At 30.7% G+C, this 117424-nt stretch overlaps 13 protein-coding genes and 1 long non-coding RNA gene across 19 annotated transcripts; 4 read left to right on the forward strand and 10 right to left on the reverse strand.

The window, feature by feature from the left end:
* Window positions 1-1236: 1236 nt before the first annotated feature.
* LOC114181480 (protein IQ-DOMAIN 14-like) lies at window positions 1237-3362 on the reverse strand. 2 transcript variants are annotated; one of them, XM_028067950.1, is made up of 4 exons: window positions 3198-3362; window positions 2686-3099; window positions 2326-2535; window positions 1237-2217 (listed from the first exon to the last, which is right to left on the reverse strand). In XM_028067950.1, exons 2-4 carry the CDS (start codon window positions 3067-3069, stop codon window positions 1492-1494), a joined length of 1320 nt encoding a protein of 439 aa, XP_027923751.1. In that variant the 5' UTR covers window positions 3070-3099; window positions 3198-3362; the 3' UTR covers window positions 1237-1491. The 2 variants fall into 2 exon arrangements, with proteins under 2 accessions (XP_027923751.1, XP_027923750.1); XM_028067949.1 differs by having other exon boundaries at window positions 3204-3361.
* A 12660-nt stretch (window positions 3363-16022) lies between these two features.
* Window positions 16023-17877, reverse strand: LOC114181155 (protein DETOXIFICATION 51-like). The gene has a single exon (XM_028067515.1). It carries the CDS (start codon window positions 17688-17690, stop codon window positions 16215-16217), a length of 1476 nt encoding a protein of 491 aa, XP_027923316.1. The 5' UTR covers window positions 17691-17877; the 3' UTR covers window positions 16023-16214.
* A 16618-nt stretch (window positions 17878-34495) lies between these two features.
* Window positions 34496-38601, forward strand: LOC114182319 (hexokinase-1-like). The gene is made up of 9 exons (XM_028069172.1): window positions 34496-34767; window positions 35295-35445; window positions 35527-35709; window positions 36052-36126; window positions 36304-36459; window positions 36581-36679; window positions 36754-36884; window positions 37602-37683; window positions 37898-38601. Exons 1-9 carry the CDS (start codon window positions 34496-34498, stop codon window positions 38243-38245), a joined length of 1497 nt encoding a protein of 498 aa, XP_027924973.1. The 3' UTR covers window positions 38246-38601.
* Window positions 38602-40162: 1561 nt separating this feature from the next.
* On the reverse strand, window positions 40163-40652 carry LOC114181216 (cytochrome c oxidase copper chaperone 1-like). The gene has a single exon (XM_028067608.1). It carries the CDS (start codon window positions 40638-40640, stop codon window positions 40404-40406), a length of 237 nt encoding a protein of 78 aa, XP_027923409.1. The 5' UTR covers window positions 40641-40652; the 3' UTR covers window positions 40163-40403.
* Window positions 40653-43244: 2592 nt separating this feature from the next.
* Window positions 43245-45698, reverse strand: LOC114182696. Of its 3 annotated transcripts, XR_003604168.1 has the most exons (5): window positions 45466-45698; window positions 44142-44334; window positions 43941-44065; window positions 43766-43836; window positions 43245-43445 (listed from the first exon to the last, which is right to left on the reverse strand). It is a non-coding gene; the product is annotated as an uncharacterized LOC114182696 (long non-coding RNA). The 3 variants fall into 3 exon arrangements; XR_003604169.1 differs by lacking the exon at window positions 43941-44065; XR_003604167.1 differs by having other exon boundaries at window positions 43766-44065.
* A 3225-nt stretch (window positions 45699-48923) lies between these two features.
* LOC114182695 (proteasome subunit alpha type-2-A) lies at window positions 48924-54981 on the reverse strand. 2 transcript variants are annotated; one of them, XM_028069612.1, is made up of 12 exons: window positions 54777-54981; window positions 54504-54562; window positions 54327-54403; window positions 53791-53855; window positions 53026-53072; window positions 51988-52063; window positions 51767-51834; window positions 51001-51070; window positions 50536-50621; window positions 50193-50255; window positions 49407-49472; window positions 48924-49196 (listed from the first exon to the last, which is right to left on the reverse strand). In XM_028069612.1, exons 2-12 carry the CDS (start codon window positions 54542-54544, stop codon window positions 49148-49150), a joined length of 708 nt encoding a protein of 235 aa, XP_027925413.1. In that variant the 5' UTR covers window positions 54545-54562; window positions 54777-54981; the 3' UTR covers window positions 48924-49147. The 2 variants fall into 2 exon arrangements, with proteins under 2 accessions (XP_027925413.1, XP_027925414.1); XM_028069613.1 differs by having other exon boundaries at window positions 54504-54582.
* Window positions 54982-56149: 1168 nt separating this feature from the next.
* On the reverse strand, window positions 56150-59784 carry LOC114181851 (receptor-like protein kinase 5). The gene is made up of 2 exons (XM_028068458.1): window positions 57027-59784; window positions 56150-56878 (listed from the first exon to the last, which is right to left on the reverse strand). Exons 1-2 carry the CDS (start codon window positions 59647-59649, stop codon window positions 56466-56468), a joined length of 3036 nt encoding a protein of 1011 aa, XP_027924259.1. The 5' UTR covers window positions 59650-59784; the 3' UTR covers window positions 56150-56465.
* A 1513-nt stretch (window positions 59785-61297) lies between these two features.
* LOC114180414 (receptor-like protein kinase HSL1) lies at window positions 61298-65530 on the reverse strand. Its single transcript, XM_028066733.1, has 2 exons — window positions 62524-65530; window positions 61298-62144 (listed from the first exon to the last, which is right to left on the reverse strand). Exons 1-2 carry the CDS (start codon window positions 65168-65170, stop codon window positions 61732-61734), a joined length of 3060 nt encoding a protein of 1019 aa, XP_027922534.1. The 5' UTR covers window positions 65171-65530; the 3' UTR covers window positions 61298-61731.
* Window positions 65531-72856: 7326 nt separating this feature from the next.
* Window positions 72857-76432, reverse strand: LOC114182205 (receptor-like protein kinase HSL1). The gene is made up of 2 exons (XM_028069018.1): window positions 73641-76432; window positions 72857-73440 (listed from the first exon to the last, which is right to left on the reverse strand). The coding sequence occupies exons 1-2, from the start codon at window positions 76339-76341 to the stop codon at window positions 73022-73024; spliced, it is 3120 nt and encodes a 1039-aa protein (XP_027924819.1). The 5' UTR covers window positions 76342-76432; the 3' UTR covers window positions 72857-73021.
* Window positions 76433-79194: 2762 nt separating this feature from the next.
* On the reverse strand, window positions 79195-80197 carry LOC114181170 (mitochondrial import inner membrane translocase subunit TIM17-2-like). Its single transcript, XM_028067530.1, has one exon. The coding sequence runs from the start codon at window positions 80051-80053 to the stop codon at window positions 79439-79441; it is 615 nt and encodes a 204-aa protein (XP_027923331.1). The 5' UTR covers window positions 80054-80197; the 3' UTR covers window positions 79195-79438.
* A 7152-nt stretch (window positions 80198-87349) lies between these two features.
* Window positions 87350-93012, forward strand: LOC114181065 (DNA (cytosine-5)-methyltransferase CMT3). Its single transcript, XM_028067395.1, has 21 exons — window positions 87350-87776; window positions 88014-88048; window positions 88183-88288; window positions 88390-88497; window positions 88594-88713; window positions 88821-88917; window positions 89023-89237; window positions 89330-89395; window positions 89523-89783; window positions 89878-89936; window positions 90121-90187; window positions 90284-90613; window positions 90692-90760; window positions 90845-90931; window positions 91023-91110; window positions 91698-91813; window positions 91908-92012; window positions 92157-92200; window positions 92353-92422; window positions 92500-92603; window positions 92677-93012. The coding sequence occupies exons 1-21, from the start codon at window positions 87432-87434 to the stop codon at window positions 92852-92854; spliced, it is 2670 nt and encodes an 889-aa protein (XP_027923196.1). The 5' UTR covers window positions 87350-87431; the 3' UTR covers window positions 92855-93012.
* Window positions 93013-93881: 869 nt separating this feature from the next.
* LOC114182552 lies at window positions 93882-98083 on the forward strand. Its single transcript, XM_028069442.1, has 14 exons — window positions 93882-94044; window positions 94222-94277; window positions 94362-94536; window positions 94668-94769; window positions 94860-94931; window positions 95230-95346; window positions 95468-95545; window positions 95762-95824; window positions 95901-95997; window positions 96079-96157; window positions 96230-96441; window positions 96729-96874; window positions 97140-97262; window positions 97614-98083. Exons 1-14 carry the CDS (start codon window positions 93958-93960, stop codon window positions 97770-97772), a joined length of 1566 nt encoding a protein of 521 aa, XP_027925243.1. The 5' UTR covers window positions 93882-93957; the 3' UTR covers window positions 97773-98083.
* A 336-nt stretch (window positions 98084-98419) lies between these two features.
* On the reverse strand, window positions 98420-101313 carry LOC114181603 (cytochrome B5-like protein). Of its 2 annotated transcripts, none has more exons than XM_028068105.1 (6): window positions 101247-101313; window positions 100921-101037; window positions 100773-100813; window positions 99732-99809; window positions 99370-99461; window positions 98420-98731 (listed from the first exon to the last, which is right to left on the reverse strand). In XM_028068105.1, exons 2-6 carry the CDS (start codon window positions 101000-101002, stop codon window positions 98665-98667), a joined length of 360 nt encoding a protein of 119 aa, XP_027923906.1. In that variant the 5' UTR covers window positions 101003-101037; window positions 101247-101313; the 3' UTR covers window positions 98420-98664. The 2 variants fall into 2 exon arrangements, with proteins under 2 accessions (XP_027923906.1, XP_027923905.1); XM_028068104.1 differs by having other exon boundaries at window positions 101174-101253.
* A 2829-nt stretch (window positions 101314-104142) lies between these two features.
* Window positions 104143-107397, forward strand: LOC114180357 (senescence/dehydration-associated protein At4g35985, chloroplastic-like). The gene is made up of 5 exons (XM_028066660.1): window positions 104143-104914; window positions 105792-105910; window positions 106058-106224; window positions 106417-106501; window positions 107088-107397. The coding sequence occupies exons 1-5, from the start codon at window positions 104342-104344 to the stop codon at window positions 107242-107244; spliced, it is 1101 nt and encodes a 366-aa protein (XP_027922461.1). The 5' UTR covers window positions 104143-104341; the 3' UTR covers window positions 107245-107397.
* Window positions 107398-117424: the final 10027 nt, after the last annotated feature.

A 117424-nucleotide genomic window follows, 5' to 3' on the forward strand; every position in this document is an offset into this window, starting at 1 on the left:
TTCCTATTTTGTTGAAGTGTTTTTTGATTTATAAAACTAATAATCATTTGACTTTTCTTCTTTCTATGTTTAATTTTGTTTTAATATTGCTCAATATTGTGTTTTGAATTTTATTTTACTATTATTGCAGTTGTAATTTATCCTCTCTACTGTGTTGTTAATTTTGAGAAAAAAATAATGCAAGTTATATATTTCTTTAAAATTTTAATTCTTCAATCACAGTCTATTTAATACCTAGTAATGTTAAATTTGAAATCATTTATTTTTAAATTTCACAATACATTTTTAATGTTTTCTTGAAACAAATATATCTAAATTTGACAGTCTGTAAACTCACAGTTCATGAACCAATGAGACATGCACTGTCCTACATGTTCTTAATGAATACACCAATTTTTTTTGCTACAACCTACTTAACATTGCATCATAATCAAGCTTAATTAGACCCTTAGCTAGAACCTACTTTTTACTGTTAATGAACAGAACACATTGCAGAGTAATTAAATTTGCTTAGACCCTTAGACCAAGTATAGAGAAATTAAGTTACCAGTGAAGAGGTTAAAAGAGATAAAATCAACATACAAACAGTAACACAAGCTTTGAAATCACCAAAGGCCAAAGGGTCAGAAAAAACATCAACCAGTTCATGATACACAGCTACTCCTTCTTCTACCATTCCCATTCAAAATTCAAAACAGATTAAAAACTGTTCATATCAGTAAAAGTTGCTGATCACAAAACATGCATGAGTCAGAAGTCAACAGTGTCCTTTGACATTAAATAATCCTTCAATGAAATCCCCAATCAATATTATTTTGGGGGTTAATGGAAATCTCCAATCATTAGTTGATAATTTTGGATGACTCCAATGGTTAGAACACAATCAACGTAGCTTGGCTTTAAGTCATTCATGCTATCAATGATTTGACAGAAAATATTTCTTGATACCCCAAAAAGTCTCACATAGCATGATGTTGCTTCACTTTTAGAGGTATGTTAGTACACTTCTTTGTTTACACATTTCAAACACTTTTTTTTTACACATTTCACACAAGAATAATTGTATTTGAACCATGTTATGACCTCCTTTTCATCTCGTCTTCTTTTTCTTGCAGGAAAAGTAAATCTTTAGAAATGGTTTATCAACAGTTTGAATGGTTGTTGAAGTTTCATTATCACCCACAAACCAAACTCTAAGAGAAGAAAAAAAGCATGCAAGGAGTTTACACTGTAGGCAAGTTAAAATCCTTGCATTTGAATAGACTACAGAGAGATGATATATCAAAATTCCAAAGCCAAACTTTTCACAAAACAATGAGAGGCATCTCTCTCTCTCTCTATCTTTGCCTTCTATTTTGTCTTCACATTCCCACACTCACCACCTATATGTATCTGCAAATTACCAAACTGGGGGAGAAATATATTTTATTAACACTTTAACAGTTTAAAGAACAAAGATAGCTAGATATCTGTCCTAACAAGTTCAGCATGTCACCACCCTCTCTGATGGAAATAGTTTCTGTCTGTTTCCCTAACAGATTCTGTGGATTTCTGAAGCTTTCCCATCACAGCATTCTTGAAACTAATGACTTCTTGAGCCTTTGAGCAAGACCTCTGCATTCTAACACCACTCAAGCTGCTCCTAGACTCCATCATTTCATTGAGGGAGAGCCTTTTCCTTGGACTAGGTTCAGGTCGTTGCTTTGGAGCACTATGAGACCTCAACTTGGCCTTAAAAGACTGAGTACTAGCCATGTAGTTTGGAAATTTCCCATATTGCCTTAGAAACAAGTTATCATCAGGACACCCACTTTGTGGTGTCATAGGTGCAACTGAGTCACAACTACAAGGATTTGTGAAGCGTGGAGTGCTTTGTGCTGTAGAGAACCGACATTCTTCCCCTGTTAACCCCCATTCAGAGTCCTGAAAATTCCTTTGATCTGGTATGGACCAACGTGTAGGGGTAGGGGTAGGGGTAGGGGTACCTCTATATGAAATTGCAAAGAAGGGAGATGAAAGTGCCTGAAGTGATGGCTCGTCACCAAAATCTGATATTGTCCTTCTTGATCTTGACTTAGGCCTGAAAGTGTCTACTTCCACTATTTTGGGGCTCCCATCAACACTGTTGTTGATGTTAAGTGTAGCATCAAAAGACGATGATGCTCGTCTACTGTGGATTGGAACTGCATACTCACTCCTAGTATCATCAAACCTCTCCTGAGAAAATTTCAATGCAGCAGCAAGCTTAATATAACAAATAACATAATCATTTACTGTGCATAATATAATTAGAAATGTATCAGAATATGAGATCTATTCCAATACCATGGATCTTCTTGCTCTATTTTGAGATCTAAATGCTTCATTCTTCGTACTCATGAGCCTGCGAGATTGGTGGGACCGTACTCTAGCTTGAGCTCTAATAAGAGCCTGCATACTATGCAGTGTTGCTGTTGCTTGCTTCCTCACTAAATACCCTCTGACAAGTGCCTGCAACTTCACCAATCCTTTTAATGCCCTCAGTGCCTTCCTTGCCTGTTCAAAACACATGTCAATTTCAAAATTCCACTCCACAGTGCACCAAAAACAAACAGGTAGAGTTCAACATTCTAACCCACACTATTGAAGCCAAAAAGCCTGCAACTTTTTGACATAAATAAGCAAAGCTAAAATGTACAAACTCACCAGGTATCCTCTGAACACTGCTTGAATCTTGATAGCAGCCCATATCTCAGGTCCAACGCCAAACATGGTGCCACCCCTTCCTTGGCTTGTGAGTCTAACAACTGCCACGGCGGCCTGTGCTGCCGCCACGGCAGCATCAGCCGCAGCTGCGGTGGCCGCAGCAACCGCAATGGCGTGCTTGTTTTTGTCCTTCTCTGTGTAGAATGACTGTAACCAAGCTGCCTCAGCTTGAGAAATGTTGGGAGGTATAGTTCCTGGGTTGTGACACAAAACTCTTGAATTATTAGTACTCTCAGAAAAACCAGATTCTATGATGTTTTGTTTCTTCTCTCTCTCTCTTGAAATCCCAAACAAACTCTTCATCCACCTTGTGGCTCTCCCCATTGCTGCCCTCACTGCAAGAAACAGTTCAACCTACAAATATGGTGAAATTTTGTGGTTAAAGTAAGCATTAGCCTCTAAAAAACAATGACAAAGAAAGAGATAAGAAGAACACATACACATACACATACACTTACTATGTTACTATGTGATGATTTTATCTGAAAGGAGACAAAACAAAAGAAAATACTCTGTCAAAAGCTCGTGAAAATCTGCTATATATGACAAAAACCTTGTCCATGGAACATGCAAGGAGGGAACAACGAAACTTCAAGAAATTTAATGAATAAATAAGAGTTAACTTAGTAGGTTTGGTTTCTTATGAAACATTATAAAGTAAGAAAAATGTAGGACTTTATAAAAGAAAGGAATAAAACTCCGTTTCAGTATTTTATCTTACTTTTTTAAAGCACTTAACATCTAAGAAAAAATTATGAACCAAACAAGGACTTAGAAATAGTGGTTTCCTGAAAAGAGAAAAAGAAGTGAAAAAGTTAAGAAGGGAAAAGCACTTCTAATAAAGTAAAAATTTTATACTTCTCAAAACTCAAGAAGAAAGAAAAAGAAAAAGTAACACAAATTAATAGTGTAACAGTGAAAAGTTCTAAGACCCTCTGTCCCGCACCCAGTTACCTTTGTGGAGAGGGACGTGTCCTACAAATTGAGGGTCCTAACCCTAACATACATGTCTGACATATTTTGAACCATTCCTATTTTATTCCAGCATCTCCATAACATATCAACTTCTATATTTCTTTATTTGTAACCCAGCCATTGTTACATGGCAAATTAATTTTTTTTTGGAAGCATTAAAATCTATATAAGAAATTAAGATCCTTTTTCAAATATATAAATGGTTGGTTAATTTTACTTTTAGATCATTAACTTTTATTTATCCTTAACTCCTTGTTCCCTTCGTAGCAAAATCATCACAGACATGCTTGAAAGAAGTTTATTCATAGACATTTTTGGAGAATAAATATATGATTTTTTTTTGTAAAACAAATTTAACTTAAATAAACTAACTTCAATTTATAGAATAATTGTTTTAGTTTTAGTTTTTTTTTGGTTGTTTACAAAACAGTTTGTTCAGGTCACACGGTTATAAAATTTTAAAATAAACTAATTTTCCTATTAAAAGTTACAAAAAAGTTTAACTATAATATTTACCCAAAGAACATATTATTTATAATATTTATTGAAATAAATAATATTGTTGTATGCTTAAAAACTTGAAATATAATATTTACCCAAAGAACATATTATTTATAATATTTATTGAAATAAATAATATTGTTGTATGCTTAAAAACTTGAACTATGACTTCTATTTTAATTCACATTGTTTCAAAACTATAGGTCAGATTTGGTTTTCTAAAGATCAAATTCTCACATAATATTTTAGTTTTTTTAAATTTTGAAAAATAAAATTAAAATGGTATCAAGTGCAGAAAATTTTTATCTGTATAAACTAAAGAAAATAGAAAAAAAATGAATATATATATATATATATATATATATATATATATATATATATATATATATATATATATATATATATCCACACGTAAGGTTTTTTTTTTATAATTTATAATCTTGTTCCTAGGTTATTTCTAGGATTCCAAACTTAGCATTAATTAATGTTTCCATATTTCAGCACTAAAGAATAGACAATGAAAAAGACCCTTTTGCTTGAACAAAGTTCTTTCTTTCCTTCGCTACTACTTAGCCATGTTACTTTTCTTCATTTTTTTTTTCAGTTATCTCTTTTGGAGTATCTGTAGCTTCCAGCATCTCTCAGATAATATTATTCACTTTTACCCTCTTTTGTACAACTTTAAAACCATGACATGACTTATAATAACAAAATACAGCACTAATGAGACCTGAGTCCAATCATATAAGTTATTGATATCATTTTCAACTCAAAATTTTAAGACAATGTGTTTATAGATTTTTATTTTTATATAATATTCAACTTTCTCATTTTTAGTCAATGTAAAACTTAAACTCACTAATATTTTTAACAAGAACATGCACAGAAACTATTTTATCATTGCTGATAAAAAAATAGAGAAACTTTTTTAAAGGTTTATAATAAGCTTATTTAAAGATGAAAGTCATTGAAATATTCATGCAAGTAATTCTAAAATTTGTGCCTGTAGAAACTGTGTTGCTATTGTACTTTGGTGAAAGAAGAAGATTAAAAACAAAAATTGCTTGAATTGAACAACATTGATGTGACACTGTAAGATCACACACAACACAGGTGCTTTTTTTGGAAAGAAAATTTTATGAGTTTCACTTGCAACTCTTTTCATTAATTTGTTATTTTTATTATTTATTATGGAATTAAAATTATTTTTTTTGTTGGATTACATTTAGATAATTTCATATATGTATTTTCTTTTCATACAAAAGATAGATCTTGCAAAACGAGTAACCTCTTTGATTTGTCATTCAATATATACGAAATTTTACTATTTTACCAAAAAGATGATTATTTTCGCAATAACACGTGCATTGAAAATTTTATCTTTGTAAAAAAATTTGACTTGGAAGTTGAGTTGTCTCTGTTTTGTACAACACAAACACTTTCTGAAAGAATTTAAATTTGGGCTGAATATGGACCAACGGAAAAAAGCGGGAATCAAATTGGGCCATTAAAAGGGGAATCCAAATCAAGTCATAAAATTGAAATATTTATAAAATGTCACATTCAACTACACACTAATATTCAAAATATATTTTTAACATGAGTTTATCATTAATTAAAATCAATGAAAAACTACGTAATAACAACATAATAACTCATGAATAAAATGTAAAAAGTATTAAAGTTTGTGTGAATTTTTAATAGAGTTTAGTAGTTATGTATGATTAGTGTACACACTCTATACTCTTAATCAATTAAGATTAAATTTTAAAATGATTTTTTTATATGATAGTTTGTGATTAGATAATACTGTAAACAAATTTTTATCACTAGCATTATTTTTTTTTTCTTTCTGATAAGTGTTCATAAAAGAAATCCTTTGCATTTATTTATACAGTGAAATATTCAACTTTTGGCTGGCTATAAGTTCTGAAAATCGATAAAATCAAATTAACTTTAGATTCAAAAAATAGTGTTTCACTTTTGTCGGTAATATAGGCCTCTTGAAAATTATGCCATGAAGCCCAGTAAGCAAAGAACATCAGGCTAGAAAGTGGGTCCTACTATATACACTACCTTTTTCTACTATATACACTCCCCAAACCAGCGTCACTATTTTCGGTACATTAAAGATTAATTAAATTAAATTTTAGTTCTCTTCAATTAAATTAAAATAGCTTCTCAAATATTAATTATTTTTAATTAACTATATTATCTGTATAATCAATAAAAATGTATTGTTTAAAAATTATTTACAAGATTATACTTATCTGTTTTAACATTTCGAAAAGAAATGTATCTCATATCTTTAAAAAAAAAAAAAACTTATTTCAAAAAGTTTATTAGGGAAAACTTATTCTGTAAATCTTGTTTTAGAAGGCTTATTCTAGAAAGCATCTTGCATATTTCGGAAAATCTGTTTCAAAATCTTGTTATAGAAATATTATATAAAAAATTTTGTTTTGAAAACTTGTTTCGAAATATTATTAAAATTTATATTTCAGAAATCATCATTATTAGAAGTTAATTATAGGAATTTGGCATAAAGAAGCTTTGGGCCGAACCTTTAGGATTATAGAGTAGAATGGAGATAGCCCAAAGTAAATTAAACACAAATTTGCTTAAAATTTCACATGATAATCTTATTTAAGAGTGCTAAACACGAATGATTAAATTAACTTAAACAAGGTAATTTTATTAATCTCACTTTTACTATTTGTACTTTGTACTACATAGATGTTCTCAATGTTAAGGATTCATGTCTCACCTTATGTTTCTTTTTGTTTTATCAGTAAAATTTAAAATTAAATTAAAAAGAGTATTTCAGAAGTGCTCTAACCCTCATAAAAAAAATAGAATCATGTCTCACCTGTGGTTTTGAAATTTGATTGACCAATTACACAACCTAAAATCAAGATAATTTGAATTTATGCGAATATTTTTTTTTACATTTAAGTCAAATTAAATTTAATTAATTTAATTATATTTTTTAACTTCAACCAGCTATATAATTTGTTCAAATTAAAATTTCAACCTTAATTTTAATTTTATATAATTTTAGCCATGGCACCAGCTTTCGTTTGGTGTATACCCTCTTGAAGAAAAAAAAGAAAAAAAAAAAGAGGAATAATTAGAAAAGCAGTGTGGTTCAGAATAGATGAGATTAATCTTTTACATTTGAATGTATCATAATTAAATCAAGTACACAGGGAATTGCAGGGGTAAAAACATGGGCAAAAAACATCACTCGATTTAATTGGATCTGGTCTCCTTCTTATGTTTTTTTAATTAATTTTAGGGTGTTTAGTGGACCTAAAGTGTCTTTTCAATTTTTCAATTTTCAAAAATCTCCAATTCAACGAGAATACATATATGCTATAACACTTCATACAACAACAAATTTATTTAATAAAAAAATTATTTAAAAACATATAATTTCATAGTTGCATGATTTAAAGACTACTATAGATATAGAATATACCTTTTTTTAATTACACTCTTTTTTTTTATCTATAATTCCTACAAGAAGAAAATCCTTACACTTAAACATTGTTTGTAATTAATATATAGAAATAAGTTTTGATGTTGTGGTGATAGAATAGTTTGAGTGTATTTTGAAAAATGCATGATTTTGTAAATAAAAGAAGTTGGAATTATGTGAAAGAAGAGAGAAAGAAAAGACATGGATAAGATATGTAGAGTTAAAGAAATGCATGTAGTGACTGAAATTGATGCACGTACGTACATGGATCAGATAGCCATTGCATGGCTGAATGGCATCACAAAACAAGGGTAAGTGGTCCCTCCAAGTGTCCTTAAAGAGGGCACAGAATGATGGGTAACCAACTCAAGAACCCTAACCAATAGAGGCAGTGGTGGCACAGTGAGTGAAAACGAGAACACTTATGCATGTTCTTTCTATGATCTGTGTTGCTCAAAAAAGACTCAGCAAATTCATTTTTCTCTTGGACAGATGTTAAAGTAAATCTTTAATGAACTTATTATATGCTTTTCTTCGTTTAACTCAAATAGATGAAGGAAAGATATCCTTTGTTTTTACACGACATTCTAAGAAAAAGAAAATGATCATTTTTCACTTTTCTTCATCTACTATTTTTCATCGCCTCCTTCTTTTAAATTGGCCACACCAAATTAAGTCTTGAGACATGTTAAACTGCTTGTCAAGTCTGGGTGTGAAAAAGAAAATATACAGTAGATTCATCTTCTTCTATATATCACTTTTATTTAAGACTAATAAGGTCACTTTTATTCATGTACATTTTACCTCAGTTGGAAGATGTTGGAACTTCACATTGATAAGTGATAAAGTCAGTTTAGAGTATATAAGTCGGTACAAATCTCACTTTATAAGTCGAGTTTGTAAATTTGACATAGCTGTAAAGTTCATTTTTTAATATAGTATCAGAGTGATGAGTGTCTATTATAACAAGATTTGTCATTTGTCTGGTTTATTGTGTTATTCGCTATCGAAAAAATTGTTGTTTGTTGAACATATTATTCCATCCGTTGTCGAACCATTGTTTACTCTTATGCATAATATATATATATATATATATATATATATATATATATATATATATATATATATATATATGAGAGAGTGTATTGAAGTATATAAGTGGATGTAAAACTCATCTTACAAACCGGTTTTGTAAAGTTAAGTTAGACTTTAATTCCACTTCCAAACAGTAGATCCTTCATGCTTTTTTTGTATGTCAGAGATAGACAAATTATAAATGAGAAAAGCTTGTCGAATATGAAAATTATAGCACTTTCTTTTTTAACACCATATAACCATCATTTAATATTTTTATAGAGGTGAAATAGTTTTAACAAAAGTTAAGTTTTATATTTCTAAAGAAAAAAATATATTGAAATGAACATAAAAAGAGTTACGGTGTTTGTTACATATATGTACTTAACCTAATTAGCTAGATACGAGATATGTTAAAAAGGCTTCTTTGACACCATTTTACAATTTCTTTTAAAAGCAAAATAGTTTTAATAAAAGTTTGTATTTTTAAAGAGAAAGAGAGATCGAAGAATAATAAAGAATAATATAAAATACTATGGTATCGTAATTGTCCAAGAGTTGCAAAGAGATAGGAGAATCTTCCACGTAGATACACGTTGTTTTGTGATTGTTGCTTGCAGAGTTAGCAGAGACGATGTTTATGATGGTGCGTGTGTCTCTCATGGCAGAGGCATAGGTTTTCTTTCAGACAAATAGAGCAGCCATGATCATGCAGTAGCTAGGGACTGCATGGTCATCATCATGTTCGTTATCGTTACTTGGTCATCATGGTGGATATATATATATATATATATATATATATATATATATATATATATATATATATATATATATATATATATTTAGAGGGAAAGTTTTGTGTCTCTTTTAACTTTGTTTATGAGAAAGAAAGACATTGGGTGTATACAGAAACATTGAAAAGATGAAGATAGAAAATGTGAATGAAAATGTTGAGATAAGGAGACAAAGAAAGTGGTTATAACTTAGATGGATATTGGGTTGGTTGTTGGTTACTGAAGTGACTAGCCATGTGAGAAACATGATGAAGCAAAATGATGTTGTCTCTATAAAAACCAGATATCACTCATTTTTCCTATAGTTTCAATTCCCCAGAATTATTTTTTTGCAGCATGAAAACAGATTTTAGTTACTACAAGCTATAGCTACACCATCACCCTATGCAAATAATTGACCTCATGTCCCTAGCTAGCTAGCTACAACCCTAGAAAAACAAAAGCTTCTTATGCAACCTATAATTACCTATAATTCTATAGTTTTTATACACATGTACTTGCACATTCAGTTTTGACATTGATTGACACACATCAAGGCAAAATTATCATCTTTATCCAACACTAACCATGCATCATGCATGGCTGCCAGGACCAGCTATTATATATATATATATATATATATATATATATATATATATATATATATATATATATATATAATATTTCTTGAAATCAAATATTTATGACAACCTTTGAACGGGGAGAGACTCTTCTTTTTGTAGAGAAAAAGTTGACAATATAATTTGTGAGGATAAAGCTGTTGTATTACTAAATTTAAAGATTTAACGTAATCTATAAGAATATCATGTACCTATAAGTGAAATAATGTGGGGGAAACATGTTCTCATTGGACATCAAAATGGATTAATAATATAAAATTTGTGATTAAATATGTTTAAGTGAAATTTAGAATTAATATCTCTTAAAAAGTTTTAACTAATTTAGTCCTTCATCTTTAAAAATGTGTGAATTTAATCCTTTTAACCAAATTTTGTTTAATTTACTTGACATTTTAAACGCATCTTATGATAGTATTTGAATTGTTTATAATGTTTGATACATTTTTGCTTCAATGTTAACTCAAATACTATCATAAACACGTTTGAAAAGTTAAACAAACTCCACAAAATTTGATTAAAATGACTAAATTCACGCATTTAAAAAATTTGAAGACTAAACTAAGTTAAAGTTTCAAAAATTGACTAATTCTAATTTTCATTGAAATTATTTAACCCTAGAATTTATAAGTGTTTATTTAAACCACCGTCACTATTTTTTTTCTCTCAAACATTAAAAAGAGGGAAGGAATGTATTCAGTTATGATTATAAAAAACATAAGGAAGAACATCGATTCTGTTGGGAATAGTCCAAGTGTGAGTTAAAGTCCCACATTGGATAGAAAAGACAAAGTTAAATACTATATAAGAATAAAAGCCCATAACAATATTGCCTTAAGGTTTTGGGGTTAAAATGGTGTCTAAGGTCTTATATGTGTAAGACTAATGTCATATAACCATATAGAACCACAATCTCTCATGACAATGCCTATAACCATGATCAAAGGTTTTACTCAAACACATGAAGGAAAATATATCATATGAGCCCTTGAGGGGAGATTCTGATATGCGTAACTTCGCTCTTTGTTAATTGTGTTTGACCAAATTAACTTGATATCTTATGAATTTTTCTGATATTTAATATGTTGGCAAGCTGAATTGGGTTCTGTTGGAAAATTTTTAGAAAAAAAAAATATCCTTTCATAATATTTATTGTTGATGAAAAACAGTAATTTTGTTCCCATATATTAATTAAGAGATAATATATTATGTGTATTATTTAAAATTTGAGGGTGGGTGGATGAATAGGTGATGTTTATCCATATTCATTCAATTGAATATAATATATACATTTGAAGATGCAAGTAGTCATATAGATGTTTGTCAATTTGCAATAAATTTGGAAATGTGATGGCATAATTAATGTAAATTAAACCTCCCATGTGTATACACATGCATTGCTGCCCACATTAATATCATTAAGACCCTTCAATTAGTGAGTTAGCTATACTATCACTCATGCATCTTCTTAATATCTATCTAATAAATTATTATATATTTTCATTAATAAAAAGGTCAACTATATTTCTCATGAACTCCCAATATGGAAAAAGCACAAGTCAACTATTTCAATAAATATGAAATCGTGGTTGCACATAATTAAAGTACTATTGAAAGATAAAATTACTTTAATTGTTATCTACTAACATAAATTCCTTGGTGAACCAGTTTTAAGATCACTAAGTTTACTTTATAATTACATTTTATATCATTTTCCATTCACCTTCATAAGAAATTTGAGGTATATGGCATGAAAATGTTTTCATTTTCTATATTATTCATGAAAAAAGTTTTTTTTTTTATAGTAAGAGATATCATGTTTGAAATCAGGTTTATTATGTTTGAACATAACCTATTTTTCTTATTTTGTATCCATTAATTCTCCTCAAACATCAATATTTTTTTAATTCATTGTTAAAATAAGGACTAAAAAGTATTTTCCAAAATTAATCATGAGTAAACTTTTGGAAATATTTTGTCGAAAAAAGTTATGTTCCAATTCCAACCCAAATTCGTCTGACAAATGTTTCCAAAAGGTATTGTTCACTTTGGAGTAGCGTGAAGTGTTGTCGCAGTTTTGTTCTTAAAAGGTATCTCAGATGTTGGAGGAAGATGGAAGTATTTAAATTACTATTGGCCTTGACTTCTAAGTGACGTGAAATTTATTGAGTGTATCAGAACAATTTGTAATAATTTAAGATTTTCACACTACACACATTAAAGATCGTGCGAAAGTAAAATTGTATGATTTACTAATTGTTTATCTGTTATCATCAAAGTCGAACTATATAATGTATTAATTAATTCTCTCTAGGAACTAACATGATTGACAACACGTTTTTTTTTTTCAATAAATTAAGACATTCTTCTGTATCAAAGTTTTGGTATAATGTTTGTCGTATTATAACATGACATGGATATGTCAACTAATGAAACATTAGCACAAGATGAAATGAGAAGAGTGACTAAAATGGAAAGCCAAATTGTTTTCGATATTTATAATGACGTGCCCACATACTTTATCTTTAAATTTTATAGGTTAAATATATATGGTTGAGACAATACATAAATACACAATATAATTTAGTATTGAATTAAAACCTCAATATCACCATCAATGGCATATTTGATTTGGTGGTAAACAAAAATTATTGTGTGGTATTCACAAACACATCTAATTCATTCAAAAACTATGTGTCTGCCGTCATAAGATTTAATGTTTTACTATTATTATTACAAAAAGAATTATTAAAATAAAATAAACATAATTGCATTAGTTTTATTTTTAATTTTTAATGTTATTTATTTTATGGCCTTTTGAAGTATTACAATTCATAAATCCTAAAGTATAAAATTGCAGAGTTTTATGCCACAGATTTTTAAATCCACCAAATAGTCCACTGTTGACTCATGTTTTTAAGATTGAGACACACCATATAAATATCATGTTCCACTCTAAGAAAATTGAAAGAAAGAGAGAGAAAAGAAATATATAAAAATATGAAACAGAAACTTCTGATTTGTTTGGTACGAGTGATTTACATTAATTTTGACGATTTATGGAGATTAATTTGAAATTATTCGGGAATAGTATATATTTGATTTAGATAATTTGTGGGAAAATTTTGAAAGAGAAAAGGTTTAAGATGAGGAGGAAGGGATATATTTGTTGGAATTATTTTTAGTAAATTACTAATTTATTCTTATATTTAATATTTGATTTTTTTAAATTAAATTTATTTATTGGAATTCTTTAATTTTTTTCATAAATATTATTAGAAATTAATAAATAATATTGTAAAAATATATTTTTATTTTCTCAACTAATCTCTCATAACAATTTAAACAACATGCCTAAAGACAATTTTAACATTATATTAAAAGTAACACCTTCATTCACGAATCAAATTAACCACAAATATCAGTAATTTTTCCATTTAAATTCATCATCTTCTCATTGAATCAAATTTAAATCAAATTGTTCTACTTTCTACAGAGTCTCTCTTCAAATCATGAGTAAAAATCAATCTTTTATTTTCCACACTCCAATTCAAATGGGAAGTCAAAATTTTCTCATCCTATATGAAGAGTATGTTTTATAACTAAGCATATAAAAACGGATTAAATATGTTTTTAGTCCCTAAACTTTCAGTAAATTTTGAAATTAGTCTATTTTGAAACTTGGACCAATTTAGCCATTTATCTTTCGAAATACGTAAATTTAATTTTTTTAATCAAATTTTGTTAGGTTTATTTGATGTTTTGTATGCATTTCACGATTGTATTTGAGTTGTTTATAATGTTTGACACATTTTTGCTTTAATATTAAGTCAAATACTATTATAAAACGCGCTTGAAATCTCAAATAAACTTAACAAAATTTAATTAAAAAGATTAAATCCACGTATTTTAAAGATAAAGGACTAAATTAGTCCAAAATTTCAAAATGAACTAATTTCAACATTCACCAAAAGTTAAAGGACCAAAAATATATTTAACCATATAAAAAAACTCCTATTTGCTAAAAACTCAATATACATGTACCTTAATCAAATCATACGACCAAACACAACCTTAAAATGATCAATTCATTATTACATTATTTGTTCATATACCTCTAGTTTCTTGGTGAAGTTGGTGTTGGAGGAAGTAAGATTTTGAAATGATCCCGCAATAAAAGAAGTGAAAAGGAGTTATGAATTTGGTACATAGAATGAAAGGCATACTACAGGTTGTACTGGTGAGATTTGATAGCAATGGAGTGAGTAATTAATCAGAAAAATGAAGAAAGGAAGCAGAGGGTAAGTACGGGTTAGTACTAAGTGGTCCACCTTGCTTTTCACATGTGGTGCACAAATTCAGGGGGATTTTAGCCTTAGAAAGTGATGCATCATCAATTCAACAAAACTGCAAACCCTTCCATCTACCTTCTTTTTTACTGCAACAAAACACACCAGACTAGTCAAAAATTTAATTTCTATATTTTAAATTACTTTAAAAATAAGTAGTTTTAACTTTTAATCAAATTTTGTTAAATTTATTTAACGTTTCAAGCGTATTTCATTTCATGATATATATTATTTGAATTGTTTACATTGTTTGACCTATTTTCTCTTAAATGCTAATTCAAATATTATCATAAAATATGTTTAAAACATTAAATAAACTTAACAAACTTTAATTCAAAGAACTAAATTCACACATTTTTAAAAATAAAGAACTAAATTAATCAAATTTTAATGAGACTAATTTCAAATTTTATTTAAATTTGAGAAAAAAATTCTATATTTTAAATTACATTAAAAATAAGTAATTTTAAGTATAGTTTTACAGAGAAAGCCACCAGAGAATTCAAAATGATAACTTGAGAAAGAAAAAAAAGTTGGTAGTGGTGAATAATGAGACAAAAGAGTATTTTGTTTGGCTTGCAGAGTGTGTTCTCTCTCTCTGAGATAGATATTGGTCTGTTGAGAGCAGTGGCAGCCTCTGTTCCCTTCCTGCCCTTCATTATCTTTATCATGGCCACGCAAATCAACCACTTCTTCCCTTTTCGGATTGGAACACAAATTCTATGGCCAAAATTCATTTCACTTCAATTTTTTCTTCCCAACCCTTCTGTGTGTCCAAATTTGTTCCTTCTTTCCCTTTTCACCACCCTCACTCCTTTTCCATATTCATCAAATACTTACGGTGATGCACGTGATAAGGATATTATCATGGGTTGGTTTTTCGATGAGATTAATGTGTGAATGAAACGATCTTCCGTAGAGTACTTGTTGAGTGGAGTTGATATACCGTGTTTTTTTCTCTGCCAAAAGATAAGAAGAAAAAGAAAGAGTGGTAATGCAGTGAGAGAATCCTGCAACTGTCACTGATTCTGCATCTGCAACTCTGCAACTGCAGACGCAACAGACTCTGTCACTAACAGCAGTACAGTACCATCACCGTCTCTTCCTTTTCTCTCTCTCTCTCAATCCATTCTATTCACCAATCCAATTTCGCATCCGCCACGTGTCATCCATCTATTTGCAGTCTCCTGGACCACGTCACCTACATCACATCTCTGTCCCTTCTTACCTTCAACTCACCAACTTCTACGTGTAAATTTTCTTTCTACACTGTAATTTATATCAGGCTATTAGTAGAAACAATAATGTTGTTTCTGCAGACATTGAATAGGTGTGTTTGTAGTAATTTTGAGTATACGTACAAAATACGTAAACATTGTATAAGAAAATGTATACAGTTCGTAGAAAATTAGAGACAGAAGGTAAAAGTTAGAGAATGTAGTGTTTATTTGCAGTTAGGGGATAAGAAACAAAAGAGGAGAAGATATTGATATTGAAAAAGACAGAATAATGATGATCATCTCATTTATCCTTAATTAAATAGTACCCAGTTCCCACTGGAATAAAAAAATCAGCGGTGTAAAAAATAACAATTCTATCTCACAAATCTCGTCTAATAATATGAAAATTAGAAAAAGAAAAAGAATATTACACCGTCAATCAACATTCATCATCATTATCAAGTGTCAACCACCACGCCAATCAACGGTTCTTTCTGCCCGTCCGATCCGTTCCCGGAGTCATCAATGGCAGTCAACAGCTGGGCCCGGCAGGCCTGGTACTCCCAATCGGTGGTCCCGATCGTATACAACATCAGGCCCGCACAACAAACCTGGGCCGACAACAGGCCCAGCCAGAGCCCACAGAACCCAACCTCCAGCCAGAACGCAAGCCCAACGGCCACGGGCATCCCCACCAGATAAAAGGCGCCGAGGTTCACGTTCGCCGCCACGTTCGGCCGCGCCGTCCCCCGCACCACCCCGCACCCCACCGTCTGCGGACAGTTTCCAAGCTCGCACAGTCCCAAAATCGGCAGCGCCGCCGCCGTCAGCTGCAGAATCCCCTCGTCCAAAGTGAACATCCTCCCCCACCTCCGCCTCATCGACGAGGCGAAGATCACCGCCGAGAAACCCATCACGGCGGCAAAAAACACCGCCACCACCGCCGACATCCTGGCGCGTGGAGCCCGGTTCTCGCCGAGCAAGTTACCCACGCGCGTTGACACGGCCAACCCCAGGGACGAAGGAAAGACGTAGATCAACGACGTCGTTTGGATTAAAATCCCCATAGCCGCCACGCTGGCAGTGGGCTCCACAAGGAGTCCGCATAACAAGATCATGATCTCATACCACCACCACTCCAAACAAACGGACACGCAGCTCGGTGCAGCCAGCCGAAGCAGCGGCTCCCAGCCGGTAAAACACTCTCGGCTCGGCGCACTCCACGTGTCTAGGTGGACCCCACTTATCCACACATAGAGGAGCAACAGTCCCAGAATCGAAAAGCTGGAGGCGGCGGAGGCGGCGGCGACTCCGGCCACCCCGCGTCTCACGAGAACGAAGTTGAAGCCGACGTGGAGGAGCGTGCCGGCGAGGGAAGCTAACGTGACCGGTTGGGTGACGTTCTGCGCTCGAAGGTAGACTCTGATTGGGTGGAGGAAGGAGTTGGTGACGAGGTCGGGGAGGAGGTAAAGGAGGTAGTTTTGCGCCATTTTTGTGATTTTCATGTCTTGGTGTAGTATAAGGAAGATTTTGGACATGTTGAGCCACAAGAGTGAAATGGGGATTGAGCAACATGTTAAGAAGAGAACGCAGCGTTGGAGCGTGAGAGAGAGAAGCTTGGGACGCTTTGCTCCGAAGGCTTGGGAGCACAGGGGTTCCATTCCCAGGGAGAGTCCCGAGAGAACCGAGTAACCGGTGATGTTGGCGAAGGCTATGGCCAACGAACCCGCCGCCAGTTCGGTGTCTCCTAGGTGTCCGAGGAACAGCATGGAGACCATGGAACGCGCGTAGAAAATGAGAGCAGTGAGCGCTGTCGGAAATGCGACCTCCCACAGAGATTTGGCTTCTCGAATGAAGTCCCACATTGTGGAACGTGTGCTGAACCCTTGTGTCTGCTTTTCCGTATCATTGTACTCTGTGTTGGGTTCCAACATGTTGGAAATGAGGTTGGGAAGATTGATCGATGATTGTGAATACGATGACGATGATGGAAGAGGTTGTTTGTGTTTGTGTATGGTGTTGTGTGCAGAGGGGACTCTGTTCTTGTGATGGAGGAAGGGATCGATAGAGAAAGAAAGTAATGAGTATATGGGAGTGTGGGGGTGTGAGAAGGATGGGGGAGTTTAAATAGAGATTTTCATTTCCTTTCAATTCCACCCTGCGTGCTTTTTCACTCCTCTTTTAACCATTTTTTTAAATAATATATATTAGAAATTTTAAATTAAAATTTATAAAAATAAATATTCTTATTTTAAATGGTTAGTTAATTCAGTGTATTTTATTTGGTTCCAAAATTCTTTATTTTGACTATTGCTACCTATCAAATCAAAGCTCACACATAAAACATTCTTCTTTTCTATCTTTTCCATGCCCTCCTCTTCTCTTACCAAGTTTTAACCTATTTCTAACAAGTCAATATTTTTTTTTATCATGATATTTTAATACCTAACACATGTTTATATTTATTATTATTATTATTATTATTATTATTTCATTCTTATTTTTTTTCCTTTTCTTTATAAATATAAGTTATGGTGGAGATTCGTTGTTATAAATTAAAGGAAAAAAAAATGTTGTAAGGTACTAGAAATGAAAATGTGAATAGCATAAAATAGTAAAAATGTGGGAGGATGTCAGTGTGGTACTGAAAGGAACAATTCCCAATAACAGAAATGTTCTGTGTCTGTGATTTTTGCACACTGTTATGAGTTTTGATTCCGAGATGAGAAAATGAGAAGAAAATATTGTCTCGCTTTTAATTAAAAAATCAAGAAAATTTCTTCTTGCATTCATTGTTTCCCTCTTGGTAACTGAGATTTAAAATTAACAAAAACCTCCAACGAACTACTTAAATTTTTTTGAATAAGGTGCAGTTTTACAGTTACTTCTATTAAAAAAAATCTAATTACATTGATACCATAATCAAGTAAGAGCAATTGACTTCAACGCAGTAATCATGTCATAATGAAGCCATAAAAGCAAAGAATGTTTTGATTCCACTAATTAGGTTCGTAATAAATTGATTATCCTAGAAACGCCTTACGTATTGCACAATGGTTATCGTTAATTAAACGCAAAATAAAGGAAAACCCATCACTAATCGCAATAAAATGTTACGGGTCAAACACTAACTAATGTTGGGTCTTGTGTTTTGTTTCAAAATGGCATGTGATCAAACACTTTTATTAATTTAGTCGAAGAAGCAAAACACATAAAAGACAACATTTTTTTTCGAGGGACAACATCACACATGAACACAAAACACGTAATCCTATAATCTTTGTCACTACATTTATGCTTTTATTGCTTTCTTCATCACATATCAAAATCAAATTAGGTTCACTGCCAAAAATTTAGAGTTCGTATAATCAAAGTAATGCAAGCAAGTTTGGAATTAATTCACGTGTTTAATTTGGTTTTCTTCTACCATTTACTTGTTTAAAATGTTAATTAAGGTTAAATATATATTTTTTTTCAAATATTAATTCATAATTAAAGAGGTGAACATGAATTAGGCACTAATTAGTGGGTTGATATTTTAGGCGATTTGATTTTGTAGAGAATCTTTCTACTTTGCACTAAAAACAATAAACAAATAACGAGAAAGACAGACACGTGAGGGTCACACGTGGGGGCGTGAGACAGTAGATTCTATTCCTCACTGCAACTGCAGTGAGTTGTTGGGTTTCGGCCCAGGCTTGTCTGCTGAATTGGGCTTTGATATCAGACAAGTAAAAGAGGTAATTTCTTTTGTTTTTTATTTGGGAAAAAAAAAAGACTGAGATAAATGCATGAATGTTAGAATTGCTCTAAAAGAATTTAGAACCAAAGATGATTCTTTGAATCTTTGTGATGAAAGATATTATATTTTTAACCTCCTTTTATATAACTTTTGTGCATTTACTCCTTTTTTTTATTATTTTTGCGACTTGTGTACGGTAATATTTTCTTTCAAATCAACAAAAAATAAGTAATTATTAGATTTCCATCTTTACCAAAAACAAATATTATTCATTTTTTCTAATTACTATATCCAAATTAATACAAATTGAATTACGTTAATAACAGTTTTTTCGCATGTATTAAAACCAGTTAATTATTCAAAATTATTAATAATTATTCGGAAAATGATTTTACGGAAATATTTTTTTATTAATTTATATAGTTATCGAAAAATATATTTATTATAAAATAAAATTAAATATAAGTTTTGATGTTTAATTGAAAATTGAAAATGTTAAACAATATCACAAATAAAGAAATACTAAATCGTATTATTTAGCATTTACAAACTCCATTTTTTTAATATATTTTTATTATCTTTATTAATTGTCATAATGTATTATTTACTATTATAAGATAACAGTATTTATTAAAAAGTGAATTTAAAAATAAGTTTTAAAATATTGGTAGCTAAAATTTGGATAGTAAATGTTAACTATCAATTCAAACTATTTAGAAATCAATTATAAGTTTTTTTATTCATAATAAAGACTAGATATCAATAATTATTATTTTGTAAATTAATATCTAGATTAATCCCTCTAAATTAGTCATTATAATAATGATTAATTATTATTTTTTTATCTAAAATTGGTTGTTATTTAATAATTTGTTTTTAGTAAAACAAAACTCCAATTATTTTTATATATATATATATATATATATATATAATATCTAAAAATAAATAAGTTATTTTTTATAGTATCTAATTATATTCTATTTTGATAATATTCAATTCAATGCATCTTTGAATATTTAGACCAATTATGCTTGTGTTTGCTTTGTTTATGTTCTCCTTTGCCTTCTTTTGTATCAAGCCTTAAATGATCGAACATTCTATCCAAGAGTGAAACTAACCTCGACAAAATGTTCTTTTTTTTCATAAAATTTTATTTTCATAAAAAAGTTTGTACTCGGGATATTTTTTTAATAAATTTCTTGTAAATTTTAAAATTCTGTGATAACTAACTATCGTAAATGATTTCAAGACTTTTATAAAACACATAAACCTTAGAAGGTAAATTATTTAAAAACATAAGTGTTAACATATTTGTGTGTTTGCATTTTTTGATCGAAATTAAATGTTTATATATATGGTACATTATCTTTAAATAGAATTAAATAAAATTTGAATACCTGGTACTTTTGTGAGTCATACATTATCTCAACGGAGGAAGAATAATATACATTGTTAAAAATACAAAAAATTATAATTTCATGAAATATAAACTGTTAATATGACTTGATCAAATATTTACATTTAACTTAATTGATTTTATATTTTAAATGTAACAAAAAATTATTTATTTTTAATTAAAATTCATTAAACATTTATATCCTTCAATTTTAGAGTGTACGATGATTCTTATGAAAATCCAATTGTATTACTATAATTCGCTTGGACCCACCTGCAAGACAAGAAAGTGAAAACGTCAGCAGAGGTTCCCCCAAACTAAATTTCAGGAACTTCCTTTTCTTTTTAATTTTTCAAACCTGCATTTAGGTTTCAACTGACTTCAAAATTATAATAAATTATCCATTTTTTAACTCCTATTAAATTTAATTCAGCCTAATTTTTTAACTGAATTCCAAACACTCATTAAACTCATCAACAATCAAAGTCTTCTCCCCATTTCCCATCTCATTTCACCCCTATCAACGAATCATTGTATAGTTATTCTTATCAGGTTAGGTCAGTAATATATATATATATATATATATATATATATATATATATAAGTAACTTAATTTACGAATGATATTAGTGATTGATTCTTTCGTCGATAAATAAATCATCAACATTTGTCAATTTATTTGACGAAAAATAAATTTTATCGACAGATTATGATTTGTCAAAATCGATCTGTCAGTAATCAGTAAATTTCTTATAGTGACATATTAAGTAAAAATAAGAAAGTTGAACATTATATATAAAAATGATTTTTTTAAAATTTTAAATTAAAAGTGATAACTATTTTTTTTTCACATATATCTCATTCTCCGCGAAAATTATGCTATTTTTCAACTATGGCATATATATAGTTATGTTGTTTGAAAATTAGATATTATTTAAAGAACGTAATAATTATTAAGTTAGTATATATACATATATACATGAATAAGTTGTTGTTTGGAATTTAGACGTGAGTTTAAATTTTACATGAAATCAAGGAAGTTGAACATCATATAATGATGATTGTCCTAAGATTTTGAATTAAAAGTGACGTGAATCTTTACGTATAAGTTAAATTCATGTTTTATCAGTATTATATTTTTCCGACGTTGAAAGTTGGAAATATGTTTGATTAGGTTAAAATGATGTGTATGTGAATGATGTTTTAGCATGTTGGTGTTTGAAAGTTGAAAGGGTGGTGTGGTGTGGAGTGTCCCAGTTGGCTCACAGTGCACATGGGTGCGTGCGCAATTAACGGACCGGACCCTGCACAGGACGCTCCCGTTTTCACAAACAGATGGTTGGAAGGAAACATGAAACATCCTCTCATCAATTGGCCGCATTAGTACTATTTAGTATTTTACTTCCCTTCTTTCTCTTTCTATCTGTCTTTGTCGTGTTGAGTTGGTGTGGTTCACTGTTATTGTCCCTTCCACGCCTCACCCACTCTCCCTCTTTCTCCTATGCTTTCCCTTTGCATTTATTTCTATCTGCATGACATGAGAAAAACAAAGAAAGAGGACACATGAAATCATCACTATAAGGGTAATGCATGGTTGGTACTCTTCTCACTACACACTCTCTCAACAAGATAGAAACTGCTATTATTATTACTTTTTCTATGTAGGGAAGGGACTGTGACACATCAACAATGATGTATATGGACACCCTTTAATTACGTACACCAATTCTTTCTTCTTTTTTCTCATATATATATATATATATATATATATATGATTAGTTATTTATTTGATATAAAAAAATACAGAGGAGTCCCCACCATACTTCATCTGACAGCAATAAGAGTCTCACACTTGGGAGGCACCACTTCTTCTTTTTGTTTTCTACCATAAGAGGAAGCTCAACCCTATGCACATAATGCAGTGTTGTTGTGTTGTGTTGTGCTGTGTTCTGCCTCATTTTCTTCATATCTTCTCCACATTTTGGACTCAACGCTCACAAAATGCCACGTAAACTATTTAATTTAACCTCTTGTGCCTCCCAAATTTTCCTGATTCAAACATTTCTGTTATCCTCTTACAAACCCTTCTTTCTTCTTTTCTTTGCTTTATTTTTTCTGCATGCCTAGCTAAGTTTGGTTTGACACACATGCCAGCAACTAAGTTGCCTATATTATAAGTGGAATTGATCTTCAAACAAAAGTTACCAATTCAGAACAGTAGTACCTATCTGTTTAGGCAAGGACGGTGCCAAATTCAAATGCCACAAGTGACTAAAGCTACTTTATGCTAAGATTCTGAACCAAACAGATTAAGTGTATATATATTTGACAGTATATATAGATATATATCAGTGGGTGAATAGGTTGAAGGTTGAGGGTTTGGGTTTGGGGAACAGGCTCATTCTCATTGGGTGGTGGGTGGGGTGGGACCCTCCTTCAGAAGTCATATAGTGTCAATCCATAGCCACTTGATCATGGAGAGGCACATGAATGAGAGATGCCTTGTTGGATAACAACAACTGCCTTTGAACTTCTGGCATTTGTTTATTTATTGCTCATGCATGCCTGCTGTTGGAAAGTTACATGTTGCCTATGTTCTGGTTCTTCAAGTGGTACTTTAAGATTAAATTCAACATTTGTGGTTGAATATTTCAGAACGATCAGAAATAAGATCAATTTATAATATATAAATAATGTAAATTTATTTTATAAAATAATTTTGTAACGTTGAATTAGACTTAAAATTCTCTTTGTAACGTGTATACACACTTTTGTATCCCCTAAAGATTCTAAGAGAAGTGAGAGGGAAACATACCTTATATGATTTAGGGTTACTGTTGAAGAAAAACACATGATTTCAATTCAAAACAAATATAACAGAATAAAACCAAAGTATTATACTGTATACATGTGAAATATTAAGTGTAAAAGCAACAAGAAATTGATGAAACAGGTGACTTTATCAACAGATATATCAAAATACAGAAAGAGATTTTTTTGTATTTAAGATCCCTATATATTATGGCAAGGTTATGAACTTGCAGAAACATATTTTAAACGTTTTGGTTAAATAAATGTTTTGTGTCGGAATAAGATGGGTAGAGACTTCAAGTTCTACTCCATCACTGATTTAAATGTGAGATCAAGTAGCTTTAAAAAGGTCATAAATGTTGCATTTTATAGTTTATCTTCTCGGCACACTTGCATTTGTTCTGCTCATGTAAGCGAATACGTTTTGTACTTATCTTTTCTCTCTCTCTCTCTCTCTATATATATATATATATATGTATGTATACGCATATACACATACTTATAATAAAGTAGCAGTAGCACTACCAAGTATTTTGTTTCTCAACGGCTGGTATGGGGTCCAAGATGCATTATTTGGAAGCAGATAACATTGATAATTCTTCACATACCTTTGAATTGACTTGCACCTTTTATTAGTTGGGTTGGCCATAAAGAGACTATAAATTTGACATGTTGTAACTTAACATGGCCTAAGAAACTTTTCTTTCCCATTTGCCATTTCTGGTGGGTCTGTGGAATTCAATGTGTTAGATCACATATTTTCAAACCAAACAGAATTTCAATACCTATGATGGTACACTTGGCATCACCCCCACACATAGTAAATAGCTAAAAGCACAACTTTTGATCACCACAATGTCCCCTTTTTCCTTTCATCACATTGCCAAAAAGCTCTGCACAAAGAAAAGGTTACTTAAAGGTATATATATCAACACACCACAGTGCTCACCAACAAACTATACTGCATAGAGAGAAATAAGGGCAAAAATTAAGCAGCATGAGAATAAAACAGCTGCACAAGGATATGTAGTTTGCAATCATGGGCATCAAAAGAGAAGGTGTTCCGGTACACCCAATAGTCTCACATTGTTTAAAAGTCGAGGCCAAGATAATTTAAATACATCTTCCTCCTACGTTCCTCTGAAACATTTTTTTAAGAACAAAATCGTAATGGAGTTTGAGACTCCAAAACGAACAATACATCAAATATAACGATTGATCCTATAGCTTCGCACCACTAACTTTTCAACCAAGAGTGATGATCAATTGTACGAATCAGCTGTTCCTCTCATACTAAGTTGAATTACTATTACGACACTGTAGTACAAGACTTATTGGCACATAGAAAGTATGGAAGAAGTGATTGAAAATCAAATATATCAAGAATCTAGTCTGTTTCTCAGCTTACAACAGGTCATCACACCAGATATGTTCCAAGTTCATATCATAAATCAAAAGCCACAAATTTCAAACGAAATTCAGAAAAAAGAAAAAAGGGCACGTGAGATATAAGAGGATGATGTCTGAGCAGGGTGATTACAAAGCCAGCTACTTGCCTAACAAACACAGCTCATTCCCAGACCCCAGTACATTAGAGGATCTCATAATTCTGAAGGACGTGTACATGTCAAAGATATATACCTCAAAAATAGGTACAGTACTAGTTTCTTAGCTCAGCTTGCAATTAATATAAATGCATTATGCATGTACTTTTAACTTAACATTATTAGGCTCTTCCTTTTCTTTCTCCAAAGCTGATTTTCCTTTTCTTTCCTCACCACAGTTCCCTTCCTTACTTGGAAGCTATATATGTTAGTATATGGATGTGCTGTATTGTATCTTGCCAAAACTATCAAAGAAAAAGAAGAAAACAAAAGCACTTCCCAGTTAGAGAGACCCACACGCATGTCATATCCCACGTGGGGCGCATTGCTGCACATGGCCGTGAGACATTCTTGTCTAAATCACAAGATTGATGAACTTTCTTTAGGTTTCTCTACCCAAGTCAGAAAAAAAAAAAAAAAAAAAAACTCACCCTCACTGAGCCGTTTCAACCAAGCTTCAAGCTTCTTGCTTGGCTTGTCACCCCATATATGTACACTGACGTGCTTTTCTGTGGTACCACAAACCAACTACACTTGTCATCCATCTCTCATCATCACCTTTTTCTCTTAAGCCAATAACCATCACTTTGACCACTCAATTTCCGGTTATATAGTCAACTATGACTCCATTAATATTGAGACTCTTTATAGCTTAACCAAGGGCATTCTCTGATCCGGAATCAAAACTAATTTACACCGCGTTATAAGTCTCACATCAACTAAAGATAAAACTAATTTATTGTGTGTATACATATGTATACAAATCTCACCTTATAATAAGATTGAATTAGACTTAAAATTCACTTCTTAATGACCTGTTTCAGAAATTGACCGCTTTGAACATATCATAGACATGAACATGAGAACCGAAAATCTTGTCACATACTCAAAAGTAAGGTTATGTGTGAATTGTTACACCATTTTGATAAGATAATAGTAGTTAGTTGAGCTTCTTAGACTTAAAATTCATTTTTTAATGAGCTATTTCCGAAATTGACGGCTTTGAACATATCATACACATGAACATGAGAACCAAACATCTTGTCACATACTCAAAAATAAGGTTATGTGTGAATTATGTTACACCATTTTGACAAGATAATAGTAGTTAGTTGAGCTTCTTATCCGACCGTATAGTATATATAATCTATCTGGAAATAAAATTTAATTTAACTCAATCTTACAAAACCGACAAAATCGACTTTTAAGATTATGTGTGAATTATGTTACACCATTATTTTGATAAGATAACAGTAGTTAGTTCATGTTCTTACCCGACCATATAGTGTATATACCCTACCCGAGAAGAAAAGACAGAAAATTTAGCAGTGCATTTGCTGTGGCAATTGGTGATTGCTAGCATGGTGGGGTAGATTTTGCTTAAATGGGATTTTAGTGTTGCGTTAGATCCAAATATCCTGCTTCTTTTGCAGAGGTAAACATAAAGCGCGGATTCCATAAACGTAGTAGATAGAGATTAAACGTAGTAGATAGAGATTGGTATCTACCCCACACACTAATTAGTGGTCCTGAAAACTGAAAATGAATGCTTTTCTAGGATAAAGTAAAGTAGTAGTCCATGGTATGAATGAAGCATGAAATAAATTGGTGACCCTTCAAAGCTCACAAGACCTTCTTTCTAGATTAAAGTTTTACAGGTCTTACACTCTTTGTATTGGTCCAATATTAAAGAGCAAGCATGAAGTCAGCATCAACCATTACAACAATGGAGCATTTACAAAACCAGATCTAATCGTGTTCGAATCAAGCAACATTTTCACTATAGGCAGGCAGAAATTCAACCAAAACACGACCTCGAATGATTATATTAGGATATGGTTGGATTTTGGGGGGTCATTTTTTTTTTCCTTTTTTTTCTCATTTGTTCTAGACACATGGCCTGCAATATGAAAAGGTGCATGATTAACTCATATGGAATAATGAATCATTACAAGATCATTCTGGTTGAATTCCATGAGACCATCAAAAAGGTCAGAATCAAATCCACCAAAATAAGGAACACACACATTAGTCAACAAGGCCTTCATTTTGTGAGTGATTCTCGCGTGCTTGTGATCTTGCTTCTGATTCAAAACCTCTTTTAGGGGCAAAGAAAAAAAACTTATCTTCTTCAACACAATTCCTTTGATGCCGGGGAACTGTTCCTGTGTTGTCTATTCTTCACATCCTATTCGATTGAAACTATTTATATATATATAAAAATATTTTCATGCATATCCTTGAATCTTGCTGCTACCAAAAGAGTTTTTTATGTTTAAAATGTGAGATTACAATGACAGAGAAAGTTGTGAAACTGGTAACATCAGAGCAAGCTGTCATAGAATAATTGAGGTCAAAGTTTGTTTTTGTTGCTTAAGAATCTACTTTCACAAACACTAGTTGGAGATATCTTTAATTATTAGAGTTGTAAGTAAGCATAGGGTTGAAAGATAAGTGTTAGTATTTATGTGTGCACAATAAATTTTTCTTGTACACACATAAAGACACAATGATTGATTGAAAAGTGTCTTTTTGTATGCACGAGAAGTTCTTTTTGTGCATACATAAAGACACAACGATTGATTGAAAAGTGTCCTTTTGGGTGCACAAAAAACTTTTTCTGTGCACACACAACAATTGATCAAAGAGTGTTTTTCTATGTGCACAAAGATTCTTTTGTGCACACAGAAAGACACGACAAGTGGTTGAAGATGGATAGTGTGTGGTTGATGGCTCATTTAGTTGTTGCTCTCACCAAGTTGTTTATCTTCAGTCCCCAACTATATCATTAAGGAGAAACTGTGGCCCGCATTCTGCAACCAACAATGCTACCATCTTGCTAATTTTCTTTCCATGGAATCTAAGTTACTTATTCATTAGTATTTGGTTTCTGTCTAATCAGTTTCAATGCAGCAAGAAAAAGGTTATATCAATGGTGGGGTGAGAGAGAATGATTGCCATATCTATCATCAAAAGGATATTTAAATAAAATATCTTCAACGCCTTATTATTGCTACTTTTTCATGTTAGCCTTAAATTTTAGGGGAAGAACATACCCCTTATTAATAGCTTTTATTAATACCACATTAAAATTTGTCTTTGTTACAAATTTTAATATATTTTCGTCTTCAAATAGAAATAATTATGTTAATTCAATTATGTTAATATTTTCTTCCGATATATCATAATATACGAGGTTTAAATTAGATTGCGGTTTGATAAATTTTAACTCAATTATTAATCTAAAATATCAATTATTTAAACTAATGTTATTATGTTAAAAGAATTATATTTATTTATTTATTAAAATTTAAAACAGGTGAGACAAATTCTAAACATATTTAATCTTTATTATCGATGTCATGAATTATAACACAACAAGCAAGCAATTAAGTTCATATTTCTACGCCATTACATTAATAAAGTTCAACAAAAGTGAAAGACAAATAATATCAATTATGAGAGTCATGGCATCACAAACCATAAAAGAATGTAAAAGTACTTGTGCTGAATCTTGATATCTAACTTTCACTAAAAAAGAGTGAATAAAAGAATGTAATTACTTTCCTTAGAAAAAGAATGTAAGTTAGTGTACGAGTAATTATTGATATCTAAGTGTTAATTAGTAGGTAATGCATCATTTTCTTTTTCTCTTTTTTATTTATTTTTCTAATTAAACTATTTAAAGGTGATTGTTGGGTGGAAATGGACCATAGTGATGCATTCATTTATTTTTTGTTTTTGTGACCCTATCTTTAAGACAGCATGGAGCCACATTGGAACAAAATTTTCTTTTTACCATATATATTTTCGTTACAATTGGATCATTTTTTTCTTTTGTTTTAACCTTTTACGTAATTGCATACTTGATTTGATATATATATATATATATTATAACAATTTAGAAAAATTGAACAGAAATAACTTCAAGCATAGTGGGCCAGAATAGATACCAATGCTAGGCAGTTTCTTCACATACCTTCATAAATTTCTTTCTGCACCCCATATAATAAAACTTCCATTTTACCTTTACTGGATTGCATAATGTAGAAATTACTTTTTATTTCAAAAAAACTTACAAATCGCTAGATATAAAAATAAAAATTACTTTTAGAATGTACAATTCATAATTCAAATAACTTTCAAATCGTGTAATTCAAAAAGTATTTTAAAAAAATACTTTTAAATTATACGATTTAGAAGTCTGTTTTCACTTTCAGATTGTAAAAATCTAAAAAATCTAAAAGTTATTTGCACAAGAAAACTTCTCAGATTGCACAATCAAAAAATAATTTTTTGTTCTCATATATCAAAAAGAGCAAAATGGAAAGTTTTTTATTTGGTGTGTCAAGAAGAAACTTATGGAGGTCTAAGAAGAAAGTTCCATTTTATAATATTCTATAATCTATGGATTCGTGTGGGCTTTGGGCTTTTTACTAACTGAACCCAATGCACCATACTATAGATAGAAATAAACTAAATATATTAACACTATTATAAATGTATAGCACATTTTTTATCATATATTCATTATCATATTTATTACTATATTCATTATACTGGAAAAATGTCTTGATAAACATTCCTTACTAATATATACAAAAATAGGAATAATAATGGTACTACACCTTAAAGATTAAAAATAAAATAAAATTATAATATACTGAAAGGAGATAGATATTCGTCCATATATTATCCTCCTTGTAAAAACATAACGTAATATTATATTTATGATATTATTTATTTTAAATATTTTTATTTTGAAGTCCACTCCATTTACTTTTGTACTTTTCTTATCTTACTATTTATAATCGTATATACTTGATATATATATATATATATATATATATAATCAAAGTTGTTATACACATATACGTTATGTTTTTACTCGTATATATAAAGATGTTATTATGAGTATTTTTTAAAAGATAAAAATAAAAGGACAAAATGTAAAAAAAAGTTAAATTAGAAAACCTACATAAAATGTTTTGATAAATTATTTTAATTCATACAATAACTTATCTTTTTCATTGATCTATGTTAGAAATGTTAGGAAGAAAATAATATAATTATGAAAAAAAAAGATACATAATTAAATCCCTATCAGTGAAGAATGATTCACTGGTTAGGTATCAATATGCATTCTTATAATATTGGTCAATTTAGGACAACAAGTGCAAATTTCAAATTTGAAGGCATAAAAAATGTTTTGTTTTGATACTTTAAACAAAGTTTGGATCTTCCTATTTTAGGCAATAAAATAATAACAAAAATCAAACCATTTTGGACAAAACTCCATGGTTGTTTTGGCAGACATTTTTGAGTATGATTTCTCATTTCAAAGAAATTAACTTTAATTTAATAAATAATTTGGTCGAGAAAAATAATTTAATAAATGAATAAAGAAGGATACAAAAATATTTAAAATTATTGCCAAATTAGAAAAAGGTTCTATACAGTATTTGGTGTCCACTTTACCACTCATGTCAATCTCAACTCTTTTGTCTTTTTAATTTTAATTTGCTCATCAAATCTATGGAATATTAAAGTTAATTAAATATTATAAATAAATTTTATATATTTTTTTTATTACATTTAATTCTCAACTAATTTGAATAACGAGAATGTTTTATTATACATATACACAGTCAAATAAAAAGATAAGGAGGAGTTATCACTTTCGATGCTTCTAAGACCACAATTAAATAAATTAGTCTTAGTTTGATTTTGCAGTTAATTAAAATATTATATGATTTATTAGAATCCCTTCACCAATGTACGAAACATCGTGCTCATTTAAAATGTAGTAGTTGAAATTAAATTAAATTAAATTACTCACAAAACGAGACCCACCTGTTTTAGTTTTTTTTTTTCTAATTTTATAATGCAAAACAAAAATGAGAACGTAAATTTTATACTGTGATTTAAAAACAAGTGAATCACAACACTTGTGTGAAATTAACTTAAATTATTACATTGAATATGCCAAACATCGATATTAATTTACCATTGATTATTTTTTATTAAAATTTAATTAGTAAATTTTATTTGTATTATTGTTTCTACCTTTTTTTTCATATAAAATTACAAAATTCATTATTTTGCATAAAATTTTTAATTCCAAAACTCTTTAGAATAGCATAAAATTTGGTATGTATTCAATGAACATACTTATGGTTTAGGGTTTAAGTACTTACTTTTTATGATTTATTAAAAAATTTATATATACATACATATATATATATATATATATATATATATATATATATATATATATATATATATATACGGTTCTCTATTCTAGCTAATAATGCAACTGCGAGATATTATTAATATACCTAAGGACATACCAAATACAGTGAGAAAAAAATATTGTATTTATCACTACAATAAATTTAGTTTAAAGTAAATTAAATATTTTTTTAATCTGTAAAAATTCTGTTTAGTAGAACTAAATCAATAAAAATCAATTTTAATGGTTGTAAAAGTTAAATCATTTTAAATTCAAAGAAACCATAGAAAAATAAGTAAATTTAAATTTAAATTAAGATAAAAGAGTTACATTACATTTACATGCTTATAAAATTTATTTATCAAAATTTATTTTTTATATATTCTTTTTATAAAAAAAATAAAGCATAATAATTTAAAGAGCAAATACTCGTAGATTTTGATATTTGTTTATGAAAGTTTGTTTGCAGACATTTTTATGATAAAATAATGATTTTATAAATAAAATTAGTTTGTATTTAAGTTAACAGTTATGTTTTAGAAAAATATTAATAAAAGTTCGTTTTTACGAATAAAATTAATCCAGAAAAGTTTTAATTTTTAAAAGCAAAGTGATTACAAAAGTGATTTTTTTAAGATCACGCTGAATATATATATATATATATATATATATATATATATATATATATATATATATATATATTTATTTATTTACAATCTAAAACCGTTAATAGTATAGGTTTTTTTTAAATGTTTCTTTGATATTTTCTTTTATCTTTTTTATATTTTCGTATTCTCATTTATCCTAATCAACTTTTTAGTTTTATAGATAAACTACTCAATATTCATGATAAAATGTTAAAAAATCTTTTATTGTATAATTATATAAATTAATAAAAACATATAACTTTTACAAATTTTTTATATGTTTTACTCTTTATATCTTTTAGTTATTTTTTATTGTGATAATATTAATATCAAAACTTTTAGTTATATATATTTTTATTATCATAAAAAATATAAATATATATGCATGAGAGAGAAATGAATAAAAGTAAAATATTATTACATATAAGATGTATATATTGAGTTATCAGATAGAATTTCAAATATATATATATATATATATATATATATATATATATATATATATATATATATATAATTAAAGTATGAGATAAATTATTCCCCCGAAAGATAAAGAGATTAGAATATAAGATAAATTAAGTTAGAGTGAATTAAGAGATTAGAATAAAAGATAAATCAAATATCACAAAATAAAGGTACTAGATATAAGATAAATTCTTTGAAAAAAAGATAGAGAGAAAAATAGGATATCTCTAACCAACTCATTAAGAAATTAGAATAAAAGATAAATTAAATATGACAACAAAATAAAGATATTAGATATAAGATAAATTATTTGAAAAAAGATAATGAGAAAAATATGATATCTCTAACCAACTAATAGGCTATAAAAGGAAGAAGAAGGCTTAACAAGAACGATACATAAGCACATTAAATCAGTGATTCACTGCACAAGAGAATAGGAAGAGAAGAAGAAGCCGATTAACACTACTAAGGTACGTGTAATATTTTTTTTTTTTCTCTTACTGGTATTATTTTTTAATAAATTTTTATGATGAGTTTAAATTTATGATCTTATTTAGAAATTCATAAATTTATGATCTTAAAAATTTTTATAATGAGACTGGTTGAGTTGAATCACCTGAAAAAAAAAATTATTAGCATTGGTTAAATGTTTTTTATTTTTTCATCTTATGTTATGATCACTGTAGACTTGTGTATGATATATATATATATATATATATATATTTATTTATTTATTTATGTTTTTTTCCTGGCAAATATATAAGATTAAGATGAATTAAATACCTTAATTATTACTTTGATAGGTGATAGTTTTTACGTCATTCACTTAGCAAACTTCAATCAAATTTAAGAATAATAACTCAAAAGCGTTGTGATAGAGATGGAGTATAGTATAGTTTATACAGTGACATCACAAATAATAAATACTTAGATTACAATTACTAATTAAAATATATAACTTATATTACAATTAAAATTATACAATATAAATACATTTAATTCTAAATTTTATATGTTAGTGTACAATAGAAAATTTAAATCGTAAACAATTATATTTTTAATCATTGATAATTTATTCTGAAGAAAACAACTAAAATCCAATTATTAAGATATTACTAGCGATAGATAACTAAAATATTAATATATATATATATATATATATATATATATATATTATAAATTAATAGAAAATAAAAAACGGTTAGTAGAACATTCAACGTGGATCCGTCCTGGGTCTATGTTTCTCTATTATTCTGGGTTTGGTAGATAAACGTTAATGGCTATAATTAGCATTTGATATTAATGGTAATAATACGAACACCGTACTTCCCCTTTTTCATGCGCTACTTTGATTTTTACTACACTTTAATAGTGATATTTTATATTTACTTTTTTAAGAAAATTATCTAACTTTTTTTTTACAACAAATCATAATTAACTATTGTGATTTTGAATTATTTACTAAAACTAACTTTGTTAATGATATTAATGACTATTCCTTATAAAAATCTGATTTTTTAACAAAGGCTCTAATGATTGAGTAATTTCATAGAATGGTATGCAACTTGGTCTCTAATTAATTATTTTTCATGTTGTTGTTGCTGTATGAATTATTAAATTGTGTGGGTAATTTTTATTTTTCTGGGACCATTGATATATTGATTGAAAAAGGAACAAGGAGAAGGAAATAATAAGGCGCATGTATGAATGTAGGAGTTTATTTCTGACATCGAACAAAGCGCACGAGTGAGAAAGAATCTGGGGAGTTTGCAAAAAGCAAAAAGAGGTTGTCTTGTCTCCGATTAGATTCGGCTCCGTCCACGTGACAACTGATTTCATATCATGGGCAAAGTGAAGGTGGGAGTGGCGGTCGTTTGCGCCGCGGCGGTGTGTGCGGCGGCGGCGTTGGTGGTGCGCCGCCGAATGAGGAGCTCCGGAAAGTGGGGTCTCGCGGTGGCCATGGTGAAGGAGTTTGAGAAGCAGTGTGGGACCCCAATTGCGAAGCTGAGACAGGTGGCTGATGCCATGGACGTTGAGATGCACGCGGGTCTTGCTTCTGAAGGTGGCAGCAAGCTCAAGATGTTGATTACCTTCGTCGATAATCTCCCTTCTGGGTTTGTTCTCTTCAATCCCACAACCCCTTTTCTCAGGATTTGACTTTTTCTGCTTTGATTATTACACTCTGCTTTCATGGCTGGTTTTTTTGTTGTTGTTCATGGTGGTGATGGCTTAGTGTGTTCTTGTTTGGTTTTTCATATTGTTTGGATAAACTTCTTCTGATTTAGCACTTGTATGTATGAGAAGAAAATAATGAGGTGACATAAATTAAGGTAAAATTATCTCTCAGACATGCTAAATTAGAGTGCTTTTGTTGCTCTGATAGGATGAAATTCTCCCTAAACATTATATAGGAGAAGAAAATAAGGTAATTTTGTGACATTATAGGAGAAATTGATTCCATTTTTCTTTTTGTGGTGTGTTCTTGGCATTCTAAAGGAAAGATGGTGAAAGAGGGGGTTTGAATGACTGAGCTTTTCTGTGTTTTTTGATGGATGAAAAAGAATTTTGTCATATGAATTTGTAAGTCTTGAAGGTTTCTTCCTTTTCTGATTCATTCTTTACTCTGTTGCATTGTTTACAGAGATGAGAAAGGACTCTTTTATGCGTTAGACCTTGGTGGCACAAACTTCAGAACACTTCGTGTGCAATTAGGTGGGAAAGAGAAAGGTGTTGTGAACCTAGAGTCTGAAGAAGTTTCCATTCCTCCTCATTTGATGACTGGTTCCTCACATGTAAGTCTGTTTGTTAGAAATTCTGTCAGAGTAATGAGCCTAACCACTCTCTCTAATATATTAATTATCATGGGATTGCAGGAACTGTTTGATTTTATCGCTGATAAACTTGCAAAGTTTGTTAGTTCTGAGCCTGAAGAGTTTCACCCTGCCCCTGGTAAACAAAGGGAACTGGGTTTTACCTTCTCTTTTCCAGTGAGACAAACATCAATTTCATCTGGGACTCTAATAAAGTGGACCAAGGGTTTCAATATTGAGGATGCGGTAATTCTCGTTACCTTGATTTTTGTTATATTCAATTCTATCTTCCTTTTATTGGTATTCTTTCTTATTGTATCTCATTTGTTCTGAGCATGACTGTCTGGTGCATAATCCAGATACATGCATGAGTATTCTTCTCTGTCAGCATATACACTACTGCTTTTGCATTATAGTGTTTTAACTTTGGAATTATTATGCTGACCTTTGATGGTTTCCAAATTTATCATACAAACTCTTTTGCAATGAAGAATCCCTTCGAGTTTTCTCTGCACCTCTCTGCTATTCTTTAATTGAGCAGGCTTCTGACAGTTGCTATTGTATTGATTCTGTTTGTGATGTTTGTAGGTTGGAGAAGATGTGGTGGGTGAATTAACCAAAGCCTTCCAAAAAATTGGTCTGGATATGCGTGTTGCAGCTTTAGTAAGTCTCACTTTGCTTTCTCTTTTTAACTCTGGCTTTGAAGAATAATTTTCATTTTCCATATGGCAGAAAATTTAGATTATGTTTTGAAGTTTCACACACACACACACACACTTTAAATTCTGTGTTTACTTGGTTTCTTAAACTGGAGACAAAACCTAACTTGGAAATGTGAAGGTTAATGACACAGTTGGAACAGTAGCTAGAGCAAGATTCAGCAATCCGAATGTCATTGCTGGAGTTATTCTTGGTACTGGGACAAATGCAGCTTATGTAGAGTCTGCACATGCAATTCCAAAATGGCAAGGTCTTCTACCAAAATCAGGAGAGATGGTAAATAGATCATATGACACTTACTTTCTTGTGTGCTACAAACTGTGTTTACTGTGATCTCATGAGGCAGGTAATGATTATCTGTGTATCAAAGCTTGCTGATTATTTATTGATTCTATAGGTTATAAACATGGAGTGGGGTAATTTCCGTTCCTCCCATCTTCCTCTAACACCATATGATGAAGAGCTAGATTCAGAGAGCTTAAACCCTGGAGAACAGGTAATGATTATCTATTTATTATTGGTTTAAATGAGCAATGTGCATTTATAATACTCTTCCAATCTTGTTTGCAGATTTTTGAAAAGATAATTTCTGGTATGTATTTGGGTGACATTGTAAGGAGAGTTTTGTTGAAGATGGCTGAAGAAGCTGAGTTCTTTGGAGATACTGTTCCTCCAAAATTGAAAATTCCTTTCATAATTAGGTATGATAATTTGTCCATTCAAAAGTTCACTAATTTTCTTGAATTAGACTTGCTAAGTTTACATTTGGTCTTAACTTATAAATTCTTGTATTTGTACCTTGCCAACAATGATTCAGAAACTCTGTCTTCATATTGATTGGTTAAATTATTAATTTGGGCAAGCTAAAAGGATGCTCTATTCAGATTTCTTCTCATTGCTAAGTTCACATATCATATATTTAATTTAAAAGCCTGATGAATCCACCTTTTCCTATTTCTATCTCATTTCTCATTATTGGCATTTGCTCATCATTGTTTTTTCCATTTTTAAACTTATAATCAACACACGAATGCTGCAATGTTGAATTGGGTTTCCATGGTGTGTTATGGGAAATGTTTGGTAGCTAGCTGGTAGGGAAAGTGGAAACTGGAGAAAAGGTGAAAATGCAGGGGAAAATTTGAGTAAAATGGCAGGATCAGTTTTTCACCTCTTTAATTTATCATAGTTGAAGTCTAAAGGAACACTATATATCTATCATATATTCTTTATTACTACAATCTTTGAAGAAATATGGGTGATCATAAGAAAACATTTTTATGTTTGAATTGATTATTTACTTGTGTTTCCCTAATTTGATTTGTACACATTCTCATTTGCATGGCACTATTTTCATTCTTACTCTTTTGACTTGTATCAGAGCTTTCTAATTATTTTTTTTGTCTTTTTTTATGTAACAGGACACCTGACATGTCTGCAATGCATCATGATGCATCTTCAGATCTGAATGTGGTCGGAACCAAATTGAAGGATATATTAAAGGTAAGGATGCTTCACAGACAATGTGGAATACAAAAATGCTTCTTTGTTCACACATTTATACCATGTTATGCTAAGGATGCTTGTGGTTTTTCATCATAAACAAATTGATCCACTTTATGTTAAGAATACTTAGCAACTACAAACAAGTTTGTTGGCATTGCTCCTTTCTGAAACAAAGTGATTAGGATTTCTCACTGTTTTCCCTTTCTGTCAGATCAATAACACATCCCTTCAAGTGAGGAAGCTTGTTGTTGAAGTCTGTGATATCGTTGCTACTCGGGGAGCGCGTCTTTCTGCTGCTGGCATCTTTGGCATCCTGAAGAAAATAGGAAGAGACACAGTAAAGGGTGGGGAGAAACAGAAATCAGTGATAGCACTGGATGGAGGATTGTTTGAACACTATGTTGAATTCAGAAGTTCCTTGGAGAGTACACTGAAGGAGTTGTTGGGAGATGAAGCAGCTGATACAGTTGGTGTTGAGCATTCTAATGATGGCTCTGGAATTGGAGCAGCACTCTTGGCAGCTTCTAATTCCCAGTATTTGGGAGTGCAAGACTTTTGAACATGTGGTTTAAGCCAAGGTTAACCACTGTAACACTAGTTTCATTTTTTGGTACGCCTAATAGATCAACGGATTGAAGCTAAAAGGCCTTAGTTACTAGTCCTAGGGAGGTTTCAGCAGAAGGGGGAAGGTATTTGTAGGGTTCTGTGTTCTTGCTGCTTCTTGGATAGTTACTGAGGCATTGTTTTGGTTAGTGTTTGTCTCTCCAACATCAAGGAATAATAGAGAGATATAAACTTTTGAGTTTTCATGTTTTTCCAATGTAACGTTTTCAAACAAAGTAAACCAGGATTAATTTATTGAATTCAAAGCTTTTCGGAGTTATCAATGAAGAGTTGAGTTGGCTCTGTTTATTATGTTTTGGCTGTCATATATGAACTCATCAATTATTTGGAGAGTGGTGATCTCACTGACCAAATTTATACTTAATTCATTCCTTGTGAAGTTTGTTTTTGCATGCGTTGTGTAGCTTATGTTTATGGTTAAGGATTTTGGTAAGTATATCAAGTCTATAAGTAATAAAAAAAAGGTTTTAAATTTAGATACCAAACACTGAAATAAAAGGGTCTACATCCACTTTTTTATCTTTTTCATTTCCAAGTTGGAACTTAGAATTCAGCAAAATCTTCTCTAAACAATTTGCTTTGGCTTTAAAGAAAATCTAACTTAACACTTCCATTAATTGATGGTCAAATATTTGCAAAATCCATGTTCACGCATCCATTTGAAGCCAAGTTTTTAAGAAGACATATATGGTACAACAAATCGTGTATCATCTTCACTCTTTTTTTCTATCTTATCCTTCCTCTGTTTTCTCCTTTTTCACCCTATCTTTGCACTAAAACACTTTTAATTGTTTTAAAAGTTAGGTAATTTTAAATTTGAAGAAACCATATAAAAAATTAAAATCAAATTTAAGATAAACGAATTACATTACAAGCTTATATAATATATTTATCGACTATGTATATTTTTATATATGTCTTTATTTGTATATAAAAAAAAGAAATCCCTGAACATGATTCTGTGTGAAAAATTTAAAGGAATAAACAGGCATGCTTCTCTGTAGCATTAATCTCAATTCACATCCTTTGAATTATGAAGCAAGATCTTGTGGATTTTGGCTTTGTTTGGAAAATTTTGTTTCTAAAGAATTTTAAGAAAAAATATAAAATTAATTTTTATTAGATAAAATTAGTTTATATAGAAATTAAAAAGATTAATGCAGAAACTAATTTTAATTTATAAATAAATTAACCTTTTAAAGCAATTATAAGTATTATGATGAAATACTAGATAAATATAAAGAAAAAATTATAGATGTACATGTATTGTTGACCAGTATAATTCTTCCGAAACAAATATGATTAAACAATAAATGTAGCCCCAATACTATCCAACACCTCCACTTTATTATTATTTTTAGTGACTAAAAAAGAATAAATAAACAAAAAACTAAAAATAAAATAAATAAAGGCAGTTTAGTAATTGTTGTTGGGATTGTTTTTTATAAAATGAGCGGTCTTTTTATCCCCACTCAACTCTTCCACATATACACGTGATGAGTAAAGAAAACCTCAAACTGCTATGAGGTTGTTGTTTGTTTATACCTTAATGCATTAACTAAGACCAATTGAACCAGTTGCCAAAACCACAGATTTATTATTATTCAACCTATATGACTAATCCAATAGACTTGTAATGAGCTATGTGCAAAGATATATGCATCGAAATGCTACACTGGTCCAGCAAAAACATTTGGTTCAAGGTTCAGAACAAAAACATTTAAACCTTGTTCTTATAACCACACTGGTACCAAATGATGGAGAGATCAACCAGAAACAATTACAATTCCTTCACCTTTAGATTTCTAAACTTGGTAGTTTCTAAACCAAACACAGCATGGAAGTGACAATATAACAAATTGTAATTTTATTTAAGTATTTCAGTCTCAAAAAAAACTAACATGGTAGAACCCGCAGATTCAAAAAGCTAGAAGGTAAAACTATGAATTGCATGTAGCAATCAGTTTCTCAGTTTTATTCAAAGTTTAAAATGTCAATCTGAAAATTGTAACCCAAAATCTGTGTCAATTTCATAAAATCAAATGAGGTCATCGTCTACTAGTATCTTTTTCTCCTATAACTCACTATCGACCTCAAACATTGAAGCCCTCAGCACGGAGGCACAGTCGATGAGCCTCAATCCATTTTGCACAAGCCGCTTCACCGTGCTCTACTATGCACTCATCTCGCAACCTTTTAGTGTCCGGGCAGGCACAGCAAATTTTCTTCTTTGGCTTGGTCTCTGCACCGGTTGCCGCAGTCACCGTACCATTTTTCTGTGACCCTGTGGCCAAGGCAGAGGAAGCACTTTGCAGTTGTACACCACTCATTGTCTTGTACACTCTAAAGAACAAAATAACGATAATGAAATAACGTGTAACTCAGATAAAGGTCGAGCAAGAGTGGAGAGGTTGAGAATACATTAAATAGCCGTGCAACTATAAACAATGCTGAAAACTTTGGACAAACAATGTTACCACCCTCACCGGCGAAACATACATTCAACAGGTTCAGTAATGATACAGAATAACTAAAAGTATATTGAATCAGCACTGAATATCCTTGTAAGTAAAATAATTTTGCAAACTTCAATCAAATTGTTTGTGACACTACACACTAAGCAACAGAGACACAACATGTATTTGAACAAAAATACCAAAGAAAGGGATTAAATCATTGGTCTTTTCAAGATAGACATTTATAAAAGATTCTTAGCAAACCATGAGTTTATATCCATGGCATTTGACTTCTTGCAAACTAATAAAAATGGTGAGTTATGACAACTTCTAAAAGCCCCATTATTATAGCATATGAATTTAGATTAAACAAACTAAGTTCTGATTAGTTTTTACTTCAATTCTCCTTATCATAAAACTCAGTGCCTAGTTGAGAACCTCTCCCAGCTTAAATCGCCGTAAATATAGACAGTGATCCAACTTATAACTTGGTCACAGCAATTTCGTTCTCCCAAATACAGCAATAACAGAATTTCCCTAAACCCTAAACCCAACAAATAACAACACCACCCACAGTGCGCATAAAAGCTCCGAATGCAAGAAATTGATTTAACCTTGATGACTTAAACTCCAAGCTAAATAAAATTAAGACAAAAAACAGTACCACCGAAACAAATGCTTTTTCATCACAGCCAAGGTTTTAAAAAATGTCCCCCAGTGCGGTTTCAGCCACAACATTAGGGTTTTTCAGGTACTTGCAACCACAATCGTAGCAGCATTAGTCCCATTTGTCTGCAAAATCCCGCAGTATCAAGGATATGAATTCGTTACTGCAATTCAAAACCCTGATCCCAACTACGTAACTAATACTGATATTTTGAATTTATTATGTTAAGAAATTTTTCTCCAATGCTGAGAGAGAAATCTAAAGGAAAGTGGAGTCGCTAGTACAATGTTTTGCCCACAACGGTTGAACAAAGTTTCCCCCTCTTTAAGAAGCATAAATAAGCATACGAACACTGTGAGCACCAAAATCCAAAAGAATAAATTAACAGAAAGCTGGAAAGAGAGAGTACCAGGGAACCTTGATTCGAGGCCTTTGAAGAAGAAGTTGAATAAAACAAAATTTAAAATTAAAATAAAATAAAAGTTGCATGTAAAAATTGAGCATAAAATATCAAATAATAACCAATTTCTGAATACAAATAGGCACATAAACCACAAATAATGCAACTTGTGATGAAGAAGCTGAGAAAGTATCAATTAATTTACAATTTCGCCCTAAAGATGAAAGCAACCATAAAAAAAACGAAAAAATCTATAAACCTGTACGCGACAATAGAACGGTAGGGATTCGTTGATAAAGGCTGCAACGTCTGTTGTTGTCTTCTTCGGGACGGCGGCGGCGGCGGCGTGGCGGAGGCTAGGCGCAGGACGGAGAAGAAAGAAAGGGGCGTTTTCTATTTTAAGTTCCGCTAACTTAAATAAAACACGCATACAGACCTGACGATACTTTTGAAAACATTTTATTAATATTATATTATTTTTTAAATGATTATTTTTTAATTTTAATAATTTTTTTAATTAAAAAATTGGTTACAAATAAATAAAAACTATTTAATAAAATTATAAAATTATTTATATTTAATTTTATAATTAATATTATTATTATGTTATTATTTTTATTATCATGAAAGAAAAGTAAACACATGCACATAATATATGCCATAATATGTATAATGAGATTGTTGTATACAATAAATTTCTCCATTTGGTGGCGATGATTCTTTTCCAAAATAATATTTAAATCTAATTATTTTCTCGGGGATACAAGATAAATAGTAGAATTATGACTACGCTTATTATTTTCAGTCTAACAATAATGTTTTGAATCGTTTTAAAATAATTAATAATTCTTTAAATTAATTATTAAACTTCACAACGAAAGGATAATGGAACACTTCAACTCTTATGAACTTTTATCTTCATCTTCTAAGAATACACATTATAGTCCAAAATATAAAGTTTCATAATTTGCAAACACAGAAAGAGATATTATTTTTAAACAAAGACACTAGAAAAATTCATTAAGAATAGACTTTACTTAATAGTATAAATAAATAGGAAACATAAATATATCTTCTAAGAGTTTATATATTTTAACTGGTCGTTATTTTTGTAAATATTATTAAATAATACCATACATTACTAACACTTTTGGAAAATTCAATAATAGAGAAATATATTTAAAAGCCATAAATACAATAAAATATATTATCATCATTTAGACAATTCAAAAATATGAAAATACTAGTGTGGACCTCCTTCAAACAACAAAGTCTCTCTCTATATACTGGTGTGACTATTTCTAAGAGAGAAAAGAGAAAAATGAAAAGTCATTCATATATTCTAATCACCTATCGAGATACAGAAAAGAGCTTCAATGTAAACACCGGAAACAGAAAAACAGAAGAGATATAGTCTCTATATATACTATCTTATGTACTATCTGTATCAACAAGTATCTTACAAATTCACTATTGTCATCAAAAAGTCGGTTTTGATCTACAAATTAAACTAAACTTTGAAGCAAACAACAACTTCAAGAACACTACATTTCTTCATTGCACACTATTCTACCTCAGCCAAATAGTCATCAATTTCAGCTGGTGCCAATACCTGCACCATATAAACACACTATTATTAAGTTAACCAGTCAAATAATACAAGTATACAAGGATGATTTTGAAGTCTGAGGTCCAGATAGGTTGAGATGCAGATAACTTGGATTGGAACCTCGTTTTTGTGATGCAATTTTTCATGTACTTTGAAGTACTCGTAGTTTATTAATTGAGACAGAACAAACCAAAATCCCAAAAATCAAGTCAATTATACTGATTACAGTAACACGAGGAAGCAAGGTTCACATCAAGCAACAAAGATACATATTCAATTAATTAGTAAACAAAATTCCAATTTAGAAGAAGAGAAACAATAACCTAATGCTCTTCTCCTTTTTGTTTTCCTTCTCTTGCTCCTCCTCTTTGTCGCTTCTATTCTTCTTCCTCATCTAAAAAGTATAAACATACAACTTAATATAAATTTTAAAAACTTGTACGTCAGTGGCATTAAACAAAAATTTGTACGTCAGTGGCATTAAACAAAAATTTGTACGTCAGTGGCATGAAATTCTCTCCTTGTACCCTTAACCCAAGAATTAACCCCATATCTTCAACAACAAATTTGATGGAATTATGGAATTGTTGTTAATGTTAAATGAGCGAGAGTCTTTATCCCACCTACAAAATATTAGAAAAAAAAGTTAGAAATTAACACCTTCAAATCAATTATAACTTATTGATATAATAAAATTACCTTTGCACCAACATCCCCAGTATAGTGCTGCTTGTCTGATAGGAGCTGCTGTTATCTAATTTTAACAACCACCCGAATGGGGTTGCTTTTATTCTCTCTACAACATCATTTGACAATTTATCATGTAATTCAACTAGATGCTTCAGACTTGTTGTAGATCTGTAACGTGGTTTGACAGTTTTTTGGGCCATGTCTGTGTCAATATTTATTATTCAGAGACAACTTTCAATAAGAAACCAATAAGACAACTTTCATGTGTAGGGGATGAGAAGCTCATAAATCAATTTTTTTGCTGTGCAGCCGATAAACAGGTATCTCAAAAACAGAACAAACAAATTATAAATACATGCATTGTAAATAAAAGGTTCATATACTATATAGAATATCTCAACTCGAAAACGATACATAATGCAAAATGCCAACCAAACAAAGTAAGGAAATTGTGTTGAGGAGATTAAAATTTCATTCCCCATTCAGAACAGGAAGCAGTTTTCTGTTCTGAAGATCAGTTTACACTTAGTCTCTTGTTTTCTGTTTTATTAGTTCACATCGAGTTTTATTCTAAATGAAATTTTATTGTCCTGTTCAAACGTGTCATTGATTAGATTCAGAAAATTTTACCATAAGTTACCCTGGTTTGCATATTGTAGGCTGCTAAAGTTGAAAATCATAATTCTAATTCTGTCCTGGTAGCGGTCAAGGGACCTAATGTTGCTTAAAAGAAAAATAAGTGCCTAATGGAAAAGACTATGGTGGCACTACTGCATATGAAGCTTCAGTAAAGTAAGATTAAGCAGCTTCATTTTGCATGCAATCTCTGTTCATTTTGTATTTATCATGTCTAATGCTAGGGTATGCATCATTTAATACCATTTCCATGGCTACACTCATTGATTTAAGAGATATTGCGGAACTTCAACCCAATCAAACTAAAACAATACATTAATTTTTCTTCTCATTATAAACTAAACTAAACAAATGACAGTGATTATAAATACTAATTCTAAATTGATTATATCCATAATTAGACAAACTTAATTTTTCTAACCATTAAGCCGTATACCTTTTATAGCAGGGACAATGTCAGTTGAGGGATTGAACCATAAATTTGAAATTATAATAAATTGATGATCGGCATATCAGTGAACTAAAACAGGAGTTAAATTAAAACCAGAAAAATAGAAAAAATGTACTTAGAGGGATAATTTGTAGGTCATTCCAAAGCCAAACAAACATTAACCAGTGTTTGTGCTTCAACATCCTGCTATTTGAATGTAATTTTTTGCAAAAAATAAACAAAGAAACGAGATCGTGAGAACCAAACCGATAATGAGACTGCGAGAGTGAGCAAGAACTGAGAGCGGCGATAGAACGTGAGAGCGAGAGCAACCTAAGAATGTAAGAACAGCAGAGTAGGAGTACAAGCAAGAGCGGAATAACGCAGCAGCGGGACAGCGACAGCACGAGAACAACGCCAATAAGAGCAGACATGGAAACGACAGCGCCAAAACAGAGTAAGTGTGGAAATGGAAACCACAGCGCCATAACAGCGCGAAAGCAGAAGAGCACAAGCATGGAATAAAGAATAATTTTGAAATTAACAGGAATGATAGGAAAGTTGGAAAAAATGACCAGCAAAATTTTAAATAATTATGTTAACTTTTATGAAAATATAAATTAATAAAAAAATTCAAAAAAAAAATATAAACCTGTTGTAAATTTAAATTTTGTAAGAAAAATGATAAAATAAATAAATTTCTAATAATTTTTGCATGAAGTTCCTAAAAACAAGAAATAAAAAGAAAAAATCAGCAAGAAATTTGAGCAAGTCAAGTAGTTTTCTGTCAACTTTTAAAAAGTATTTAATATTTTTTTACTAATTTAAATTGGTAAGAAAATTTACAAAAAATATAAAGGTTTTATGTGAAATTTTCTAGAAATTTAAATCAGCATGAAATTTCTGTGAAAGAAATCATATAATAAGTAAACTCATAATATTTTTTTGCATGAAATCTATGTGAATATTTCTCTTAAAAATTCTTGCAAGTAATTGATAAATTTGTAGTAATGTTGATAGTTTTAAGAAAAAAATAGTAAACACTTAAGCTTAGAACATTTTATATTATTATTTAATCATATACAATATTAACAATAGGTTTTAACTGATTAGTAGTTTAAAATTCTTTAAATTAATTGATAATGAAAAACTTCATCTCCAAGACGCCTTTAATTTTTACCTTCTAAGAATACAGTCAGAAATATAAAGTTGCATAATTTGCGTATCATTTCATTTGATAACGTTGACGACTTGAGAACAAGATTTATCTCAAGGCATAGACAACTTCAGTCCAATTGAAACAACCTAAAATTATTCAGGTTGTCTAAAAAAATAAAGATGAGACAACAAAGTTATTTCCAGATGGCTAAAAGACAAAAACTCCAAACGCCATTCTCAAATAAAGACACGACAATTGTTTTGTTTATGTTGTTACCAAGTTCTCTGTCCATGTCCTCTCTCATTAAAAACCACCTCTTCTCCTTGAACAGCCAAGGATTAACCCTATATCTTCACCAACAAATTTATAGAGTTGTTGATAAAGTTAAATGAGCGATAATCTTTATCCACCTAAAAACATAGAAAAAATATAAGGTTAAAAATTAACAACTCCAAGTCAATTATAAGTTATTGAAATAATAAATTATCTCTAAATTAACATTCATAGAATCTATTATATATATTTATATTATTTTAATTAACAAAATTAATTATTTTAGTTTTTAATATAAAAATAATGAAACCAATATATATTAATTATTATTTAATCATTAAGATTCTCTCAAGTTTAATTCTAATAATTTTTACCATGTATTAAATTTTGCTACCCAAAGAGATAGAGGAAGAATATGAGAATTAGGTATTTACTTTGCATTAAGTATTTGATTCATACAATTCTCTTATCGTGTAAACATATTCTTTATTAAGCACAACTAATATATTTACAGTTGTGTGTTTATCTTATAAAAATAATTGTTTTAATATTAAAAACTTTGTAATTAAATTAATTAAACTATTGCTATAATTGAATATCATTTTATATAAATTCAATATATATTTATAATATATAACACTCAAATCTAATTGCAAAAAAAAAATATTCCTTTAAATATACTAATAATAATATTATTTTTTTTATTCAAACTTTAAAAAAAAATGCGAGTCTAAGACTAGTAAAAAACAATTTTGAAATTTTTATAGAAGTAACAGGAATGATAGGAAAGTTGGAAAAAATTACCAGCAAAATTTTAAATAATTATGTTAACTTTCCTGAAAATATAAATTTATAAAGTTTCAAAAGAAATATAAATTTGCTGTTAATTTAAATTTTGTAAGAAAAAAATAAAAAAAATAAATTTGTAATAATTTTTGCATAAAGTTCCTAAAAAAAGAAATAAAAAGTCAAAATTAGCAGAAAATTCGAGTTACTCAAGTAGTTTTCTGTCAACTTTTAAAAAATATTTAATACTTTTTTAATAATTTAAATTTGTAAGAAAATTTACAAAAAGTATAAAGGTTTTATGTGAAATTTTCTAGAGATTTAAATCAACAAGAATAGAAATCATATAATAAGTAAATTCATAATAATTTTTGAATGAAATCTCTGAAAATTTCTCCTAAAAGTAATTGATAAATTTTTAGTAGTGTTAATAGTTATATTGAAAAAAAATACTAAACACTTATAACTTAGAACATTTTACATTATTATTTAATCATAGACCATAACTAACATTTTTCATCTTAAAACCAAATTAACAATATTTTCCATCTTTAAATTGATTATTAAACTTCACAAGGAAAGGATAATGGAAGACTTCATCTCCTCAGAAGCCGTTAACTTTATAAGGATTAAATATGTTGTTAGTCCCTTAATTTTCAGTGAATTTTGGAATTAGTCCATTTTGAAACTTTGAACCAATTTAGTCCTTCATTTTTTGAAATACGTGGATTTAGTCCTTTTAATCAAATTTTATTAAGTTTATTTGACATTTCAAGCGTGTTTCACAATAGTATTTGACTTAAAATTAAAGCAAAAATGTGTCAAACAGTATAAACAACTCAAATACAATCTTAAAATGCGTATGAAACATCAAATAAACCTAACAAAATTTAATTAAAATGACTAAATTCACGTATTCCGAAAGATGAAGGACTAAATTGGTCCAAAGTTTCAAAATGGACTAATTCCAAAATTCACTGAAAGTTAAGGGACCAAAAACATATTTAACCCACTTTATAAAGTTGCATAATTTGCATACACACAAAGCCAGATATTCTTTGTAAACAAATGATATCCCAGAAAAATTCAATGCCATTAAGCTTACTTAGTATAAACAAATATGAAACATTATATATTTTCTAGGAGTTTATATATTTTAACTGGTTGCTATTTTTGTATATATTATTAAATAATACCATATATTACCAACGCTTTTGAAAAATTAAATAATAGAGAAATATATTTAAAAACCATAAATATAATAAAATGTACTAAGAATTTATTGTCAATGCAATAACGATTTTAATATCATCACTTAGACGGTTCAAAATTTGAAAATACTGGTCTGGACCTCCTTCAAACAACAAAGTTATAATGATAAAATGTCTACTTCTGCAGTAGTAAATGAATAAGATCTCATTGGAAAGGAATTTGATGCCAGTGCAATTGTATTGCATTAACTTAACTGGCAATATGTATAAAATGATAGAGATGTGGATCAATAAGATTCTCAAAGGAAAAAAATAATAAATTAGGAAACTTCATTAAAACAAAACATTAGTTTGATAACGTTGATGACTTAGGAAAAGGTTTATCTCAAGGCTTCCTGGTCACAACTACAGTATCTCGCAAATTCACTATTGTCATCACAAATTCAGTTTTAAGCTACAAAAAAAAATCAGCTTTGAAGCAAACAACAAGTTCAAGAACACGGCATTTCTTCATTGCACACTATTCTACTTCAGCCAAGTAGTCATCAATTTCAGCTGGTGTCAATACCCTGCACCATAAACACACTATTATTAAGTTAACCAGTTAAATAATACAAGTATACAAAGATGATTTTGAAGTCTGAGGTCCAGATAGGTTGAGATGCAGATAACTTGGATTGGAACCCTCGTTTTTGTGATGCAATTGTACTGATTACAGTAACAAGAGGAAGCAAGGTTCATATAATATAATATGGAAGGTGAAAAGCAAACTAACACACCTGAACTTTTTATCAGCACCAATTATGCCAATTTCAATGTTTTTCCCTGAGATCTGTCCCTCAAACCTGGAAAACACCCACCAAAGAAAGTAGAAGAGAAAAATTGAAAATGTGTTAGGTTCTTCGTTAAGAAATAAAGAACACAAACCAAACAACTTCCACACACAAAGGTACTTCTTCCTTTCACACAGGCTCCATTTTCAAAAACTACCCTAACTCCTCCCTGAAGGTAACACTACAAGACTATCTCAGAAAGCTCTCTCCCCCAAAAAAACTAACTACACAACTACCTTTTAGCTTTTTAATCGCCTTCCATAATACACATTCCACTTCCTCTCATTATTCCCTGCCTATCGGAACGTTTGAAAAGACTAAACAAAGATCACATGTTTCAAATATAGAAGCATATGGCAATAAAAACAATAAAACGAAAACTATCAGTTTTTAATGCAATAAACTTGGTTGATAACTTGCAAGAATAAAAATAGACGATATTATGATGATTTGGAGGGATGTGCTGTAGGTAATTGTCAAGTCAAGTCAAGACCAATTAGCCAATCTTAGATGGATTTTCCTCCTCCAAACTATAATTATGAGACACACTGTTATGCACTGCTACTTGTTGTAGGAGAAAAGAATAACACTTGACCAAAAAGAGATGAAAATTATTCAAAAATGTAGAATACCTATTGCACCTCCTAATCAACAGTAATAGTCAAACATGTCATTTTCACTGTGGTTTTCTAACTATTTAGTGCATAAACTTGAAATAGTATGTTCTCCTACCCTTCCTTCAGAGTCAATATTGCTGTGTGGACTGCATCATCAAGCTCCATATCATCTGTGTACCTATAAGTGGACAATCAAGTCAGCCATAGAAATGATATATAAATAATTTCTCAAGAGAGCATTCCCAAAAAGACTTCAGCTACTATGTTTAGAAGTCCTTTTAAGATGTCAGTAGCTACCATCTGAGCCAATTAGGCATATTTAAAGGATTTCTAAGTTCTCATTATGTGACTTGAGTATCTCTACAGATATTAATCATTATGCAATCTACAAACAAATATAGATGCATTCCACACATTTTTTTGCTTTCAGTATTGCTATTGATGAAAAGCTTACCTACCTCTTCTCAAGAAACGTTTTTGCATTAGATACATTTTTCCCCATTGCAGAAGCTTTCCAAGAAAAATATGAACCTGACGGATCCACCTAGACAAAAAAATTACATCAAATCACAACCTTAAATTACTATTTCCTTAAAATTCACAGTAATTTTGAACGAGTCCAGATGTGTGTGTATCAATATAGACAACCAGTGCTCTGAAATATTTGAAATTGAGCACATCTAATCAGAGAGCAATTTTCAATTATTTGAAGAAAAACTATTTCGGGTGTAGTAAAGAATTTGTGCAATTGAATACAAAGTTTCCATAGACCAAATATCTTCAGAGAACCTAAGGAGCACTTGTTCATTTCACCAACGAGTGAGGTTCTGAAGTCTAGACTTGCTAAATGCAAGCGATGGTCATTTACGTGATATAAATGTAAATACGTAAAGAGTTACATCAGAAAAAGAATATCAACAGACCTGGTATAATTGTGGTCCATTATCATCAAACCCAGCAACTAGCAGCGACACTCCAAAAGGTCTAACACCACTATCAGAATCAAAACAGAAATGTCAGAATTAAAAGCATGATAAAGGGTAAAAATCTAAGTAAATGTAGTTGGGTGCATACAGAGAGACAATCAGAGGATCAAACTAAGTTTTGTGCATTTAGTCAGCTGCTTATCAACGATTCCTCCACTACAAAAATATGCCTAATTTTTACATAAAAATTTTAAATGGATCACAATGTACCAATTTATCTAACATATGCCTCCAGAGGAAAATAAAACAAAGCTCTGTAAGTATTGATCCATGCTGGTTGTTTTAGTAAAGATAAAGCTGTTTTAGGCATTTACACTTGGACTTATTCCAAGCTTCCAATTTGCAAAGAGTAAAGTTATAAATTATAATTATGCTCCTGGCTTCCAGAAGCTAATAACAATTGAGATTTGGCATATCAGTTCTTCCACAATTAATTACAACAATTAATGCCCCACAACACTGGAATTGAGAATTCTGAAAATTTGAGTTTACTGTAAAATTATCATCTTAAAGTTAATGAGAGAATCCATAGCTAATAAATGCTGCCGAGGGAGAAGGAAGAAAAAACAAAAAATCAGAGCTAAACTTATATTTAAGATATTGAATTGTAAATGATTTATGTATATGCATAAAATAAACTTATATACTGAGTTGACAAGGTAAATTTCAGTGGTAAGAGTACAGTTTACAAGGAAATAATTACCCAGACTGAGTAAACTCCTGCATTACGGCAGCAACTTCCCTGACAAGTTGAGTCACAGGAATTGGTTCCTGCAAAATTTGATGATATTATCAAATACAACACACAATTCACAGATGACCCAGCACCCTATAACTGAACTATATTTTAACTAAGTATATGCAGAACCAGAACTCGATACTAAGAAAGAAAAATGTGTCGGAATAGAATTTTGTATATCATACTTTATATAATCGGTGATACTGCTCAGCCTGTTTCCTGCTTTTTCGAACCAAAACTCGAAAATCAGGACCCATGCCACTGAACAAAGACAAAATATAGATCAAATAAATAAAATATTTGTAATAAAAGTCAAGAACAAATAATTATTTACTAAAGTTTAACAGAAATGGAAAAAGGTACAATAAGCATGCTTATGAAGCTTCAAACACAAATTAAACATCATAAAATTAATTATTTCAACAGTATTCTCTTAGAAGAGGCAAAAAGTGCACAGAAAGTCAATTTTTATGTTTTCTATATTTCATTTTAAAATGTCCCCAAATATATTTAAAAATTCAACATTCAATAAACACCTAGTGTCCTCCCTGAAAAAAAGGTTAATAGTCAAAAGTCTTGCAGATTAAATCCAGTAAAACTCTTTTAATTAGAGAATCTAATGAAAAGCTACAGTAGTCCACCATAATTTATTTACATATAAAACAATATGGATTAACAGTATGCTACATCCAACTATGTTTCACGTATACTTCTGACTGTTAAAACTAGTATTACAAGTAATAGTTAGCTGCTTACCACCAACAACTTTTTTCTTGATTTCACATCTAGTAAGTCCTTAATCAGTTTAAATGTGCCTTATTCAATTTCTATTTCATACATACTTCAGAAAAACATTTCACCAAAATAGTTATGTCATGTCCCTATTGCCTCCCACATTATGTGTAGGTAAACTAAGTAGCACCTCATGATTAACAAAACATTCAAAGCTAATGTGTTACATGATTATGTTTGTTAGATTAGAATAGCTATTAAATATAGGTAGATGTATCGGAAAACTGTCATGTTGTACAAATGAGATGTTTACTTATTAGCATTAATTACCTAGATATAGCCTTTTCTTGTACCTTTTGGTGTCTATTAAGCCCTTTTTGTCATATTTTTAGCATATTTAAACATGTAACCACCATTAATATACAATAAATTATTGATTTTACAAAATATATTTAACTTCAAACTGCTTAAATATGTGCAAAGAAACAAACCTATATACGACACCAATATTTGGTGTTAATAACTGAATTTTCTGGACCTGCAATTAAGTACAACAGATTGTAAATACACATAATACATCATGAATTAAGTAACTTCCCTTTTTTTAATTTATATTGACACATTGCTAGCAAAAACTACATAACAGATTCATTTATCAATAGCCAAACTTTGAAACGTCCTTGACTATGATATAGCAAGAACACCATTCCACTAAGCAAATATTTTTCAAAGAAAAGTAAAACAACCGTGCTATATATTATACTTAGAGTACCGAGAGGATAAGGAACTGACAGTGTTAAGAGAATATGGGTGCGTTAACACACTCAAAGCATAAAGAGAGGAAGCAACAATTCATCTCTTTTCTGTTGAACTACAGACGCTTGCAGGTTAGCAACTGCAGACCAAACACACTAAATTGCTCTGCATGAAGCAGTCATGTTATTGTTGAAAGCATATTATTAATCATCGTAAATATGAAAGAAATATTGCAAACAGAGAGCACAAACAAGTATTTAGAGATCTGTGGGGGGCGGGGGGAAGTGGAGGGCGTCAGTGTTTCAAGGGTGAACTATAAAGCAATGTAGCTATATTTGGATATGAATCACTGAAGGTGTTAAACCCATGTGTAAAAGTAAAACACACAACAGAGACACCCAGAAGGATTTTAAATCGTTGGATATTTACATAGGACAATTTTATAACAAATTTCCATGAATAATGAACAAAAATGGATCCAACAATGGAAATAAACTCACTGATGCTTCGTCAACCAAAATAGATGGCAATTTCTTCTCGGTAGCAATGACAACTCCATTTGCAGCTGCAACAATCAAATATCAGATTCCCATTTACACCTAGCAAAATATACCGCTTATATTACAGGATCCAAGCCATCTACAAGACAACAGAAGAAAGAACACACGGAATACGAGAGTAAATACCACAAACAATAGCAGACATAGATTTTAGCAACCAAAATGGACTCGCAAAATGTAAAATAAGTTTACTCCAAATTAAAAGAAATAAAAAAATGAAATATCGAACACTAGATTCCTCTAAAGCCTACCAGGCCCAAAAAATTAGACATTTCAGAGAGCAGTGTTCTCAAAAAACTGAAACTAAATTCCCCCATTATGTCAAAGCCCTTTTACACAAGTGTAAGCCTTTATTTGCTTCCCCACCCCTTATAACACAAGTGAAAGCTGCTCCAAAAAAATAATCAATTTCAAATTGAAAAGCTAAAGTGAGGGCCACAAACAGATCCACTACAGATACAGAGATAACAAATCACCTTTAATTCCCAAAGACGTTTGCCCAGATCCAACAGCCGTCAAAGCATGCTCAATCTGAACAAGTTTTCCAGAAGGGCTGTTTCACAACACAACAGAATCATTAGAAACACACATCATAAAATTCTCTTTATAACCAAAACATAATTTAAATTAGAAGATATCAACAATCGACATGCCTAAATGTGGTGAGTGAAAACGAATATTGACTATCCCCCATGATAAACCGCGCGAGAATCTGCACTAACAACCTCACTCCTAAGTTACAATCACAAAGCAAATAATTAATTATATTAACTTGTTACTGAAAATTGAAAATCACAAACAGTTGAATAGTGGCTTTTCATACCAGCCCTCGTAGAAAAGATAAAACAATAATGGTCACTGTGAAGAGCAAGGAAAGGAATAAATGTGAAAGTAACGATAAAAAAATAAAATCTATAAACCCGTACGCGACAATAGGACGGGAGGGCTTCGTTGATCAAGGCGGCAACGTCGCTGCGTCTTCTTCGCGACGGCGACGGCGGCGTGGCGGAGACTAAGCGGTGGATAGAGAAAAGAGAAAGGAAGGGAAATGAGCGAGAAAACAGTGGAAATTTTGTGTAAGGTGAACAAACAGAGAGAGTAAGAGAAACAGGTCTCAAAATTGTGAGACAGAAAGAGAGAGAAGGAGTAGGGAGCAAGTCTCAAAATTGGGCCTTCTAATTCAATCTTTATTTGGGCTTGTTTCTGTCTATCAGTTCTTACTACTAATTACTTCGAGCACCCATCAATTTCTGCTTACACCTTCTCACTTTTAGAATTCACAAACTTTACATAAAACTAATGATATATTACCGATAGTTTTGAAATTTGAGTTAAATTTAATTTTGATATTTGAGTTAATGTTAGATAAATTTGAGTTAAATTTAGATAAAAACTTTAAAATAATAGATCTTGAAAGTCTTGTTTTTTTATACATTTGTTTTTTCATTTTTACTTAATCTTAGCCTTAAACTCATACTCCTAACACTACTAAATTTATTTATATAAATGATCTAATATCATGTTTCTTGAAGAGTTTATATTTAACTTAATTTCACATTAAAATGAGATTTATATTTTATATTTTAATTATATACATTCCATAAAAAAAAAACTTTAGATTTGTGTTATATAACCCATGAAATTTTAAATGTTTTGCACAAAAAGAATAGATATTAGTTGTAGGCTTAATTAGTAATTTAATTATCATACATGTTATTTTGATTTATTTTTGTCGTCTTATTATTATTATTATTATATTCAATTTAGTTTTCCAATACTTTTTAAAATGTTCAATTTGATTTATTTTTTATTTTTTATTCAATTTAGTCTTATTTTTTTTTAAATAATTTAATTTTGATTCGAGAACAAATTAATAATTAAATTTAATTACAACTCATTTATATATATTAAAATAATATAAATTTAATTACTAAGTCTCAATTCAAAAAGGATAAAATTAGATATTCAAATAAAAAAGGAGTAAATTGAATAAAAAATTAAAAAATTAAAAAACTAAATTAAAAAAAAATAATAAAAAAATTAAAAGGAACTTGAACAACAAAGAATTAAAAGATTGAATCAATAATTAAGCCATAGGTTTAAGATTTACTAGACAACTACTAATTTTTGGGAAAAAATTTAAAACTAGTATATATATCGAAGCACTTTTAATATGAAACTTTATTATTTCATTTTAATATGAAACTTACACTCATATTTATATTATTTCAGATAGGACTTTGATTGTCTGTGTATGAAGAAAAAACCTTATAGAGGTTAAACTTCCTTTCATAATCTCTACGTCTTGAAAAATTAATCTCACGACTTTCATTGATGAGGATATTTTTCTTCAGAAAAAATGAAAAGTGAAGAACTTAGAAAGGCATTTCTCTTTCCATACAACTCAACTTAATTACCATTCCAACTTATCAAAGTACTTCAATTACATTAATCCACAAATCTGAGCCTATTTATGTTCTACTCTATCTAACTACTTTAGTCTTGCTACTACTTTGATTGTCTCCTTTTCTGACTTCAAAACTAGCCATTTGGTTAAAGTTTATCAGACAGATAAGATTCTTGAACAAGGATGCAATCCACCTATTTGTAAATATTCAATCATCATCAGTATAATATTCCACCTGATTTTCCCATTTTGAATTCTTAAGAAGTGGAGCAGAATCATAGAACCCAACATTCTTGTCTCCAATGCTGAGTGGACTGTTGCAGGTGAGCAAAATTTTCAGAACTTCCTTCATGGAAGGTCTACTAGCTGGCAGTGTTGCAGTGCACATGACCCCAAGTTTGAAGATGTTGCAGATTTCATCCATGTAACAAGCTTCCTTAATTTCTTTGTCCAAAATATCTTCTACATCTGTCCCTACCTGAATGTGGCGCCACGCCCACTCTGCCAGAGATGAGTACTCATCTCCATGATTAGCTTCTTTTCCGGTTGTCAGTTCCAATAGGACTACTCCAAAGCTATACACATCTATCTTCTCATTGACCCTTGTTGTTTGAGCATATTCTGCAATTCATGCATGAACAAAAATTTAGACCGAGTGGAACAATAGATTCAACAAACAATCAATTTTGCTAAGATAGACTCTAACACATGATTCTGATACCATGTTAAAAAATAGACTTTAAGTAATACATTTGTAACTTGTTTTTACCTGGAGCAATATAGCCAAATGTGCCGGCCACAGCTGACATGGTTGCAAGTTCTTCTGGCTTCATCAACATCATGGCTAGACCAAAATCAGCAACTTTGGCATTGAATTTAGAGTCCAATAGAATGTTACTTGTTTTCACATCGCGATGAACAACAGGTGGCAAGCAGTCATGATGCATATAGCACAAACCTTGTGCAGCTCCAATGGCTATATGTAATCTCTTTGGCCAATCAAGGACTGAACCTGGAGCTGTTTGCTTACTTTTGTTGTGCAGCCATCTATCAAGGCTAAGGTTTTCAAGGTACTCGTAGACAAGGAGAAGAGAATCCTCTTTGGAAACACAGCATAGCAACTTCACAATGTTGTTATGACGAATATTGCTCAGAATTTCAACTTCCGCAAGAAATGAACTCACAAGCTTCTCCTCTAACTTTCTGTTACTGCGGATCTTCTTCACTGCAACATAGTTTGAATCACCAACAGCGACACGATATACTGCACCATACCCACCACAGCCAATAATATTGTGTTCTGACATTGAGGACACAATGTTTCCTTTTGTGAAACTGAGCCTTTGAAAGGAAGTGAGCTTCCATGACCTTTTCAGTTCCTGCTTTCTTTTTCTGTAAACTCTGATCATCAAAAACAATGACAACAAAGCCAGAAAGGAAGCTGCTACCACCAGGCTTAAGATTATAACATGAGTTTCAGATCTTCTATCAATTCCAACCCTTTGAGGCCTGGAATTGCACAAGATAAGGTTTAGTACTGCAGTGTCAGCACAGAGACCAGGATTGTTCAAAAAGCTGCTGGCATACACAAGATTTTCAAATTCACTTGGAATCCTTCCTACCAAATTATTGGAGGACAAATTCATATTTGTGAGTCTTGTAAGAGCCAGTTGATGTGGAATTTGACCAGATATTCTGTTCTCTGATAAATCCAAAATATTAAGAGCAGGTAACTGAGCAATTGCAAGAGGGATTTCTCCAGAGAGTTGATTGTGGCTCAAATTTAGATTTATCAAGGACTTCCATGAGATTATATCTGAAGGAAGTGGTCCTGTGAACTGGTTATGATCAAGCAGAAGAGTTGTTAATTGAGGAAGAGATGTTAGCTCCGGTGGAATACTACCATTGAAGAGGTTGTTACTGGCATTGAATGACACAATATTCTTCCAGGAAGAAGACACTCCATGTGGAATTCTACCAGAAAACTGATTGTAACTTATGCCTATGTCTGAAAGATTCTCAGCCAATCTTTCCGGAAGCTGACCAGTGAACTTGTTTTCGTTTATTTTAATGGTTGATAAACTCAAAGATGTCCATAGACCACTAGGAATGTTGCCAGAAAGTTCATTGTTTTCAATCCTCAGATATCGCAGGCTATTGCAACTTCCTAGAGATTCTGGCAAAACCCCACTTAGGTTATTGTCGTAAGCAGTTAAACCATCTAACCTTCCATGGTAGCACAAGTTCTGTGGCAAACTTCCTGTGAAACTATTAGATGCAACCTGAAAAGTTTCAAGCTTTGAGATCCGACCGAAATCTGGTGGAAGAGTGCCTGATAAATTGTTGACAAAAACAAGAAATTCTATCAAAGCTGGTAGACGACCAATGCTTTCTGGTACCTTCCCTGATAATTGGTTCGTAGCCAAAGACAAGAATATTAACTTGCTGAGCTTTCCCAAATCATCTGGTATTTTCCCACTAAGATTATTGTCTGAAAGATCAATTTCTGTCAAGTTGAATGCTTCAACCACTCCAGGCATGTCCCCAGAGAGGCTGTTCTTGTAAATATATAGAACGCTAAGATTTTTCAGCATAAACAAACCTTTGGGAATTTCTCCACTCAAACCATTTTGTGACAAATCCAATACCTCCAACGCCACCATGTTTCCAATGGTTTCGGGGATTTCCCCTACCAAGTTGGATCCATGCATATCAAAGCTCTTCAATTTGTTCAACTGGGTCAAGCTTGATGGAAACTTTGAGGGAGGGAGCATGTGGTTTGAGAACAGATACAACAACTCAAGGTTGGACAAGTTCCCAATTTCAGCCGGGAAAGTACCATTGAAAAGACACTGATGAAGTTGAAGGTTTCTTAGCTCCTTCAAGTTCCCTATGCTGGCTGGGATATCACCAGAGAAGTTGTTGCCACCAAGGTTAAGAAAACGCAGGCCAGCCAAGTGATGAATGTCTTCAGGAATCTCACCAACAAAGAGGTTCTGTGAGAGGTCAAGGTACTCAAGCTTGGAGCAGTTGTAGAGAGATTTAGGGAACTCCCCAGGAAGGTAATTCAACTGAAAATCTACATGTGTGAGGTTTTTGAGGTCACATAGGAAAGGTGGCAGTTTTTGAGTGATGTTGGTGTTGTACATGGTCAGTGAAGTGACTGAGCCATTGATGCATGTGATCTCTGGCCAAGTGCAATGTGAGGAGTTTGATGGGATCCAGTGATGGAGGAATGGTGGATTTTGCAGGTATTGTTTTATCTTCAATAGGACAGCATGCTCTTCATCATACAGCAAAGAGTGAGACTCAGAGTTTGCAAAGATCAGAAAGAGGAAGGAGAGAAGAGGGAGGATTGGCATTTTGACACATGATGAGGTAAATTTGTTCATCTTGTTTTATGAATTGTTTCTAGATCTCTCATTCATGGTGCCATTCAATGATGAAGTGATAATGTATGAGAATCAATTACTTTTCTTATTGGTAACAACCACACCCACTCACACAGAGTATGACTGACAAGTTGAACAATGATTGACTTCGTAGCTTGCTTTCAAACTTGGCATGCCCATTTACCTATTCTGCATAATGCCAATTTTATGTGGGTCAGCTCAGAGACCACAGGTTGAACACTTTTTGTTAAGATATTACAGTAATAGCATCTCTATGTGCCACATAAATTAGTAAAGGTAACTTTTATTTTTAGTATTCTTCCAGAGTTATGAGGGTTCTTTTACCAGTATAGTCTGACATGATTATCAGATAACATTCTCTCCTAAATATGCAGTTAAATATTCCATATAAAAAATCTCTGTGAATCCCTACAATTTGATGGATCTATAAAGGAGAATTCACCAGAGAGACACAAAGCCAATAAAACTTGAACTCAAACACAAAGCCAATAAAACTTGAACTCAATCACATTAGAGATTGATATCACTTTCAGATCAAAATCTTAAGTGATTAGGTTTACGGGTCTTCTAGATATGGTGTTCAACTTTCTCATTTCTATCTAGTGTCGGACTTAAGTTTACACTTGAATTTTCAAAAATATATGATACAGAAGAGATTACTCCCTTTAATGAATTTCAGCACATTGAAGAGTTGGTATACAGAAGTATTTAAGATTCACCCAGAGAATAATAGAATAATGGGGCCACTAAAACATATTAAAGTAGTAGTTATTATGTGACCAATATTATATGTACTAGACTTCACGTTATGGTTTCCAACCTGGAGATGTTTTCTTTACTCTGAATCTACGTGTTTCAAGGCTTTTAGTAGGTTTGATCCTCTTTTTTACTATAACTAAGGGCCAACTAATTCAATTATTTAGAATAGTTTGCGTCAATCATCACAAAACTTTGACCTCGATTCACGTGTGAATGTGAACACAGACCAAGAGACAGCCACAGTTTTAAAATCCATGTACAAGCCCACGATGCATTGCCGCAATTTATGAAGTATTTTTGAACCTTATCACATCAACTTCGTATTCTTTTTTTCTTTCTTTCCCTTTTCATCAGCACCACAAATACTTTACACTTTTGAATAGTCAATGAAAAGATATGTGAACATAGAAGTATGCAAAAGCCTTCTAGAAAGCACACTGATATTGACTATTCCTGTGATGCTCCTTTCTTTAGCATATTATTTTCACAATTTTGTCCATTTGATATTATAGATTAAGTATTTTAGTTTTCTTATCTTGGTTTCCAAATAGAATATAATTAGAATGTCAGTATAAATATTTTTTATCACTAACATCAAATCATATACTGAGATATATAACAAATTTGTCAAATTTGTCTATCTTTTATAGTAGTTATTCCCAAAATCATATCTTAAATGCTTTTTAGTTAGCTATGAGCATAAAAATCTTCAATAGTTGAACTGGGCATAAAAATTTATTCTTGGTGATATCAATCAGGTCATAACCCTGTGACTTTCTGCTTTCATCAAATTAAAATGGGTATCTATGGAAAAACCAAATCCAAGCAATAACAGGTTCCTTTTTACAGAAGAAATTTGGGAGAATAATTTGAGTATCAAGTACTAATATTGAAATTATGTATTTTTTTACATAAACTACAGAAAAAAACTTGGAAAATGACACAAAATTTTCTTTGGGAGAAACTGTGATCCCAAAAAATATTAAGGACTAGAGATAAGTTACAAAGTACTTGAGAGATTCTCTTAATTGGAATCCTTGTACCAAGTCACCATTCCTGAGGATTTATCTCACATACCAAAAAGAAGTACTTTAAATTTTGTCACTTTTCATGCATTCTGCAGTATTGATGTTCTAATTCTTCAATTCTGTGGCTGTGTTTCACTGAAGTCAATTCTGAATTGGTAATAATCTCCATGGATTTTCAGTTGGTTATTTTCACTCAGATAAGGAATCTTCGAGTAATACGAATTTGAGGAGAAATTTCTAAGCTCCAACTTCAACATGACACCTATCTAGCTAGCTAGCTATCATTATCAATATCCAACTTGTGCTCTCTTCTTGAATTTTTAAGAAAGGGAACATCATCATCACAGTGGCTAATATTACTCTCTCCCTTAGAAAATGATTCCTCACAAGAAAGCAAAACTTGTAGAACCTCTTTCATGGATGGTCTAGTAGAAGGAAGTGTTGCAGTGCACATAACACCTAGTTTGAAAACCTTACACATTTCACCTAAGTAACTGGATTCCATGACTTCTTTGTCTAGCAGCTCTTCTATGTTGCTTCCTAATTGATGGTGCCGCCACGCCCACTCTGCAAGAGATGAGTGCTCATCACCATAATTAGCTTCTTTACCAGTTGTAAGTTCCAATAGGATTACCCCAAAGCTGAAGACATCAATCTTTTCACTGACTCTAGTTGTTTGTATATACTCTGCAATTCAAGTGTTTCAAAAACCATTCATGTTAACTCAACCAAGCAATATATTCATGGACAAAACATAGATATAGTATTCAAGATACAATTGTTGTTTTTGAGTATATAATCTTCATAACTAAAGTTAGCAATGATTTGATAAGAAATGGACTTAAGCCTAACTCAACCCCACAAAACCAACTTGTAAGGTAAGATTTACACCCACATATATACTATAAATTGATTTTATCTGTAATCGGTGTAAGACTTCCAACATGATTACTGATAAAATGTTAGTTTTGATTAGAGAATGGCATAAATAGTACTCATGTTAGTGTATCAAAGTGTTGTGCTATGTTTTACTTTGAAGGAAACTAAATTTTGGCATGTCATTCACCTGGAGCCATATAGCCAAATGATCCAATCACAGCTGACATGGTGGCAAGTTCCCCTGGTTTCATCAAGATCCTGGCCAGACCAAAATCAGCAACTTTTGCATTGAATTGATCATCCAAAAGAATGTTGCTTGTTTTCACATCTCGATGAACAATAGGTGGTGAACAATCATGATGCATGTAGCTCAAACCCTGTGCAGTTCCAGTCGCTATATGCAATCTCTTTGGCCAATCAAGAACAACATGATGAACTGAACCTGAAACAGCTGATGATGATTTATTCTTCCTGTGCAACCACCTGTCCAGGCTGCGGTTTTCCACATACTCATACACAAGGAGCATAGAATCCTCTTTGGAGACACAACACATCAACTTCACAATGTTTCTGTGACGAATGCTGCTCAATATTTTAACTTCAGTGTGGAATGAGTCCTCAAGCTTCTTGTCTATCTTTTTGTTGTCCCAAATCTTCTTCACAGCAACATAGCCTAAATCATCAACTGCAGCACGGTACACTGCACCATAGCCACCACTGCCAATAATGTTATTTTCTGTGAGTGATGACACAATGTTTGATTCAGTGAAACTCAGCCTTTGGAAAGAAATAAGCTTCCATGACCTATCCAATCCACTCTTTCTTTTTCTGTAATATCTGATGCTCAAGAATAATGCCAACAGAGCCAGAAAACAGGCCACTACCACCAGACTTATGATCAAAGCAACAGACCAAGATGAGTCCTTGCTTTCACTTTCAGAGCTATAATTACAGGATCTGAGATTCAGTGCTGGGGTATCAGAACAAAGGCCAGAATTGTTCAAAAAGCTGGTTTCAAAAGCAGAATTTTCAAATGCACTTGGAACCCTCCCAGTCAAATAATTGGAGGAAAGATTGAGATTGGTGAGTCTGGTAGGAATAGAAGGAATTTGACCTGAGAACTGATTTTCTGACAGATCAAGCTGGTTGAGATTAGGTAAATGACCAATTGAATCAGGAATATGTCCAGAGAGTTGGTTTTGACGCAAATTCAGATTCCCAAGGGACTTCCATGATATTATATCTGAGGGAAGTGACCCTGTGAGCTGGTTCTGATCAAGCAATAGTGTTGTTAGCTTGGGAAGTGCTGTTAACTCTCTTGGAATACTCTCATTAAGGTTGTTCTTGCTGGCTATAAACACAACCACATTAGTCCATGCAGACACCCCAGTTGGAATCCTACCATAAAACTGATTGTAATCTATCTCCAACCGCGAAATACTCGAGGACAATCTCTCAGGAAGCTCACCAGTGAACTTATTATGACTCACCATGAAAGTTGACAAATTTAAAGTCCAAAGACCACTGGGAATGCTACCAGAAAACTCATTACTATAAATTTTCAGATCTGTCAGGCTACTACAATTACCAAGTGATTGTGGCAACTCCCCACTAAGATAATTCTCATAGGTAGTTAAGTTTTCCAAGTGAACATTATAGCACAAGTTCTCGGGTAGCTTTCCACTAAAACCATTATTTGAAATCAAAAAGGATCTAAGCATTGAGTTGCGGCCAAAATCAGGAGGAAGAGTACCTGATAAATTGTTGGAAAACACTTTAAAATCTATCAGAGATGGAAGAAGGCCAATGCTATGTGGTATCTCCCCTTGCAAGTTATTTATAGACAAAGCCAAACCAGTTAAATGTTGAAGCTTTCCAAAACCTTCTGGTATTTTTCCTGAGAGAGAATTCTGCGATAGGTCAATGATGGTCAAATTAAGTGCTTCAACCACATCAGGTATCACCCCAGAAAGATTATTTCTAGACAGAAAAATTATGTTCAGATTCTTCAGCATGAACAAACCCCCGGGAATTTCACCACTCAAATCGTTTTGCGATAGATCAAGTCTCTCCAAAGCCACCATGTTTCCAATGGTTTCAGGGATCTCCCCGACCAAGTTGCAATCAAACATGAAAAAATACTTCAACTTGTTCAACCGCATCCAGTTATCATGCAACCTCGAAGGAGGAAACATGGGGTTAGATGACAACTCCAAGAACTCAAGATTGGACAAGTTGCCAATCTCAGAGGGGGTGGTTCCATTGAATAGGCAGTTCTGAAGTTGAAGATTCGTGAGCTCCTTTAGATTTCCAATGGTAGAAGGAATGTCACCAGAGAAATTGGTGTAACCAAGGTTAAGAAACTGCAGATTCGATAAGTTGCCAATGTCACGAGGGATGCTGCCAACAAAGTTGTTCATAGCCAGGTCTAGGTGCTCCAACTTGGAGCAATTGAGGAGATGTATTGGGAACTCCCCAGGAATTAAATTGTTGTAGAAATCAACATGTGTGAGGTTTTTGAGGTCACATATGAAAGAGGGTATGGTTTGAATGATGCTGTTGTTGGACAATGTTAAGCCAGTGACAGAATCATCGTTGTTGCACGTTATCTCTGGCCAAGAACAGTGAGAGAAGTTTGATGAGGTCCAGTGACTGAGATATGAAGGGTTTTCAAGGTACTGCTTTATCCTCAGTAAGATTGCATGTTCTTGATCATGCAGCTGAGATTGAGACTCGGAGTTTGCATGAGTAAAAACCAGAAGTAAGATCACAAGAGACTGAAACAACAGTTTCAGATACGATGATGATAATGATGATGGGATGAACAGTTCCATCTTGGTGATTGAGTTTTTCAAGTTTGAAAAGAAAAGAAGCTAACTTGTTACAGATTTCATGGTGTGATGTTTGGTTTTTACATGCTGAAAAGTTGAGAATTGTTGGGTTCCTTCGAAACATGCCATTCAATTTTGGCGGGTCAGAAAGTCAAAGCCACAATGTATGGATAGAAAATAACCAGAAGTGGAACTGCGAAAAGTACAACTACTACAGAGAAAACAAAACAAAAACATCTATGTTTGAAAACTTCGGTCATGTGACGCAACAATAGCAGTTGAAGACCACCTTGTAACCATCGAGCCAATTTCAATTTTTCTCATGATGTCTATTTTTTTACGTTGAAGTCAAGTGGTTGAAGCTTAATATTGAATTTATGCGCATTTAAAAATTAGATAGATATAAAGTTTCCACATAATATAATTATATAAAAATTCTATTATATATAGAATTCTGCATTATTGATCACACAAATGCTAGCTGTACTATGTTGCTTCTGCATCATAACTTCTCCTCGTAGGATTCTTCGGCGAAAGATTCTTAAAAAAAGAAAGAAAAAGTGAAAGATAACATCTTTGAAGAAAATCTATCTAGCAGTAAATTTTTGCATCGATTAGGTTCTGATTCTCAATTAGAAGATACAGAGTTAAAAAAATTATGATAACTAATTACAGAAATTGTATATGCTAAACAAATATTGTTATTTTTCTAAGATATTGATAATATCTGATTGCAGATTTAGTTATACTATGTGTCATTGACGTTGACTTGATAATATAATTTTGAAATCGATAATTGAGGTGTGAGACTTTAAAAGTAAAAAAAAATGTGCTTTATTTTTTGTCTGACATGTTTGTTTTCATACTTAATTTTAAGCTCTTATTATTTATTTTAGAAATTAAAAATAAAAAGAGTTTAGTTTTTTCCATGTTACAAAAGTAATAATATGGACATTCAGCACCCACTGTAAATTTCCACTGAATTTTAATTTCCACTGAATTTTAATTTTCTATGCAATGAATTAGAATAATGGATAATTAATGGGTTGGTGAAAACATAAAAGAATCACTGGTCAAACATAAAACTAAATAAACTAACCAGAACTTTGAACTTAGAATTTTCTCCCACTCGTGTACCAAAGACTTTATGGAGGTGGAAATAAAAACTAAGGATTATTCTAAACTCATTTTCATTCTAAAAAATTAGCCATTCTTATCCAAACAAAAGATTAACGTTACTTTCGATCCAAACTTTTATAAAAATTAATCTATGGCTTTTTTTCTTATACCATATTCAATTTTTTTTACTTTTATCCGATATGGAATTTAGAATCACACTTATGTTCCAAACCGTTAAAAATCTAAGTATGAGTCTAAGTCTTACATTGGTTAGAAATGAGAAAGTAGAGCATTATATAAGGATAAAAACCCATAAACTCGTTGTCTTAAGGTTTTAGGTTGAGAGTCGTGTCAATATCTTATCTGATTGGACTCAAATCTCATTGGTATTGTATCTCCCTAGTGAAACCGCCTCTGTAAACCTAACACGAAGAGACTTCAACCCGACAAACACTTAGATGAAATTGCATTGCCTTTATTTTCTACTTTGTATACTTTTCTTTTCCAACAAAACTTTTTGTTTTCTAGTTTTATCCTTTGATTTAGGACGAAATTTCAATCACAGTTCATAAGAAAATGGATGAATCAAGTCTCAATCTGGATGCTGGCACCAGCATTCAGAAAATGATTGTTGCCTTCTTGCTAAGGGAACTGTGGAAGGAGCGAAAATGCCAAAAATTGACTTCAACTTCGCTTCCATTTCTTCAAATAGTACACTGAATAACGAATGCATGTCCACCATATAATTTAACCATTCAAATTATCCTCACAAAAATGATCAAAGTTTTGATTAATTTAATTTCACAATTTTAGGTATTGAAAGTTCAAGTTCATGATATATTAAATAGACAAGTTGGATATACATTAGTATTAAAATTGATTAAATATGACTGACTATATGTATTTTTGGATAGAACGATCATCGACTACAATAATTTTCTGGTTTATTTGAGTTTCATGTTTTGTTCATCGGTTTTCGGTTTTCTTAATACAAATAATTAATATAACAATTAATGCGAGATAAAAATTCTAACAGTTATATTTTTAATTTAATTTATAGTCTTTTTCATAGTTCGTGATTAGAATTGACCTAATCATAAAACAATATTTCTTTATCATAGTTAGTAATGTATTTATATTAATTGAATGATTAGTTATCTTGTAAACCGGCCCAAACAATACAATAGGTAATATTTATTTTTTTTAAATTAATACGATAAATCACTATTTTACATTTGTTTCATCCTTATCGTGTTGAAAATTAACAAAACACCCTTAATTTGTTTGGTATTTTAATTCTTATAAATAATTACAAATCTACTGGAGCAATGATCAAAGTATTATACTGTGCATGTAAAAGAAAGAAAAAAAAATTCCTTAAAGCAATGGAAGAAAACTTGACAATTTATCCATACAAATCCACAAACACTTCGCGGAAATTACTCCTATAGTGTTTACATTTTTTTTTTTCTTTTTTCTAGTTCTTTGTATTTTTCCAGCCACTGAAATTGATAAGAATGTCTAAATTTATTAAACCTTCTTCCTCATAGTATTTTATAATTTTTTATATTTCTTGATATTATTATATCATTTGTCTTATTTTAAGAGCAACTGAGTCAATTAATTAAAACGATAGAGAAATATTTAATTATATTTAAGCAAAAGAACAAAAAATCGTATTCCAGAAAAAAAATATAAATTTAAATTTGATGAAAAGAATATAATAAATCCAAATTCAAATCAACTAAATGTTTTTAAACATTTTTTTGTGCTATAAAGAACAAAGTCTCTAGTGCTTTTGGGTCGTCACAAAAATCCTTATAATTTTTGTTTTGTGACAAACGTCATATTTAAGAACTCTAATGAAATTTATTTCAATAATAAAAATCTATCATTTTTCATAACTTGCTCTTGTAAGTTCTATAGTAATTTTACATCTGTATACTTTATTAAAAAATCCACCGCCCTTAATTTATTTGTATTATTATAATTTTAAAACAATTAATACGTAAAAAATTGAAAGAATATCAAAATAATGCAACTTTATTTCATTCATGTCAATAAAATGAAACAAAAAAGTTACATCACATGTTGTTAGTGGAAAGATTAATTAGTTGTTGTTTTTTTATATTTTATATTATTTTTTATGGGAATGTTACTTGTTTGTTCTCCCTAAAATCAAGTTGAAATGAACATTTTGTTTTAATTTTAATTATGAATAAATTCAGATTAACTTTAATTAGAAAAAAAACATTTTGTTTGAAATGAACTAAATCATTATAAATAATCACTTTTACCTCAATCAAACTACTTTCACAATGTGCTTCCAAACAGAGTCTAAAAGGAAAATGGTTGACTTAAAGAAGACCACAAAGGACTTATGGTCAAACACTAAAGTCAACTTACAACTTTCATAGTGCTTTAGTGGTCAAGTCTTCCATTATGTTCAATTTAATGCTTCTTTTTTAGCAATAATTAAATATTTTAAGCCATTTCAAGCTTTTTATCATGTTACACTCAGTGCTTTACTGAGTAAAAAGGAGTAAGAGTGTGAATGGGTTAAGTTGTGTTTGAATAAAGCAAAATGGAAATGTGAACCAATTAAAAGTGGTTGTTGAGATTATTTTTGGTTTGATGTTTAAGTCATTTCAATGGCTTGGATCAAGCCATTATTAGGTTAAGCACTTAAAAGAGATATATGATGGAAAAATGGAAAAAATAATTGGAGAAACTAGATTTTGTAGAATTTAATTTTGCAGTGAAATAGGAAGTTTTTAAAAAAAATTGAAAAATTAATAAGATTTATAATATATATATATATATATATATATATATATATATTTTGCTTGATAATAATTAGGAAGATTTATTATATATAATAAGAGTCGTAATATATTTTTAGATTAAATATGTTTTTGGTTTCTCAAATTTTAGTGAATTTTGGAATTAGTTTCTTTTTGAAACTTTATACCAATTTAGTCATTTATTTTTAAAAATGTGTGGATTTAGTCATTTTTACTATATGTTGTTAAGTTTATTTGACATTTTAAACGTATTTTATGATAATATTTGAGTTAACATTTAAGCGAAAATGTGTAAACTATTATGAATTAATGATTTTCCATTGATTTGATACATTTACTCATATGATTCTTTACTCTTTATGGTAAATATTTGTATTAACACTAAGTTGATTTGTTTCCTTTATGGATTACATATTGTATCTATAAATAGGACTCTTCCTATCAATAATAATACACAAATGAGTTGCTCCCTATTCTCTATTCTCTATTGTTTCTTCTCTATTATCTATTATTCTCTCTATTATTCACTTTATTTCATAACACGTTATCAGCACGATGCTTCAACCAATTGAGGACTAGTGGAAGCTTTTTCTCTATAATTATCAGCGCGTCTAATACAAGCTCTTTCTAATCCTTTCTCAAATTATAATTTTACCTTATATTATTCTTTTCTTGTAGTTGAAGAACTATATCTTGCTTAACAAATTTACAACAAATGTAACATTAGATCGAGTATAATTAGCAAAATACATTAGTGTTTCTATGACACTAAGATATGGTGCTTCTAGACCAAGAAGATCTTCATCATTTTCTTGAGGTATAAGAAGAGTCTTTATCAACATCTAACGACCTCACAACTATTGGAGTGCATAATGGACATGACTTGTCCTCTTGTGATAAGAATTATTTAACTTTATCAATTTTCATCTCCGTCTTATTATTTTTATTTTTATTTTGACGGTGATTATTATTATTATTATTATTATCGTTAAATGGACAAGTCATGTCCATTATGTACTCCAATAGTTGTGAGGTCGTTAGATGTTGATAAAGACTCTTCTTAGACCTCAAGAAAATGATGAAGATCTTCTTGGTCTAGAAGCACCATATCTTTGTGTCATAGAAACACTAATGTATCTTGCTAATTATACTCGATCTAATGTTGCATTTGCTGTAAATTTGTTAAGCAAGATATAGTTCTTCAACTACAAGAAGAGAATGGTTTGGAGTAAAACATATACTTCGTTACTTTAAGGGTACTACAAATATGAGCTTATTCCATCCAAATGATTCAGATTCAGACCAATGGGTTATGGATATGCATGTTATTTTACATATTCTTACAATGTCACAATGGTTGATCACAAACAAGATGTTTGTTCACATGTGGTAGCACAATGGTTTCATGAAGGTATATGAAACAAACCATAGTAGCAACATCGTCTAATCATACAAAATTACGAGAAAAGTTGTGAATATGTTTGGTTAAGGTTTATAATTCAACATGTGCAAGAAACTTGTGACTATCCCCGAGAAAGATGGAATCAACAACCATATATGAAGACAATAGTGTATTGTTCAATTGAAAGGATGATATAGATATCCAAAAATTTATTCATGTGAAAATATGGCAGGTCATTTATGAAGTTTTTGCCAAGGAGAACTTTTGAGCAAATGATTCACAAGTTCGGACTCCGTCACCTTAATGATGTAAGTTTACATGAGGGGGAGAAATAGAAATGTGATGAACAATATTGTATTACATAATACAGAATGTTGTACTCTTTTTCCTTCACTAGTTTTTTTTTTATCCCAAAGGGCTTTTCCTATTAAGGTTTTAACGAGGCACATTCTTTTATCAATGGACACTCAAGGGGGAGTGTTATGAATTAATGATTGTCCATTGATTTGATACATTTACTCATATGTCATATGATTCTTTAATCTTTATGGTAAATATTTGTATTAACTAAGTTGATTTGTTTCCTTTATGGATTACATATTGTATCTATAGATAGGATTCTTCCTATCAATAATAATACACAAATGAGTTGCTCCCTATTCTCTATTGTTTCTTCTCTATTATCTATTATTCTCTCTATTATTCACTTTATTTCATAACATAAACAACTTAAATACTATCATGAAATGCGCTTGAAATATCATATAAACTTAACAAAATTTGGTTAAAAGGACAAAAGTCACACAATTTTATAGATGAAGGGGGACTAAAAACATATTTAATCCTATATTTTTCACTTATCAATATGAATGCTTATAAATAAATAGTCTTTTGATAAATTTAAATTATAAATCGTAATAATTTTGATTGAATTGATTAAAGATGAAAAAAAATGGAAGGGCTTTGATTTTTCCAATTTTCAGTATAAAACTAGCATATTATACAAATTAATGGTCTTTAATTTTTCGTTTAACAAAACTAGCATATTATACAAATTAAGGATAAACTAATAATTTGTTTCTATATGTAGACATATAACTTATTTTTATCTTTATATTTTTTAATAAGATTTTAATATTTGTGAAGCATAATCAATTTGGTCAGTTGTGTTAACTTTGTTTTGAAATGTCATGTCAAAATTTCTTCTATATTATAATTTATTTATTTTTTTTCTTTCTCCTTCTACCTCCCATTACATCCTACAAAATCACCACAAGATATGTTAATGATTATGACATTTTTCGTAATGTTAGGATTTTGAATTGTGAGAGTAAAAAATGGGTTTGAATTAGGGTTTCTCTACGAAGTTCATATTTGAAAGAAAAGTGAAGAAATGTGATAAGAGATGGAGTAAGGTGGAAGAAGGTAAACCAAGAAAAAATAGAGATAACCAGATTTTGACAATTACAAGCTTTTTTAAGCTAAATTTAACAAAAAAAAAAATTAAAAAAATAACTAAATGAACTCTATTTAATAATTATTATAATTTAATTAAATAAATAAAATATATATAAATCAAATTAGATTATTAATTTATAACATTAAATGCATTGAGATGTTTTTAATATTCATTTGTATGAAAAAAAAAATTGAATTAAGTTGGATAACAATTAATATGTTGAAAATTCCTAATTTTAATATATAAAAAGTGTAAGTTTTATTTTATTAATTAATTTTTTATTCAGTTAAAGGAGTTTAACTTTTAAAATAACACAGAATTATTTAAAATTATATTCTAAAAAAATTATTGTTTGTCCAGTCTATCACATTATTATATTAAATTATCAAATTACTAGCAAACTATCTATAAATATCCAAAAAAAAGTGCAACTTTTGTTATAATAATAAAATTTACAGGAAAATGATATTAATTGAATAAAATTATTATTATTATTTTACAGTATAATTCTTTTATGTACTAAAAGTTTATAATAATTTATAATATATCAAAACTTACAATATTTTATAGACTTTCATGTCAAATTTATAAATTTCTCACTATCTTTCTTTGGATCAAACAATTTTGACTTTACATCTCTCAAACTTAATTATCAAAAGGGTTAGATATGTTATTACTTCCTTAACTTTCGGTAAATTTTGGAATTAGTCCATTTGAAATTTTGGACCAATTTAGTTCTTTATGTTTCAAAATATGTAGATTTAGTCCTTTTAATCAAAATTTGTTAGATTTATTTGATGTTTCGTACGCATTTCAGGATTGTATTTGAGTTGTTTATATTGTTTGACATATTTTTGCTTTAATGTTAAGTCAAACACTATTATGAAACGCGAGCTTGAGATGTTAAATCAACCTACCAAAATTTGATTAAAAGAACTAAATACATGTATTTATAAAGACGAAGGACTAAAGTTTTGAAATTGACTAATTTCAAAATTCACCAAAAAATAAATGATCAAAAACATATTTAACCCTTATCAGAAAAACACACCCTCATTTTTCATTAGTCACTAATCACTGTCATCATCAATAGCATCATTCACCCTACACTCCCATCTTGAATTCTTAAGAAGTGGAACACCATCACAGTGCCTAACATTCCCCTCTCCAAAAGCAAACCCTTCTCCTATGGTGACCAACATGTGTAGCACCTCTTTCATGGAAGGTCTATTAGCAGAAAGTGTAGAAGTGCACAACACCCCAACTTTGAAAACACTGCACATTTCATTTGTGTAACTTGGATCCATGAAATCATTGTCCAGCAGCTCTTCTATTTTGCTTCCTACAATAATGTGACGCCATGCCCACTCTGCAAGAGAAGAGTGCTCATCACCATAATTAGCTTCTTTACCAGTTGTCAGCTCCAGTAGTACCACTCCAAAGCTGAACACATCAATCTTCTCACTAACTCGCGTTGTTTGAACATATTCTGAAATTGTATATCACATTCAGATTAAACTTATTCCTATGAATATAGTTTTTTTAACTCAATGACAACGTTATAGTCTGATGAATTGAACTATGAGGACTATATCTATTAAACTTTAGCGTTTGAAGATTAAATTGTACGAAAGATAGTGAAAAATTATAATTTTACGTACAAAGTTTAGAGAATAAAAACATGCTGACCTGGAGCCATGTAGCCAAATGAACCAACAACAGATGACATGGTAGCAAGATCCCCTGGCTTCATTAACATCCTAGCCAGACCAAAATCAGCTACTTTTGCATTGAACTGAGCATCCAAAAGAATGTTGCTTGTTTTTACATCTCTATGAACAATCGGTGGGAAGCAATCATGGTGCATGTAGCACAAGCCATGAGCAACCCCAATGGCAATTTTCAATCTCTTTGGCCAATCAAGCACAAAATGATCAACTGAAACTGACACAGTTGATGACTTGTCCTTATTGTGCAGCCACCTGTCTAAGCTACGGTTTTCCAAATACTCATACACAAGGAGCATGGAATCCTCGTTAGAGATGCAACACAACAACTTCACAATGTTCTTATGACGAATGTTGCTCAGTATTTTCACTTCTGCACGAAATGAGCTCTCTAGCTTTCGGTCTAACTTTCTGTTACTTGAGATCTTTTTCACAGCAATATAGTCTAAACCATCAACAGGGACACGGTACACCGTGCCAAATCCACCACTTCCAATAACATTGTGTTCTGTCATGGATGAAACTATGTCTGATTCGGTGAAACTCAACCTTTGAAAGGAAATGAGTTTCCATGAGTTATCCAACACATGTTTCCCTCTTCTGAAAAGTTTGACAATCAAGATTGATATCAGCAAAGCCAACAAGAATGCTACTGCCACCAGACACGGAATCAAAGCAAGAGGCCAAGAAGAGCCTTTGGTTGGTTTTTCAAAGCCAGCACCAACATCACACAGATTTAGGTTCAGTACTGGTGTATCAGCACAGAGGCCAGGATTGTTCAAAAAGCTGGTGGAATAGACAGAGTTTTCAAACTCATTCGGAACCTTCCCTGTGAGATGATTAGAGGATAGGTTGAGATTGGTGAGTCTAGGAAGTACTGAAGGAACTTGACCTGAGAACTGGTTTTCTGACAGGTCAAGCTGATTCAGTACATGTAACTCACCAATCACATCTGGGATTTGTCCAGAGAGTTTGTTATAGCTCAAATTTAGATTCTCCAGGGACTTCCATGATATTATATCTGATGGAAGTGGCCCTGTGAGGTGGTTGTGATCAAGCAATAGAGTTGTTAACTTGGGAAGATTTGTTAACTCGTTTGGAACACTTCCATTGAGGTAGTTCTCACTGGCTTTGAACACTACCATGTTAGTCCATGAAGATACCCCAGATGGAATCCTACCAGAAAACTGGTTGTGACTTATCTCCAAGCGTGAAATAGTTGGAGACAATCTCTCAGGAAGCTCACCAGTGAACTTGTTATTGCTCACCATGAAATCTGACAAGTTGAGAGTCCAAAGACCACTAGGAATGCTACCAGAAAACTCATTGCTGTAAATTTTTACATCAGTCAAACTACTACAGTGGCCAAGTGATTCTGGTAAGTTCCCACTCAGATGATTACAAAAAGCAGATAAATTATGTAACTGACCATGATAGCATAAGTTCTCGGGGAGTTTTCCACTGAAACTATTATTTGCAACCAGAAATGTTTTGAGCTCAGAGTAGCGACCAAAATCAGGAGGAAGAATACCTGAAAACTTGTTGTATATGATATGAAAATATTTGAGAGATGGAAGAAGGCCTAAGCTTTGTGGAATCTCCCCTGACAAGTAATTGAGAGACAAACTTAACCATTCTAGCTTTTGGAGCTTCCCAAAATCTTGAGGTATTCTCCCTGCGAGATTGTTCTGTGCAAGATCGAGTTCGACCAAATTCAATGCTTCAATCTCACCAGGAATCTCCCCGGAGAGACTGTTATTGAAGAGGTAGAGTATGCTCAAATTCCTGAGCATGAACAAGCCTTTGGGAATATGTCCACTGAAATTGCTTTTTGACAAATCCAAGTTCTCCAAAGCCACAAGTTCTCCGATGGTATCAGGAATTTCCCCGAAGAAGTTGCAACTGTACATGTGCAAAAACTTCAGTTTTTTCAACTGGGTCAGGCCTGATGGGAACTTTGAAGGAGGAAGCACTAAGTTAGAGGAAATGTCCAAGAACTCAAGATTGAACAAGTTGGCAATACCCTCAGATGGAAAAGTGCCATTGAATAGACAATAGTGAAGTTGAAGAAATCTCAGTTGCTTCAACCTTCCAATGCTTGCAGGAATGTCACCACTGAAGCTGGTGGAACCGAGATTAAGATGCTGCAAGTTAACCAACTTGTCTATGTCATTAGGAATGGCACCAGAAAATTCATTCCCTTCAAGGTCGAGTGACACCAGCTTGGAACATTTATAGAGAAATGTTGGGAACTCCCCCGGAATGGAATTAAAGCTGAAATCAACATGTGTGAGATTTTTGAGGTCACACATGAAATCTGGAAGTGTTTGATGGATACTGCTCTTGGACAGAGTTAATCCAGTGACAGATTCACTGGTGCATGTTATCTCTGGCCAGAAGCAGTGAAGGGTGTTTGAAGGGGTCCAGTGACTGAGGAATGAAGGATTTTGTAGGTGCTGCTTTATGCGCAGTAACACTGCATGTTCTTGATCTTGCAGCTGAGTCTGAGAGTGTACACAGCTCAGGAATAGGAAGATGGTTAGATAGTAGTAAAATGGTATTGTCATGTAATTGTGTAGTGCTTTTGAAATTGCAAAGGAAGAGAAAGAAGACTTTTTCACTATAAGCTTGGACTGAACACTGAATATATATGCATAGAACATAGGATAAGTGTTGAATGTTGATGATTGTTCTGCTAAATAGGTCTTGTGTCTGGTTTGTTTGTAATAAAGTTAACATATAATGAAACATCTGATGTAGTTACATCCTTTGGTCTATTCATGTTGAGTGTGTTATTTGTATTTCCAACTCAAGCAACACGCATCTGTGGAAAGTGTTGGGCCATGAAGTCACAATCAACCATAAAAGACAGTGATAAAATGTCCATTCAATGGAAGACCTTGACTTTGCTTTTCACCAATCAGAATTTGATGACAAGTTTCAAATAAGTTATTAGTCAAGAAATGTAACATGATTTGCCAGGAAAATGTGCTGTGCATGAATCATGATGTAGGGGTAATGTTGTGATTGCACTGTAACATCTGTTATCATTGAAACATAGCCGTAGAAATATTGCTAAACCTTGTTCATTTTGTTTGGTTTAGATTCAGGTTGTGTTGTTGCTTGCACAATAATAACTCACAAAATGACGAAGTTCATTCTTCGAATGATTGAGGTCGAAACCATGTACACACTGAACATTCATCTATGAAAAGCTTATGATTTGTTGTGTAATTATTGTGCAGAGAAATTTGTGACTAAGCATTAGCAGAAACATTCTTCCACTTGTTCTTTTATTCTGTGAATAAGAAGAATAAGATAGTTGCACTCAACCTAACTGAGTATTTATGTAGCTTATGATTAGTGAAGTGAGTAATTTTTCAAATATTTGAATTGTTCTTCTGCCACTGAGAGTGAAGTTTGACCATGTTCAATGTGCACATTATAACCACCGATGTCAATAAAGATTATTTTATAAAATGCATTTTGACTACTATAAAGATACACTTTAAAGTTGCAACATTTATGGATCTTTTAGTACGGATTACACTGGTAAAAACGGCAAGAAAAAAAAATGAAAAGTAAGATTATTTAGATTATAAAGAAAATAATAAAATAATAAAAACTTTATATGATTTTATTAATGTGATAACATAATATATATATAAAATAAAGTGAAAAATTAAAATAATTATAATAATGTCAGTCAGAAAAGCGATCGCTGTTAATAACTAGTTAATTCTATCACATTTTAAGTGTTTCCCTTTAATTCTTTGTTAACAGATGATTCACGCAGAAAGAAATGCACCAAGTAAATCAGATTTAGAGTTTGGATTCATCGCAGAAAATTATTTTCTCCAAAGATTCTTTAGTATTTAAGTAACTTGGATTATAGAGAAAATAAAATTAACTAGTTATTAAGAGAATAAATTCATAATTGAAAAAAAACAAAAAGATAGAAGCGATTGGGAATACTGTACCCTTTTCACGTTCCTTGTTCCATTGAACAAAAAGCTAGCATATATGCAATTCATATATTAATATTTTCAAGAATGGTGTTAAAATGTAATTCAAAATAAGATAGTTTAATTATATAGTTTACAAAAGGAACGTTTAAAATTCAGTTAAGCGTGTATTTTTTCCAACCAAGCTGAAGTGTTATACTCAAGAGTACACTTACTATCCCAAACACATTTTTTTGCATTCCACGTTTACTCATGGTTAATCACATAATATAATTAATTTAATTTCATGAATGATTAAAATTTCAAAAAATAAGTTATACACAAAAATTATATGTTGCTAATCATTTCATGAAGTTGCCAAAACATAACATTAATTGTGATTACCTATATCTTATAAGTGATTAAAGGTAAATATATATGTAGATTAGTAATAGTTTCTTCAAGAACTAAATCCACTTACTCCTATTTTGACAAAGACCACTAAAACTATAAGAAAAAGTAAGAGAAAGACTAAATCGTTGTACAATTTTAATCTTAGAAAACAACTCTGTGATTTTATTTCAAAACCAAATTGAATTGCGAAACTTTGCAGGATTCAAAGTGAGTGTTATTACTCAAAAAAGCAATAAAACCAACTGAATTTCATAACACCATCCAACCAGTGCACCTTGAACCAAATCAATATCACATAAACACCAGAGTGTCAAGCAAACACTTGTGAATTCACCATGGGCACTGCAATCAAAGAGACCAATGTAACCAGAAAAATATGCAACCAATGCAGAATCTATCTAAGGAGCAAACCACTTGCACCAAACCCAAAAAATGTAGAATAAAGAACACACTTGTTAAATATCAACAGACACACATTAGAGCTCATTTCACTCTTGGGTTCACTCCATTGAGAGTTCTAGAGCATGAAGAAATAGCAATATCCCCAAAGTAGAAAAAGAAATCCAAATATAATAGCAGACAAATCATGACAAAACCCACATAAAAAAACAGGAAAATGTAGTGGATACAGTTATAAAAGAAACAATTTGAAATAATTTGGTACTAAATGTTGAAGATCCATCCATTCACAGTATTTTATAACCTGTGTGGAGATATAGAGAGGATAACATCCTACGCCAACCAAACAAATGTCACAAAACTGCGCCCTCTATCTGCGTGGTACTCCTGTTTTCAGCTAGCTAAAGGAGACACCTTCAAAATTTTCAGATAAACCACCATTCTTACAATTTCATTGAACTCTCAAGTTCACACCAAACTTTTAAGAGTCTCAGTGATTGTATCTTCAGGCGTGAACAAATACCAATACATGCATGACATAAAAATCTAGCAAGAATCATGCCATGATAAAAAAACCTAAATCCAAGAACATATAATGGACACAGTAATGAAAGAAACCATAGAAAATCTACATACAAATATTATTGAAGAATGATGTGTCGTTCCATTCTGAGTATTTGTGGGAAGGTATTCATAACTTTCACTCAATCTGTTCATAGTTTTTGGTTAAATGATATATTCAAAGTAGACCAGCATCCATACACTAATAACTCTATCACGTAAATTTTCAAATATTCAAACCAAGATAAAAAAAATACATAGATATATATGATGAAAGCCTACCACTACACTTACATTAGACGTTATTCTGAGAAGAACAAAAGAAGGAAAACCAGTGACAAAATCATTGTATGATAGACAATCATCAAGTGAGGTTCAATAACAAAATCAATAGTAAGTTCATAACTCGAATCATATGTCCCTAAAGACCAAACCTAAATAATTACTTATATTCAAAATTGGGCACAGGGGGTGCATCAAAACTCTCAAGAATCTTTGTTTCACTTCCAGAACCTGTGGAAGTCTCATCTTTCTTCCCTCCACCGAACCACCCACCGATCCACCCCGGCGCCGCCGCTGCCTCCTGCGTCGATGGTGGTGGTGGCGGCGGCTCGTCTATCATGATGGGCATAGGCTGCTGCGCGCTGAGGAATTTGTTGAGCATGATACCGGCGCCCTCTATGAGGGCGAGGAGGACGCCACCGAAGGCGGCGGAACGAGCGGAGGCGGCGAAGCCCTGGCGCATGGAGAGGAAACCTCCGGTGGCGGCCCCGGCGACGATGGAGTTCCAGGGGTCCTCCTTCTGTCGCGCGTAGACCATGGTGCAGTCGAAGGCGGAGAAGAGGCCTCCCCAGACGGCAAAGCTGCCGCCGACGCGCGGGGCGTTGAGGCGAACGGCTTGGGTGGCGCCGACGAAGCGATCGCCCTTGGGAGAGTTGTATAGACCCTTGAGAAAATGGAAGGCGGAGCCACCCACCGCCCCCATGCCAAACGCGCCGCCGATGTCGTCGAGGATGCGATCGGGGCACGGTTCCCGAGACGTCTCTGGTGTTCCCATGGGGTTTCTCTGTCAATCTAGGGTTTGCTTTGGTATGTGAGGTGCACGCGCGTGCGTGTTGCAGAAATTTCTCTCTGCCTAGGGTTTGCTCTGTCGAGTAAGAAGAAATAGAAAAGCAATTTATTTACTACCTTCCTTCTTCCTTACTCTATTCCTTTCAGGTCTTTCGATTTTGACACCTAAGTTTATACATTTTTTTTTTGTTTAGTTTTGGTCTTGCATTTTATAATATTTGATGAAGTTATTTTTTAGTTTTATGATTCTTGTAATTATTTTTTAAATTTAAATAGTTAAACGTTATACAGAAAATATTTTTTTAGTAATTTTTTTTAATTTAAATAATTATTTATAATATTTTATTTCAATAATTAAATTTATTTTAATTATAATTATATATTTATAAGTGTAAACACCTTTTATTTTTTTCTAATTTTACTGTTTTAATTACCATTTCTAAAATTGAAATAATTTATAAATGTTTAGAAAATACATACATCTGCTTTCTGTATTTATATTTAGCATATTAAAACAGAAATTGTTAAACACATATTAAGAAACATGAGTTTTGCATGATATACATAATAGATTTTTGTATAAGAGTAATTGTTCTTTCATATAATATATTTTCTTTTGTTGAAAGAAAAAATAACATAATAAATTATCTTATCTTATATATATAATAATAAATATAGTAAATCATAATTAAAAGTTCTTCCTCTATTTTGGCTTATGAATGTTGCGCCTAGTGGACCTGGTCATATAACATAACGTCTTTATATATAGTTTTTATATAAAGGTATAAAAAATCTATTTCTTTAGTTTTATCATTTTAGTATCTACTTTTTCAAATTTAAATAATTGCTCATAATACACAATATTATTTATACTATTTTTTATGTCAATAACTAAATTTATTTTATTTATAACTATATATAATTATTAGAGGTAGCAATGAAGGTTTGGTCTGATGGGTCATTCAGCAAGCCCGCAAAAAAAAAAATGCGGAGATGGGCCGATATTGAGTTTGCTAGTTCACAAAAGCCTTTTTCACATAAAGTGTAGCTCGTGCGATTGGCTCGCGGCCCACATAAAAAGAAAAAAATCTTGCACTAGTGTATATTTATTACTTTCCTTTTAGACTTCTGTATGATTCTTCCAAACTCTTGAATGAGTCAAAAAGACAAAGGTTACGTATTTTTGAATGTACTAAAATTTGAATAATACATTGTTTATGTCAAAGTACGAATATGAATATAATGAAAATGTTGAATTATCAATTTGTCATTCAACTTCTCAGAGTCTTTGCTTAATTTTGTGAATTTGTTAAGTTTCCCAATTTCTTGAATATTGAAGGCTTCATCATGAGAAATTAAAAAAAAAAATGGGTTGGTTCGCATGCTCGCATACCATAACTTATGCGGGACGGACCAGACTTTTGAGCTTGCATTTTTAACGCAGGGTAGGCAAGCCCGATCCATATTTTTAATTATATACACCTTTCATTATTCATAATTTTACTATTTTAATTACTATTTTACGGGGCAGGCTAACCCTAAGAGCTAAAACTAAATGGGTTTAAAACATGAGCCTGTGCTAACATTCCCGTCAAACTTACAATGCTACGACTAAATGCATCGATAGTTTGTCAAATAAAAAACGAAAGTTGGAAGCAATGTGAGTAACACTTTTATTGTCACAATGTAGATATGTAGGATCTTAAAAAAAACACCTAAATTTGCAAGTAACAAACGCAACAAAATAACCTCACAAGTAGTCAAAGTCATAGCACAATACTTAGCTTTTGTGGATGATCAAGATGTAACATCTTGTTTCTTACTCTTCCATGATCTAAGTGAATCACAAAAAAAAAAAATACACCACCCAAAGATACTTGAGAATATGAAGAATAACACCCCAATGAACTATTGTAGGAGTTAAAACAAACTCACTAACAACATGAATAACATGTGTAATGTCTCAACGAGTCATAGTAAACCAAACTTCCAACAATAGTTTGATATAAAGTATAATCAGTCAAAGGAACAATATCAAATGAGGAATATCGTACACTTGTCTCAAGAGGAGTATCAACAATCTTGTTGTTAGTAAGTCGAACACGCTCAAATAAGTTAGCAATATACTTGGATTGAGACAATAGATAACCTTTGGGAAAATAAACAACCTCAATACCCAAAAAGTAACGCCGTAAACCCAAATCTTTCATAGCAAAACGATGGGACAATGTAGTTTTCAAAGATGTAATTCCATCAAAATCATCAGTAGTAATACTCATATCATCAACATATAACATATAAGGATAACAAAACACGTCATACATTGGTTTAGAAAATTTATGAAACCAAGCACGAGGTGCTTGTTTAAGACCATAGAGAACTTTTTGAAGTTTGCAAACTTCACCAAATTTGTGAGAGACACCTGGTGGTGGAATCATGTGGACTTCCTCATGTAGATCCCTATTCAAAAAGACATTATTCATATCCTTTTGAAAAAATGTATGTCATGCACCTGATTACTCTGCTTTGTGTGTTTTTGGATGTACTTGTTTTGTTTTAAAACCACATGTTGAGCATACTAAATTATAAGCTAAGTCTGCTTTATGTGTACTTTTGGGATATGGTACTGGTAAAAAAAGATATTGTTTTTTTATTCAATTAGTACAAAAATGTATGTCTTACGTCGTATTGTGATGTTAGAAGACATTCCATTATTTTCTATTCAAACTAGCTCACATTATTGGACTACGTATATGAAACATGAAAACGTTACAATGTTTTCTCCTTGGTTTAGAGCTTGGAATTGTTTGTTCGAACACCTTTGACAGGTCAATGTGCATCAACTTCTTCATACGACGCTAGTATCTATGTGTGGAACTTTACAAAGCTTATCTGAGGATTGTAGAGAATCAAAGGACATGCCAAGACAAAGGGACAAGTTACCTGAAGATGTTGGTGAACCAAGAAGGGTTAGGGTTCTTGAACAACCTCGAAGGAGTACCCTACCTCAATAAGGATTTACCATACTTCAATAGAGTGGGTATAAGGTTTTACTCTGTGCAATCCTTGTGACTCATTACTTATGGTTAAAAATGAATGGGAGCTTCAAAAAACTAGTTTTATCAAAGTTAAAGATCTAGTTTGAGAATATCACATCTCGTCTTCTGAGTATATGTTTCTTTTTAAGATGTATTTGGCATTAGTAGGTTTAAAGAGAAATTGAAGTGAGTTTTGCTTGGATTAGAGAAAAATAATGATAAATGAATGAATTTGAAATGAAAGATTATGAAAGTTAAGTAGAGATTCGATAAATTTTATAAACTAAACAAATATTTTAAATGATAAAATTAGATGATTGTTATTTATATTATAATAATAATGATGTATATTTTATTATTTTTATTGTTATATAGTATTTTATTATAAAAATATATATGTAATGAAATTAACCATTTATATGCATTATTGTTTCAACAAGAAAAGCGAAAGAAAGCACAAGCTATACAAAGAAAAAATGAAACACCACAAAGGCTTTCTCGTGGAGGATATCTTTTGCTGGAGCAAAGAATAATGGAAGAAAAGCTAAAACAATAAATGGATTCAACAAGTTCGAATGAAGGACCGCTCAATCCTCCATCCCCTCTTAGCCGACATAAGAAATAGAAGTTGGCTCGTACTAAACTAGGAGGGCAAATGACATATAAGAAATAAAAAATTACTACTGAAAGAATTGTAAGTTAATAACATTTTATGCCTTAACAATTTATTATGTTTTGTGCTGTGAGTAACATATTGTTTTTACAGGATTTTCTTGTAGAGCAAAGTACACAAGGAAGTTTTGTTCCTCAGGGTCGTTAAGACATATTGACCAATGCTCTAGGTACTGAAGAGCACCCTGGTCGTGTACGTACTACTGGTTATGGTGTGGGTGTGAGATAATACTTTGGAAGTTATCAGCGGCAAAACACCACACAGACAGGGCCTATCACTCCTAAGATGATAGATCACTTGACTCAGACGATAAAGGCACAAGTTGCTGAAGAATTAAGGCATGAATTTGATCAACGATGGGAGTCCATGTCTTAACAACATAACCTGGTACAAGAAGACGATGAAAAAGAGGTTATAAAGATGAATATCTCAAACAAGTGTAAGTTGTATGTTGGAGAGGTCCCTCCTTGTTTAGTTGCCATTGGAAGATTATATCCAGGGGGATCAACCATGCTTACTGTGCAAATGTCGGATGATTTGGCTAGAGTGGTAGTTGAAGATGTTAGAGATGCCACAACTCCAGTTCCAATGCCCACAAAGGAGGTCAAAATAGTGGGAGAGGCACTAGGAACATTCATCTCATGGCCTAAATAGCTAGTTAAGGTTATTTTGAAAAAGAAGTAGGTATATTTTTCTTCTTTACAATGATATACTTCATAATTTAACACAAACTTCGTATTTGACTTTGTTATTATATTTTGTAGGTTCATAGCAGACAAAAATGCTCAGTTGCATGTGCTTTTAGCCTTGAGGCCCATTCGCAGCCTCAACCCAAGCTAAATTTTAGTCCAATTCATGAGTTGGCTGGCATAGTCGGAGATCTTTTTCAAAAACCATTTGCCATTTCTTGGGATAAAATAGTCTTCGGTGTTGACAATAGTGATATACCACTATATGTCCATATGAACGATGTGTACGAAATCATCCAAGGGGCATCAGATGCTGAACATTACAATTATTCAACTATGGATATCGTGAGTACATTTTATGTTATATTGTGAAATCAATAATTGTCTTTAAACTCAATGGTTTGAATGTAGGTATGTAAACGAATATGTTTCCAAAACAGGGAATGTGGATGTCTATGGTTTCCTTGAGCCTCAAGATATACAAAAGTCTGGAAATAAACATATGGAATGTCAAACATACATTAAAAATTAGATGGAGAAAACAAAGAAAAGAATTTACATGGCACCTTATATTCATGCATAAGTTCATCTTAGTCACTTTAGCTATTAATTAATTATTAATTCAAATCACTAATTATATTTCTTGTTTAGGTCTCACTGGCAATTGGTGATTATTTGTCCAATGAAGAATACTGTAGTTTGGTTATGCTCATTGCACAACCACATCCCCTCAACCATGATATACTACAAAGGTATGTCGTAGTAACTTTATAATGTGTTATTTATGTCATGAAATATGTTGTAACTGACTAGTGACTTAACTTTTGCTCTAAATGTGTACAATGTGTTGAGTGGTAAATCAACTTCATTATCACAAAATTTCAAAGTGATTTCTCCAAAGGTACAAGTTTCCATCCTTTATATTGTATGATTTGTACTTTTTGTCATATATTAATTACTATAAATTTGATCTTCTTAGTGTAATAAGCAGAAAAGAAGTTTTGAGTGTGGATACTATGTCATGTACTGGATGTGAACCATAGCTCGTGCTGCTTTGAAAGATTTTTGGGATAAGGTAATGAATCAAAAGACTCCTCTTCGAAACATGTTTTTATCAAATACTTAACTAATTTGCATTCATTGCTTTGAACTACAGTTTTTTAACAATGTTGAACCATTAGGATCTGAGAAAATTAATAAGGACTGAATGGGCCAAATACTTCTCGCAGCATAAAAATGTTTATATGTAAATATTTTCCTTTGTTGTATTAGTTTTCTTTCACTTAGAAAATATTTTGGTCAAATCCATTGTTGGATTTGAATTGTTGTTTAATTATGTACTCTATAAATTGCTGGATATGCACTGTGTGTATTGTTTTGGTTTTGAATGCAACAAGTTTTGGTTAGTTGCAATTATAAAACGCACTTAAAAAAAAAAGCAAGTATTAGATCGGTTATGGCCTTAACCGATCTAATATATTAGATCGGTTAAGGCCATAACCGATCTAATACTTGTTGTTTCTTTTTTAAAAGGTGCGCAATCTGTTAGATTGAATAGACCACAGCCGATCTAAACTAATTGATCGCGATACATTCACGTTCTAGTGCATTAGAAAATGTTGGGTTGCATTAGGTCACATATAAGAAAATATCTACTATTAATACATTAGGTCGGTTGCATGTAATCAATTTAATAAGTTACAAATATACTACGTCTCATATTAAATTGATTCATGAACCAATTTAATACACGTTTTAGTGTTTTAGAATCGATCTAATATATTTTTTGCATGGGTATATACAATATATTTTATTATGTTTAATTTCTTTCTTCTGAAATAAAGTTTTCAACAGTAATGTGTTTCTCTATATTAAAATTTTAACTTTCTTTATAGATTTCCGCATGTTGGGTTTCTGTCACTGAAACCAAATAGAGCAAGAAGAGTCCATCCCTTACTTGTATGTCTTTGTATTGAAATTATGTTGCAATCAAAAAAATGTAATTTTATGCACAAATGTGAACATTTATTTTTTAATGTTTTCATGAAAGACTCTTTTCACTATTAGGTAGCTTCTGTTTTTTTTGTTTTGTTTTTTTTACTGTACTTTATTTATTTATTTATTATTATTTATTATATGAATTTTGTATTGTAATTTAAAAATCCTTTTAATGATAAAATAGTAAAATAATTTGTGTACTTTATAATTATGTTATCATTGTTTTAAATATAGATACAGATGCTATGTTCATCATTGTATGGTGATTAGTTTCAGGATTTTTATCGTGATTTTTTTCAATAGAAACTATAATTTCAAAATTGTCAAATTAGTTTTTTTTTTCATTTTTAATTTAATCTTGATTTTTAAAATATTGATTAAATTAGGTCATTTTTGTTAAATTTTTTAAAATAAATAAATGATTTTTATTAAAATTGAAATCGTTAAGAATGATAATTTGTTTTATTCATATAATTAACATAATGATAATGTTAATTTTAATAAAAGATTATAGATCCGTTTGAAAAAATTTAAAAAAGAAATATCATATCAATTTTTAAAATCGAGACTAAATTAAAATTTTAAAAAATTATTAAAGGATTAATTTAATATTTTTAAACAGAAACAAATATAACCAAATAATTAAAACATAAAATCATTAATGAATTAATGAATTGAGTTCGGATACCGAGGCTTAACCGCAATTTCACCCAATAGACTCACAGAACAAGTCGATTCGTCAAAAAATTTCTTTCCAAACCTGCGCATGGCATGCGCATGAGGCCATTCCATCACACTCATTTTCATCTTCCCGCTCATTATTTTCACTTTTCAAAATTTCACCGCCCAATTCTTCAGTCTTATTAATACTGTCCCACATTTCTGAATAAATCACAACTTAACAAACATCTATCCCTATTCTGTGTTTTTTTTTTTCTGCCACAATTCAGCGCCGCCGCTTCAGCCATGTCCACCAAGCGCAAAACAAGGTCTTCCTCTTCTCCTTCTCCAATCTCCTCCGTCAAGCGTGTTACTCGTTCCTCCGCTGCCACCGTCACTCTCAGTTCTCCTTCCCCAGTCTCCTCCGTCAAGCGTCGTGTTACTCGGAATGTCACTTCCGGTGGTGGTTCTGGTGAAACTAAGGCTGAAGCTGTTGACGCGCCTTCATCTGCTGTCAAAGAAGAGACATCAACCTTCATGGATGTGACACCAGCAACACCTGATGTGGAAGAGTGCAGTGCAAGATTCATCGGAGAGCCTGTTCCTGTTGATGAAGCCAGAAGGCGCTGGCCGAAACGGTACCAGGAGAAGGTAAGAAGAAAAAGAAAAAAAAAACATAATGTTAGCGCTTCAATATCTGAGTCTGTTGAATTGTGGTGTTGAATTCTGATTCAATCTTATACATGCAAATTCATTTCTTAAATGTTGTCATATGGTTTTATGCAATTTGTTCATGCATGTATGTCTTGGATAAATTTAGTATATATAATGAATCATTTATTACAACTTCCGAAGTTTCCTAATCATATTCTTAATTTTTTTTGATAGGAAAAGAAACAGTCTACTGGGTCGAGATCAAGCAGGTATATTAAATGTTTGAACTTAAGAGACTGCCTAATTGATTATGACGAGTCGCTTCCCTCTTTATTGAAACCACTTTGCGGTTTTGTTCAAAATCTATTGAAACCTTCTTTTTGCTTTTATTTTGTACGCACAGGAAACAGGACGAAGATGAGGAGATTCTTCAAGCTCGACATCACTACACTTGTGCTGAGGTTGATGGATCTACAACATACAAACTTTATGATGATGCCCATGTTAAAGTGAGACAGACTGATTTTAGAATTATAGTTTTTTTCTCCATTAAATATATTCTTGGACAATTGTTAAGTTGCGATTGCAAACTTTTTTATTTTATATTTAGGCGGATGAAGGGGAAGACAGTTACATTTGTAAAATTGTTGAGTTATTTGAAGCTATTGATGGATCAATGTACTTCACCGCACAATGGTATTATCGGGCTAAAGACACTGTGAGTTATAGTTTGTTTTATGTTTTAAGATCTGATGTGATACTTGTTTGTAATTATTAGCTGATGAATTTCTTTTAATACCTTTTTACTTTTCAGGTCATTAAAAAACTGGCATATCTTATTGAACCAAAGCGAGTTTTCTTTTCTGAAGTTCAGGATGACAACCCGTTGGATTGTCTAGTTGAAAAACTTAACATTGTTAGATTACCATTAAATGTACGTGTGCTGGTTGATTCTATATTTTTTTCATCACTTTTTTTTTTTTATTGTAATCATTAATAGTATTAGTTATTTGTTTTTTTAATAATTTAATTCAATTGCAGATGGATTTCAATTTGAAGAAGGAAACCATTTCTTGTGATTATTATTGTGATACACAATATCTTTTGCCATACTCCACTTTTATTAACTTACCATCAGGTTTCATTTTATTTATTTGTATAATTAATTATTAAATTATTTATATCAGTAATTTTTTGAGTGACATCTCACTTTTGATATGTTTTTTTTTTTTATTATTTAAAGAAAATGATGAAACTAGTAGCGAGAGTTGTTCTATAATATCCAGCGATACTAATGGGGTTGAAAAGTGTGAGGTAGACTCCCAATCTAAGGATGCCTCCCTCCCTCATGAGAGTAGAGATATGGAGGTGAGACTACTAGATTTATATTCTGGTTGTGGAGCAATGTCAACTGGGTTGTGTCTGGGTGGACATTTATCTGGCGTGAATCTCGTTACAGTGAGTTCTTTATTTGTTTTTACTAATACAATTCTTTGAATTTTTGTTTTGGCTGTGTCGTTGTTGATATTGTCTTCTTTTTGTCCCAACAGAAATGGGCTGTAGACATGAACAAACATGCTTGTGAGTCTCTTAAATTAAATCACCCTGAGACTGAGGTAATTTTAATTTTCTTGTTTTTACTATGCTAAAAGCCACACGCGCGAGTTATTTTCAAATTGTATGATTGAATGGGTTCCTTATTATTATTTTGGACTGATTATCTTGACTGTTTACTAAAATCAGGTCAGAAATGAATCAGCAGAATGTTTTCTTTCATTATTGAAGGAGTGGCAAAAATTATGTAGTTATTTTGATCTAGTTGAAAATAAGGTGTCACATGAGAAATATGTGAATCTTTTTAGTGAGGTGGAAGAAGATGATGCCGAAGAGACTGATGAAGATGGAAGTGATGGTGAACATGGTGAAATATTTGAAGTTTCTGAAATCCTTGCTGTCTGTTATGGTGATCCAAATAATAAAAAAGATCAAGGGTTGTACTTTAAGGTAGTCTTTTTGCCACTAGTTTTTCTTCTCAGGTTGGAATTGTAACTTCTTTTATGTGTCTGCTTAGCTTGTTTACATTGATTTTGGTTTGTAGGTTCATTGGAAGGGTTATGGGTCTGATGCCGATTCTTGGGAACCAATTGAAGGTTTAAAGTATGTTGAAGTATTTTACAAACTTGTTCGTATTGATAAATGCTATCTATTTAAATTTGTTTTATTACTTTTTCGTCAATGATAGTAATTTATAATTCTTAATAATGCTTTTGCTACTATACCGTGTTCATTATTACTTATATGCAATGGTTATTTACTAATTTAAATATTATATTTTCAACAGGCATTGTAAGAACAAAATTAATGAATTTGTCACTCAAGGCTTTAGGTCAAATAGATTGCCTTTGCCAGTAAGTTGTAGTTCAGTTTGTGTATTATTTCTTTATTTCTTTAAGAGCTGTATTTGAGTTTGGTGTAATTATGTTATTGGTGCTGTGGTTGAATAGGGAAATGTTGATGTGATTTGTGGTGGACCCCCTTGTCAAGGTATCAGTGGTTTCAACCGGTTCAGAAACAAAGAGAATCCTTTAGATGATGAGAAGAACAAACAAATGGTTGTTTTTATGGATTTTGTTCAATACCTTAAGCCCAAATTTACATTAATGGAAAATGTGGTTGATATCGTTAAATTTGCGGATGGCTTTCTTGGGAGATATGCTTTGGGTCGTCTCATTTCAATGAATTATCAAGCGCGTCTGGGAATTATGGCTGCAGGCTCTTATGGACTTCCTCAGTTTCGTTTGCGCATGTTCTTATGGGGGGCTGCACCTTCTCAGGTCATTAATAGTTAGTTATTTATCAATAAATTTTAGTATTGGTGAATGGCCTGTGATAAATTTATATATGTGATGCAGAAATTGCCTCAATTTCCACTCCCAACTCATGATGTTATTGTGAGGGGTGTTATTCCCGTAGAATTTGAGGTATGCAATAGATTGTTGGTTAAAGGCTATTAGTTGAACTTGCCTACTCATTCATTAAAGTTTGTGATACTGTCTTGCTTGCAGACCAACACAGTAGCCTACGACGAAGGACATACCGTTCAACTACAGAAAAAGCTACTATTAAAAGATGCCATTTCTGACCTTCCTCCGGTATACTTTAAAGTCATTTTTTCGGTTTTTCCCAAGCCCTTATCTATTCTTATTGTGTTAGTTTATTGTAGTAAATTTTTTTAATGTTCAGGTTCAAAATAATGAACATCGTGATGAAATGAAATATTGCAAACCTGCTGAAACAGAGTTCCAACGATTCATTAGATCAACCAAAAGTGGTAATACATTATTTTGTTTATGCATATGATCTATAAAGTATGTATGATACTTCAATTAAAGTCTGCCTGGGGAGTTTTCCTCGTTAGAACTTTAAATTTTTGTTGGAAGCTTTACATTGATTAAAGATAATATCAATTCATAATATATAAGTAGATGTAATATCTTATAAGTTAGTTTTGTGGGGTTGAATTAGATTTATATTCATTTTTTAACATGATATTAGAGGTGTGAATTAAAGCCCATCTTAGTGAAATATGCTTTAGCGTGATGAAATGTGTTGTAAGTCTCATTAATTAAAGATAAAATTAATTTACAATATATATGTGGGTGTAAATTTTATTTTACAAGTCAATTTTGTAAAGTTTGAGTTATACTTAAATTTAATTTCTTAACAATTTCTTTGAAAATTAGTTAATATCTTTAAATGTTGTTATTGCTTCTCAAATTATTTTCTATGTAACTAAGTTGTTAACAGACTAGATGGTTATGATAAGCTTGATACTAGGTACCTATGATATTTCTGACACTATATTTTATGATTATGTGATAAACTTTCCAATGAATGATTGCGTTAAGTGTGATGCAGAAATGTTAAGGATTCAAAGCAAACCAAAATCATCGAAGAATTTGCTTTATGATCATCGTCCCTTAGAATTGAATGCGGATGATTATCAGCGAGTGTGTAGGATTCCTCAAAAGAAGGTATTGTTCATGGTCATTTGTAATTTATCTATTATTATTTATATAGTCTTATTTTTAAGTTTAGTTCTATAATAGTATTTTTTGTTGTTATCAGGGTGCATGTTTTAGGGATTTACCAGGTGTTCTTGTAGGAACGGATAACAAGGTTGAGTGGGATCCTGATGTGGAACGTGTTTATTTGGATTCCGGAAAACCATTGGTAAACATGACTTTCGAGAGTCCATTCTAATAATTATATGTTTTATTCTACAAGCCATTGTACTTATTTTTTTATTTGTCAAATAAAAGTTATCCTTTAAATGATCAAGTGCCTAATTAATTCTTTATAAACATTGCTTTACAGGTTCCCGATTATGCCATGTCTTTTGTGAACGGAACTTCGTCAAAGTAAGTAATTTTTTATCAATTTGGATTTTAAGCCCTTATGATCCTGCTTTTCTATTCCACGCTATTCCAATACAAAATTGACGTGGAAAGGTTTCTTATGTTTTCGTATTAAGTTTTGAATCATTAACTATAATGCCCTATGATTTTTTCAGACCTTTTGCTCGGTTATGGTGGGATGAAACAGTTCCAACTGTTGTGACACGAGCAGAGCCTCACAATCAGGTATGTTATCATCTATTTGCAATTCAGAATGGTTGTTTACATAGTCTGTTGTTGAATATAAAAGTTGTGTTCTTTAGGCAATTTTACACCCAGAACAAGATAGAGTGTTGACTATTCGTGAAAATGCACGACTCCAAGGTTTTCCAGATTTTTACAAGTTGTGTGGACCAGTCAAAGCGAGGTAATGCATTATTTGTTTGATATGTGTGTTTTTTTTAGAGGTTGTTTTAATAATTTGATATTTTGGTTAATAGGTACATTCAAGTTGGGAATGCAGTGGCTGTTCCAGTGGCTCGTGCTCTAGGATACACCTTAGGACTTGCATTCCAAGGTTCTACTTCTACAAGTGATGGACCATTATATACTTTACCTGATAAATTTTCTATGCTTAGAGAACGAGTTTCTTCTGAAGATGATGAACAAGTTCTATGACTAGCCTAGAGAACTACTTTCTTCTGTATCTTCAAGAAATATTGTTGTAGTGTGCCGGAAACATTGTTGTAGTGATTTTATTGTTGAAAAATTCTCCATTATTTTTCCTTGGGAAACATTTGAGTAATGAAGTAATATTTATTTAGTTTCTATGTTTTGAGATGTGTATATTATATGATATTTGTCTATTTTCATCTTATTTTAAGTAAATGAATAAAGAATGATACAAGTTGAAGAGAATATATATAATAGTCACATTTATTGTGTAGAGTATAATATATCAACTGGTGAATATGTAGATGACAAGGTTAGATAATTATTCGAAAGTTAGTTTTAAGTACTTCATATAGTATAAACATAATCATTCTTAATTATATAATTTATTTACAATAAATAGAATAGTTTAGTTTAATATATATAGTTTTCATACTGTTACTTTAATAAAAATCCGAAATTTGTTTTATTAATACGATGATAGGACTTAAAACAGAAAAGTACAGTTCTATAATTTGTTTTATTGATGTGAATAGTTTAGCCAGAAAGAGAAAAGAATTTGAAAAAAATGTTTTCACTTATGATTGAAGGACTATATATAGAATAAATATAATTTTATAATACAACATTAGTAAATTTAAATAATATAATTAAACATAGCTTTGAAATTTCTATTTCAAGGGATAGAAATATTTAACAGTTCTCAATGTTAAACAATGATGTTCCTGCATGCATGCATGCAAAACAATTAATAAAAGAAGGGACATAGTATGACATGTTAATTAGTGAATAGTTTGGGTAGGAAAAGGAAACTAATTTGAAAAAGGATTGTGAAACATCTAATACCCAAGACTATTAATAATCACTAATCCAATGGTAACTTCTCCCTTTCCCATGAGATAGGGTCTTAAAATAGCAGAAAGAGAGAGAGAGAAATAAAATAGTGGTGTTGTGTTTAATTTTGTTGTGTGGTGCAAATGATGATGCAGAGACAGAAATAGCTTAGGCTCATTCCATTAAATAAAACACCCCGGCCTGTGTTTTGTGTTGTAGGAATCGGAGAGTCCTCAAGGAACAAAAATTCAGAAAACCAAAAAAAAAAAATCACAATGGTTTCCTTAGACTCTCTCGATTTCTTCCTCTTCCGTGTCAGCACAGATTTCTCATCTCCTCTGGCCATTTTCATTCAGGCGCAGGTTCTCATTTGCTTCAATCTTGTTTGTTCTAGGAAGATCTTGAAATGAAAATTGAAACTCATTTAGTCCATTAATTCACATATTTTTCCTTCAAATTGTATCACACTTGTTGTTTCTTAAGAAAAAATAGACCATGCACTTTGTCACACTAACCTGATTTGAGTTTTCATCATGTAGGGATGTTTAATTTGCTTACTCCTAGCTTTAGGGTGGGCCTGTGCTTCATTTGTCAGGTACTCAGATGTAAAACAGGATTAGGAAACTCAATTATCATTGTGTACAAAAGAAATTTAGAGGAGGTGATTTTTGTCTTGCAGGAACAGAGAAATAAATAGAATAAAGAAGAATATGCGGAATGGCAATAGCTTTGCATTCCTCTGTCATGATATTAATGAACTTGAACATTCCAATCAGATTGATCTTCCTAGAGTAACAGTAATTATGCCCCTTAAAGGATTTGGAGAACACAATCTACATAACTGGAAGACTCAGGTATAGGACACATACCACTGCAACTTCTTGACCCAATGAAGTATTTTTCCATGATGAACATTTTTCCCTGCCCAGCTTCTCATTTTAAAAGGAACTGTTTCGTTGTTATGATTAATTATGTTGTTTTACAGTTAACATCTCTTTACGGTGGCCCTCTAGAATTTCTTTTGGTGGTTGAAAGTGTAGAGGATCCTGCATACAATGCTGTATCAAAACTATTAGCAGATTTAGGGGTACACGTGAAAACTCTTTTTAAGACTTGATTCTAATTTTTTGATGCCTTTGTTATTTTCTGCATCTTACTCACTGCTTAATGCCTGCAGGGTTCTGTTGATGCTAGGATTATAGTAGCTGGTTTGTCATCAACTTGTAGTCAAAAAATTCACAATCAGTTGGTAATGAGTTCTTCTTATACTTTGTCCCAGTAATTTTCAAATGTATAGTAGACCATGGTATATTTTGAAACTTCTTTCCATCCTTAAATTTTGCTGTTATTCAATACATGATCATGCTGATGCATCTTTAGCTGTTTGATTGTGTAGTTGTTGAAAAACCATATTATCCATATAAACCTTGCATAGAAAATACATCTAAGGACCTACATTTACTTACTGATATGGAATGTCAGAGAAATTTCATTCTTGTTAATTTGGTAGTTTGCTATGCATTTTACCAACTTCACTATTATGACAGGTTGGAGTAGAGGCAATGCACAGAGGCAGCAAGTATGTGCTGTTTTTAGATGATGATGTTAGGCTACATCCTGGATCAATTGGAGCACTCGTTCGTGAAATGCAAAAGAACCCTGATGTACAACTTCAAACACTTTTCTTCTAGTGGTTCTTTTCTCACACATTTAATTCAAACACTTTCAGTTAACACTTGCTTACAACTATTTGGCTACACTCTTTCAATTTATGATGCTTAACAGATATTCATTCAAACCGGATACCCTCTTGATTTACCATCTGGAAGTCTAGGGAGTTACTGCATCTATGAATACCATATGGTACACAACTTGCTTTGGATTTATATATATATATCCTAATATCTGCAGCATTACCTCATCGGTTTGTTTGGAGTTAGCTGTTACAATTGTTAATTTGAAACATGTTATGATTTTAGCAACAGATCATTTGACTTCTACTAATGCTGTCACGAACACAACACATAAATGTTCTATTTTGCTTACTCAACTCGTTCCCATTTTTGTTTTGTTCTACAGCCTTGTTCAATGGGCTTTGCCACTGGTGGACAAACATTCTTTTTGTGGGGAGGGTGCATGATGGCAAGTGGCTTCTTCTACCTTTATTTTCATTAGTTCATAGAAATTCTTACATTCTCACTGTTTAGCTTTCCTCCAGATGCATTCTGAAGACTTTAGGAAAGATAACTGTGGTGTAGTGTCAGGACTTAGAGACGGTGGATATTCTGATGACATGACTCTAGCTGCCATAGCCGGTATATCTTTGAGACTAACACTTTGTCATAATCAATGTTTTTTCATGGTCACTCAAATTGCAATGATTTTGTCCTCTTCAGGGGCTCACAAGAAGCTAATCAGTTCTCCACCGGTTGCTGTCTTTCCTCATCCCCTTGCAAGTGATCTTAATTTTGGAAGGTTTGTGATTATTTCTGTCCTGAAAGTAAAGTTTCAGCTCATATTCTCCCTTAATCATTCAAACTTTTGCAGGTACTGGAATTATTTGAGGAAACAAACATTTGTTCTGGAGTCATATGTTACCAGAGTCAACCAAATAATGAACCGTGCATTGTTTGCTGTTCACTGTTATTTGTCATGGTCATTTGTAGCACCATACTGCATGGCAGTGATTCATGTTGCAGCAGCACTAAGGTTTAACGCCAGGGGAAACTCAATTGAAGAATTAAGCTACTCTTCAATCGGTGAGAACACTACTTTTTCCTTTGTTATTAGTGTTGTATCACGTGCAGAAAAAGGGCAGGATGCTGAAACAGAACAAGGAAACTTCTCCAAATATTTGAAGTGATAGGTGGAAACTCTTGTGATTGGTCTCAATATTTTAGTGGAGAAGTAGCATGCACTTGCATAATATATTGGTGCTTGATTTAAGTTATTATTTATGCCATCATTTTCTTATCCTCTATTCTGTGAGAGAAAGAAAACTGATTTTTCAGATGAACTTAAGCTTTTAAGGTCTGTCTTTCCTCAGGGTTAAACATGGTGTGGCTCCTAGTCACATGCACTTTTGTTTCGCTTTTCTCAATGTGGAACTTGACAAGGATAGAAGTTCTACTTTGCAACATATTGTCCCCAGAGGCACCTCCACTTTCTTTGGCTTCTTATAATTGGTGTAAAGTAAGTACTTCTTCTTCAGGTTCTCAAACAAAAGCACACACACAAAAAAAAAAAAGTTTCACCAAGTTTGCTTTATACATTGATGGATTAATGATGTTATCTCGGACATGTTACTCGTTTCAACAAGGCATTGCAATGAAATAAAGGGTTGCATGAACTTGTTGTAAAGAACACTATAATATGTGAATATTAAATTAATATGATGCCACGGAATGTGAAATAATAGTTGGGAAAGTATGATTTAATTAACATATCTCTTGAGCAGGTATTCATTGCAATGCTGGTGGATAACTGTCTATACCCTCTATCTGCAATTCGTTCTCATTTTTCCCAATCTATCAATTGGTCTGGCATTATCTACTATTTGAAAGATGGAAAAATCAACAAGGTAAATTGGCCAGGGTTTTATTCTACTTTTGCTTGACTTTACAAGTTGACACAAAATGCTGTCATTATTACCCTGACCTTTCCATTCCAAATGCTACTATACTAGAAAACCATTCATAACATACTAACACATTCTTCATTATTTGTTAAATTTTATAACAAACTAGTAAATCATAAATGAAACTAATTAAATGAGAAGTAAAACTTGTGAACTTCAATAAATTTCTAATGATAATAAACTGTGTTCAGAAGAGTGTATTCTTAATGTTTTTATGGTATCAATTATGAAGGGAAAGTTGGAACCATGCATTCCTTTTTGTTAACCAAATTTTGTTTACTGCATATTCTTCAGATAGAGAGAATACCAAAAAGGCAAGATGTGGCACCAGTTTTCACAGACTTAGGAGGAAAACATTTGTATGGAAGGAAAGGCATGCCTACAAGAGGCTCATTCCTCACTTCTTTATCCAAATGCTTGTTCCAATGGCGTCAATCAAAGAGATCTGAGTAATCAAGAAATGGCTTCATTCAGCATACACAATTTCTGTCTTTTTTGTCTTGTGTCTCTGCCCCCAAATTTTGAGGCACAATGGCTCCTATTTTTGAAGCAAGGGTGTTGGCATATCAATTAATATTGCCAAGTGATTCATATTTGATTGATCGATTCTTTTTGTGAGGCAAAACCCTTGTTCCATAAACATGTATTTTTAACGATACATTCAATCCCATGTAATTTTCAGCTCCATTGTAAAAATTCACTCGGGCAGTTTATGAACAACCAAGAATTTCTAAACACATACAATATGGCATTCACATTCGATCTTTATAATTCCATTTCACAAACACACGCAGTACATTATTTTGTAACTTTTCCCTTGAACAATGTTCCGTTTTAAGATTTGGGCAGATCCAAATCACGGGCCAGACATTCTTAAAATTCAAGTTTGGCTGCTGAAATTAATGATTAAACCATAAATGCAGATTTTCTAAAATCTGAAAAATAAAGTAAGAAAAACAAAATCATGCATAATAAAGGTACCAAAATTTTAATTTAGCTTAATATTTTTGTATGATGAGATTTATTTATATCAATAAACAATGAGCAATGTAGATCAGGGAAAAGGAAATTGCTAGAGATAAGAAACTAAGATAAAATAATGATGAAAAGAAGGGGAAGCCTCAGTTTTTACTCTTACTGCGCTCACAATGACAGGAGAATACAAATGATTTCATGCCCAATTATATCAAAATCATGCATTGCAACAGCAAAACTAAATTACTGTCTAATGAAGATGAATGATCAGACAAGGAGTGAAAATTTGGGGAGATAAGAAAGAGTAAAATGTTGAAATTCTCAAATCATACATCTCTTGAACATTAAAATTGTAGAACTACTGACTAGGCTATTGTTCCAAATCTCCAATGTAGAAGTCTTCAATCATGTCAAAGACTCGAGTTGCGTGCTGTGGTCTGCAAAGCAAATGTTAAAAAAAGTTACAACTGGTAGCAGCAAACTGATAAAAAAATATCAGAAGCCTTTTATGATCAACAGGTGGTAGAGCTGTCAAAGATAAAAACATGTAAAGTACTTATTTTCCATGATGAGGAATGGGTTGATGATGAATTTGACACATAAAAGTTACAACTATGATGTTTTGTTTGTAGCTGTAATCATATTTATTTAGCATGGTTTATTAATTTATTAACAAGTGAAAACCAGTGTCTCTTGTATTGACCAGATAACCTTCAACAGAGACTACCAAGATTAACAAGATAATGTGATGAAATAAACAGGAAACGCTATATTGTATTCAATATTGAAATACACATTATTAGATCTAAAGCAATTCATGCGCTTTCACCTAAGTAATGGCTTAAGCTTTTATGACAGTCAGTTCATGACATGCATAATATGAATCTAACTCTACATGTTCATACAACATGATTGATCCAGGTACATGCCAAGAAGGAAGGAAGAAATGTTCTATAGGCAAATATGAGAAAAAAGAAATGTGAAGTGAGAAAACAAATAATAAATATAGATAAATTAAGGCAAATATCTTCATTACAGATACGCACGCAATGCATGAAAAGGAATGAACGCATACCCAAAAAATCCTTCAGTTGAATCATCTCCAGCATGTGCTAGAATGGCATCACCACCTGGATGTTCTTCCACATAAGAGGTAACATCATACACCTACAGTGTGAATAAACCAAATAAATGCAAACTATGAATCTGTCCAAGTGGTAAAAATGGCAAATCATAACAACACCAGCTAATTCAGTTAAACCATTATGATTGAGCTAGCGATGACGGGTTTGGATACTTTGTATGAGGTTATAGGTTCAAACTTCAAACCACATTAACACTCATAAGATTTGATATGGAAATAGTATTGGGTTCTAAACCAAAGGAGTAGCACATTCATAAGGTGCCAAAAGTGAAACATCAATAAAAAGCTCATACCTTTTTCTTGATGATTATCCAACAATCTGTTCTCTTGTTATGCAATGAAACCTCCGTTTTACTGTAGGATTTTGATGCCTACAAGCAGAATACAGAATACAGTGCGTGATACCAATTAGATAACAAAACTATCACGCAACTAAAAAACACAGTTTTATGTTTGAATCAACCCTCCCAATTTTGTTTACTAGTTAGTATGAGCCCCAACAATAGCTACATTTACTTCCAGTGCAATCAAATTAGTTCACCATGACCAATGTTTAACATGTAGCTCAAAGTAAGCATTTTTCTATCTCACCAAACTAGCTACATGCTCCTATAATATGGTAAGGAAAATGTTAAATGAGTCCTATTTTTCTTCAGGGAAAGTCTAAGCTGAATAGATGGTGACTCAATAAGAAAGGTTCTGAATAGCACCCCCAATGTTAATTCCCCTTTTGTGGGCCTCTCTGAATTTCAAAATTTCAATCCTGAAGCAAAAACTGGGAAAACTCTGATCTTTACTCATAGAATCACATTATGATTAAAAGGCCTCCAAAATGTCATGTCTTTGCTTTTACATTGTATTCAACTCAAATAAGACATCTTCCACCAAAAAGATAAAGTCATATCATCAAGGAGGAATGTAACACCATTCTCATTGAAACTCTTTTCCACACTCTTGTAATTGGGTGAAATCCTTTGTAGGACCCACAACAAGCCAGGCCACATTTCTATTGGTCGAAAAGATAAATGTAACTTTTAACGAATACTTTGCGAGCACTTTTCGTCATCATCAACACAAATCTTCCTTCATACAGAGTATGATATGAGCAATGAGCAAAACACCCAATGACACCAAATCATAAGAAACCCACCTCACCCAGTGCTTGAGTAACCGAAACCAAGACATTATAATACTTATTTATCTTAATTTCAACTAGATCCGAAATGTAACTTGAACAAAGCTCATTAATTATCCTAATCTATCATCTATGGAAAAAGCAGCAGAATCCACAACAAAATGCTAGAAAAAGTACCGAGCTACAATAAATAAAATACCTTATCCTTGTTTGAAACGGTTTGAGCTTTTCCCTTGTGCCCTGAATAGATGCAAAGAATTAACGTAAATACACACAGTAAGCACATGCACACAAAATTTCAAAAACACATAGCGAGACATAGATCACAGCATAATAATGAACAGAACCAGATTTGCGGTGTCGTGGGTTCAAAAGAAGAACAGCAAGGAAGAGACCCAGAAGCAATGCAAGTGCAACCAGCAATACCATTATTCAAAGTCGGAAACTTTGACTCTTAATCCAATCTGAAAAGGCGAAAACAAGAAAAGGGCATGCGTTAATGCAAACATACTGGGCACTCTTCGTGTTCATAAATAGTCACAAGCACTTGCAGAAGAGAGAGGGAAAAAAAAACAGAATCATGGCACAGTCCGAATTCACCAATGAGAAGTTGAAAGCATTGAACAGGAACAGAAACAAGAACGTAGGCAAAAATGTTAATGTCAGCACTCACCAATGATGAACAAGCTGCGAGTGAAGACAATAAAGTAACACAGTCTCACACAGCTCACAGAAAAAAGAAAAAAAAAAGGAAAGAGAGAGAAATTGCTTTGTTGGGCCTTATACAGGGCCTCAAGTAATCTGGGTTCATGCAGACATTATTTCTTTTAGTACCTCCATTCCTTCTTCTTGCACCTCAAGTGGGGAAAATTCAAATTGTTCATAAGTTGAGAATAATTTTTTTTTTTTGTATCATCAATAATTTTTTTATGTTGTAATTCAAAACTTAAAGTTGTATTTCATATTGTAAAATTCAATTGTATTATATATTATACAACATAAAATTGGTTTTTGGACCTAAAAAAGTACTTTATATTATACAATTTAAAATCTTGTTTGAAAATAATCTAAAATATGATTTTGAATTGCATAAATTAGAAATATGAAAAATATTTCGGATTACGGGATCGAAAATACATTTTTCTTAAATTTTAAGATTACATCATATAAAAATATATTTTTTATATAATCTGTAAACTCAAAAATTAATTCATATTACACCGTCTAAAATATATTTCTGAATTATACAATCAAAATTAATTCATATTAAATTGATGTTAATATTTTAAAATTATTTTTATTATATTTTAAAATATCAATATAAGTGAAGTGTCCATAAATATATATTGAACACAACAGATAATCTAAAATTGAAAATATGGAAAAACTTTTGCAATAAAAGCACTAATAGCTAAATCTTGATTTCCAATATAATATATGCAAGTATTTTTTTCCTTCCCTCTAAATACAATGAAACAATAATATAAAAATAAACTTTTTGATTCGCCTTCCATATACATACATAGTTCTACGTAAATTTCAATCAACCTTAGCTTTTGATTTACAATTTTAATACAGAATAAAGTATTCTTTAGAAATGTTTGAAGTTAAGCATTCTTTAGAAATCCAACCACAAGAAAAGTATTTTTCAGAGAAACAAAATTATATTCATTATGCAACAGCAATTGAAGGCAAAGAATAAAAAAAAAAAAGTATAATAAGTGATAATAAAAAAATATAGAGATAAAAGGGAATCTTAAAAGGATGTTTGTATTACATAAGATTGTAAACCATACATATTTTTTCATTAAAAATACTGAAAATTATAAAAATATTAAATAAGAATTGGTGCGACAAAAAATTTCTTTTTAACACATTTTAATGAAACTAGACAATATATTAGAAAAATAAGATCTATTAATGTTTTTGTGTGATATATAAATGTTTATGATATGCCAAAAAGATATTGTTAATATTTTATTGTGATATTCTATTAATGTAGGCTTCTACCCTAGTGTAAATTATTTTCTCATATTTTTTTGTTTGAATTAATTGAGATTACTATAGCAATAAATACATGTTATAAAATATTTATCCTAATAAAAAAAAGTTAAATATGTTTTTGTTCTCTAACTTTTAATAAAAATTTGAATTAATCATTTTTTAAAACTTTAGACCAATTTAGTCTTCAAATTTTAAAAATGTATGAATTTAATCTTTTTAACCAAATTTTGATAAGTTTTTTTTACATTTCAAATACATTTCATATAGTATTTGAGTTATTTATATCGTTTGACACATTTTGTCTTCAATATTAAGTCAAATACTATCATAAAATGCGTTTGAAACTTCAAATAAAGTTAACAAAAATTGATTAAAATGATTAAATTCATCGTATCGAAAAGATTGAGGAACTAAATTAGATCAAAGTTTCAAAAAGAAACTAATTCTAATTTTTAGTAAAGTTAAAGGATAAAAGCATTTTTAACACAATATTCAACACAATTATTAAACTTAACTTCATTGATTAAACTGGAATCTGTGACAATGCATTCACAACTGATAAAACAGAATAAAAGAACATCAGAAGTTCAGAACACTGACAAAGGAAAGAATAATACATGTTGTAGTAAGGTATTTGGTATCGTAGCAAGTTGTGATGCTGTTGTAGATTGTTCAACAAGCTCTCCTTTTTCTTTTCTTTTTTTTCTTACACATTCCATTTCCACCAGAAGTTACATTATCTTCACACCATATTCTTCATTTTTCACCGATCACAGAGAACAGAATAAAGCTATAAACACAAAAGGTTCCCACTCATACAAATATCTTCTATAATGATTAAATAATCACATTTTCTATGGTTTATTCATGTTGATTTACATTAAGAATAATATAAGTGTCATACCCTTAAAAAATCTTAAATATCATTTTAGTAGTAAAAGGTTACACTATACTCAGAAAAAAATATATCATACGAAAGAGACTTGATCTTAAAATAAAATTGTTAAAAATAATTTAAACATGAATCTAAATTTTACATCGATTAAAAATGATAAAATTAAACACTATATTATAAAAGAAAAACTCATAAATATAATTTTTGAGATTTTCTTTAGTTAGAAGTGATATCAGTTTTTTATTTCATGGACTTAATGTCACTCTCTTAAACTCCTAAAAAATCCAATCACTTTCCATATTTCTTAATCAAACAATCTTGATACAAATTTTAAAACAGTTTCTATAAATATAGTAAATGAAGAATACTATTTTAACTACTAAATTTTAATAATTTTATTTTATATTATGAAATGTTATCGTTTAAGTGATTTTTAAATATAAAGAAAAGTGAAAAAATAAAAAAATAAATAACCACTTAAAAAGACATTACTTTATAAAAAAAAGTTGTCAAAATTTATTCTTAAAAAAATCATTTTTCTACACAAATGTATCATGATTCATCTTACTCAGACTGTGTCACTGCACATGCAGAATTTTGTTTTTGAAAAGTGTATCTTGATAACTAAGGTTAAGAGAAAAACAGTTTATAAACTAATCGTTATCTCGATTTCTATGTTCAGTAAAAAACTTTATACATATTGGAACAAATGTCAGTGGTTTTTCCTCCGACAAATCCCATTTTCAATTCATTCGACAAAGGACATGCAGACATTCTCCAACGTTAAAAAAAAACCCTTCTGTTGACAAATCTGTCTCCATTAACACCCCAAAGAAAAAACAGAGCAAACAGAGCAAAAACAGAGAGAGATGGGTTGCCAAGCCTCGAAGGAGAAGCCACAGTTCGAAAACTCCATGCACCATGCAGGTTTTCAAGAGTTGCAGAAACCCAAAACCCCAACACAAGAACTGGTTCTACAAATCGCAGGATGCAAAGTTCATCTGGTGGATGAAGGAGAAGCCATTGAACTGGGTCAGGGGCACTTCACAATCATGAGGGTGATGGAGCAGAACGTGGCACTGGCAACGGTTGTAAAAGTTGGAAACAGTGTTCAGTGGCCATTGACGAAGGACGAGCCGGTGGTGAAGGTGGATGGTCTTCACTACCTCTTCTCTCTGCCGGTGAAAGATGGTGGTGAGCCTCTGAGCTATGGTGTGACTTTTCCAGAAGAGTGTTATGGGAAGATGGGGATGGTGGATTCTTTTCTGAAGGAACATTGTTGCTTTTCTGGGTTGGAAAAGAGCAGAAAAAGTGACCTTGATTGGGAGGATTTTGCTCCAAGGGTTGAAGATTATAACCACTTTCTTGCCAGGGCCATTGCAGGAGGAACTGGTCAAATTGTTAAGGGTATCTTCATGTGCAGCAATGCTTACACCAACCAGGTTTTATTTATGGTTTATGGTTTAGGATTCAGAGTTTCGTTTATCAGATGAATAACAATAAAATTTTATTAAATTTTTTTTTGTGTGCTGTTTTACGTTGACTAGAAATAAAATTAATTTAAAATATATAAATAAATACAAATCTCATCTTATATATCGATCGAGTTTAACTTAAAATTCATTTTTTAATATTTTTGTTTCAACTTATCAAAACAATTATTTCATTATGGTTAAGATTGATTTTGATTTGAAATGATTATGTTGAAATGGGTTTAGTTTAATAGTAGGTTAATAGCATAATTCAGTATAATTTTTTCATTCAATGAAAAAACAGCTCTGGTTTTGGTTTGAATAAATATTTGAAACATTGACTTTGATTGAATGAACTAGTTTTGGTAAAAAAAATTATGAATTCAAGGGAATTGTCTTTTGAATTTCTTTACCTTAAAAGTAAGTTAGATGCAAAATTTATCGCAATTTTTTTTAAGATACTTCATCACGTTTGGTCAAATCGAGGTTTGAATGCAAAATCACTTTTACTCAACAATAACTGATATATATCTATACACTTTTACCAGTTTATGATGAAGCGAATCATACATGTGAGACCAATTTAGATTTAGAATCAGTTCAGTAGTTGATATTTTAACGTGATTATTAATAAGCCAACTTGAATAGACAAATTCTCTTACATTTAAAATGGAATATAAAGAGACAGAGATAGATAAACACACAAAATGATGTGGTACAAATTATTTTATAATCTAACATAATAAAAATTTGAGGTATGCTTTGTTCTTTTCAGTTTTCCCATCATTTGAAAAGAACCAAATAAATCATTAAGCTTTTCATAAAAAACTTTTGTTATGAAAATCAGGTCCATAAAGGAGGGGAAGCGATCCTAAGTGGTGCTGCAGAAAAGAGCAGTGGTAACAAAACTATGAACAAGAAGAATGATGCAACAAAGAACAGTGGAATGAACGAAAACCTCAAACGGTATTGAAACATGTTATACTATGTCACGAGTTCATGTCTAAGGATTAGAGTATTGACTAAGAATTTTTCATTTTCATACACAGTGTTAGCTTTTAAGAGGGTATGTATACAAACTAAGTTGGATTATTTTTCATGTTTGTATTATAGTGTGAGAAAGCTGACAAATGTGACAGAAAAGTTAACCAAATCTTTGCTTGATGGTGTTGGAATAATGAGTGGATCAGTTATGACTCCTGTGCTTAAATCCCAACCAGGACAGGCATTCCTAAACATGCTCCCTGGAGAGGTGCTATTGGCTTCCCTTGATGCTGTTAGTAAGTAACACTTCTCAAACAGATGACAGTTTAGAATTTAAGTGTGAGTCTAAGTCTCGTATCGAATAAAATTTTGAAAGTTTAGCAACGTAAAAAACTTATAAATTCATTATTTTAAAATTTTGTATTGAAAGTAATATTAATATCTTATATATGAATTGAACTCATATTTTGTGATCTTTTCTATCACAGATAGAGTTTTTGAAGCAGCTGAAGCTGCTGAGAAACAAACCTTTTCTGCCACCTCCAAAGCTGCAACCAGAATGGTTTCTAACAGGTAATATTATTATAATTATTATATTGCTTAAATTTGCAATGAACTTAACATTATATCATTTTGAAATTTGAATTTTCTGCTGGTTTGGTTTTTTGTTTTTTTACTGTATTTTCATAATATATTGATTACCATTAATTTTAATGTTTTAAAATATACTAAAAAGATATTTAAAATATCAGTGCATAGTATTTTTTAGTATTAGAAGACGGCAAAAAAAACCAGAATCTGGACTCATCATTTTGTCACGTCAATTTAAGGTTTTAAATTGAAGTCATGATCGCAATTTCGTGAGTTTAAAGAATCTTGACACTATATTGAATGCAACTACATTTATGAGAAGATTTGGAAAACCTTGCAATGATCTATATCAGCCTAATAGTCTTGGTAAATCTCAACCAACATAAAAGTGTGCATTGAAATTTTTTTTGTTAGGGTTAAAAAATATCTGCATCATTGAATATGCTTGAGAAACTGGGTGTTAGTTTTGAACATCTGAAATGGGAAAAAGAAACACAACCTAAGTTTAAGACCTATGTTGTGGATTCATAAATGTAACCTTAGCTAAAAAGGATGTTTTTGGCAACAGGTTTGGGGAAGAAGCAGGAGAGGCTACTGAGCATGTGTTTGCAAGTGCAGGACATGCTGTTAACACTGCTTGGAATGTCTCTAAGATTCGGAAATCCATCAATCCAGCATCTTCTGCAAATGCTGCTAGAGCACTCACAAATTATGCCAAAAAATGAAATGCTTTATTATAAGATCTAACCATGTTGCTTTCTGTGTCATGAACATGATGGATATTTTTCTTCCTTTCAACAAATATACTGAATCACTTGTACTACATAAACAATTGTCATATCCACTGCAAAATTTCAAGTAATTCTTTCTGCTTTCAATAATGCTTCCCAAAAGAAGTGTTTAAGAATAGAATTAAAACAGCGGGTGACATCAATTATCCCACGACGGAGGTCGAGTGTATTGAATTGTGACGTTTGGACTGTTACATTTCTTAAATAGAAGGGTTAAATATGTTTTTAGTCCTTAAGTTGCAGTGAAATTTGGAATTAGTCTCTCTTCAAAACTTTTGACAAATTTAGTCCTTCATATTAAAAAATAGATGAATTTAGTCATTTTAACCAAATTTTGTTAAGTTTATCTGAGGTTTCAAGCGCATTTCATAATAGTATTTGAATTGTTTACACCATTTGACACATTTTCGCTTCAATGTTAACTTAAATGTTACCATAAATTACGTTTCAAATGTCAAATAAACTTAACAAAATTTGGTAAGAAAGACTAAACTTACGAATTTCTAAAGATGAATGACTAAATTGATATAAAGTTTTGAAGATGAATTAATTCCAAAATTCACTGAAATTTGAGGAATCAAAAGTATATTTAACTTTAAATAGAAATAGTTACATCTGAATTAGATAACTCTAATTTCTAACCTAATATTAAATGCTCGATCCAACAATTGACATAGTAAGTACTGTTATATGAATTAATCGTATCCCTGAGTAAGCTAAGGAAGAACCAAACTATGTGAAGTGGTTGCATGAAAATTATTGTAAATCATTCTAAAGAGTATGGTAGGTAGTAAAATGGAAACTTGATTTCTGTTATTAATTTAATATGGTATGATAATGAATGGTTTTATGATAATGAAAGGACATTTTTTTTTTCTCTAGTAGGCCAATGATTATGACTACGAAGAAATAATGCATGGCCAGCTTGGTGAAGATGATTACAAATATAGATATAAAATTAAGAAAAAGGTTTCAAAGATAATGATTCTCAGACTTATATGTTGCCAATCCATATACTTTTGCTTTCTCTTTGGTGGAATTTTTTAATCATTATAATTGTAGGCCATTGGGAAGGGAGAGTGTAAACTAACATTCATTTATAAATTAAAGTTGTCTATGATTTATATGGAAAAGTAAAATAGCATAAAGTCAGTGAGTGGAGAAAAAGAATTAAAAGCAATTAAGTAGTTCAGAGAATAAAGTTTTTACATTAGTTGTATTTTATTAATAGTATGATACTAATATCAATATTATAGTTTAGAAAAGTAATAATGATTTATGTTCTTTAAGATGAACATAATCATTATTTTTTAATGATCACAGTAAAATAGTTTGATGTTAATTCTTAAATAAAGCATAACTTTTAATATATATTTAACATGTACTATGCTATTAATTAAAGTTTATTAAAAATTGGAAATTCATATTTTTTAATAGGAAATAAATTATACAATATTCAAAATTATTAATAATTTCTTTTAACAAATAATGCATGAAAATGTAAAAAAAAAATGTTTTATCAATATTTCTATTTATATATACTAGAAAACACACGCATATTTTATTAATTAAAATTTAATTATTGTAATGACTTTTATTATTTTACATATGTTAATATGTATATTAGTATATATATTATTTATTTTTGTGTTGTTTTATTTAAATTTGAAATATTGTTTAGAAGACATAAATTTAAGATTACAAGCATGAAGTCATTCATTAGAGGTAGAACAAATGAGAAGTAAGATAACAAAGACTTTTTGAAATTATAGAAAAATAAATGAAATGTGAGGAAGGCTGAGAACACAATCGATCTTTGATATTTATTTGAGGGAGAATAAGACATAAGAAAATAAATAAATTAGTTTTACATAAATTTAAAATATAATAAATAGTAAAATTCACATACAAAATAAATTTTCACTTCTGTATATAATTTTTTTTCTTGAATATTTTAAGCTTGATGTTTATCATGTCATTGTTTCTTGTTCCATAATTAATCATCCAACCTTTTACTGTACTCTTATATTTGAATACGTCATTGAAAGTGACAGCCACTGTCTTCAATTTTGAAAGAAAAAGAAGAGGAAAAACTACTTACTATAGTATCTCTACATCGTTACTAAATAGGAAATTAAGCTTGTTATACCAACTTAAGATATGAAATATATAAGTTAAAACATAATTTTGAATTAATATTTAAGTTAAAACATATCAAATTCAAATTGTATAAGCAACTCAAATATGAAACATTAATTATATGACACATTTAATGTAGTTATATCATACAAATTTAATATAGTTAAGTTATAATGACCATGTGTATGTTTGAATGTAAGTTGAAAAAGTTAAATTTGGTTGAACATAATTTTTTTCAGCATAAGTTTGGTCGAATAATATCATTCAACGAAAAATATCCACAGTGTTGCATTGAATGTAACGATTATTTTTATATTCAACAAATTATGAAACAAACTTGTCAATGAGCGAGTTCAACTTTCAAGGATTATTTTAGTGTCATTTAGGATTTCAAACTTTAAAACAAACACCCTTTATATTTATTCACTTTTAAGATTTGGGAACCAAAAAATAACAAAAATTGACAAATTAAATGAATTTTAAATTTTTGTCAAAGTTTAGTGATTAAAAACATATTTAATCCTAAAATATAATAATATATAAATTATTTAAAAGTTAAATAATTAATTATATATAATATTTAATTATTTTATTTTAGTAAAGTTTACATCATATTATAATATTAAAAGGTACTTGTTTTCACATAAGGGAAGACCATGAAATGCAATGCAACCATATCACAATTACACTCATTAATGATTAGTGTGGGACTCTTGTTAACAACCAGTCATTTTATGTTTCTTCCAACTATATATTAATCAGGAATTAGTGAGGCTAGATGTAATTATTTCATAATGAAAAGTGTCGACACCTAAAATATTCATCTTACTACATGATAAACACCAACCAATTTTTTTTTTTTTAAAAAAGAAAAGTATATATTTATAAAATATGATGGATAGAGATAGATAAATCAAAAATAATTTTTTTAATAAGTAAAGGGAAATCAACGTATATCATTACCCTAATTTAAGATAAAAGTATTTGATAACATTCTATTTAATCATTTACACAGAGAAAAAAAAAGTGATATAATAAGAATTAAAAAAAAATGTGGGTATATAATTGCTTTTGTACTCTGATTTATCGATTACAAAATTAATAAATATTTTGATTGTTATAAAAGTTTATTTTTATTCTAATTTAAGATATATTTAATTTTTTTCTAATTTTATAATATTAATAATTATAAAATACATTTAAATATTTGATAATATTATATATTTTTTTAATTTTTAATTTTTTTAAAATTAACTAAATGATATTAAAATAATAAAAAACCGGATATAGACCCATGTTCAAGTATATCCATTACCTAATGAAAATAATGATGAATAGACTTTATACTAATTGAATATAAAAATATGAATAAGGTCGAACTTTTTTCTTCATAGAAGAGTATGAAATAATGAAATATATCTAATGTTATTTGTACAAGTTTTTCCTAACATGATAAATGGAGGGACTAAAACTTCATAAAAATGTTATTTGTACAAGTTTTTTTAACATATACTAACCTTTTCTTTCTGTTTTTTCATTTTTAGCTTTTTATCTGTTTGTGTCGTGCAAGTTTTTATAATTATAGAGATGATATCTAGAATAAATATATATTTTTTAAAAAAATTTCCATTAATTATTGACCAGAATCAATGTATAAAATACTTAACTATGTTGTATTTGAACATGTGTGGGATATATAATATCAATTTTAAAAAAATAATGTGATATATTGATTTTTTATATTGAATAGGAATTTTACCATAAGAAATAATTAAAACACATGTATTCCTAACTTTCAATCATCAAAAATATTTTCAGAAAAAATAGTGACTGATTTTTCTCTCGGTTATGGTTAAATGTAACGAGATCTACTTAGATAAAACTTATTTAATTTATTTTAAAATTAATATGTATTTATGTTGGAAATAGTCTGAGTCAGAAGCTCTACATTAAATAGAATAGACAAAATTAGATACCACACAAGAATAAAGACTCATAACATCATTACTTTAAAGTTTTGTGATTAAAAATGATGTCAAATATCTTATGTGTAAGATTTATGTTATATATATATATATATATATATATATATATATATATATATATATATATATATATAACTACAGTATCTCAGTGTCTATAACTCATGAAAAATATAACCCAACAATCTCATGATGTTTTGGCATAGTTTAATCACATCTCAATTCATTAATTGGACTTGTTTAAAACTAAAATACCTATATCTTAAAACAATTTAAATATAAGTAATTTGTGAAACTTAACTCTGATTAAATATTCCATTTCTTAATTTATCACATTATTTTAATATTTTTAATAACTTTTTATCATAAAAACCAATAAACAAGCATTTTATAATTTGAACATTATACGAGTCTTTAAAATTTATTTTTATTACTCATATGTAAAAGTTATTACACTTATTAAAATCCTTAACAAATACAAGTGAGAAACATTAAATCAAAGCAATATATTTATAACCCACAAGAAATTCAGACTCACTTTTCACTCTTAGTCTATTGGAATCAATTGAATTAAAGGATTAATTTTTTTGACTTTTAATTTTAAGTAATACTTTGAATAATACACATGTTATATAATAAACCCAATTTTATAAGAAAAAAAAACATATAATTGTATTGGGTGTCCTTAAATGGAAAGTTTGTATTAAAGTGAAGAAGCATCTAACTAGCCATACAAAATAATATGGACAAATTGAATGGTTTACCTGCTCCACTATTGCTTTCTTCAATTATAATATTACTCCTCCACATTCTCTTCTCTAACATAAAATATACTTTATTATAATTAATTAAAACATTGTTTTTCAATTATTAACACCATGCTTTCAATTTATAGGAACATAAAAAGCCATCAAAGTTGAAGCCCACAAACTAATCACAATTCCACTCTCTTCAGTTTAAACTATGATAAACAAGTACTCCACCTCAATCATATTTTAAGGATCAAACAAAAATAATTATTTTTAAATTTTTTTTCAGCTAAATGTTTAATATATATATATATATATATATATATATATATATATATATATATTCTAATTTATTTCCCAAAATATTCAGTTAAAAGTTAAAAGGACAGAGATTTATGTTAGGAATTTTAATTTTGTCTTTATAAACAAAGTTTTTATTTCAATATCAATTTCATTGATATAACATAATTAGGGTTAATCATCGTATCAACTATAACATCACAACATCAATATTTCGATCTCAAATTCATTAATATAAGTCATTAAGATTAATCATCACATCCATAACATTTATTATTTATAATTCAGAATTTTATCATTTTTTGTCCTTAATAAATACTTCAATATATATATATATATATATATATATATATATATATATATAATTTAAATTACCCTTCACTTAAATAATGTGAAAGTATTTACCATATCTATATATATTATATTTAAAATATATTTTGTCACTCAAAAGTTATAGTTTAAACTTTTGCAATCAAAAGTTTTCATTTAAACTTTTGATTCAATTTTTTCAAAACGCTCTACAAAATGTTTGAGCTAAGATCAATCACTATGTTTACAAGAAATACTTAATTTAACTATAATTTCAATCTTAAATTAGATAATCAAATTTCATTAACTATTTTAAAAGCGGTCTTTTATCACTTATAATAATAAGCATTTCAAAAAGATATATTTATCAATTGTAATGATTATACTTAAGTTGAAAAGAATTAGATAAATAACCATCTTGGTTATTATAAATTTATAAGTTGGTTGTGATTTATTTAAATCTGAATAAACAAAATTCTAAAGAATGGTATGATTTGAAATTTCGATAATAAAAAATTTGAGTTAAATATATATATATATATATATATATATATATATATATATATATAAAACCCTATAAACATTAAATCATGATATTATGGTGACTCCCAACACTGATCAAAGATATATTAGAATTAAAATTCAGACCAAACCATTATTTTTTTTTTCTTTTAAAATTTGAAATTATGTGATGTGGTGGTACGGTGGCACTACTCCAACTTTGCCCGATTTAAAAATTAATTAAACATTAAAGTGGAACTTTTGAAATGTATAATCTATTAATTAACAAATCACAAAAAAAAAAAAAAAACATCATTTTCTTATGTCGGGTGAGGGTTGAGAATCATATATAAAACCCATCACCCATATACTAATTGTATAGTCAATTAAAGGCACCAAAAACAAGTAATGCTGAATATGTTTTTTTTTAACCATATGTTTCATAATTTAATCACGTTCCATTTAAATATTGAGCCATTATCATTGGGTTAGTAGCCACTAATGATGAGCATCACCATTTAACTATACCAATAAACCTATTCAGAATCTTAAACAACGTAGGATTATCTTAAAAAGTGTCTTTCATAGTGATAATTGGAATACGCCTGAAAATCAAGATCGAATTTCCCCACGTTTTTGTCCATTATTTAAATATATTTTCTTCATGAACAAAAATAGTAATATAATAGAAAAACACGTGAATTATATATTGTTGGGGTTATGAGTACATCAAATGTTTAACACAAATTTTAAATCCCTCATTGGTAATATCAACCTATTTGTTCAGCTTAAAAAAATAATTGAAAAACCTAAAACTAAAATATCCAAAAGAAATAGTGTAAGGGTTTGTTTATAAGTTTTTAAGTCAAACTTAATATTAAAAAATCTATATAAAAAAATTAAATTTACACCCGTTCGTATAGTATTATTTGATTATATACAATATAATATCTCTATATGATTATATATTATTAATTTTTTAATTAGGCATATATCATTCTCGAGAGAAACACAAGTATCACGTGCACTTTAAACACAAAGAAATAGAAAAAAAAAAACATGGACCGATCTATGTAGCTATGGAGGTAGAGTAAAAGTGGGAACAAAACTTGTAGACTTTGTAGGCATTTTTTATTTATAATTAAAACTACAAATCAAAAAGTTTGCACAACCTTTGATATTATATTGCAAACCTAAAACCTAACCTAAGTCTTTACATGTTTGGCCACATTTAAGGCGAAAATACCGGATCATTCATAATTGAGACATGAATAAAGGAGCTTTTATGGCAAAAAAAAAGTATTCACCTATTAAATAATTTCTTGAAATGCAGTATTATAATTAACATGGTTAAAAAATTTATATTTCATGTCAATTTTGTCTTGAATTTTTTTTTTCAGGAAATACTTACAAATTTTGTTATGAAAAAAGTTTGCAGGAAATTGTTACCAATTTTTATGCAAAATATTTTGTATAAACTTTTCGCAACAATTTTTGTATGAATACTTACAAATTTTTATAATTTTATAAGAAATAATTATCCATGAAGTAATTACTTACAAATTAAGATTCTTAGAAAAAATAACAGAAAAAAGTATTTTCTTGTAAATTTTGTTAACAAATTTGCAGAAAAATCTTCATGTAGTATGAGAATGAGAATTTTTAGTAATGTAATTGTTGTTGGTAACTAATATTACTAGTCTTTACTGTAGTAGACTAATCACAAGACTTGAAAGATTAAAATTTAAGAATTTTACAATCCATTCTATATGTATATACACTGATCAATAAAGTAAATACCTATATTAAATTTTGTTTTTCAACTTATTCTCGACTAAAATAAATAAATTAAAATTGTTAAACAAGATGAGAATCATTCTTAATTAAAAGAAAAAAAATACTCAAATTAAAAAATATATAATGTTCTTTCAATTGAAGTTAACGACTATTAAATTGCACAATCGCATGTGACTGGTTATTGAGGTTAATTAATTTAATATATTCACATCTTTTTAATGTGTAAGATTTTAATATTGGAAGAGAGATCCAGAAGCGAAGAATTAAATGACCTTATAAACTACATTTTTTTCTCAAGTTACTTTATATTGTTGTTGTTTTTTATTTTATTTTTTATATTTGTGTCTTTCCAAAGCTTCGGTATCTTTTTATAGATATATTTTCTTTCACATATTTACAACTATTTATCTCATGATAACTTTTTAAATTTTGTTTAATGCTTAACAATAACTATTTAATAGTCATATTTTTGTTTAATGCTTAACAATAAGTATTTAATAGTCATAATTTTGTCTAATGCTAAACAATAAGTTTATTTGCGACCAATATTTGAATTTGTATTAATATTATATATAAAATAATTTACTCACCATTAAAATTAGTTATTGTTAAAATATTTTTTACATTTTTTAAAATTTAAAGTTCTAAATATATCATTATAACATTTGTTTTTACTTATTTTATTATCTTTAAAATAATTTCATGTAAAGTATATGAATTAGAAAAAAAATTCAAAAGTTTATAAAAATAATATGTTTTGATGAAATTGTTTTTAAACGAAATAAAATTATATTTTTAACAAACTAATTTATCTTAAAATAGGAGTCGAGGTAAAAATAAAACAAAATGGAAACTGATAAATAACTTTCACTTTTGAACTCTTATCTTGAACCTTAATATTTAAATAAATTGTAGAGAAAATGTCTGTATCAACACACACCCTTCTGATCTATATATACTAGGACTGATCATAATAGAAAAATTAATAACATTTGAAGTTTTATATATATATAGTAATCTTATGTAGTGTATGTCAATATAGAAATCAGCAAACTAAAAGATTGAGATGTGACTAATTTTAATATATATTGTTGGACAAGAATAAAGAAGAAAGTGACTTGATTCGAAAGGCAAGGAGGAGCCATGAGATTAAAAAAAATGGCAAAGAGTTAAAGTGATAAATATTCAATGATAGAATTTCATTTTGGAATTTATCAGAGGAAAAACATATCTAGCAGAAAATAGGGGAATATTGAAGTGTTGAAAGGAATCATATTTCAAACTAAATATTTGGAAATGAACATGTGCCATATATACTTCAAAATTATTGTTCACATTCTAAATATAGACAGACAAGTCCAGAGAGAGTGTAGGGCTAAGTTTTGTAGCACAATATAATATGGTTGCTAAGGATATATAAAGGCAAAAAGTATATTAAAATTATAAATCAGAATCATATTAATGATATATATATATATATACCAACACATTATCATTGATGTGTGTTTTAGTTAGTGCTAGAAAAAGAGAGGTCCAAAACATACAGCTACAAATACATGTGTTGGAATATAATTATTATGTTGAAGCAAGTTAGGCATGGCAGCTCAGTGATGCAAGAAAAGTGGAATATGCTGTGTAAACATATATATATATATATATATCTTCCTCCATGCTTCTCACCAACACATAATGCAGTTCTAAGTTTCTCTTCTAAAATATCAAACAGACAATTAACAATGTTGATGGCCATATTTTATATTTTATCTTTAGTTTTCTAGGTTTTGACAATCTGTGAGATGTATTCTGACAAGGTTGTCGGATATATGAACACCTTTCTTCATTAGCACGTGTAGTTATTTGTTGATTCTGTCTGAAACCCTTTTTTTTTATTCTCTTCTGCTAAACCTAATAAGAGAGAAAGAAAAGAGAGAAGAAAACAGTATTAATATCTCACAAAAATTGTCATAGTTTTGTTTGTATGTATTATATTAACTGACAATTTTATTATATAATAAATAAAAGTAGATCTGCATAATCTGTAGATATATATTAGTGAAAATATCTCATCAATTTATATTTAGGGAGAGAGGTTTTGCCAATACTGTTCATTGTAGTTAATCATAAAAGATTTTTTGGTCTCTGTAAGAGAATCTATCAGTGTTGAACTTTTATTCATTCATATATATATATATATATATATATATATATATATATATATATATATATAGATGTAAATGAGTATTAAATAATCATGATTCAATACCAAATTAATATGGCATTTGATGCAATACATTATATATGTATTAAATATTATAAGCTCTATTCACGGGGAGGGAC

Source organism: Vigna unguiculata, chromosome 4 (genome assembly GCF_004118075.2).
Source record: "Vigna unguiculata cultivar IT97K-499-35 chromosome 4, ASM411807v1, whole genome shotgun sequence".
Lineage (NCBI taxonomy): Eukaryota > Viridiplantae > Streptophyta > Magnoliopsida > Fabales > Fabaceae > Vigna > Vigna unguiculata.

Coding starts and splice junctions, on each gene's coding strand:
- LOC114182319 (XM_028069172.1), top strand. CDS start 34,496: ATGGGCAAAGTGAAGGTGGGAGTGGCGGTCGTTTGCGCCGCGGCGGTG. Junction 35,446..35,526: donor TGATGACTGGTTCCTCACAT/GTAAGTCTGTTT, acceptor ATGGGATTGCAG/GAACTGTTTGATTTTATCGC. Junction 36,680..36,753: donor GCTTAAACCCTGGAGAACAG/GTAATGATTATC, acceptor TCTTGTTTGCAG/ATTTTTGAAAAGATAATTTC.
- LOC114182552 (XM_028069442.1), top strand. CDS start 93,958: ATGGTTTCCTTAGACTCTCTCGATTTCTTCCTCTTCCGTGTCAGCACA. Junction 95,546..95,761: donor GCATCTATGAATACCATATG/GTACACAACTTG, acceptor TTTGTTCTACAG/CCTTGTTCAATGGGCTTTGC. Junction 96,442..96,728: donor ATTAAGCTACTCTTCAATCG/GTGAGAACACTA, acceptor GTCTTTCCTCAG/GGTTAAACATGGTGTGGCTC.
- LOC114181603 (XM_028068105.1), bottom strand. CDS start 101,002: ATGGTATTGCTGGTTGCACTTGCATTGCTTCTGGGTCTCTTCCTTGCT. Junction 100,814..100,920: donor CCCACGACACCGCAAATCTG/GTTCTGTTCATT, acceptor GCATCTATTCAG/GGCACAAGGGAAAAGCTCAA. Junction 99,810..100,772: donor CCGTTTCAAACAAGGATAAG/GTATTTTATTTA, acceptor TTCTGCTTGTAG/GCATCAAAATCCTACAGTAA.
- LOC114181170 (XM_028067530.1), bottom strand. CDS start 80,053: ATGGGAACACCAGAGACGTCTCGGGAACCGTGCCCCGATCGCATCCTC.
- LOC114181065 (XM_028067395.1), top strand. CDS start 87,432: ATGTCCACCAAGCGCAAAACAAGGTCTTCCTCTTCTCCTTCTCCAATC. Junction 88,049..88,182: donor ACTGGGTCGAGATCAAGCAG/GTATATTAAATG, acceptor TTGTACGCACAG/GAAACAGGACGAAGATGAGG. Junction 88,918..89,022: donor TTTTATTAACTTACCATCAG/GTTTCATTTTAT, acceptor TATTATTTAAAG/AAAATGATGAAACTAGTAGC.
- LOC114181155 (XM_028067515.1), bottom strand. CDS start 17,690: ATGTTGGAACCCAACACAGAGTACAATGATACGGAAAAGCAGACACAA.
- LOC114182205 (XM_028069018.1), bottom strand. CDS start 76,341: ATGTTCTATGCATATATATTCAGTGTTCAGTCCAAGCTTATAGTGAAA. Junction 73,441..73,640: donor ATTTGGCTACATGGCTCCAG/GTCAGCATGTTT, acceptor ATACAATTTCAG/AATATGTTCAAACAACGCGA.
- LOC114181480 (XM_028067950.1), bottom strand. CDS start 3,069: ATGGGGAGAGCCACAAGGTGGATGAAGAGTTTGTTTGGGATTTCAAGA. Junction 2,536..2,685: donor CAGTGTTCAGAGGATACCTG/GTGAGTTTGTAC, acceptor TGTTTTGAACAG/GCAAGGAAGGCACTGAGGGC. Junction 2,218..2,325: donor ATAGAGCAAGAAGATCCATG/GTATTGGAATAG, acceptor AAATTTTCTCAG/GAGAGGTTTGATGATACTAG.
- LOC114180414 (XM_028066733.1), bottom strand. CDS start 65,170: ATGGAACTGTTCATCCCATCATCATTATCATCATCGTATCTGAAACTG. Junction 62,145..62,523: donor ATTTGGCTATATGGCTCCAG/GTGAATGACATG, acceptor CTTGAATTGCAG/AGTATATACAAACAACTAGA.
- LOC114181851 (XM_028068458.1), bottom strand. CDS start 59,649: ATGAACAAATTTACCTCATCATGTGTCAAAATGCCAATCCTCCCTCTT. Junction 56,879..57,026: donor ATTTGGCTATATTGCTCCAG/GTAAAAACAAGT, acceptor CATGAATTGCAG/AATATGCTCAAACAACAAGG.
- LOC114180357 (XM_028066660.1), top strand. CDS start 104,342: ATGGGTTGCCAAGCCTCGAAGGAGAAGCCACAGTTCGAAAACTCCATG. Junction 105,911..106,057: donor ATGAACGAAAACCTCAAACG/GTATTGAAACAT, acceptor TTTGTATTATAG/TGTGAGAAAGCTGACAAATG. Junction 106,502..107,087: donor ACCAGAATGGTTTCTAACAG/GTAATATTATTA, acceptor TTTTGGCAACAG/GTTTGGGGAAGAAGCAGGAG.
- LOC114182695 (XM_028069612.1), bottom strand. CDS start 54,544: ATGGGGGATAGTCAATATTCGTTTTCACTCACCACATTTAG. Junction 53,856..54,326: donor AACGTCTTTGGGAATTAAAG/GTGATTTGTTAT, acceptor TGATTGTTGCAG/CTGCAAATGGAGTTGTCATT. Junction 49,473..50,192: donor ATATTGACTCTGAAGGAAGG/GTAGGAGAACAT, acceptor GGTGTTTTCCAG/GTTTGAGGGACAGATCTCAG.
- LOC114181216 (XM_028067608.1), bottom strand. CDS start 40,640: ATGAGTGGTGTACAACTGCAAAGTGCTTCCTCTGCCTTGGCCACAGGG.